We start from the raw sequence: 142,458 nt of genomic DNA on the forward strand, positions 1-142,458 counted from the left end.
TGAGAAACTTGAAGAACCCTCTGCATATAGAAGCTTGGTAGGCAGCCTACTATACTTGACAACAACCAGACCTGACTTGATGTTTCCAACTGGTTTGCTTTCAAGATTCATGAGTTCACCTAGCAATGTTCACATGGGAGTTGCAAAAAAGGTGTTGAAGTATGTTAGAGGTACAACAAATCTTGGCATCTAGTATTTAAAGATAGGATGAGTTAAGCTAGATGGCTATGCTGATAGTGATTGGGCAGGAAGTATTGATGACATGAAGAGCACTTCAGGTTATGTATTTACAATCGGTTTAGGTGTCATTTGCTGGAATTCAAGAAAGCAAGAAGTAGTGGCACAATCAGCTACAGAAACTGAGTATATCTCCTTAGAAGCTACTGCAAATCAAGGAATATGGTTAAGGAAATTGCTTGCTGATCTAGGCCAGGAACAAAGCTCACCAACAGAGCTTTACTGTGACAACAAGTCAACCATTGTCATTACTCAAAATCCTGTCCAACATGGTAGGACCAAGCACATAAATGTAAAATTTCACTCTATAAGGGAAGCTGAAAAGAATTCACTTGTCAAGTTGCATTATTGCTCAACTGATGTGCAACTTGCTGACATAATGACTAAGACACTTCCTAAATCAAGGCTGGAGTTCCTAAGGTTGAAGCTTGGCATGTCCAGGGCAAATCTCAAGGAGTGTTAGAACTCATGAGAGTTTGCCTTTGAAGTTTGAAAAAGTCTTAGTTAGACTTAGTCTTTGTTATTGTTTCATATCAGATTCTTGCTCCATAATTTTCTGTTTTTAGTTAGTAGTAGTGCCAATAAAATCTGATAGTAGCTGAGAATATATATGTTGATGATGTGAGTTTGTGGTTTGTTCAAACAGTGGATGGACTGGCAGTCTTGATAAGCACCTTTGAGCAGCTCGAGGGGTGGAGTGGGGATCCATGTCTCCCTAGTGACACCATATGGCAGTGGCTGAACTGTATAGGCAATGACCCTCCAAGAGTAACCTCCCTAAATCTCTCAGGGTATGGACTGGATGGCTCTCTCCCTGACTTCAGCCAAATGCAGGCTCTGATACCACTGTCAGAATCTGTAGTTTTTTTCCTACAGATTCTGACAATAAGTAGATTCAACCACAAAAATCAGCTTAATTTTTCCCCCTCTATTCATATTTCTCTTTTATATCATTTTAATGGCTAACCATATAAACTTCTCTAACGGTATATTTCTATCAGAAAAAGTGATCTTTAAATTGTTGAATAACAGAGGGGGAAAACGAAGTGATGAAGATTAATTTTAGGAATACTTTAAGTGAACTAATTCCCATCATTAAATAATATCTATTCTAAATTTTTTCTCCTAGGCTCTTTCTCAGCACCTTCCATAATCACTCGGATTCTAAACAGCGTAGATAACGAAAGAAAGAAGCAGGAAAAGGCTTAACGCTGTAATTATCAATGAAGTTGACATAACCCCAAGAAAATTTTCATCTAGAAATGCCATTCTCCAATATACCCCTTCTGGATGCTGTCCAAACAGAACAGTCAGCAGATGTTTTGTCCACTTTTCAAATGGCTGACATGACTATTTCACAACAGAAGCTTCCCCCATTATTGTAATCCTCATAGCTTTGTTTGAAAGGCATCAAATACCTTAAAGTCAACATTCAAACCCCCCTGGACGCGTTTGAGATGTAAGAAAAAAACTACTACGCAAAAATGTTTGTTTAATTTCCACGAGAAAATTTACTAAGTGATGTATGCACCCGTCAATATGTATATATACAGCTTCTGTCTCCCAACGATCCCTCCACACCCACCATTTCTTTTCATTCTCATGTGAAGTAAAACTAAGGAGAAAGAAGCAGAAAAAGCTATAAAACTCTCAATCGATTTCCACTATGGCAGAGAAAGACGCATACCCCTTGGCACCAGCCAATGGCCACGCCCGGAACGATGCAGAATCAGCTGCAGTCCATGCTGATGAGCTCCGCCGCAAGAAACGCATAAAATGTATCATATATCTTATTATTTTCGTGGTGTTTCAGAGTATAGTTATATTGGTTTTCGCCCTAACTGTGATGAAAGTCAAGAGCCCTAAGTTCAGGGTGCGGGAAGCTTCATTCAGTAGCTTTGAGGTTAATCCAGGAACCCCATCATTCTCCATGAAAATGAATGCTCAACTTGGAGTGAAGAACACAAACTTTGGACACTTCAAATTCGATAACAGTACTATTGTCTTCTCCTACATGGGGATACCAGTGGGGGAGGCTTTTGTTCCAAAGGCGAGAGCCCGAGCTAGAACCACAAAGAAGCTGACTGTAACAGTGGATCTGACCTCAACAGCTTTGGCAAGCATGAATTCACAGTTAGGGACTGATCTCAGTAGGGGGGTTTTGCCATTGACGAGCTCATCTAAGCTGAGTGGGAAGGTGCATCTGATGAAGGTGATGAAGAAGAAGAAGTCTGCTCAAATGAACTGCACCATGGAAGTCAACACCCAGCTGCAATCAATTCAGAATGTGAAATGCAAGTGATCTAGTAGTAATTTCTCTTTTGTTGTGTGCTTGAACTTTGATTTCTTATATCACATCCGTGATGTATGTACTTTCCGCTATATATCTATATGCTTAAACTGTAGTCCCCATACGCCTGTTAATTCTTTGTATTTTGCTTTGAATTAAGGACGAGTTCATACTTTATTAGATTTTCAGTGCTTTGAATCCAGTTTTGCAATCCAACAATTCATTGGTGATGACCAAAAGCCACAGAGTCCATCTGGGGTTTTTGAGTGACATCAGTGTGTCACTTTTGTGTGGAAAAAGTCTTCAACTTGAAGCATATCGGCTTGGGAAAGCAAGAGGTGAAATTTTCAAATATGGTGGCCATACTCCACTTCACTAATCATCAAATGTAAAATTTACGCCCACTAATAAAAAGGGAGTGGCTTATATAGATGTCATACTTCCCTTTCTCTACCTTGCTATAAAACATACTATCAAGAGTTTTGTCCAAGTTTAGCAACTGTTTTTGTTTTGAAAAACAGTTTTTAAAAATTGTCCTATAATGTTTATAAAATAAAAGTATGTTAAGAAACATGAAATATTATTAACTATTTTTAAATATGTTTTTAAAATAATTTTTATGTCTGGTATTTTACTTTTAATCATTTCACATATTTGTATACTTATTTTTTAAAACAATTATATAAAAACAACTAAAAAAATATTTTCTAAAAAAATCATGTTTCTATTTTTAAGAATAGAAAATAAAAAATAGTTTTTAGTTATCAAAGATATGTTCCTAATTTTTTGTTCTGAAAAACAGAAAACTATTCTCGAAAACAATTGCCAAATGAGCTTTGGTCTCCTCCCACTACTTAGAAGCTCTTTTTATCTAGTTTTTATTCAAAAAGCAATGCCAAATAAGATTTGAGTTTAATGAAAATTTTGAGAGGATCAAATTTTCTCTTATTGTTTTATAAAAGCAGTAAAATCAATAACATAAAAACATATGTACTTTTGCTTGTTCTTGGTCTTCAGCCCAACCACAAAAGAGGTTAATAGATGCATCATAACCCCAAATGGTCACATAGTTATTTATTGAAGTTTGGTTCCATTTGTTTGAGAAAAGATAGTCAATTTTTAGGTTTCTAAAGTACTGTTTAGAATTGTATGTAACTCATTCTAGTTTTTGAGTTCAGCATTGTAGATGCTGACACTTTCTCCAGAGCATAGCAGCATTGCCCATTTTAAAGGCTTAATATAAGTCTGCGAGGGATGCAAGTGACAATTTAAAAGCCTATTTTTGATAGGGTGGGGATTTCATAACATGGGGTGGTCAAATCTGATCTCACAAAGGGAAATGTATGAAGGCATTATTTTAGTTTGTGAAGTGAGCTTATTTTATATCACATGGAATGTTCAAACCTCTGGCATTTGACTATGGAGATTACTCTCTCTAAAATTTAAGAGACCCCATTGTAATCAGTCTATTTCAATGGTGACGACTGACGAGGTCATGAAAGTATGTTATCATTGGGCCAGGGATGTGGGACTAGAAGGACACATTGCCCATAGAAAATTTATGCAAAAGGAAAAAACAAATATTTTATGTCTTGATCTGCCTATTTTTTCATAAAATTAATTGAAAATTTTGACCATTAAGGCAACATGTCTTGAGTTCTACATTCACTCGTTTCATAATTATTCAGTCTCTTTCTCTCTACATCTGTTTGGCGTAGGCCATGACAGTTTCCTTTTCACATAAAAAACCATAAAATAATTTTCTTGAAAGAAAAAATATGCAAGTGAGAATTAAATTATATACTCCTTTTCAATGTTTTATAATCTATGAATGCCCTTTAATTAATATTTTTTTAGTCAAATTATTTTTATTTTTAAAAAATTTCTTATAAATTATGGTGTTCCTTCACTGTTTATAATCTATGAATATTCTTTGGTTTAAAAAAAATATTAATAAAGATATGAATTTTTACTCCTGCTACCAATTACAATTTGATAATTTCGGTTTTTTTAAACTTATTCTACAATCATTTTTTCTTATGAGATATCATAATATATATATATGGGCATTTTTGGTATTATCAAAATTTGTCCTCTTGATATATATATATAATTTTTTTTTTATCCAACCTAATACAAACTTAACCCAATATTTGAGATCTATGTGAACAAGCATTTTTCATACTCAAGTTGAACTTAAGTTCTATTTTCCCAATCCAAACTTGGGATAGGACTTGGGCAAAGGGTTGGGGTAATCCAAGCCTAGATTGAACCTAAATTTAATGTTTACAATTTGTATTGTTAAATTTATATATATTCCATTTATATTCTTTCAAACAATTTTAAAGAAAAATAATAAAATTTAATTATTTCATATTTTATTTTATTTTTCTAAAAAAATAATATTTTTGTTATTATGTCGAGATGGTGTATTACTTACTTACTGTTTAAATTTTAGCATAAAATTATAAAAGATGAAGTTAAAATGACTATGATAAGAGATTTGTTGAACTCTATCTAAATTTAATCCATACAACTTGAATAATTTGTCTAACTTGATTAACCTAAGTCTAATATAAACTTAACTAGAAAAATAAAAATGTACGACGTTCAAGTTTAACATTTTCGATCATATATTGAATTAGATTAAGATTAGGATTAATGTTTATTAATTTAATTTTAGTTCGGGTTACGTGCAAACTCAATCTAACCCATTTGAGTTGCAACCCTAGGTTTCCCTGTATTGAAAAATAAAAATGAGGGCTTGCATATAAGTAAAATTTTAATATGAGGTGGTCAAATCTTATCTTATAAAGGGAAATGTATGAAGGCATTATTTTAATTTGTGAAGTGAGCTTATTTTTATGTCACACATGGAATTTCCAAACCTATATGCCATTTACTATGAAGATCACTCTCATTAAGACAGCTCAGGGAGACTCAAGAATTAGTCCATTTCAATGGGTGATGCATGACCCAAGTATGTGGGGCTAGAAGGGCGCATGCCTCTTGGGTAGGCTGAAAAAAAAATATATGTACTTTATGACTTGATCCTATCTTTTTTCTTCCCATAAAATTGAATATTTTGACCACTAAGGTAACATGTCCATGTCATACATTGAAAAAATAATAATAATTGCTTTAAAAACTGTTTAAATATATGAATTTTAAAAAAAAATTAAAGTAATTTTTAAAAATAGAAGATAAATATGTATTTTTTAAACATGATGTTATGCCTTTGTATTGAAGTTTTTGACTTAGAAAAAATAGGAAGTATTGAAGTTTTTGATTTAGAAAGAAAAACATGAAGGGGGGAGAGAGAGAGAGAGAGAGATTCTAGCAAACACCACATGGGCCAGAAGCACATCAAAGGCCCAGACCAAAAGCTCCAAGTAGGTTGAGTCTCAACCCCACTTTAATTTATCGAATTGGATTGAGCTAATCATATGGCAATATTGCAACACGTAGACTTCAAAATTTGTTCTAGGATCTTTTTATCTAAAATTTCAGACCTAATTTTTATTTAAAAATTTTTAAATCCATTGAATTAGAAATATTTTTACCCTCTTACTTTTGATCGACAGACTTTACATAATTATTTTTTAAAATTCATTTATTTTTATTTTTATTTTTATTTTTATTTTTATATTGTAATTAAATCAAAGAACGTGATGAGTTACATAGTTTGGTTTATATAAATGAGATTGAGTTTGTATAATTCAAAAAATTATTTCTCGTACCATAAATTTTTAAATTGGAATATTGTTACTTTATTTTATTGATATATGTGTTTATCTATTGTATATTTACATTGAAAAAAATTAAATTAATTTAATGAGATTGTATGAATTGGGTCATTTTTATCTATTAATATGATTAAAACTTGTAAAATCATTTTTTAATTAATCTTATAAAATTATGTAAATTGAAATCATTCTTCATAATGATTGTGGATAATAGAAAGGAAACAATAATAGAAAGAAACATAAATGACCATAAACTCAAAAACTCATGCTTTCCTTGACTACACTACTACTCGTTACCCTTACAGGTTGGAACCATTGTTTTTTATTATTATTATTATTATTATTGACAATAAATTTTGCTACTTTAAAATATTTTAAAACATCTTTAATTACATTTTTTTAAGTCAAGTTATTAGTTTTTAAATACTTTATCTTAATTATATAAATAAGAATACAATAATTATTGGGATATTAATAATAATAAACATATGATTTGGACTTAATTAAATGCTAAAATGTTCAAATTTTTGATAGAAAAATAAAAGGTTATTTAATGAAAAGATATAAAATAAAACTATTAGTGTAATTTTATTTCATCCATCTTAGTTTAGGACTCTGCATTTTTTCCTATAGTTTACATTCTTTTGAAGATTCAAGAGAATAATGGCATAAAAGGGATAAAGTGGACTTATGAAAATTAGAAATAAAATTAATTTAGAAAGAATTTTAAATTAATAATTTAAAAATAAAAAAATTTCCAAATCTTTTAAAATTCTTAAGCTTAAGCTTATAAATTATTATTTTGGTAAATCATTATTTCTAAATTGATTCCAAGTCCACTAGGTTTTCTCTTATCTATGTTCATCGGAAGTGTTCTTCAAAAAAGTGGATGCACCTAAACTATTCTAAGTTATTATTCATTGTGCTTAACTTGAAACTCTCAAAAAATTCAATATTCTCATTCTTGGGTTCATGAAAGATATTTGCATCCCCTCAAAGTGTTGAGAAGTCCTCTAAGGAGCATAGTAGTGTTACATCGTTGACATGAGATTGGGCATAAGTTCTAGGATGTAAGTCTTAGGGAGTAGCAACTGTCAAGTAAATTTATGTACATCTTCCTCATATTCCATGAATTATAACTTTATGGTCTCACTTGTGATTTTTTCATCTTTGCATATTGTGTAGAGGTTTTTCATCGGAAGTGTTTTTCAAAAAGTGGATGCACCTAAACTTGTCTAAGTTATTATTCATTGTTCTTAACTTGAAACTCTCAAAAAATTCAATATTCTCATTCTTGGGTTCATGAAAGATATTTGCATCCCCTCAAAGTGTTGAGGAGTCCACTAAGGAGCATAGTAGTGTTACATCGCTAACATGAGATTGGGCATAAGTTCTAGGATGTAAGTCTTAGGGAGTAGCAATTGTCAAATAAATTTATGTACCTCTTCTTAATATTCCATGGATTATAACTCTATGGTCTCTCACTTGTGATTTTTTTATCTTCACATATTGTGTAGAGGTTTTTCACGAACAAATCCTTTGCCTCGTGTGTGTTTGATTATTTTTTATATTTTTCACTTTCTCAAATAATATCAACTCTTCTATTAAAATCTTTGAAAATCATCCATTCATTTCCTCTCGTGTGGAAGGCTTACCTCCACATGCTCTCCCTAAGCTCAAGACCCTTTGACCATCCAAGGTAAACAAATAATCCATTTGGAGCAATTTGTCTGGACCAAGATAAGTTTCGTATGGCGTGGGAGGAAAAACAAATTTTTTTCTTCCTTGATGCCAGACGGAATGGATAGACCAAGCTGACTGGGACTTCTAGATAGACAAACCAAATCAATCAAAAATTCCAAATATTAGTCGGATGATTAATCACCACCAATGTCTAAGCAACAATCAATACAACATTTACACCTAAAAATCAATATCAATTAGTTGTTACACACAATCAGCGATATTGACAAACATAAATGCACAATCAATGATATGGTTCGAGATTCTTGCACGACAATCAATAAATGACACCAATCAGCAACTCTTGTTTGCTATGATTGTCCAATCAGCGCTAAGATAAAGGTATTAACTACCTTATTAAGGCATAGTATCCGCCACGATGGCGATTATCAAGGCAAGAAAGGTTGTGATGATGGCGTCATATGTTCTATAAAAACCCTTCCAAAAGTATGAAAAAGATACGTGTACATAGTTATTCAAAAAATTGGATTCACTCTCGCTAGATTCTGACTTAGGCTTCGAAGGGGCATGCTCAGACCACCTGTCCAGACATCCTTTTGTGAAGGGAAGCAATCCATCTAACTTTGGTGAAGCTAGACGAGCTTTCATCTAGTTGACACAACACCAACATCTCGGTGTTTCTCATACTAAATCAAATAACTTTCAAAAACTTTTCTTTGTCATATTATGAGAATATTTATGATCATCCATATTGATATAAATCTTTTTTTGATTCTATAAAAAAAAAAAATTCCAACTCTCTATAAAATGGAAAAACCCGTTAATGAAATATTATTTAATTTTCTTTTTTAGCATTTTATATCTTCTTCTTTAATTTCTTCTCTTTCTACTTTCTTTTTTACAACATTATAAAAAATACATATATATATCCTCATTTCACATCCAAATATTTTAAACAAGCATTTTTTGAAATAAAAATATAAAGATAATTAAATCAAATTGAAGTCGTATTTATTTATTTTATTTTATTGGAGATTGTTATGGGAATGTACTCTATCCTTTGTCACAAATATTTCAAAAAGAAACCTCCTTAACTTTTTTTTTTCAACCCGAGTCAACAAATGAACTTTGAGACCATATTTGGCCCAAATTCATGCACCAAACACTTTCCCCTATCATTGTTTTTGCCCTTCTGTTTTTTTTTAATATCCAAGGTGGAAGCAAAGAAGCCCCCATTCCCATAATAATGTTTCCTTAAAAATGATAATTTTCCTATAATCTAGGAAAATGTGCCCACACCCACATGAATCCAACACAACATTAGGTTTGGTGCAACACACATACACCACCTAATTCCCAAATCAACCGAGAAACATACCAAATCTAGGGTTCTTGGATTACTATAAAGTGTCCACCCTTTGTTTCCATCAATTCTTTGTATCCTTGTCTTCAAGTTTCTCAATACCACCACATTGTTTATGCTTTCTTTGTTTTCTCATGTCTTCTCTAATTTCTATGCTCCATGTACATTGAACTATCCCGATTAAGCATGTTAGGTTAATTTAGTTCTTCGTATATTTATGATCAACATATTTTAAGTCTTATTCTCAAAAAAAAAAAATGATTTCTAAGCGTTCCAAATCGATATAGATTGATTTAGTCGGTTACTATTTATAAATTGATCGATTCTATTAGATTGATTTGATTTGATTTGATTTTAATGCGCAAACCTAAATGATACAAACCCTAATTAATGTACATATATTGACAAAAGGTTGGAAAGAACTTGGAAAAGAAGACAAAAATATAATTCACTTAAAAATCATTAGGAAAGAAAAAATAAAAAAAAGGAGAAAGAAAAGGAAAAATCCTCCAACTACAAGGGGGTTGGTGGTCGCAATTTGGTGCAAATGAGTGGCCTACACTGTTCCAAAAATGTGAGCCACCAGACCAGACCCATTGTCTTTGGGGTGGGGTCACATCACCACTTGCTCCACTCTTGGGTGCTGTTTGGCAGCCTCTCTTCTTCTTTCTTCTGTGTGATCATGACTTTAGAAAACAATTTTTCTGTTCGAAATTTCAAACTTGGAATATTCAAATTTCCAACTTGTAATCCCCATTGTGGAAATTGGAAAATCATGTTGGTGGGTTGCCTCTTTTTCAACTAGCAATGTGACAATCTCCATTAAATTAATGGGGCTAGTGCTCCATTTTCATGTGACTTGTAGGGTATGTTTGCCTACATGTCATTAAATATATTTCAATTTTTTTTTTTTTTTTACATTTATTGAATTTAAACTTATATTGATGCTTCCTTCTCATTTCCCATTTGTTTGTTAGGTGTAGGTGACTTGGTATAAATTCTTATTTTTTTACAAAAAATTAAAATTAAAATAAGATCATAATTTTAAAGGATAATCAATTAATTAAACTTGAAAGAATCATTTGTATCAACTTTCCATTTTTTATTTTGTTTGAAAAATAAAATCAGAGTCTATTTGGTTGTGAAATAGTTTTCTATTTTTAAAAACAGAAAGTTATCTTCAAAAATTTTTACTGTTGTTTTGCCGTTGTTTTTTAGAAATAATTTTTGAAAATAAATTAAAATAAATAATAATTTTTAGAAAATAAGTAAAGGTTATTTTCATCAATTTTTTTTAAAAAAATGAAAATTTTGGTCATTTAACCATATTTTTAAAAACTATTTTTAAGTTAAAGAATTAAAAACAATTTTTAAAAATAAGTTTTAGAAAATACTATGAAACATACTTTTTATTCTTTTAAGAGTTTTATTAAAAATAAAATAATTTTTAATATAAATTAAAAAAAGTTATTTACTTCTCAAGAGCCCTAAGTAAATAAAAAAATTATAATAAAAATTCTTGTCAACTTTGAAAAAATCAAAAAGGATTTCTTGCAAGTCATTCAAACATCATCTAGACACTTATTAAAAATGTTTACATCATGTGTGTCTTGCAGAACTGAAATCAATCAAACCATGAAGAAAACATGGGATTGATTTTCCCATCAAATCCTTTCATCCAAACACCAAATAGAGAAAGAGAAAAACACCCACATCAGGAATGCCATGGAACAGTAAAAAAAAAATAGAGGGATTTTGACCGTCTAAAGCTGTGATACAAGTAGAGTACTTTTTGAAGAGACCCACAAGCAGCTTTATAAGCTGCCTTTTCCTTTTCTTTTCTTTTCTTTTCTTTTTCCATGGAATTTGTATTCAATTGAAACTTTATAGCGGTTTTGTAGCTGCAACAAAAGGACAAATTGAATCTACCAACTCACCCATCCGGCCATCCCTCAGACAAATGCCTTTCACTTTGCTGCTCTGCATTCTGCATTGCCCAAATAAAGCTATAAACCCATTAAAATAAAATATTTTCTCTGCTTTTTCTTGCCTTTTTAAAGTTGTTTTTGTAAAGCATTCTGAAATTACTAGAATAGTTTCATATGTTATAATCATTCAAATGCAAGTATGTAGTACCCACAAGCTTTCACATTCTTAATCACACATTTTTTAGGGTTTTCTTTTTTATGAAATTAGAAATAAGGTACTCTCTAATATTGACTCCTTGTACCCAAATATAGGATCACTTATGTATACATTTCAAATTTATGGATTTTTACCCAAATTCAATCTCGTCCCGTTATTTTGTGTCACACCCCGAATTCTAGACAACCCAAAATTCGACCCATAACTTCAAGTGTAACCCTTAAGATCAAAGAGCGTTCAAATTCTAGGTTGTCTAGAATTCGAAGCGTCACATTTTATATCTGATCCCATTTATTTATACATTAATGTTTCGTATAATTTTAATGAACCAAATCAAAACTTCTATGCTAAGCTACACCTAATTTTTTTGTGAATATTGGATGGTATTGAAAATTTTATTTATTGTAACATTTTAAATTGCATCATATTTTTTCTTGATATTCATAGCCCAATTTTTTTTTTTCCTGGTTTAATTCCAGTCAACCAAACGAGGAACAAAAAAGTCATTTAGTAGGAATTGGATTAAAGTGGGTCCACACATTGGGTTCATTTTCAAGGCATCTAGAATTTGGATGAAAAAAAAAATGAGAAGGGAATCAACCAAGTAATGTGCTTCACACTTAATGCAATTTTCTCGAATCTTTGAAAAGAAAAAGAAAAAGAAAATTAATTTGAAAACAAAAAAGTAAAAATAAAATTGGAAATGCAGAAATGAAATGAAAGAAGGGAGAAAAATAAATTTCAATAGTATCATAATGCTTTGACTGCACCATGCAAAGATTTACACAGAGATCTTTTACTCATTTCTTCAATATTTTCATGATGACTCGCTGCTCAGTGCTCACCATCCCCTAAACTCTAAAGATTCATTTCACAATCCTATCTTTTCAAATTATTTTCTACTGAAAACACCAAAAAAAAAAAAAAATTCCCTTTTCCTCCGTTTGGCCGCTGAGAAAATGGAAGAAAATAATAAAACAGAGTGTTGGGTACAGAAAATAGAAAACCCAGTTCGGCTCAGCCTAATAGTTGCATACGCCCATGCGGGTTTTTTGTTTTCTCATGTCCCAAGCAAGACCCAGTCAAAATTTCTATGTTTTTCGTTTTTCCTGCAGTTTCTTAGCATCCAAACAGGGGTTGCAGACACTAGAGTAACGTTTTCCCGCCATTTCACAGAGCTTCAAATTTTCTCGACTGATCGTCTTGATGAGTCCAGGGATTGCTCGTGAGAAGAATCGCTGGTCCATCGTGATAAATGCGAAGAATCTGAAGCCAAATTCAGAGGGAAAAAAATTCAAATTTTGAATTTTCGTGAAAATTGAAGGCTGAAAAATACAAATGATTAATAGAGATCAGTTCCGTACCGGTTGAAGAGTTGAGCGATCTCTTGCAATGCATAATGGCGCTTTGAATCCCATCATGCTGCTGCGCCAGCGAATCATCTCTCCTACTTGCCTGAAAGCTCACCGGTGGCATCATCTGAACAGCGGCCGACGCCGACCGGCTCTTCCCTAGATGCTTACACACCACGCGAAGCCCTGCCGGAAGACTCCCCGGCCTCTCTTCTCCGTCCTCTCTCCTGGACTGTGTCTTCACCGGCTTTTTGGGGGAGAATATTGGCCCCGGAATCGGAGAAGACGACGGCGATGGGGACGACGTCGTTTTTTCGCCGTATTTCTTGGAAACCTTGATGTACAGAGGCTTGATGAGCTTCAGATACTTGTGCACGACATCCTTCGAAAACCTCTTCGACTCAAACGACGTCGTTTCCTCCGTGCCATGCTTGCCAAAGCTCCTCGAACTGTTCTCTCGGGTAAACACCGAAACCACCGGAACTTCCTCCACCTTGAATTTGACGGTAAAAAGCTTACTATTCCGCGGAGGTTGTTCCGAAACGCCGCTCGCTTCCATTTTCTCAGCCTTCTCCGTCTTCTCTGACTTCGACCTCCTGAGCCCGAACATGAAGACCCTGAACCTGGGCGCGGACCTCAACAGCGAGATCGGAGACTGAGGCTTCGAGCTGGACTCAATCGGGAGAATTCTTCTCTTGAAAAACAGCTCATGGGCTGAACCTCCCTCTCCGCTCTTGTTGCTGTTCTCTTCTTTGTTCTGAGGCACAGCGAGCTCCAAATCGAAGAAGGAATCTTCGTCGTCAGTCTCCACCATCACATGGCGCAAGCTGGTGGTCCTGACGGCGTCGCCGGAGGCGGCAGTGGGTGCTGACCCACCGCCTTTCCAGAGCTTGAGAAAGCTGAGAACATCCATGGTGGGGAGAGCCAGAGCAGTGAAGAAATGGGTTTTGCTTGGAGTAGGGTTTTGGTGGTTGGATTGCTTTATAGACAGGCCTTTTTCTTCTCTTCCTTTGATGGCTGTGTCGTTGCAGTCACTGAAAATGGTGTTTCGGGGAAGCGGAGTGTGAATTAAGTTTTCCCCCACAACGACGCCGTTTTATACTGCCACAACACCCACTAAGAAACGGCGTCGTTTCCTTAATGCGAAACTGGCCCACGCGCAATCTCTAGTTTGGTCGCACGCGCAGCATCATGGGATGTTGTTTCTCCCATCCAACACCCAAATTTGAATTGAAGAAAGTTGAGACAAAAACATGGTGGTCCAAACGAATGGTCAATTCATTGAAGATTCTGATTTCAAATTACGAAATGGATAGCCCCCTTTCATTTATTTGAAAATTCTTTGGTTATTTTAATTTCTCTTTTTTTTTAGAAAATTAAAAATTTTAGAAGATAGTGGATGGGTTAAAAAGTCATATTAGATGATAATCTTTCATAATGAACATTTTGACTCTTTCCTGGAAAATGATGTGGTTAAAATATCATCTTCCAGGTTAAGAAACTAGTGATAGAAGAACACAAAAAAAGTTGAAACTTTCTTTGATTTTCTTGTAATTAAATTAAATTTCTTTGAAAAAACATGTTACTAGATGCCAAAGTAGTTACATGCCCACTCAATTCCAATCATGCCATATTCAAAGACCATATTCCATTCACATTTAGGATGGTAAGGGTTGGATACCATCTCAATTGTTTAAATTTATTCACATTTTTATCTCAAAAAAAAAAAAAAAAAAAGTTAGTATTGGTAGGGAAATTTCCACACCACCTCATGCCCATTTAATATTTGCTGAAAAAGAGAAATACGAAGGAATTAAATTAAATTATTTTTTTTTATTTTGTTATATGTCATAGTGTAATAATGTCTATCTTAAACCTGATGATGATGGATCACCCAAATGATGACTCTTATAATAGAATCACAGAGTGTGATGTTGAATGTCATACCACTCCAATTGGTTTTTAAATGAGATGATTAAAACCTGATCCAAGAATTGGTATCAAAGTTAAGGAAATTCAAGTTACAAGAGCATCATGTCGGGAGAAGGATTATTGGAATACAACAATATTGTCGAATGTCATAAAAGATTTGACTTACTATCATTGACCACTAATTACTTTTCAAATAAGAAGGTTAAATCCCAATCGAATAATATATATATAATCGAGATAGAACAAAACAAATCAATACTTTCATCAAATTTTATCCAAAAAAAAAAAAAATCTAAACACACCCTTAACCCATTTATACTCTTTCAATTGGTTGTATTATGATTGATTTACATCATTCTATTACGTATATTCACATTTTTTTCTTCATATTTATTAAAAAGAGATTATAATATAACTTTAATACTGTATTATAGTTAGTTGAAAAGCAATAATAATACAACTTACAACCCATTATCATCTACTTCACTTGTTAGAGAAAAATTTTGAAGGTTAATTTTCCTAAACATACGTTAATATTTTCATTATTTCAAGTGCCCATTCTCACACAAGGAAGGTCAAAGGTGGCATAGAAAAATACCCTTTTGCTAAGGCCATTTTCACTTTTAGACAGAAAAAAAGGGGAGGTTTAGTGTGGATTGAGGGAAGCGCGTGTACCAGAAGAGAATGGATTTTTTTTTTCACTATTTGTTATTTTTTATTTTTTATTTTTCTTCTTAATCCATGACGGGAACAGAGGGTTGCTGAGGACTGTGGCCATGGGAAGGGTGACAGAAACTTCCAAAAAGAGACAAAGTAAAAGAAAAATAAAAAGGGAGAAAAGGGACAAAAAGAAGAGACTCACACATGACCAAAAATTAAAAATATAAATATAAAAATAATAAAAATAAATAAATAAATAAAATGTAAAGTGTCTCAGAGCTTGCTTTTCTCAGTCTCAAAAATCTGCTGGAGTCAGAGAATGGCTTCTTTACAAGGCAAGACATGGATATAAATGTATATATATATATATATATATATATATATATATATATATTGGTGGATGCAGTGGTTGGGCATAGGGCACCCCATCTTCATGTGTATGTTTTCAGAGATGGAGTTTCTCTCTTTTGTAAAGAGGCCATATCTCTTTTACCCACAAAAGGTTTGACCTAGCTTACAGTGAGGTTTTGGGAGAGTGGCCATGCCTCTCTTCCCTCATCTCAAACCCCCTTTCTTTTTCAGTGTTTGGGAAAGGGGTTTGGGTTGATGGTGAAGAGACCCATTTGGTGGGGAAATTTTGTTCATCTTGGATAGCTATATTGTGGCAAAGGTGGACTACATTGTCCATAAAAGCAGAAATTGAAAACTACTTTGAATTAACCAATGGATGAGCATTTGTAACCTTTACGAGAATTTAAATATGAAAAACAAATAATTTTTTTAGCTTGTTTTTAAAATGTTTTCTATATTTTTAATCTTCTTAGGATTTATTTTAAAACAATCGATTTTCAAAACTATTTTTGTAAAAATTTGTTATACATGTTTTGAGTCAAAATATTTTCTAAAACTTGTTTTTTATTGTTTAACTTAAAAAGAGTTTATAAAAATAAGTTTTAAAAAATATAACCAATCAGGTCTGTATTTTCCTTTTGTTTTTAAAAACCGATAAAAACAACTTTAATTTTTTCTCTAAAAAATATTCTTTATTTTACTTTATTTTTAAAAATTATTTTCAAAAAATAATGGTCAAATAGTGTTAAAAACTTTTTAAAATAGTTTTCTCTTTTTAAAAATAAAAAATTATTTTTAAATCACATGACCAAACAGGCTCGAAGTTATTTGAATAATGTTTTTAATCAAAATAGTGTCTATGGATTGATGGGACAAAATTTTTAAGAAACCATATGATGCTAAGATAAAGAGAGACAAAAAAGAAAGAAAATATTGAGAATGATGATAAAATCATTCACATAAAACCTTTTAAAGTGGATTTAGAGGAAGGAAAAGGGAGGAATATAGGTTACTATAGCTCTTTTTGATGCTATAATAAAATGATGAAATGGTGATTTTTTAATGGTTTGTCTATCATTTTGCTCATGTTATGTTTCTTCCTTTTTTTAAAACTGAAGTTGCTAGTGAGTAGTGAATGGGACTAGAGCTTCATTTGCTCAACATGGTGATGGAGGATGGCACCCACATGTTTAAATTTAGAACTCCACTGGAGACACCTTGATTTGACAATCCTTTTGTCAAAAGTTGAGTGTCTATTATGACTACATATCCCTAAACTTTCTTACCATATTCGTCCTTACAACAATTTGTGATCTTTAGTCATGTTACTCTACATAATAAGCCACCAACATCCTAATTATACAAGATTCTATGAAGGTGATTATTTTGTATGCAATGTGTAGGGTAAATTTGATCTAACATCCCTTAGTTTAAGTTTCACCTATGGTGGTCCAAAATCTCGTTGGTCGGCTTCCTAGGGTTTTTCTTTAATTAAGTAGTAGGATCATCGGCTTTTTAGGAGTTTTCCTAATTGAGTATTAAGACAATAAACTATAGTCACTATTCCAACACCATAAATCGATCATTACCAATATTGTTAAACCCTATAATCTTGATCTTCTTTGACAATTATAGCATACAAAGAGGCACAAGCTTAGGACTCCTTGTCTTTGGAAAAGTGACCCTACCGACAAAATACATTACATTATCGGGACATTAGTCATGTAGATAATCTATTAGGGCCTAGAGATAACAATTGAATAGTCTCATTCGATTCGTGGCATCATGATTAAGTTATAAGATTCTGCACCCTAAATCATGATATAAGTCACAACTTTTGGAACTTTTTTTTGCCAACTTTTACTTTAAAGGGGGAAGAGGTCACCCCACATTTACCCTTTTCTTTTTTTCTTTACATTGTTGTCATCCCAGGGTGGATCATAGGAGTCCCCCCAAGACCCAATACCTTATGCTCTAAATCAGAGCCTACCATTGAACTTTTGTACTTCATCTGTCTGTGGTTGTTGGGCTCTCACTAGAATTTTACTGAATGGTTGGTTGGTCAAATGATTCTCTCCAAGGAATTTTTATGAATGGTGGGGTCTTTGTGTTTGCTATTTACAAGTGGATGACTAAGACAAAGCTTTAACTTAATTATTCCATAGTTAGGCAGTGGTTCAAGGTACTTTTGAATCAAATCTTAGTTATTCTTCAATCTTTATGTTCTCTGACCATACATGTTTTTCATTCATCATCCCTTTTGAACCAAGTAAGAAAAAGTTTTGTGAACACAACCTTTTAAAATATGAATATATTTTTATTTTTAGAGGGGGTTGTCTCCTTCCTTTTGTGTCACCTACTCTTCACCCTTTATAGACTAATTGTTAGAGATTCTTATCCACCTACATGTAATTCAGGCCATTGATGAGGAACAATCTTCTACCACACCTTTGCTATGATGCTTTGGAACACAAATCTTTAATTAAATTAAATTACCAAGTTTAAATAGTTAAGACATAGAGGTAAGAAGTTTATCCAATAAGCATAATAGTATTTGTCTTTTGAGAAAAAAATTAATAGTTTATAGGAGACATGATTATGTCGTTAAAAGAGGGTTTCTTTGTGTTGTAAACACGGTATAGTACCATGAGATTTAATCCATCGGGCGTGAAAAATAATTTAGTCTGAATTATATAATTTGGTTGTGTCGGAAGTAGTATGGTGAAATTTAGAAGTGATTTGATTATATCTAAAAAGAATAACCTAATCATATTTGAGAAATAAATTCTTCATTTTTTTTAAAGCAGTTGATTTAAACTTAAACCTTACGATTTGATTATTTATTTATTTATTTACTTTGGCATGTTACAACTTTCAGGAAACCTAAAATTGGGTCTATAACCTGAGGTCAAAGGTTTGATCCTAGTAATTATATTATATCGAGATTAGGGTCAACTTAATTATTTTGATTACTTTAAAACCTAATTTCACATAGAATTACTAAAAGGGGTTCTAATTAAGTAGATTCTCAAATCGATCTAACTAAAATACCTTTTGAATTAGTTGGATGTGTTTTAAAGTTATGAAGGCAACCATAAAGATTAAGGGTCAAAAGTAGACAATATTCACTTAATAATGACATTGACAATATTCACTCGATGTTGGCATCAACAATATTTACCCAACATTGACATCAATAATATTTATCCAATGTTGTCATAGATATTCTCTACCCATTACAATAGTAAGATTAGAGTCAATCCTACCCTAGAAAGAACATAGAGTTGATCATATCTTGCGAAGTATGGAGGGACGAAGGTGTCAAATCTATATATGGGAGGGTGAGTTTTGATTGGGAAGAAGAAATCTTTGATACTAATAAAGGTATCTGAATTGGTTAGACGGTTTTAAAACCGTGAGAGAGACCGCAAATGCAATGGGCTTGAAGCAAATATAGAAGAATCGAGACATTCTAACTTAGGAAAACAAAAATATCCCTTAGTATTGCCACACGCATATCAATGTGAACACTTGAAGAGGGGATTGAAATTACAAGAGGGTCTGTGCGAACTGTTGGGCTGAACACATAACAACAAAATGGTACATAGTGTTGGACAAATATGGAGACTAGGCTTAAAAATCAGGCCTTAGAAGGCATGAGGCCTTATAACATAACTCTAGGTTGATTTGGAAGATAACTACCAAGGCCCATGTAATTGGCAATCAAAGAAATCACACTGATCCAAGCAGTGGACAAATCTCTCTCACCCACTACACTTGTTTGGATGCCCAGAAAGCAACTTCTCCAAAGTGTACCATTTTCCCACTAAAGACCATAATGGAATATATACCCATAACAAATCTCCCCCCCTTGTTGAGCCAAACATGACTTAAAGGTGGCTGTAAGCTACTGTGAGCTTCCTTCAACTCTCCTCCCTTCTGATTCATTTTCTCACCAATTTTCCCAGCATTTATGTCTATCACCTGCACCTACAGTTGTAATCATGGTAAAATGTTGATGTTGATTAATATAATGCAAGGGAAATCATTCATGATCCTAAATTTGATGAATTTGTTGTCAGTTAAAAACATTTGGAAACAAGTGGAAATACTAAATTAGCCCCATGGAATCAAAGCAATTCTAAATTGAAAAATAAAAATAAAAATTGTTATTGCTTTGAGAATAGAATATTTTGAAGAAGTGATTAAATATTATAAATTAGTAGTGGGGAGCATGGTTCTGCTGAATGCTGATTTTCACAAGTGGGTTGCACGTACTTTCTCATTCATGTGATGAGATCCTCAACAATGTTCTTCTTTTTTTCTTTTTTCAAATTTTAAAATTTTTAATTTTTTTAAATTTTAAGTCTATTCAAGGGGAGAATTTTGAAATACAGCCACAATTATATTAAACTTTATCCAATTTTATAAATATGATAAAAATAAAAAATCATTTAAATTTAAATATTTTTCTTCCTTTTTATATTAACACAAATATATTTTAACTTAAAAAACCAAAAAAAAAAAAAAAAAAAGGGAAAATCCATTCTTACAATGAATTTTATTTTTTTTTGGGTTTCAATTTAATTTTTTAATGACTTTTTATCACTTGAAATATTTTTGTTTTATTTTATGATATATATCATGATTTTAAAAATTAGATCGGATCGATTAATTTAACTTTCAATCAATTATTATTTTGGTTTGAATGGTTCGATTCGATATCTAGGACTTGTTCCGATATATCGGAACCAACAATCAATCCGGTGAATCAATTGATGGAGTGATTCTCCCTAAATCGAACAATTCAAAAGCTATCATTTGCCCTTAAAATGACGTTATTTTGATGTATGCTCTCCATCCAACCTCCACGCTCTAACTGCAACATCGTCAGACCCGACACCACCAATTGATGAGGACGTCCACGCCGTAGATATCTCCAGTCTCGCACAATGGGTTGCATTGTTGCAATTTACAAAGTTTCAATTGAATATTAAATATTAAATATTTTATTATATATTAAATATTAATATTTATTATTCATTAAATCATTTGAGAAAAAAAATTTATTTTTATTTTTTAAATTATTTTATTTTAATAATATATAAAATATATATTTATGAGATCAAATATAATTTTGAATATATATATATATATATAACTCGTTAATAAAATTTAATGAATTTATTTTATATTTTAAAATTTTAATAACTTATAAAGAAATTTAAATTTTTTAATCTTTTATTTATTTATTTTGTAAATTATGGTACGTAGCATTTAACATTTAATAAATATCGAATCATGTCATGTGGCGTCTGGTGATACTGATACCATCATGTTATTGTGTCCGTACACCACTAAAGTAACCATAATTCCATATCCCACCATTCACTTTATGCCACGTGTCAATGATCTGGGATAAATATGGCCGGCCACTTCACGGAGTAAACTGTGAAATTTTTAAATAACTAAACAAGAAAATGACCGCCGTCAATGTCACCTCCGAAAACCTCGAACGGCACAAAACGGATAAATATTTGTTAATTATCTTTTTATTTTTTTATTTTTAACACCTGCATTTCATTGGGTTCCGTTATATTCGCTAGCCTACTAGACTCGGACTCCGAACCTCAGGCTCGGGTTCCCTCCTTAAAAACGGCTCAAGTCTTTTCTTGCTCTCAGCGTTCACTCAGTCGCCGTTAAGTTTTGTCCCCGGCAGCCAGGTATTACTTCGGAGATTGCTTGCCGGAGTCTGATGGCAGATCATGCGGGCGAGTCCGAATCCGCCATGGAGTCGGTGATGGAAACGATAACCGCGAAGCTTCATGGCTATGACTCGCCCTCGTCGTCAGACTCCGAAGACGGCAAGAAGTCGCTGGTGGAGGCTGTGAAATCGAAGAGTTACAGGCTTTTCGGAAGGGAAAAGCCTCTTCACAAGGTCCTAGGGGGTGGAAAACGTATGGCCACCTCTCTATTAATATAAACACGTCTTTTATGGAGTCTATTGAATCGTGATGTTAGGGTTTTATAAATGATTTTCGAATAGAGGATTTTGATATCTTTATTTTCCTCTTTTTTTTGGTCTATGTGGACGGGCATTTTGGTTTTGCGGCGTTTGGTTCGGGAGAAAACGGAGGAAAATAAAGGAAAGAAAAAACAAAAATTGAATTAGGTCGTTTCATATAAATGAATTACTTAAAAAGGAAGTGAACGCAATTAATCCGAACGATGAAACTTCGTTTTCATTTATTTTCTTTCTTTCCTACATTTTCTCGGCAATGTATTGGTCGAATCCGCATGTTATTCTACTCTCTGATTGGTCATGTGGATTTGATTGATGATCTTTTCACAATGCTAGAGTAGACATGTATAAGGATTTGCAGAGAATAGTGGTTGCAGATTTGATCGGAGAAAATCTGCGAGGAACAGTCCTTGAACTTTGTTCCCACGCTTGTTACAGTCTCATTCTTGTGTTTGTCGCATCCAAAAACATTCTTGAAAATGATTCCAAAATGCTGAAGTTTTCTGTAGTCGCAGCATGAATCTGAGTATATCATCTTACATTCATACATATATTTATTTTGGTGCAGCTGCTGATGTCTTCCTGTGGAGAAATAAGAAGATTTCAGCCAGTGTGCTCGGCTGCGCCACTGCAATATGGGTTCTCTTTGAAATGCTTGAATACCAATTGCTTCCTCTACTATGCCACATTTTAATGCTCAGTTTGGCATCCCTTTTCCTGTGGTCCAATGCATCCATCGTCATCAAGAAGTAAGTAGTCGGTTTTGTGATGCATTCTCTTGTACGATTCAAATTGATTTGCATTCTCACTTTTTCTGTGTTCCATAACTAGGTCACCTCCAAACATCCCAGAAGTTGGAGTTCCTGAGAAAGCTGTCATGGAGATTACCTCAGCCCTGCTATATGCAATCAACCGAGGTCTAACTTCACTGCACAACATTGCATCCGGGAGACATTTGAAGCAGTTTCTCGCTGTACGTTGATTTTCATTTTCTTGCATTTGTGATTTCTAAACAAGCCCTCTAATAGGGGTTGAACTGTGTTTCTGGTTATCAGGTTACTGCTGGGTTGTGGGTTTTGTCAGCTGTGGGGAGATGGTGTAACTTCATCACCTTGTTCTACTTATGTAAGGAATTCAATTAGTAGTCATCTATTTACTTGATTTTTTCACAATCATCCTCATTTGACTTTGAGTGTCGGAAGACAGTGTTTGTTTTGCTACACACGGTGCCTGTCATTTACGAGAAGTATGAGGATGAAGTGGATTCGTCAGCTGAGAAAGTTAAGACCGAAATCAAAAACCAGTACAGAGTCCTTTGCGAGAAGGTTCTCAGAGGACAACCTGAAGACGTGTTGAAGGTCAGGAAGCTGTCTTAGGTTCTGGTTTTGGTTTTGGTTTTCCATGAGTATCATTGGATTCTACTGTTTTAGGTCATAATCATAGTTATGCTTCACTTTAGAGCGTGTTTGGCATTCATGTATTGACATTGCTATGATACAAGGCAGTGTTCTTGGGGTTGCCCCTTCTTTCTTTGCCTTCTGCTTCGGCACATCGTCTCAATTTGATTTCTTTGTAACCACCAAAAGAGCTCATTCGTTTTCCGCCCCCAATGGGATGGGGAATTTTTGACCCCCTATTTATACTTTTTGGCCCTTCATCTTTTTGAATCGGGGCCCGGCCCGGCTCGAGTCGTTCCAAGTTCCAACAACTGGCGGGGAGCACCATCGTGCACAGTAACTGGGAGTCCTATTAGACCGAAATTTTAAAAATAATTAATTCTAAATTTTTTTTAGAACTTATTTTATTTAATAATTTTTTGAAATCTTATTTTGAAAACAAGGTGTTTTTTTTTTAAATATATTTTAATTGTTTTCACTTATATCTAGAAATTTTAAAAATAATTAATTTTAAAGTTTTTTTAGAATTTATTTTAATTATTTTTAATTGTTTTCTCTTTTCTAGGATTATTGTAAAAAGTACTTGTATAAATATAGAGAATGATTATATGTAAAAAGTAAACTATTATAAATAAAAATGAATTTTAAAAAATATTTAAAAATATAGAAAACATTTCATGTTTTCAAATAAATTTTTATTAGAAAACATGGTTTGATTCTCATAAGGAATTAAAAAAAAGTTTTAAAAAAAATGATTTAATAATTTTCTCATATCTAGTTTCATTAGGAAAAAAAAAATCAAATATAATTAAAATTAATTAAAAATTTATATATTTTAAAACTAAAATTATTTAATAATATATATATATTCTCTTTAATTTTTTTATTCACTACTATTTTTGTTCTTAATTTTCTTTTTTAAGAACTATTTTAGAAAATGTCCTTCGTGGTTTTTTTTTTCTTTAAAAAAAGAAAACATATTTTAATTGTTTTCCAAAATAATTAGACAAATATAAAAATATTAAAAATAAAAATTATTTATAAAAAATATTTAGAACACAAAAAACAGAAAGCTAACATTCCAAAATTCCAAACAAACTTAGAAAACATTCTCAAACAGTCCCCAGCTTTTGCAATTCTCCAATGCCATCCATTCATTCCTCTCAAACATAGTGTTTTCAGCTTTCAATCAATACCAATGTACCTTGGATAAGTCCACAGCTTGGAGAGCAACCCTCCTTCCGAATCACTATCACTATCCGAAGAGGATGTCATTGACAAAGAATCATCCAATATATATTCAACAATCTGGAAACAAAGAATATGTCAACAACAAGAAATACCAGTTATCAGTTATTCTGCCAATGCTGAGATTCCTGCTGGACACAGCAAGGAGAAACGGAAAATACCACGAATACGAAAATCACCTGCTGAGGTGATACAGGCTTAATCTGCTGATTTTCAGACTTCACTCCAGGGTGTCTTTTCGGACATTTCATGTTACTGAGCCAAACTATCGTGTGGCAAACTCCACAATATCCCCTATTAGATGTGAATCGTTTTGCCCGCTTGCCTGAAATCCAGTCAGATAATCGTTATATTAGTTAGCAATATTTTCTTTCTTTTTTGTTTGGTTTTGACAAAATAGTTAGTCCAAACGAGATTAGACGGTAAATACTGGTTTTTCCAATGTTTTGCTACTTGGGAAGAATATGCTCTCCCTTCTAAGGGACTCTCTCTACACTGATTTTTGTTGTATGAATCAGCTTATTCTGATACTCTTTGACTATCAAGCAATCTTATCTCTTCAAAGAGTCTCTGGAGCTTTGTTTTTGAATCCAAGTTCCATCAAACCCATCTTTTATTAGCCAATGTCCTTGATCATTTAAGTTGAAAAAAGCAAACCAAAGCACAAAAAACACAAAATTTCCATAACCAGTAAAAAGGCCAATAGATTATATACTACTGAAATCGTGTGTGCTTCATTGACAAAAGTGCAGAAGTGCAAAATGAACATTTCAGCAGGGCAGAGCCTAATGTGAACAAACCAAAAGGCAACCCAACTGTGAGCTTGCCCAGCTGCATGGATTCATTTTTGCAACATGTATTTCACAACAAATCCAACTGAACTAGAGATCTTGAAAGACAATAGAGTAGCATACCTTTATATTTTCTTTTGAAGGCATCTCTCCAGTCAACACCAGTTCTAGTGGCAATGTCCTCTTTTAGCTTAGTTTCTTCCTTATCTTCAACTAGTTCACCATCCCTGCGCCCTTTCATCTTGGAAATATCTTCAGAATTACCAAAGCAAATAGCATATTGCAACTGCCACAAACAGTTATCGCTTGCTGCTGAGTTCCATGACCTTCACAAACATTCAAAGGTTATTAAACCAAGAAGTTTGCAGAAAATTGATGATGGGGGACGATTTAGCAAAATCATATACCAGGCAGTGCTTTTAATCCTTAGAGGAAGCCACTAATGGGGCATGGCATGGTAAACTAAGACATGTCAAGAACTTACAACTCATCTTTAATTTTGTGAATGGTAAAGGAAGAAAAGATTACCAGCAGGCTAACCCAACAGAAAGTAGGGATTGCATATCCAGGAAACTGAAGATATGCACAAGAACATCTTGAGGCAGATGGGCCAAACCTGAAAATACGGAAAAATATCAAGACGGTCCATGTGTGGCAGAAATAGAATCAGTACACATAAGTTTAGGACTGCAACTTAAGCGAGTTGGGTTGGGTTGGTAGCTTACCCAAGCACAACCAAATTAAGACATAATCAATCCAAGCCATTTCTTAACTTAAATATTACCTTCTTCTTCCTGTCGAGCTTTAGAGCGCCTTTTACAAGCAACCTTTGCATGCTTAAATTCTGTAACTGCCTGAGTTCTCTTCTGCTTTGGCAACACGGCCTCTGCACTCTGCAGGAGGAGATTAGCTGCTGAAACAGCACTCTGTGTCTGCATTCTAGGATTGAAACAACCATTAAACAATTAATAAAATTTTATCCAACATAGAGATAGTTAATAAGTCCAAGCACTTGAGCCATGCCCCACATGTGCATGCCATTACTGGGCTTGAAACCAACTTTTACTATTAGTTTTAGCTTAAACAGGATAACTAAGTAAAATCCTTAGTACTTTTATATGCCTATGAAATTGGTTTACACTGAATAGAAATCTTTTAAATTCTCGTGGTTTAAACAAATCCATGGTCCTTAAAAACAGAGGTATGTTTTCAGGAGACATAGTGATAAATACTTATATAGACATATTCAAATATATATGCATGCATATACTAAACTATTCGGTCCACAAATTGGGACATCTAGATCATCGATTTTAACCACTAATAATATCTATATACACATAGAAATTCTAAATTACTTTTAAAATCAAGGTTTTGCCACCATCTTAATACATTTACCAATGGACATTTATTCGCTTTGCATGAATTATCACACTTCTCATTTGGGCATAAAAAAAGAAAAGGTCAAGCTGCAAATTTGCTTGTTAGTGCTTATATGATGAAAAATGAAACAACTAAATCAATCCTGAATTAAATCATTTGAGCTTCCAAATGCAAATTTTTTAGGCAAACTCCATATTCTGCTAGGAATCAGAACTTTCATCTCAAAGTTCCCAGACTGCCTACTCAAAAGGAAGGCTCAAGAATTTCAGATGGCATATAAAAATTGATTTTTCCAACAATTCATTAGATTTGGCTGCTAAATAAAAGCCCCTTCAGAATATAAAACCAAATTCTCAGCAATTTGTTGAAAGATGGCTTATAAGTAAACAGCCTAACAAATATAGATTCAACATAGTCAAAGGGGCTAAATCATATTCAATAAGGATCCACTTCCGATTACCAGAAATCTATAGGAATAAATGTAGTTTCAACCACGAAATTCAAAATTAATTCTCAATTCACCCCTTGCAGCTATTACAAAACCCAGAGAACCACAATTCAAAAAAGGATAAAAATTAAAAAATTTTAAAAAAAATGTTTAGAACTATGAACAGAACAATATGAAACATGAAAAATCAAAACCAATTTTGAATCCACAATCTGGGACCATCACAAAATCCGCAATCACAAACTGGGTATCAAAACCCACACAACGAACAATTTGAAAACAAAATCAATAACTGGGTACTGAAATATAAAAAAATTTCGGCATCACAAAACCCAGAAGCACGAACCGGGTACTGATTGAAATTCACCTAATAAGCAATACCAAAAAAGAAATATGGGAAAATTGGATACATACTGGGGAAGGAGACGAAAAGCTGCGAGGGTATCTTGGAAGACGAGAGACTGGAGATTTTTGGGGAGTTTATTATAAGCGCCTCTGAGAATGAAGCTCAACTCTTTGCAGACGAACGGATATTGATAGATTCGAGGGAGGGAGTCTCTCAGACCGAGTTTTTGGTATCTCTCCAATGGGGTACTCATCTTCTTTCATGAAATTCTGAAAACAATACCGCTACTCCATTGCTGGGATCAACAAGAAAAAACCCGCAAGCAGAGGAAAACACCCACTTTTTTTTTCCCCTGTTCTTTTCTTTTCTTTCCCGTCCTGCTTAAAAAGGAAAATGATTTTGAGGGTGGTGAAGAAAATTTGCAAACTCCGAAAAATTTTCCTCAATGAGATTAGGGGCGCAGGTCGGATCCAAGGTGCTTTACCTCAAGTGCGATCCAACTTTGATTCTTCAAGCTTGGGTTGAGTTTGAATTATACTCGAATTTATACATTTATAAATTTAAATTCTAAATTTAGAAACCTTATGCATTTATTTAAGAAGCCCTACATAAATTTTTTCCCTTCTTTCTATAATTCCATGAACCTCATACAATCTAATTTACATTGACACTATTTTTGAAAATTAATTTTTAAAACAGTTTTCTTTTTTTAAAAATAAAATATAAGTGTAAATGTTTTTAAAAATAGTTTTTTTTTTCAAAATAAAAAAATAAGAAAACACATTGATGATAAAAAAAAAATTGTTTTCTGTTTCCTATTCTTAAAAATAAAAAATACATTATTTTTATAACATTTTTTAATTATTTTTACTTATTTTCATTTGTTTTCTAAAACTATTTTTAAAAACTAATTATACAAATATATAAAATAATTAAAAATAAAATATATATTAAAAATATTAAAATTAAGTTAAAAATATTTCAAGTTTCCAAACAAATATTTTATAAAATATTAAAGGATAATTTCAAAACTGTTTTTGAAAATAGTTACTAAAGACGAAGGTGTTTTCAGATAACACTTTTAGTTTTTTTTAGTTTTTTTCATTTGATTTTTTAATAATTATACAACTTTAAAAAAATTAATTCATGTTTAAAAATATAAAATACTTTTTTAAAACATTTCAAGTTCCAAAAACAATTTTCTGACAACATTTTTCAAAGGCCTTAATTTCCATCACTATCTGCAAATGGTTGGGGATCTCCAAGTAGCACACATTTACATAAACATTACTAACAAATAACCAGAAACTGGTGGCAGTTTGTGTTGTATTCTGTAGAATGGCTTCTTAATAAATACTGACAACTGCCTTCTAAGAATGATATACTAAAGCCAAAGGGAACCAATATGAAGGATAAACTAAACCAACCCCATTCAAGCTTCTCAGGGTTTTCCAGATTTCTTTGTCCATCTCACTCTACAGCTTTCAATTCAATGTTGCATGCCCATAACCAGCTGGTTTCAGGTGAAGGGCTTTCTGGCTTCCCAAACTCTCGTTCCTCCTCACAGAGAATAGTATTGCTGCTGCTGATGTGTGTATAGGATGTGGCCTATAGGAAGTAGGTCAGTTGTTTCTTCCTCCTTGAACCGCCATCTCCATACAATTCATTCCACTGCTTCAGCTTGTTCATTACTGCTTCATCAGAAGCAAAACTAGCAGCAACCTGATTCTTTGCCTGCCTCATGTCTTCCATGTTTAAGGGTCTCAGAACAATTACCTTTTCCCCTTTGGCTTCTTCTTTGGTATCCGAAGCATCCTCTGAGCTTTTCCCTTCATCAGCTTTCTGCTTCTTTTTCTGTGAAAAGAAATATCAGAAAAAAAAGCCCTTGCTCCACCGTGGAAAACTAGTTGGAAAAAGGGAAAAGGAGGAAAATGATACTTGGAAGAGCTAAGAGAGTTCTTACTTTATCCTCCTTCAATCTCTCTTGTTGTAGTAGCTCCTTTACAGGACGATAAGCTGCTGTCATGCACAAATTCTGTTTCAACGATTAATCCCAAGAGTCAACACAACAGCAGATTCTTAATCAATTCACCATTGATGTCAGTAGAAGTACAAACCTTAAGATCACTTCCAGTATAACCTTCTGTCATGGTTGCAAGCTCCTTAAAGTCAAGATCCTCTGCTTTTTCTTTTGCCAAGAGAGTCTTCAATATCATCTCCCTGCTCTCCACAGATGGTAGACCAACCATAATTCTGTTCATCACAGATACCATTAGTTTGCCTACTCGAAGCATGGTGACACATTCATCTATCTTCAATATATCCTTCTCCATACAACACGGCTTTAGTTTAAATGCGGTAAAACGATGAAAATGATGCCGAGTGTGACACAATATGCAAATCTACCTGTGCTCAAACCGCCTGATAATCGCCTCATCAAGGTCAAATGGCCTGTTGGTTGCAGCAAGAACGAGGACTCGTTCACCAGCTTTTGTCAGTAGTCCATCCCAATGTGTCATGAACTCATTCTTAATCTGTCGCATAGCATAATGCTCTCCAACTTCGGTCCGCTGCCCAAGCAAACTGTCAGCCTCATCCACAAAAATAATAGTTGGGGAGATCTTTGCTGCGAGTGTGAACAGAGCTCGAACATTCTTCTCAACTTCACCAAACCATTTTGAAGTGACGGTGGACATTGAGACATTGATGAAGCGTGCTCCAGCTTCATTGGCAATGGCCTTTGCCAGCATAGTTTTTCCATTACCAGGAGGTCCGAAGAGTAATATCCCCCTGCAAGGCTTCAGAAGCCCACCCTTGAAGAGGTCTGGCCTCTGAAGAGGGAGCATAACCAGCTCCTGAAGAGATTCTTTAATGTCATCCAAGGCACCAATGTCCTCAAATGCCACTCCTATCTGATTTGCTGGGATAACCTCTGGCCTTATACGCCTCTCAAATTCATTGTAAGGTGGAACCAACTGTAGCGAAACAATTAAAAGAGTAAGGGAATATCGGAAAATTTTCTTAGTAAAATTTTCTTCAACAAAAAGGGGAAAACAAATGCAAGGGAACCTCCTTACAGTATGCACCAAAGAAATCTACAAAATCTGCATCATCTTCTCTTTACTTTGTTGTTTAACTTTCAGAAGAAAGTGGCATTTGGGACATGCCAAGCATCTCAAAGAAATCTTGTGGGTGAATACCCACAAGATCCAGTAGGAAACAGAAGCAGCATACAAATAAAACACATTGATACAGTTAAGACTCAAGTCAATGTCAAGGTGAAAAACAAACCTTAGAAGATTCAGCATTTGTCTTTCGTGTGTCTTCCTTGAATATACTCAATCCATGGGACAAACTGTACCAGGGCCACAATTGTAGTTATATAGAACTTTGTCTACAATAAGAAGCTAAAAGACACAAGCATGCAAGCAATTGTATCTACCTCTTGGAAGATATGACAAGCTTTCCATTTCGGTATTCTGGATTTTTGTTATGCATCAAATGATAAGATAGTGCAGATATTACAATCTCTTCTATGTGGTCACTTAGAATCATGGAGTCTGCATGGCAGATTGAACCCAAATTATCACAGCCAATATCATTTGCTGCAAGCACCTCAGCAATATGATTTTTGTTTTCCTGAAACTGGATCATCTCTCTCTCCTTTTCCAGTTGGGCTTCCCAGATATCAAGACAAGTCTCATCCTCGGGCTCCTTGATTTCAATATTGTAAGGGAATAAGAGACTCACCCTTTCATCCATTTCTTCGTCCTCGTCATCAGGGTCTAGCATGCGGGAACCAAGTATCAGAACTGATCCTGATAATCTACCCAACATTTTCTGGAACAATTTGTATAATCTTTCTGATTGGAGAAGAAGCTTCTCGACATCCCTGAGGTATAAAATAATGGGACATGTTTCTGATACTGAATCCAAGACCTGTTAGTAATATAACACATCATCAAAACAAGATCAAGCATGAATGTGATAGCTAGGACTCTCAGACTTAGAACAGAAAACCGATTCCTCATAGATTACCTTGTAAAGTGACTGCAAAAGTTGCTTCTCATCAAAAGCCCAGTTGCTTGTGCGCTTGAAATGAGCTACAAAAGAAATGAGCAGCAGTAAGAATAACATCTACTTCCAGAGAAGAAATGTCAAAAAGACAGTGATCAAAGGAATAAGAGGGACAAAACAAATTCTCTCGGAACATGAATTCATAGCATCCGATGTTCTCTTCTTAGGACAAAACTAGTAACCTGAACTTGTAGTAACACGTTGAGAAGCAACAGTGTTCTTTGTATTAGATGGAGTAGAAGCATTGCTACCATGCTTTGGAGGATTCATACATCTGCAAATGTGTATAGGTGTAGGTTTAGAAGTAATGCATGAGAGACTTAATACCTAAATAGACAATTAACCATTGAAGCCCAATTGTTTGGGGCCAGTAGAACTAATTAAGAGTACAAGTGGCCTACCATACCTTGATTTAATATGGGCACCACTGCTTTGCCTAGACAATGTGCCTGCATTAGAAGTCCTGACCCGAGCTAAGTTGCGGATAAAATAAAATCAACAAAAAGTTAAAAAGAACAAGACAGCAAAGAAAATCAGAAGGCGTGAGTTGAAGTTGGTTCAAAGAATGTAATGTCTGGATCAACTAAGATGGTGTAGTATATCAAGACTAATGATCAATGCTAACAACAAAATTAAGCATCTTTAAGAGCATAGTTATTCCTCCTCTCCCTAATAACAAAATATTATGAACTCTATGGAAATTGTTAGGGCTTTAGCACCAAGTGTAAAATATTGACACGACATACACATTAAACTAGCTTTGGGATCAATTGGTCACCTAACATGGCATTAGAACCTTTGGTTTCCAAGAGGTTATTATTGTAACCACTCTTTATTTCTCCATTTATTAAGCCTATGTGCAAAACTAAAAAAGACTGCCTAGGACGTAAGAGGTATCATAGATTAACCCAAATATAAGTTGGCATGAAATACATAGTTGGCACGTTACCTAATAGTTTAAACATTTAGGTCAATTGGTAGTGCCATGATTTATGGAAGGTTTTGGATCAGGTTTTGACAATTTCATTTGAAAACTAATTGATGGTCACTAGGGTAGGTCAAATCTTTTATGACATTCGACATCACATCCTATGGGCTTATTCTAAGAGTCATCATTTAGGTGACTCATTTTCAAGCTTAAGAGTGACATTGTTACACCCCAACAATCCCTCCCTCAACATGACACTCTTGTAACTCGAATTCATGACCCTGACTCTGACTCTGATATCAATTTTTGGATAGAACTTTTGACTATCTCATCTGAAAACCAATTAGTGGTCAATGAAAGTAGGTCAAACCTTTGATGATATTTAACATCACACCCTATGGGTCTATTTTAAGATTCATCATTTGGGTGTTTCATCCTTGAACTTAAGAGTAACATTGTTGCACCCCGATAGAAGATAATATGTTTGAACCTTGCCAATGTTTATTTCTTCATTAATTAGGCCCAATTGCAAGCCCAATAAAGAATTCAGGTGACAGGGTAGTAAGGTCTTTAGCCTAAGTTTAAGTTGGCACTAGTACACGTAGTTTGCCGAAAAGCTTTAGCTTTGAGGTCAATTGCTAGCCACAAAAAGTTAAAACACTAAAAGAAAAATCACTAGGCACTCTACAAACCACAAGTTATACAACTTGATTCTTATGAACATTAAGGAGTTGGTATTCTGTTGATAGTACCTTTGGTTTCTTCTTCTTCACTCTGGAGAAGGATTGAGAAAGAGCCAAGAAAACCAGACATCGGCCCCAGTGTCACCTCTGAGATGGACTTCTTGGAAGACTACAAAAAGAAAACTAAATGAGAGCGGAAATCTTCTTGGATGGAAAGGCATTTTTATTCACCAAGAAAAGAAACATGCTTACAGATTCTCTTTTGGGGCTTCCATATTTGCTCTGCATCTGAGAAATGACAATCATAGCAGCAAGATTTAGCGATATATACAGTATGAAAAGCTAAATTTAAGGAAGATTGAGTCTCTACATATTAATTTCACCTTCAGAGAAAAGTCATTAAGGTCCAACAGCAGCAACTTTGCTTGGAAGAAATGAGCTAGAGCTTTGGCGAGTGTTTGCTGGTACAGTTCTGCAAAGGCAACCAAGTTAATTAGGCCATTGAAAGGACTCAGAACCATAGTTAAATATCCAAATGCAGGGTCAGATCACATAGTCCAGACGGCATACCAGCAGGTCCTGAGAGCAAAATAGCTCTGCTTGCAGGCGTAAGGTTTCGGGTGTGCTTAGAAAAGTCAGACTGCCTTAGATGGAAATGTGCAGCACTTGTCAGTAACACTCTTGTCTGCTTACTGTCATGGCCATTGACAACTACATTAGTTTGTGTAAATATCAATATTACATATGGAAGTAATAAATCATTACGCACCTGAGGAAATAAGGAAACTTGTCGAAGGTGATCTTGCTTTCCCTTCCATCCATGACCTGTCGCCGTAGCTCATGCTCAATCTGCTCTTCTGTAATTGCGTCCGGCCAGAGTTTCAGCCCCGTCCATCGACACACTGTCTGTCCAGAAGCCAAACCAAGGCCAACCGAGACGCCCACCCCAACGATCAAGGCAGACAACAATATGTGCTTCTGTTCCATCACTTGAGGCCTCCACCAGGAAACTATGCGCGCGGCTCCTCCATCCAACCTTAACACACAAACAAACAGAAAACAAACAACAGTCGTGTATACTCTTGCCCACTGATCACACTAAAACAAGCATACAACACAAACCCATCAACCAAAGGCCTGTTATCCAATCAGAAAATGATTTCTTTCCTGAAAAACTTCATCCCCAACACATTTGTTTTCACACCAGATAAGTGGCATACTATTACAACTCAACACACCCACCCTAGAAACATGACCTCACAGACATTCATAATTTCATATATACCAAGAAGAATTGAGACTCAACAAAAGACCCACCAACAAGCACGTTGATGAAGAAACTTCTCACTAGAAAAGTGTAGAGGTTTGGACACAGAAATGTATGAATCTCTGTTTGGACAGGTTTATAACTGCGAATGTGGCTGTGTTCTTTGTTCTTCCGGGGCTACTTATATATATATTTTTTCATTTTTGTTTTTTAGCATGGTTTTGAAAGTGGGACAGATCGGATTAAGCGCCCTTTTCCCCTCTCCTGCATGTCAGTGCACTCCTCCCAACGTTTGAAACTGCCATTTTTTATTTTAGGACATGATTTGTAATAGTAAATTTAGACTCTACTGAAAATTTAAGCCATGCCGACATCAAATATTTGTATATATGCCGACATCAAATATTAATATATGGATAGATAGTGTTGGTGTGATCTTGTAAGTGCGGTTGGGCAGTGACCAGGTCGACACCGAAATACATGACGAGTGGATAGCGTTAGGATGTGTTTGATTGCACGAAAGAACCAAAGATCTTAAGTGCATATCATTTTAGGAAAAATTAAAATACGAATGACGACAAACCATAACACATCAAAGAATTCAAAATTCTAACCATAGTAAGCTTTGATTTAAGTAATTTTTTTAGTTTTAGTCTCCTCTCTAGTGGGTATTCTAACACGATAATGAATGACAAATGGAAAATCCTCTCAAACAATACTTTTGCCCTATGCTTGATTTTTGGAAAATAGAAAAAAAAAAAATTAATTATTTTTTACATTTTTTTTAATTTAGTTTATTTATTTTTCTTTTTTATATTAAAATTATATAATTTTAAATTTTTAACTAATTTTAATTATATTTTATTTTATTTTTATATTTCACTGGATAAATCAAATTTAAGAATATTATTATTATTTTTCACACCAAATGTAATCTGAATCATTTGATTTCATAATTGTATCATTTTTATGGTGAAAATAATAGTTGTTCTAATTTTTTAAACCCCCAACTCTCATCTCTAGTGCATTGAGAATCACTTCTAAAAATTTAAATTGAGAGAATCATTTGAAATGATTCATTTAGAAAAAAAGGAACAAAAGCCATTGCTCCCCGGAGCCACTCACACCCCTCCGTAGGCCCACAGTCTGTCCAGAAGCATACCGAAGCCCAATCGAAACACCCACCACGCTCAACGCAGACAACAAAAAGTGCTTCGGTCCCATCTCCCTTTAGGCCTCCACCAACAAACTACACACAAACAAACAGAAAAACGAAGCTCAATCCCAAGAACCAAACACACAAACAAGCAGTGTTGATGGCAGAATGTGATTGAAAACTCAGAGAAATTTGGAAAATACTGAGAAGGGTCTTCTGGGGTTCGAATTTAGAGCCTACCCTTTTCGTATGGTACGAGTTTGGACGCAGAAATGGCATCAATCTCTGCCTCCTTCGCTCTTTCTTCTCTCACTTCTCTGTTCTTCGAGGGCTACTTATAACGGTGCATTGTTTTGTTTTGTTCTGCTTTGCTACTTTGTTTTGTTTTATTATTATTAAGATATATTTAAAAATATAGAATGCAGTGTGGGGACATTCCAAGCTCCAACTACGCTTGGAAAAAACTATTTTTGAAAACATTTTCCAAACAACCTCTCACTTTCTGCAAATCCATTGGCATCTCCAAGTAGCAAACATTTACAAAAACATTACTAACAAATACCCAGAAACTGGTGGCAGTTTGTTTATATTTTCTAGAATGGCCTGTTAATAAATACTGACAACTCCCCTCTAAGAATGATATACACAAGCAAAGGAACCAATATGAAGGATTATTCAAGCTTCTCTGGGTTGTCCAGATTTCCTTGCCCATCTCACTCTACAGCTTTCAATTCAATGTTGCATGCCCATATCTAGCTGGTTTCAGGTGAAGGGCTTTCTGGCTTCCCAAACTTCCTATAAGATGTGCCCTATAGAAAGTAGGTCAGCTGTTCCTTCTTCCTTGAGCCGCCTTCTCCATACAATTCATTCCACTGCTTCAGCTTGTTCATTGCCGCTCCATCAGAAGCAAAACTAGCAGCAACCTGATTCTTTGCCTGCCTCATGTCTTCCATGTTTAAGGGTCTCAGAACAATTACCCTTTCCCCTTTGGCTTCTTCTCTGGTATCCGAAGCATCCTCTGAGCTTTTTCCTTCATCAGCTTTCTGCTTCTTTTTCTGTGAAAAGAAAAATCAGAAAAAACACCATTGATCTACTGTGGAAAACTTGTTGGAAAAAGCGAGAAGGAAGAAAACGATACTTGGAAGAGTTAAGAGAGTTCTTACTTTATCCTTCTTCATTCTCTCTTGTTGTGCTAGCTCCCTTACAGGACGATAAGCTGCTGCCATGCACAAGTTCTGTTTCAATTGTTAATCCCAAGAGTCAACACAGCTGATTCTTAATCAATTCATCATTGCCATCAGAAGTACAAACCTTAAGATCACTTCCAGTATAACCTTCTGTCATGGTTGCAAGCTCCTTAAAGTCAAGATCCTCGGCTTGTTCTTTAGCCAAGAGAGTCTTCAGGATCATCTCTCTGCTCTCCACAGATGGTAGACCAACCATAATTCTGTTCATCACAGATACCATTAGTTTGCCTACTCAAAGCATGGTGACACATTCATCTATCTTTAATATATCCTTCTCCATAGCTTCAGAGTAAAACGATGAAAATGATGCTGAGTGTAACACAATATGCAAATCTACCTGTGGTCAAACCGCCTGATAATCGCCTCATCAAGGTCAAATGGCCTGTTGGTTGCAGCAAGAACGAGGACTCGTTCACCAGCTTTTGTCAGTAGTCCATCCCAATGTGTCATGAATTCATTCTTAATCTTTCGCATACTACAATCCTCTCCAAATTCAAGTCGCTGCCCAAGCATGCTATCAACCTCATCCACAAAAATAATAGTTGGGGAGATCTTTGCCGCAAGTGTGAACAGAGCTCGAACATTCTTCTCATCTTCACCAAACCATTTTGAAGTGATGGTGGACATTGAGACATTGATGAAGCTTGCTCCAGCTTCATTGGCCATAGCCTTTGCCAGCATCGTTTTTCCAGTACCAGGAGGCCCGAAGAGTAGTATCCCCCTGCAAGGCTTAAGAAGCCCACCCTTGAAGATCTCTGGTCTTTGAAGAGGGAACATGACCAACTCCTCCAGTGATTCTTTAATGTCATCCAAGGCACCGATGTCATCAAATGTCACTCCTATCCGATTTGGTGGGATAACCTCTGGCCTTATACGACTCTCAAATTCATTGCAACGTGGAAATACCTACAGGGAAACAATAAGAACCACAGCAATTAGAAGAGTAAGGTCATGTTTGGTTCCAGAAAATACTAAAGGAATAAAAAAAAATGCTAAAAAAAATTATTTTCTCATGTTTGGTTTAATTTTAGAAATATGAAAGAAAATCAAATATAATTAAAATTAGTACAAAATTTATATATTTTTAAATTATTTAATCTTTATATAAAAGAACTAAATAAGTTAAATGACTTTGAAGCAAGATATGAAAATAATTTACTGACTTTAAATTTATTTTTTATTTTTCTTCACTTTTTCTTTCCTTTACTTTTCCTCTCTATTTTTGTTCCCTCACATTTTCACTCAAACTTTCCAAAAACCAAACACAGCCTTAGGGAATTGGAAAATTTTCTTGGTAAAATTTTCTTTCACCAAAAAGGAAAAACAAATGCAAGGGAACCTCTTTACAGTATGCAACAGAGAAATCTAAAAAATTGGCATCATCTTCTGTTTAACTTTGTTGTTAAACTTTCAGAACAGAGTGACAGACTAAGAATCTCAATTGCATTAAAATTCAAAGCATCCACCCACAAGATTCAATAGAAAACAGAAGCACACCAATAAGCACATTGTTGCTGTTAAGGGTCAATATCATTCACACTATGCTCAGATTGTTGAATGGTAGAATGTTGAGATGTAGAACGAACCTTAGATTCAGCATTTGGTGCGTCTTCCTGGAATAAACTCAATCCATGAGACAAACTGTACCAGGGCCACAAGAATATTTATATGGAACTTTGTTTCAAATAAAAATAAATAAATAAGCAAAGAAGACACAAGCATAGAAACAATTGTATCTACCTCTTAGAAGATATGACAAGCTTTCCGTTTCGGTATTCTGGATCTTTGTTATTCAACAAATGATAAGATATTGCAGATATTACAATCTCTTCTGTGTAATCACTTAGAATTTCAGGGTCTGCATAGCAGATTGAACCCAAATCATCACAGTCAAGATCATTTGCTGCAAGCACCTTAGCCATATAATTTTTGTTGTCCTGAAACTGGATCACCTTTGTCTCCTCTTTCAGTTGGGCTTCCCATCTATCAAGATGAGTCTCATCCTCAGGTTTCTCGATTTCAATATTGCAAGGGAATAAAAGACTCACCCTTTCATCCATTTCATTATCCTCATCATCAGGGTCTAACATGCGGGAACCAAGTATCAGAACTGATCCCGATAATTTGTCCAACATTTTCCGGAACAATTTGTAAAATCTATCTGATTGCAGAAGAAGCTTGTCAACATCCCTGATGTATAAAATCATGGAACATGTTTCCGATACTGAAACCAAGACCTGTTAGTAATATAACACATCTGCCTGTCAGTAACTAAAATAAGCAATATTTGTCACTCTCAATCATGATAAAGCATCATCAGAACGAGATCATACATGAATCTGATAAGACTATCAGATTTAGAACAGAAAACTTATTCTTAGATTACCTTGTAAAGCGACTGCAAAAGATGTTTCTCATCAAAAGCCCAGCTGCTTGTGCACTTGATATGAGCTACAAAAGAAATGAGCAGCAGTAAGACTAACATCTAGTTCCAGTAATTTTTTTAAACAAACAGACTTAAAACTATAAATACACAACAGAAAAAAATAAAGAAATAAACTGTATGAAATGTAAAACAGACGACATTCAAAGGAGTAAGAGGGACAAAATAAATTTTCCTGGAACAAAAGTTCATAGCATTGGATGTGCTGTACCTAGGACAAATCATATTCATTTATTTGGTGAAAAATAATGTATATAATGGATGCTCAATAGTTGGGATTGGATATGTTCATGAGGTTGAGGTGGTTCAGGGATAATCTCCCTGATAGGATCCATCCAATGTGGAATTCTTATAGATCTGTGTCATTGAATGACAGTGATGCAGATGAAACCAAGAGTATTCCAATTTAGTTCTAAGACCTAACCTGAACTTGTAGTAGTACATTGGGAGGAATGGTGCTCGCATTAGATGAAGTAGAAGCACTACCACAATGTTGTGGAGGATCCATACTTCTGCAAATGCATATAGCTACAGGTTTAGAAATGATACATGGAACTCAATACCTAAATAGATGACCATTGAATCCCAATTATTTAGGGGCCGGCAGAATTAAGAGTGTAAGTGGTCTACCATACTTTGACTTAATATTGGCACCAGTGCTTTGCCTAGATAATGTGTCTGTATTAGAAGTTGGGATCAAAGCTAAGTTGTGGAGAAATTAGAATCGACAAGAAGTAAAAAGAACAAGACAGCAAAGGAAATCAAAAGGCATGAGTTGAAGTTCATTAAAAGAATGTAATGTGTGGTTCAAATAAAAAGGTGTAGTATATCAAGACTAATGATCAGTGCTAACTACAAAAGCATCTTTAAAACCATAGTTATTCCTCCTCTGTCTATTATGAGTTATATGGACATTGTTAGGACTTTAGCTTAAGCGTAAGTTGGCATAACATACATAGTTGTACCACTTTAACTGAGCTTGTATCAAAATTAGAGTTTTAAATATTAGGAGCTGCAATTCTATTAATACCTTTGGTTTCTTCTCTTTGGGGAAGGATTGAGAAAGAGCCAAGAAACCCAGAGATTTGCTTCAATGTCGTCTCTGGGATGGACTTCTTGGAAGACTACAAAAAGAAGCTACCCGTTCAGGAAATACTCCACTTAGAAAACGCAGGGCAAGTTAAACATGAAGTGCTGAAATGAATAATATTTAGTTCACAACAAAGAATGATGATTGCAATGTTTCATGGTTAACCTTGATCAACCCTACTAAATCAGAATGCAAGGATTCATGGATGGAAAGGCACTTTCATTTTCAGCAAACAAAGAAATGCATTTTCATCATCAGAATAATTCAGCGAAGGCTTACATATTCTTTTCTGGGACAACCATATTTGCTCTGCATCTGAGAAATGCCAATCATAGTGAGATTTAGTGATGTAGTATCAAAAGCTAAATTTGAGGAAGATTGAGTTAGTGCATATTTCACCTTTAGAGAAAAGTCATTAACATCCAACAGCAGCAACTTTGCTTCAAAGAATTGTGCTAAAGCTTTGGCGAGTGCTCGCTGATAAAGTTCTTCAGAAGATAAACAAGAATAAAAATGAAGCAAAAGGCAACCAAATTGGGCCAATTAAAAGGACTAAGAAACATAAATATCCATATCAGATCACATATTCCAGACAACATACCAGCAGGTCCTGAGAGCAAAATAGCCCTGCCTGCAGGCATAAGTTTCTGGGTGTGCTTAGAAAAGTCAGAGAGCCTTAGATGAACATGTGCAGCACTTGTCAGTAATCCTCGTGTCTGCTTACTGTTGTAGCCATTGATAGAAAGGAACAACATTAAAATAAATATAAAAAGAGATCACATTGTAATGAATATGCTTAGAATTATAGTGTCTATGTAAACTAGAACAATATGAGAGTGCTCTATAGCTACTTCAGAATATGCACCATCAACATTTATTTTGTGTTTCAAAATAACAGTGATCTTATGCCATTTAACAAGAAAACTCAAATCACCCCAAATTGCATCCTAGTCTGAACTTTTTCGTTAGGTAAGGGACCTTCAGACAAAGTCTTAAACATATGTACCTCAACAAAGGGACCCTTAATCCCCAAATAACTACTCTTCTCTTTAATCCATTAAATCTAAATAATGAAGCTCAGTACCCAAACTGAAAAATCACAGTTTGATTGCAGAGGCAAATGCAATAGCTAATTGGTGAGAAGGAAAATCAAACAGAAAATTTCCATATTCACTATACAATTGAGTGACACAAACCAGCAATATGAAACAAACAAAAAAAAAAAAAAAAAAAAAAAAAAAAAAAACAAAAAAACAAAAAAACAAAAACAAAACAAAAAGAAATATAAATATGGGGGAAAAAAATGAAACCCCCATCAATTAGAATCCCCAAAAGAAGATTATTAAAGGAATTTCAAAAGGGTATAGAAGAACCAGTACTGTGATAGCAGTACATAGTGACAGAAGCAGCATATGCAGCATACAATTTTCTCTAATACAACCTTTCATATAGACGTAAGAACAAACAATACATATGCAAGTAATGAATCATTACCTGAGGATATAAGGAAACTCCTCAAATGTGATCTTGCTTTCCTTTCCATCCACAACCTGTCCCCGTAGCTCATGCTCAAGCTGCGCTTCTGTAATTGCGCCCGCCGAGCAGTTCAGCAGCCCGGTCCATCGGCTCATTGTCTGTCCAGAGGCCAAAGTAAGGCCAACCGAAACACCGATCCCGAGGCTCAGAGCAGACAGCAAGATTTGCTTCTGTTCCATTACTTCAGGCCTTCCCCAACCTCAAATTCTCTCCCAAAAAAGACTATACCCTCCTCTATCCAACCTTAGCAGACAAAACAAACAGAAAACAAAGCTCAATTCTAAGAAGCAATTAAACAAACAACACTTGTTTCTACTCTTTCCCACTAATCACACTTCTTCAATACTCAATCCACATGGAAAATACCAGAGGAAAAAAAAAAAAAAACAATTCAAACCCATCACCCAAATTCCTCTTTATAATAATAAAAAAAAATGATTGTTCTGTGGAAAACTTCAACCTCACCACATCTGTGTTCACACCAGATAAATGGCATGGTAGTACCACTCAACACACCCACGTGAGAAACAGGAACCCAGAGGGTTTCACACCAAGATAAAATGGAATCAATGATGATTGAAACAAAACAAAAGACCACCAAAATGTACGTTGGAGAAAAAACTTCACTCTAGGACAGGGTAATACTATGAGCAGTGTTGATGGCAGAATATGTTTGAAAATCCAGAGAAATTTTTGGCAGAGACTGAGAAGTACTTTTGGGATTGGAATTTTCAGCCTACCCTTCCAGTATGGTAGAGGTTTGAACACAGGAATGCATGAATCTCTGATTGGCACGCCATTGGTGTACCAGTTTGGACAGGTGTGTAACTAGGGAATGGTTTTCCTTCTTTTTTTATAATTTTATTATATATATATATATATATATATATATATATTTTAATAGGTGTCATATTATGTTTGGGCTGACTTGTGGTGGGTTGCCGTTGACGCCGAAGTCGATCGAGTCCATTGCTTTGGCCTTTTTTGCTTTATTGGTTATTAATTATTATAATAGTATTATTATAGAGCAGGTATAGGGCTAAAGTTATGCACATGGTCAAGGTTTGAAATTCCGGAAAATTTCGTCAAAATATCGGATATTGGTCAATCCCGAAGCGAAATATCGGTCAAATTATAAAATTGGGGTGGTTTTTAAAATTCTGAATTGGGCTTCCATGGACCGGCCCAAAGGATGGCCTCCATGCGCACTCACCACAGCCCAGCCCGGTAGGCATTGAACCCTTGATTCCACGCATGAAATGAAAGGCCCCACCATTAAGCCAACCTTGCTTAGGGTGTACGCATCACGAACCACCGTTATATCTAAGATTTATAAATGTAATTATATTATAAATTAATTAGAATAAAATTATTGTAAATAAATTATTTCAAATATAATGTATTTTATATAATAATTAAATTCAAAATAAATATAATTCTATAAATAAAATTATCAATGTTTTAAAATAAAAAATAACTATACATATATTATCATTTATTTTATGTCATTGAATACATCTTATAAATGTACATTTAAATTTTTGAATATTATTATTGGTTATCATAAATTATATCTTACATATATTATTTATTTTTAATAAAACAACTTTAAAATTGTTGGGTTTTAAGGGTATAGAAACAAATGACTAGCCCAAAAAGACACAAACAAATAACAAAATTAATAAGAATAAAAATTTATCGACTGAGATATAACAAACACTATCCTTAAAATAGATCTACCCTCTTCGAATACGAACTTGGTGCACTAGGGTACCAATGGTCTACCTCTAAGATTCAACAGTCAAATCTTGTATTGGGTGCACTTTGTAAGCTTGGTTCTCAAAAAAATTTTCCAAATAGATGTATGAAAAACTCTCTAAAAAATTCTCTGAAAATTTTCTATTCATATATAAAGAGTGAGGGGTAACCTGCTTTTATAGGCCACTAACACAATCTTAATGAAAATCTACTTGTAATCAAAACAAGACTCAAAGTGGAAGGGGATTCTACTTCTAAAAAGAATAAGACTCCACTAAAAATAATTCCCAAAAGGACTCTTCCCAAAAATATAAAACTAATAGAATAAAATAAAATAAAAATAAAAATTATTTACACTCTTCCTACAATCCTCCACAGAGTGTAAACGTAATTTTTTATTTTTTATTTTTGAGGAAAAAAAATTCCAATGCATCAATATTGGTATCCAAAGGATATGAACCAATCTTAAGACAAATAAGTATTGAGTCACAAAACACAGTGAAAATAAATTTCTATATAACCAGTGTTTCTTGATGTAACTCAAGGGACTTTTATCCACATTAGTTTTCTCAACTACACTACGAGTTATATACAAAACGGGTTGGCACAAATAGGTCATGCACCTTGCCTGGATATTCATGAGAGCTCTAGAGAACCTACCTAAGTTCTCATTGGAAGCGACCCCACCTCCATTCTCATATAGGTGAATCCATTAAGTATGTTCTGCATTTAAACATACCATCCATAAGGAATATGGTATTCATTAAGAGTAAACACTCAACCTTAATCAATGCAGAATACGCTCTATCTACACCATAAGGATAAACTCTCATACAATTAGAGTTGATAGAGCACATCAAGTCAACAAGTGATTTGTTAATACCCATATGAACCTACTTCATGGAATTTCCATTATAATAGGTTGGGTTACAACCACTCTTGACTTCTGTAATAGGCATAAGCCACATCCCCCTCGATGTTTCTTCCACTAGTTTCTTATTTAGTGGTTTGGTCAAATGATCGACCAAATTCAACTATGACCTCACAAATTCTAGGGATATAACCCTTGTTTCAAGCAACTACTGCACAATATTGTACCTTAGGCGTATATACATGTTCTTCCCATTAGATATTTTACTCTTAGCCTTAACAATTGCAGCTTGGCTATCACAACGCATAGACACAGACGGAGCTGGTCTCGTCCATCAAGGGATATCTACTAAGAGGTTTCTAAGCCACTCAACCTCAGAACTTGTCTTTTCTAAGGCAATAAACTCAGCCTCCATGGCAGACTAAGTAATGCAAGTTTGCTTGACAGACTTCCAAGAAACTGCACTTCCACCAAGGATAAAAACATATCCATTAGCGGATTTCATCTCAGCTGAATCCGAGATCCAATTTGCATCTCTAAATCCTTCAAGGACACTTCGAAATCCACTAAAGCACAAACCATAGTTAATGGTGCCTCTCAAATACTTAAGAACTTTATGAACAACAGTCTAATAGTTCTAATTAGGATTTTGGGTGTACCGACTCAATGTACCTATTGCATAAGCAATGTCAGGTTTGGTACAGTTCATTAAGTACATTAGGCTCCTTATGATTCGAGCATACTCTATTTAAGCAATACTATGTTCTATATTTTTCTTCAACTGTAAGCTAGGATCATAAGGAGTTGACACTGGTTTACAATCAAAGTGTTCAAGCTTTCTTAGGATCGATATTTTCAACATAGTGCTCTTGAGAAAGTTTAAGCTCATTAGGTGTTCTAGTTATTTTAATTCCTAGAATCACCTCTGCCTCTCCTAGGTCTTTCATATCAAACTTAGAACCTAGGAATTTCTTGGTCTCACACACAACCTTTAGGCTAGTTCCAAATATCAACATCTCATCAACATAAAGGCAAATGACTACACATGTGTTATTCTCATACTTGCTATAGATACACTTGCCAGCATCATTAATGGAATATCCATTAGTTACTAACACATGATCAAACTTGTTGTGCCAATATTTGGGAGCTTGTTTTAACCCTTCCACAACTCATAAGGAGTTTTACCAGTTTTTTTTGTAAGGTACTCTATTTTAAATATGACATGCGGATAGGATAGCCTCCCCCCCCCCCCCCCCCCCACAAGTTCAAGGGTGCTCTTAAACTTACCAACATTGTAGAGAAAACCCTTTCCTACCATCTCTTAAAGAATGTCCCATTAAAGGAATCAATTTTAGAGGTGTCAAGACGGGTGTGAACTAGGAAAGCTTCCATTTGGATATATTTTAAGATTGTTGGGTTTTAAGGGTATGGAAACAAATTACTTGCCCAAAAGATACAAACAAATAACAGAATTAATAAGAAGAAAAACTTATCGGCTGAGGCGTGACAAACACTGTCCTTTAAATAGATTCACCCTCCTCGAAGACGAACTTGATGCACTAGGGTACCAATGGTCTACCTCCAGGATTCAATAGTCAAATCTCGTATTGGGTGCACTCTATAAGCTCAGTTCTCAAAAAATTTCTCCAATTAGATGTATGAAAAACTCTCTAAAAAATTCTTTGAAAATTTGCTATTCATATATAAAGAGTGAAGGGTGACCTACTTTTATAGGCTATTAACACAGTCCTAATGAGAATCTACTTGTAATCAGAACAAGACTTAAAGTGGAAGGGGATTTTACTTCTAAAAGGAATGAGACTCCACTAAAAATAATTCCCAATAAGACTCTTCCCAAAAATATAAGACTAATAGAATAAAATTAAATTAAATAAAAACAATTTCTAATAGGACTCTTCCCAAAAATATAAGATTAATAGAATAAAATAAAATAAAAATAAAAATTATTTACATTCTTCCTACAAAAATATCTATTATTACTTCTTATATGATTTCTTAGAGTTTTTCTTAATATTTTCATGAATTTTGATCAATTTTCATCTTATCGTTATTTTGTGTTAAAATATCTACCAATATTTTTCAATATGCCACCAATATTTTTCAATATATCCGTAAAACATGTTGTCGATATATTCGTAAAAACCTAATATTTTCATCCTTGTATATTACCAAAGCACTTAGAAGCAAGAAGAAATCCCAAATCCTAAGATATTTCAAATTCTTTCAATATTGTTGATGACGAGTTTGATAAGGAAGGTGATGTTTTTTTAATTATGGTTGTTAAAAAATTTGTTGACTCTTGGATTTTGGATTCTTGAAGTTCCTTTTACATGTGCCCATATAAGGAGTAGTTTGATATCTATAAGGAATGTGATGCTAGTAATATTTGAATGGGCAATGATTCAAGCTCCAAAGTCACTAGGATTGGTTCCATAAAAGGTGAGGATGTTTGATGATGTTGTGAGGATATTGAGTAATGTCAAGCACGTTTTTAAGTTGAGGAAAAGTTTAATTTCTTTAGGGGCTTTGCACAATTTAGGTTATGATTTTTATACAAAGAACAGTATTATGAAGATCAACAAAGGTACTTTGATAGCTATGAAAGGGAAAAGGGTGAAAAAATTTTACGCTTTGATCAAGAAGACAATTTTAAGTAGAGCTATGAAGGTAAATCCAAGTCATAAAGAGTCTTTTGCGAGTGTTGAAAGAAATTGTCAAATTAGAAGAGCACAACAAGATGATCAAAACTTTGTTTTTGTTAAGAGTACTCATTGACACAAAGACGAGAGTAATTGTAAAAGGAATGAAGTTATAAAGAAGATCAAGATGATTTTTCGAGTCAAGTTTGATGAGAGTTTAAACTTGACACATGCTTGTTCTCATTAATAATACAGGATTGAGAAAATTTGAGTCAAGTGGAGTATATTGGGATTTGACTCAAATTTATTTATTTTTAACTTTTAGAAAAGTCAATATTCATAGAGTTTGTATTTTGATAAATTACCTTTTTAAGTTTGATTAGAATTAGGAAACAATTGTTTTAAGGTTAACAAGTAAGGTTCTATAAATATTTGGTTTTATTTCAGAAATAGTAGAAAAAATAATGGGTAAGAAAAGTGTGAAGGGAAATAGATAAAAGGACGTATTGGGCTTTAGGTAGAGAAAGGTTGTGAGAGTTTAAAATGTGTAATCTTGAAAGTTATAATAAATTTGATTTCTCTTTCGCATGGACATGAGTGCTTACACTAAACTATGTAAATAGTTTGTCTTTTCTATTTTATTTTATTTTTTTCCATTGTATTTAAATGTCGTGATTTTTCCTAACAAGTGATATCAGATCTTCTATATACTCAACAAATGGCATCAGAGCTAACACCTATGAGAGTTCTTGGGCCGTTTTCAATCGACACTACCTAAACTCAAACTACAGCTCCAAGTGCTAATCATCTTGTCTACTAGATGAACCGGGAACGGAGCCGGCCAAAAGCAAGTCCATAAAGACTTGAAATTTTAAGCTATAATAAAAGGACTATCTATTCACAAACACCCCCCCACCCCTGGGGAACCAAGATTCAAACCTTCACCCCCTCTCCCAAATCAACTTTAAGTTATTTATCGATATCATACCAGTACTACAATATGTTTGTCATATCAGATGAATAAGCAGTGAAATATTGCAGCAAATGCAAATCATTCAAAATGTGAAAATCATTTTGTAGAATCTAACTACAGCTACTGTACCATGAAGTTTACACTACCAATGTACAAATGCTACTGCATGAAGAGAGTCCACACAGAAATAGCCAAACCCAATAGTAGTTTCTCTCACTTTCTGCAAATCCATAGGCATCTCCAAGTACCACACATTTACATAATAATCATTACTAAGAAACACCCAGAAACTGGTAACAGTTTGTTTGTATGATGGCCTAATAAATACCGATATGAAGGATACACTAAAACACCCCTATGCATGCTTTTCTGGGCTGTCCAGATTTCTTTGCCCATCTCACTCTACAGCTTTCAATTCAGTGTTGTATGGCCATAACTAGCGGGTTTTAGGTGAATGGCTTTCTGGCTTCCCAAACTTTTTCAACCCTTCTCACAAAGAATGGTGCTGCTGATGCGTGTGTATAGGATGTGGCCTATAGGAAGTAGGTCAGTTGTTTCTTCTTCCTTGAACCGCCTTCTCCATACAACTCATTCCACTGCTTCAGCTCATTCATTACTGCTCCCTCAGAAGCAAAACTAGAAGCAACCTGCAACCAGGTTAAAGATATTAGATGCATGTCCACGCCTGTGAAAGCCAGAAGTTTTGTGCATTGCATTTCAAGAAGAAAAATGAGACTCAGAAGTAGTTACCTGATTCTTTGCCTGCCTCATGTCTTCCATGTTTAAGGGTCTCAGAACAATTTCTTTCTCCTCTTTAGCTTCTTCTTTGGCATCCGAAGCATCCTCTGAGCTTTGCCCTTCATCAGCTTTCTGCTTCTTTTCCTGTAAAAAGAAAAATCATAAGGAAAAAAAAAAAAAGCCATTGTGTTCTACTGTGGAAAACATGTTGGAAAGAGGGAAAAAGGAAGAAAAGAATACTTGGAGAAGCTAAGAAAGTTGTTACCTTATCCTTCATCATTCTCTCTTGTTGTAGTAGCTCCCTAACAGGTCGATAAGCTGCCGTCACGCACAAGTTCTGTTTCAATAGTTAATGCCAAGGTCAACACAGCTGATTCTTAATCAATTCACCATTGCCATCAGTAGAAGTACAAACCTTAAGATCACTTCCAGTATATCCTTCTGTCATGGTTGCAAGCTCCTTAAAGTCAAGATCCTCTGCTTTTTCTTTTGCCAGGAGAGTCTTCAAGATCATCTCCCTGCTCTCCACAGATGGTAGACCAACCATAATTCTGTTCATCATATAGACCATTAGTTTGTCTGATTGAAGCACAGTGACACGCTTATCTACTTAAAACATTTCTGATATTTTGATTTGATAACACAGAAGATGATACAGTAAAGGGAAAAGTTTCTCTTAGAATTTGAGATTGATAGTCAAAGGAGAGACATGTTTTCTAGGGAGTCAAGTGCAAGCTCAAGGGAGTAAAAGAGAATGGGTAAAAGTGGAAAACGTCACAAATATTACTACATGGATTTACTTAAAACTATTTGAGTTTTCATGCTTTGATGAAGATCTGGCCTTTTTTGTAGTTGAAGATTAAGGGATGCAGTAAAACGATGAGAATGATGCTGAGTGTAATACAATATACAAATCTACCTGCGCTCAAACCGCCTGATAATTGCCTCGTCAAGGTCAAATGGCCTGTTGGTTGCAGCAAGAACAAGGATTCGTTCACCAGCTTTTGTCAGTAGCCCATCCCAATGTGTCATGAACTCATTCTTAATCTTACGCATTGCTTCATGCTCTCCAACTCTAGTCCGCTGCCCGAGCATGCTATCGACCTCATCCACAAAAATAATAGTTGGGGAGACCTTTGCTGCGAGTGTGAACAGAGCTCGAACATTCTTCTCATCTTCACCAAACCATTTTGAAGTGATGGTGGACATTGAGACATTGATGAAGCTTGCTCCAGCTTCATTGGCAATGGCCTTTGCCAGCATGGTTTTTCCAGTACCAGGAGGCCCAAAGAGCAATATTCCCCTACAAGGCTTAAGAAGCCCACCCTTGAAGAGGTCTGGCCTTCGAAGAGGGAGCATGACCAGCTCCTGAAGTGATTCTTTAATGTCACTCAAAGCACCGATATCATCAAATGTCACTCCTATCTCATTCGCTGGGATAACCTCTGGCCTTATACGCTTCTCAAATTCATTGTCAGGTGGAACTTCCTGGAGGGAAACAATTAACAGTTCAACAGTTAAAAGAGTAAGGGAATGATGGAAAATTTTCCCAATAAAATTTTCTTTTACAAAAATCAGCATTGTGATCTCTTAGCTTTGTTTTAAACTTTCAGAAGACAGGGACATTTGTGACACACCTAGAATCTAAGTTGCATTAAATTCAATGCATGAACCCACAAGATTTATCTCACATCTCCTATTCTATCCCTCTTTTCAAACAAACATTGAAGGAAAAGGACTTACTGCAGCTTTTGTTGCAGGTTGATTCTCACCATCCTTCTTTGCTAGTGCAGATTTCTCAGTCTCACTCTTGCTTCCAGGTGCTGAAGTCTCAGCCTTTCCTTCAGGCTTTCCACCAGTACTCTCTTCCCCTTCGGTATCCTAAATTCAATAGAAAAACAAAGCATATAATTAAAGCACATTGGTATAGTTAAGTTCCAATATCAACCACACTATGATCAGATTGTTGAATTGTAGAATGCCGAGATGTAAAACAAACCTTAGAAGATTCAGCATTTGTTTCCAGTTTTAGTGTATCTTTTCCACCACTTTTACCTTGCTGGAATATATTCAAGCCATGGGACAAACTGTACCAGGGCCACAAGATGAGTTATATGGAACTCTGTTTAAACTAAAACTAAATAAATAAAGAAGCTGAGAAGACAGAAGCATAGAAACAATTGTATCTACCTCTTGGAAGATATGACAAGCTTTCCATTTCGGTATTCTGGATCTTTGTTATTCATCAAATGATAAGATATTGCAGATATTACAATCTCTTCTATGTAGTTACTTAGAATCATAGAGTCTGCATGGCAGATTGAACCCAAATCATCACAGTCGAGATCATTTGCTGCAAGCACCTCAGCAATATGGTTTTTGTTTTCCTGAAACTGGAGCATCTTTAACTCCTCTTCCAGTTGAGATTTCCAGCTATCAAGACGTGTCTCATCCTCCGGTGCCCTGATTTCAATATTGTAAGGGAATAGAAGGCCCACTCTCTCATCCACTTCTCTGCCCTCATCATCATTGTCCAACATGCGGGAACCAAGTATCAGAACTGACCCTGAAAGTTTGTCCAACATTTTCTGGAACAATTTGTAAAATCTATCTGATTGGAGAAGAAACTTCTCAACATCCCTGATGTATAAAATAATGGAACGTGCTTCCGATACTGAAACCAAGACCTGTTAGTAATATAACACATCTGCCTGTCAGTAACTAAAATAAGCAAGATTTGCCTCTTCTCTCAATCATGATAAAACATCATCAAAACCAGATCATGCATGAATATGATAGGACTCTCAGATTTAGAACAGAAAACTTATTCATCCTAGATTACCTTGCAAAGTGACTGCAAAAGACGTTTCTCATCAAAAGCCCAGTTGCTTGTGCGCTTGACATGAGCTAAAAAAAATAAAAGCAATGAACAGCAGTAAGAATAACATTTCTTTCCAAAGAGAGGTGAGTAACTAAAAATTATGGAGTGACAATTAAATAACACCAATATAAAAGCAAGAAAATAGAGCATGTCACAGTACTATATCCCAACGGACAAATAGGGCCATGCTTAAACTACTCAGTAGCTGGTCTCAAAAATTTCGAAATAGGAACAAATATAAATTTGAAGGGAAATAGTCAAATGCAAAAGTTTACAAAACTTAAGAGATAATATTTTCATTTAGCAAAATAACGTGACTAGTTATATCAAAAAGCTGAAAATTCATAAAGGAAGGGTACTTATAGCTGTATATTGTGAACATTCAGACCCAAAAAAATGAATAGCAAAATAAAAACAACTTGCACAAAATTGTGAGTTCAAGTGTTCTATTGGTTGAATGCTAGACAATTGGTTCACTAGTTGCAAACCTTCAAATGTAGCATTTATGAAAATAAAGTCAAGATGGGAAAATGGATTCAAATTAAGCATCACATGATAAGGAGAACCCCATCTCATATGCTCCCTAATGCTCACATGTAGTAAAACAAAATCCAGATTGATTGGAAAAACTTAACTATCGTATTCATTGATCAATTTGGTGAAAAATAATGGATAAACAATGGATACTCAACAATTGGAATTGGATAGGTTCATAAGGTTGAGATGATTCAGGTGATATTCTCCTTGATAGAATCCATCCAATGTGGAATTCCTATAGATTTGTGTTATTGAATGGCAGTGATGCAGAGGAAACTAAGGGTATTTCAATTAAGTTCTGACATGCAACCTGAACTTTGAGTGGTAGATTGGGAAGCAACAGTGTTCATATCAGATGAAGTAGAAGCATTCCTGCGATGCTTTGGAGGATTATTAGCACCTTCCATACATCTGCAAATAAGCACAGCTACAGCTTTAGAAGTGATACATGAGACTTAATACCTAAATGGACAAACCCTTGAATCCCAATTACTTGGGCCAGCAGAATTTAGAGTATGAGTGATCTACCATACCTTGATTTAATATCGGCACCACTGCTTTGCCTAGATAATGTGCCTGTAATAGAAGTTCTTATCAGAGCTAAGTTGTGGAGAAAATAGGGTCAACACGAAGTAAAAATAACAACACAGTAAAGAAAATAAAAAGGCATGAGTTGTAGTTTGTTAAAAGAATGTAATGTTCGGTTCATCTAACCAGGTATAGTATATCGCAATTAATGATCAGTGATAACTACAAACGCATCTTTAAAACCATAGGTATTCCTCCTCTGCCTATTATGAGTTATATGGACATTGTTAGGGCTTTAGCTCAAGTGTAAGTGGATATGTTACACATATTTGGCCTAGTACTCAACAAATTAAGCTTTTAGGTCAATTGATCACCTAACATGGCATCAGAATCTTGGTTTATGGGAGGATATATTTTTTGTTCTAACCAATGTTTATTTCTCCATTTATCAAGCCTATGTGCAAACCCAAAAAAGACTGCCAAGGACAAAGGGTATTAGGGCTTTAACCCAAGTGTAAGTTGCAATGACATACATAGTTGGCACATCACCTAACAGTTTAAACTTTTAGGTCAACTGGTACCCTAATACGGTATCAGTGCCTTGTTTTATGGGAGGCAATATGTTTGAACCTCACCAATGTTTATTTATTCATTGATTAATCCTAAGTGCAAGCTCAAATAAGTCTTCATGTGACAAGGGTTGTTAGGACTTGGGAGTGTAAGTTGGTATGATATACATGGTTGGCCCAAAAGCTTAAGTTTTTAGGCCAATTGCTAGCCTAATTAACATGAACAAAAACCAAATGTTTAGCAACATAAACTATAGCAGGTTTTAAATGAAGAAGATTTGGCTCAACATGTTCTATTCAATACGGGTAGGAGAGGAACCCAACTCGGTATTCTTAAAAATATACAGGAATCAAAAAAATCACAAAGCACTCAACAAACCACAAAGTTGTACCACTTGACTCTTGTGAAAATTAAAGTTTTAAATATTAGAAGCTGGAATTCTGTTAATACCTTTGGTTTCTTCTCTTTGGGGAAGGATTGAGAAAGAGCCAAGAAAACTAGACATTCGCCCCAATGTTGTTTCTGAGATGGACTTCTTGGAAGACTACAAAAAGAAGCTTTCCAGTTAGGAAATACTCCATTAGAGCCCATTGGTTAACTTATTCAACACAGGGCAAGTTAAACATGAATTGCTGGAATGAAAAGTATTTAGTTGACAACAGAGAATGATGATTGCAATGTTACATGGTTAAACTTGATCGATCCTACTAAATCAAAATGCAAGTATTCATGGAGGGAAAGGCATTTTCATTTCAGCAAACAAAGAAATCAGAGAAAGCTTACAGATTCTTTTTTGGGACAACCATATTTGCCTTGCAGCTGTGAAATGGCAATCATAGCAAGATTTAGTGATATAGCATGCAAAGATAAACTTCAGGATGATTGAGTCTGTACATGTTTCACCTTTAGAGAAAAGTCATTAACATCCAATAGCAGCAACTTTGCTTCAAAGAAATGTGCTAAAGCTTTGGCAAGTGTTTGCTGGTAAAGTTCTTCAAAAGATTAACAAAAATAAAAGTAAAGCAAAAGGCAAACAAGTTAGGCCATCAAAAGGACTCAGAAACATAAATATCCAAATGCAGGGTCAGAGAACATATTCCAGAGAGCATACCAGCAGGTCCTGAGAGCAAAATAGCCCTGCTTGCAGGTGCAAGGTTTCGAGTGTGCTTAGAAAAGTCAGAGTGTTTTAGATGAACATATGCAGCACTTGTAAGTAATACTCGTGTCTGCTCACTGTCATAGCCATTAATAGAAAGGAACAACATTAGCATAAATATGATAAGAGATCAAGAGACGTTTAGATCAATGTAATGAATCTGAGTTTAGAATTAGTGTCTATGTAAACTAGAATGATATGGGAGTGTTCTATGACTACTTCAAAAAATTGCGACACTCTGCATAGTCAACATGTTACTTGGCATTTCAAAAAAGGCCTATTAGAAACAATAGCTAAGAACTCCATGTATATCTTAATAAAGAATGATAAATGTAACATCTCAAAAGTAACAAATTTGTGAAAGCTAAGACCTTGGAAGATGCCAATGCTGTCAAGTTTCTACTTCCTCAAACCATGATTTGCATACTACTAACCTGATCACAGAAAAAGACCAAAAGAAAATCCTTGGAGTACATTTAATTAAGAGGAAAATTTGAAGTTTCAGACTTGAGGATCAAACAGTGTCAACAATTTGCATAAAAACCCAAGAATACAAAAATAAATATTCTCATATAGAAAAAGTGCTGTCAAAGTGCTAACACCAGTTACAACCTTTCATGGACATCCATATGCCCACATGAAGTGGCAAATACACAAACTGGACCAGTTTTACAAGATGCCAGTTGCATATGACAGCAGATATTAAAGGGTAACTTAAAGACAGCACTGGTGCATGAAAAAGAAATCGACAAGCCTGGAAAGTTGGATTGGAAATGATGTGCCCAACATCTCACTTCCAGTGCCACATAGTGCTCATGGTCACCTACCTTTCTTCTGGCATCTGCACTTACCAATATTGAGAAACACCAAAACAAAATACGGAAAAGACGGCTCCAAGGAACTTCCATTTTTAGAATTTCCTCACCAAAATGCCAAATGGTTTACACAGAGATTAATTCTAATTGCAAAAACTAGAATTGAGAAGAATTGGTACTTGAGATGGATTGATCGTCTCTCATCAGCTACTCTATGAGTAAACTATGTTATAACGGATATTCACAACAACCAGGAGCAACTGTTGTTGATATGCCCTTGACTGAAAATCATACCTCTAAATATGTAATATTAGCATACTTCCGATAAGTATGGGAATAATAGGTAGATCCAGTACTGCTACAGGATGAAGCCTATGTGGGAAAAAAGGGGGAAAGGAAGAAGATGCTTTATGCGCACTTTTGAGATTGAGTGAACTTCTTTTTGAACATAAGACTTTAGAAGACATGAGAGTCTCAAAAAGAAATAACAGTGATCTTAGGCAATTTAACAGGGAAACTCTAACCACCCCAAATTGCATCCTAGTCTAAACTTTTTCCTTATAGGTAAGGGACCTTCAGACAAAGTCATAAGCATATGTACCTCAACAAAGACACCCTTCATTCCCAAATTCCCAAATAATTACTCCTCTTTCTAATCCATTAAATCTAAAAGATGAAGCTTAGAACACAAAACTGAAGTGAAATGGAAATCAAAGAGAGAATCCCCAGATTCGCTTGGATTCAATAACACAAACCAATAATATGACAGGAAAAAAAAATCCAGAAAGATGGGAAGAAAAAAAAAATGAAACCCCCATCAATTAGAATCCCCAAAAGAAAATTATTAAAAGAATTTCAGAAGGGTATTGAAGAATCAGTAGTTTAACAGCAATACATCATGGGTGACAGAAGAAGCATATGCAGAAAATATCTTAATACCAGATCATCCACATGGTGGTAATAACAGACTAAATTGATTAAAACAATCATAAAATAATATTAGTTTTACACTAAATATCAATACAATTTTCTCTAACAAGGCCTCTAAATTTTCATATGGATTTAAGAACAAGCAATACATATGCAAATAATGAATCATTGGGGATGAAAAATTCATCAATCTCATTACCTGAGGAAATAAGGAAATTCATCAAAGGTGATCTTGCTTTCCCTTCCATCCACAACCTGCCGCAGAAGCTCATGCTCAATCTGCTCTTCTGTAATGGCGTCCGGCGAGCAATTCAGCCCTGTCCATCGACTCACTGTCTGTCCAGAAGCCAAACCAAGCCCAACCGAGACACCCACCCCAACGCTCAGCGCAGACAAGAAAATGTGCTTCTGTTCCATCACTTTAGGCCTCCTCCAAACCAAATTCAATTCTCTCCCAAAAAAGCAATACCCCTCCTGTCTCTCTCCAACCTTCACACACAGACAAACAGAAAACAAAGCTCAATCCCAAGAAGCAAACAAGCAACAGTTGTATATACTCTTTCTTTCCCACTAATCGCACTTCTTCAATATTCAATCCCACATCTTTGAACACAAGTACCAGAGAAAAAAACAAGCAAACAATACAAACCCATCTCCCAAAAGCCTGCTATCCAATCAGAAAATGGTTTGTTTCCTGGGAAACTTCATCCCCAATACATTTGTTTTCACACCAAATAAATGACATACTAGTACTACTCAACACACCCACACTAGAAACATGAACCCACAGGGACTCACACCAAGAAGAAATGAAACCAATGATGATTGAAACTGAAGAAAAGGGTACCCAAAAGTACGTTGGTGAAAAAATCTTCACACTAGAACAAAGTAATATTATGAGCGGTTGTTTATGGCAGAATATGATTGAAAATCCAGAGAAATCTGGCAAAGATTGACAAGGGACTTTTGGGGTTGAAGTTTAGAGCCTACCCTTTCAGGAAGGTAGAAGTTTGGACACAGGAATGTATGAATCTCCGATTGGTACGACGTTGGTGGACCAGTTTCGACAGGTAAATGACTTGGAATTTGGCTGTGTTCTTTGTTCTTCGGGCTATTAATAGGGTGCAACTACAGTGAAGGATTACCGGAGACTGGCAACTCTCGGTTGTTTTTTTTTGTTTTTTCAGTTTTTATTTGTTTATTCTTTATTTTTTATTTTGGTATTTTTTATTTCTTGCCTTTTTCTTTTTTGTTTTGTTTGTTATTATAATAATAATAATTGTAGAGCTGGTATTCAGGTAAAGTTGGTACTCACTTCTCTGTCTCTTTCCTCATTCTGGTTGGCATTCTTGCTCCTCTTTTTCTCTTAAATTTATTTTCCTTTTTTAGGGTTTTAGTATTTCATTTTCGAAATACAAATCATTTCCCTTATATAATAAAACTACGATGGATTAGTTGCATTAATACAAAAAAATACATACTCTCAATTCCCTATCATACTAAATTTTGAATCAGGATTTGTTTCAATTGTACGATAAAACTTAGATAATTGAATAATGACACATATGAAATATTTAAGTACCAATAAGTAAAAATAAGTAATTAAGATAAAAATACAAATTAATAAAATCAGAGATAAGATACAAAGTAATAAGATATTAAATATAAAACGATCAGAGAGATCGAGATGTGCACGTGACCTTTTTTTTATTAACAATACAATAATATTTTCGATATTAATTTGATAGGAATGTTGTATCACTATATCGGGTTTTATTGAATTCTTATTTAAATTATTTCAATGATACATTTAATACAAATGTTACAAGGCATATTATAAGATAAAGAATATTTGATACCCGAAAAATGAATTTAAATATGTTGTGAATTATCACATTACATGAAAAGAAAATAATTAAAATACGAGTAAATTATAATATTATGTGAAAAATTAAATTAACAAATAATAATAATTGAAATTTTGGGTTTAAACCCTAATCCTAAAAATAAATAAAAAAGAGGGTTTAATTAGGTCACTTTTTGGTTCTTTTCTTATAAATAAACCAAACTTGAGCCTCAAGCAAATGCAAATTCAATGAAATATCATTTAGAACTTTAGTATTGGGCCCAATACTTTTGACCCCACATACATGATGTACACAAAAGTTGTCCAAAACATAATTTTCCTTTAGGCATTCCCACATTTTATGCTAGAAAAAAATTCCCCTCTCTGGTTTTTTTTTTTTCCATTTTTTTTAAATCTTTTAAAAAAGGGAAAAAAAAAAAAAAAAAGGTTAAGAAGCAAAAGGAAGCTTCTCAATCTTGGAGTCTTTTGAAATGTCGTTTGGTGGACAAGTTGGCATTAATGTTGGGGGCATTGACAAAGATTCAACGTCCCTGGTTTTACATTATTTGATTTCCCACTTGATCAATCTTTATACTTCATCCTACCCTTTTACGTCCTTTCACATCTCAAATTTTATAAAAATATAATTGTACGTGATGCTTTAATTAATTTAATAAAAAAAAGAAATAAAATATTTTGAAAAATGCTTTCTTAAATTGACCGTTGCAAGTGTTTTTATCCAAATCACTTTTTTGTTATAAATATAAATAAAATTAGCAGAAAAAATCGTATAGCAATCTATTATATGTAAAAAAATTATAAATCTTATCTGGATCGTTAAATAATTCAATAAATATGAGAAAAAAAAGTATATAATTTTACTTAATTGTTTATGTTCTTTGGCCATTATCAAAGTTTTACAACAAGATCTCTGACTTTTACTATAGTCAAAAGTTACTTTTAAGAAAGATCTTAAAAGTTTGCCCGTTGAAGAATCAAGTTTTTAAAAATAGTTGTACTCTCTTAGGATTCACGAAAGTTCATCATCGTCATTCAAATAAGATATCTTTGTTTATATTTATATACTTTTTTAGAATTATAGAAAGTTTCCTAATTCTAAAATATTTTAAAAATCATTTTTAGAATTAAATACTAATTTAGAGTCAAATACAAATTTCAAAACTTATTAAAAACAAATTTTGAAATTAGAAATATAGTAGAAATCAAATTATAAAATACAAAAACCTTATTTCCCTAATTTCTTATATTAGTAGTTCTAAAAACTTTACCACCCATAAATACAAGGTTATCTTAAATTTTACAATTTTAATTAACCCGAACTTGATGAAGTTCAAAATTATCTTAAAAATGAATAAGATCCAATAAAATAAATTACATATAACTAATAAGAAATAAATAAAACCAACAACTAAACAAAATACCCTCAGAGAAATCAAAGTATATTTAACCTAAATAAATGTAAGTATTTTTAATTATTTAAAATTTAATTATTGTGTATAATAACACCCAAAGAAACAATGAGAAGAAGAGAAAAAAATGCAAGTAAAATTTTAATAATAATAATTTTTAAAAATTTAAAGTATTTTTTTTATATTTCCAATTATTTCTCAATCAATTCTATAAAAACTATTGATAGATTTCTCAAATTTATTTATAAAAAAACAATATATTTTAGAAAAAATAAACCTTTAATTGATAAATTAAAAAAAAAAAGAAAAAAAAAGGATGCTTTTGAAATTAACTTTTACTTTCTGATGGGCGGTATATTACTTTACACGTGTGCAACGGCTGCATAAAAGTTTAACGCACGTGCCTTCTTTTGCCCTTTTTTTCTTTTTAAAATTTTTAAAAATTTTAAATTTTTTATTATTTATTGCTTTCCACGTTACAGCTTCCCCCACCATAATTTTAATGGCGGCTAATAACATAATTTTGTAAAGTATAAAGTCCTACGTTTCGTCAATCCGAAAGTTTTATTTGGTGGGGGCGGCTCCAAATTAATGAATTTTGCAAAGCAAGTCTCCACGTGTCCAATGGGCCCATCCGTACAAATATTAAAAATATTATTGTCAAAAATATAATAATTATAATATGGTATAAGGCTTGGGAGCGTGACATTAAAAATAATATTTATTGAGTTCGAACCCATCGAAAACTCGTTAATTAATTTTTAATCACTAGTGTATTATAGCCCATTTTGCACTTTAGTGTAGCCATGATGAGTGATCATAAATTCCATTTTCATGGCCTCGTGAACTCAAATTTATTTCACATACCTTGACAATGACAACACGTGGATATTTTAAAAGATAAAAGTTATTTTGTGTGTGTCGGACAAATAAATTTAATTAAAATAAATTATTTTATATGTTATTTTAAATTTATTTTTTATTTGATACGTATAAATTTTTAAATAATTTTAATATTATATTTAAATACCGACCGTATACTTGAGTTGGGACCTGCAAAGGAGAACCAAGAACTAGGTTCTATGAGGGAAGATTTAGTAGAGAATTTTAACACAAATTTGAAGCAAATGAAAAATATATGGGAACCAAGCATGACCCAAAGGAGAAGGATTCATGGATCTAAAGAGAGCAAACAAAGGAAGAAAAGAAAGAAAGAAGGAAAAGAGAAAGAGTGGTTGGGTTGTGTTCATGGAGAGAGACCCATTCATTGGATTCTTTATCTTTTTGCTTTTTGTTCATTCTTCTTTACAATTTTCATTGATGGGTGAGTGGGGATCTATGCATTGCTCCCCCACCCTCCACCCTCCACCCTCCACCCCAACCCCAACCCCAACCCCACCCGCCCATAGTACAAATGGTGATTTTGTTTTTGTTGTTAACTTCTTGTTGGGTCCTCTGCCTCACAAAGCCCCTTTACCCTAAACCCTAAGGCTTGTAGTATTTTAATATGTTGTGGAAAAAAATAGTGAAATAAAGTGAGCAGTGATAGCCTTACCAAGTTATCAAAAGGGATGGGGAGGGAGGGGGCTAATAAGAGAATCTTGAGGAAAGTTGTTTGGTAAGAAGACAGGGGAAATGAGAGGAGAGATACCGCCCAAGCCAAAAAGCAAGGATCCCACAATGTTTCATAGTCCTTTGAGGCCCCCTTTTTTTCCAACTCAGACTCACATGCTATCCTTTGATTTGTGGGTTACACGCAATGCCACTATACTTTTCACTACTTTATTACAAGCCCACACACCCACACCCAAAAGCTCCTTTTTCTTCATGTCAATACAAAAACCCTAAGTGGTCCTAGTCAACATAGTTTTCTTCTTTGGTTTATTACCCTCCTTTCCCATTGATTTTGCTTCATTTTGTGGGGGTTTCTTGATTTTGGTATTGGTTAATTGCTTTTGGTTTGAGAAAGCTATATTGGGTTCACGAAAAATTTGAATGAAAAATGTAAGAGAATGAAAATAAGGTCGTTTTTTAATATAGTTTTTGTTTTCCAAAAGAAAAAAATATGAAAAATAATATAAAACAATTTCCATTCTTGAAAACGGAAAGATAGTATTTTCAAAGAATTTTTAACTGTTTTTAATTGTTTTACTTATTTTTTTTAAGGATTTTTTTTAAATAAATTATACAAATATGAAAAATAATTAAAAATAAAATATTACACAAAAATTTAATTTTAAAATACTTTTAATAACATAAAAAGTAGGTTTAGAATATTTCACATTCCTAGATATAAAGAATAGTTTATAAAAACAATTTTTCATAATTATTTTTTAAAATATTTTATAAATAGAAGAAACGATAATAAAGAAGCATCTTATCATTGAATTTTTATATGAATATCATAAATGAATGGTTGAATAAAATTAATAATTTTGTTTGGAATTTGGAAAAAGTATAAAGTGAAAAAAAATAGATGGTAGACTTTGGAATCATATGTTACTTGCATAAGGGGTTAGGAATATTAGGGCATGGTGAATTAATTTTTATTTTTTATTTTAATTTCTTGGTTGCTTCCTCATGAGGAATTCCCTATTGAAGAAGAAAATCTTTTAAGCCTACTTTTTGGTCTTTCCCTTTTGGTCATGCACTTGTGCTTAATGGGGGCTTGCTTTTTTTTTTTTTCTCCCCCTTTCTAATGAAAGCTATGGGCACAATGAACGAATGCTTGGGCTTTCCTTGCATTTTAGGTCAAGGCTTTGTTCACATTTTTCTGATTGATATGATACCTAGAAAACAAATGCCATGAGACCAACTAATCCAATGGATATTACTATATAAAATCATTTTAATTATATTTAATTTTTTAAATATTTTTTTATGATAAATCAAATCAAATATAAAATAATTTTTTCATATGGGGTATTTAGAACGCTTCCCGATAATATTTGTAATTATTCATTTCTTCGTAGTTTATATTTATGATTTTAAATGTGTTTACATTTTAAAAAAAATGGCTTATAATGTCATAAACTTACTTAAAAAAAAACCGACAATAATTTCAAAGGTATGTTAAAATGTATATTCCAAGAATATGTTTGGAGAAAAATCAATAATATGGTTATTGTCAAACATTCATTAATGAATCCCCAAAGCATGGATAATAGATTCATGCACTTGTCACACAATCACAATTGTATAAGATGTCCCTCCCAAATTCCCAATGTTTTGCCCCCACCTTTATAGATGAACAAAGTAACAACTTTCTAGTCAACCAAACATGCCCAATTAGAAAAAGAAAAGAAAAAAAGGGTAAAAATTTGGTAAAGCTCTCAATTACCATGGAGTCTTTGACCCAAAAGACAAGACATTCCAATTGGAGAAAGTGTGGGTCATTGAAAACCAGGCCCTCCTCCCCCACCACCATGAACCCCTCCATAGAATATTTTAGAGTTTGTTAGCTGTTTCTTCCATTAATGCATTTATATACATTCCAATTGAATTATAGCCATTCATTGGGAGGAGCCCATATAAAGTTGAAAATTTGAAAAGAAGAGACCATGGTTGGAGCATAGGCACAATCTTGAAAAGATTCAATGATGTTTTGGGAGATTTTTGCCCAAGGCACAACCCTTTAGTGTCGGTAGTAAAGCCAAAATAGAGACATGATTGAAGGGGCACACACCATGGCCTTAGAGCCTTGTGAGCTTTTGGTCCATGATTAGCTTTGGGTTGGAAAGTTGGGGGATTTGAAGAAACATACACTTATCTTTGATTGAGTATTAATGGAACATATGTTGGTTGGTTTGAATCTTAATTTGGAGATTTTTTTTTTTTTTTTTAAAAAAGGAGTTGATAGCCTAATGCGATTAAAAATTCACAAAAATCTAGGAGTTCGTCTTTTTATAGTTACATCTCGAATCATAATTAAGGTCTAAATCATTAACAACTTTTAACTTATGCAAATCTAAATTAAGTCATCTTAATGGAAATTAATACTTGATTATGAATAGTAAAAACTAAAAAATCAATATAATTGATTTGATTTTCAATTACTATAAAGTTCGATTCAATTTGAGAGTTTTAAAAATTAATTTTATCGGTTTAATTTTTTATTTCGTAATCTCCTAACTAGTAACAACCTAATCAAATCAAAATATAAGGCTTTCATCTCTTATGATTTGTAATTGCTCAATGTTTAATGATTTTTTTTTATATATTTATTATTTATATACTTTTTAGATTTTGTTAAAGTAATTTATTGTCATTAAATATTTTAAATATATTCTAAGCCTCAAACCCATATAATTTTTTTAAATGGGTTTTAGGTCTAAATTAATTTGCATATAATTGATCATATAAACATAACCAATTCGACTTTAAACAAGTTTGGTTTGGTTTAGCTTTTTGATTACTAAAATGCTTGATCGATCTTTTATTTGAATATAAATCGATCGTGTCGATTTGACTACTCTTCCACTTATATGGACTACTAACGATGAATATTAAAACCTTAAATAAATATCCATCGTTGCCAACCTTATGACAAAGATAACATAAAAAAATAACTTTTTAACATCATGTGTTACTGTGTTAGCAACATTTATAAATATCTAACACCATGAATGTCAAAAACCCTAACACTAAATATTATAAACTACTAACTTTTGATGACACATTTTTAAGAAAGCATTATAAAACTAGAATAAATTCAGTAATTTTATATTATTAATTTAAAAAAATTAAAAAAAAGTACTTTTATTTGTTTTTTACTAGTAAGTTAGAAAATGTGGGTAAAGACACCACAAATCAGAACCGACCCACATGGTGGCCAACTTGAACCCCAGTGTGGATAGAGGCAGGACCAGCTTGGCCCAGCCAGAAAATTGTCTTCTGCCTCTTTGTTGGTAGTGGTGGTAGAGGCCAGGCAATAGGCAAACAGAGAGAGAGAGAGAGAGAGAGAGAGAGAGAGAGAGGGAGAGAGAGAGGGCGAGAGTACTAATAACAACAACAACAATAATAATAATAATGGAATAGAAAAGAGAGAGAGAGAGGTCCAAGTAGGTCAAAAGCCAGGCAACAATACAGGAACTACCTAACTTTAGAGAAAGAAAGAAAAATAATAAAAAAAAAAGAGGGGAAAAAAAATAGTGGTCCAAAGCAATTTCACATCATCTCCTAAAAGGTATAATCCCACATGAAACCCATCTTTCTTCTCTAATATACTCATTTTTTTATTGTTAGTGCACCCCTCTTAGAATATTGATTGAGAGTGACATGAGGCCCCCATTATGGAGGCCCTAGTCAAAATTTTGTTAAGGTGGTGGTAGTTCTTTACATGAAAAATTATCGCTTTTTTTTTTCTTTTTGTTTTCATACTATCTTTAGGTGGAGGGCAGATTGGGAACATAATTTCTAATTTAAATCTACCTTAAATAATTTCATTTTTTTTAGCTTTCGTGTTCAGGTCAAGCTCGGAGTTAAAAATCAACCCGAGTCCAATCCTAAGTGGATCATACCAAGTTTAGATGTGAGATATATTGGGATTTAACCAAAAATTCTCAAGCGGTTCAAGTTGGATTTTGGACATACGAACCAAACTTACAAGTTATTTATAAAATTAAGAATATTTATTCGTTATTAAAAAATTTGATAGAAATAAAAAACATAGATAAAAGTTTCCACCTCCGAGGATATTATTTGAAAGTTTGTCACAATTTTCTTCTTTCATCTGGATTAGAATGTTAATTTGGAGGAAAATTTTGCTCCAAATCTGCTTATACCTTCAATTACATCATGGGTGTGTAGCTTCTAAATTCTATAATTTTGAGTTTGTATTTGGGTAAGGTGCTTGGCCCAACTTTGCCAGGCCTAATATACAACTTGATCATAAAAGTCCTAATCTTAAGACTATGAATCACCCGGGGCCCATTTTAATACTTTGGGCTAGGCCCAATTCAAGTATAAACCCCCCAAACACAAAATCTTTTTTGTGTACGTGACATTAAAGTTCTTTTAACCCTCTACATTGAGTTTAAGGTGAAGGGGTGCAATTTGGGCCTATTGGGTCGGATTGGAAGTCATTTGAGCCTATTAGGTCGGATTGGCAGTCAATTGGACCTATTGGGTCGGGTTGATAGTCAATTCGAGGTCAACACTTACACGAATCTTTTTTTTTTTGTTTATTTACTTTACACTTCCCTTGAAAGGGAGAAAGAAAACTAAATTTCTTGAAGTATATAAAAATGATTTATTAAATTTAAATAATTTCTAAAATTTTTCACCAATTTTTTTCTCCTATTTGTCTACACTATTTCATTGATTTTTTGAGATTCAAATGAACAAAGTTGATTTACTAAGAAAAATATGGAAAAGAAAATCAAATATGATAATAATTATTTATTTTACATACCAGAAAAAGAGAAATAAATTTGAAAAATTATGTATAAAAAATTATTAAATTTAAAAATATGATTCACCTTTTTCATTTATTTTTATTCCTTATATTATTTCCCTTACATTTCCATTTAAACCTTCCAATGGTCATTTTTTTAAATTAAATTTTTTATATGTAAAAATGGAATATCACATACAAAAAGTATAAATTTTATCTTTACACCTTAAAAAAAAAAATCACTTCTAGATCGTAAAAATTTTGTTATTTATAATGGTATTAAATCAATATTTATTGAATTTCAAATTTAGATCATTGACAGTATGGATCATTGAATAAAGGCATTGATAAAACAAAGACTATGAATAATTAAGGAAAATGCCCAAAAGGAGGGGGGGGGGGGGGGGGGGGGAGGGGTGAATTGGGTTTTTCAAAATCTTTTTCCACACAATAATATATGCACAAAATAAATAAAGGAAAGAGATAAAGTTAGAGAATTCAAACTCAGGTTTATAGTGGTTCGACACTTCTTTGCCTACGTTCACTTTCCTCAATCTCCTAACCGAGTGAGGGTTCCACTAACTTGAAACTTCAATCAAGCTTCCAATCGTCTTACACTTGGATTCCGGCTCCAATGAGCTCTTACACAATCTCTTCAAGATTTGAACCACTTGAAGGCTTTCACACTTAGTTTACACAAGGATGAAACTCTCAACCTAGCTTAAGGAAGGCTCAAGTACAAGAGAAAGCTAGGATGAATTACAAGAGTGCACTAAGAATATGCAAGTGATGGTTTAATGCACTAAGAAAGAAAATGAGAGCTTTTTGGATCAAGAACAGGTAGGTAGGCTTTGAATGCAATTGTTCTCTTAGTCATAAATGAAGAGGAGCTCTCAATTTATAGGTTTCTAAGCTCGGGAGACAAAAACAGCATAAAGTAGCCTTGACCGGACGAACAAAGGGTCAACCGGATCACTAGCCGTTGGAGCATTTAATGCATGGTAGGTTACCGTTGCCTCGACCGGACAAGGGTGAGGCTCGACCGGGAAAAAAAATCTACTAGGAGAGAGAGAAGGTTTTTGTGCCTCCCTCGACCGGACAAGGGAAACTGGTCGACCAGTTACCCAATCGGTTGAGCCGGTTGGCCATAGCCTCGACCGGATGAGCCTTTTGGCCCTGAAAACCTATCCTTTTTTATTTCTTTCTTTTCCAATACTTAGGCAAGGTCTTTAGGTGAGTTAATATGCCAATTTTGAATCAATTTGCCTTAGGTATATTTGATAAAACTCGATTTTTAAAGAAAATCAAGTTTTAAAGAATAAACCGAGTTTTCTAAGATGCATGAAAAGGTATGAATATCTTAAGTGCACTCATGCTATTATCTTACATTCATTTCCTATGATCACAAGTCTTCCAAATGATCTCGATCCCGTATTCGTTTGGTCCTTGATGAATTTTTGAGATTATGCCTGAGATTCTTAACAATTTAAAACAATTAGTCACTTAACCATGATTTGTTATCATCAAAACCTGATTAGGGGAACCCTTGGACTAACAAATATAAATATATGATTAGTGTATAAATAAATAAAATGAAGGTACAAAAGAATGAGACCAAAGTATAGTGACTAATTATAAAGAAAAAGCATCCATTGATCGTGTCGGATACACCTTTTAAAAAGAAGAAAAATGTTAAGGTATCGTAATGATGAAATCGATCAAGATATGGTATAGTTAAATGAGATCATACTACAATAATACAAAACTAAAATATTAAGGTACTACAATGATGAGTTCAATTAAGATATGGTGTAATTAAATGAAATCAAAGTACAATAATAAAAAAAATGAAATTAAGATATTAAGTTAAAGTTTAGTAAATCAACTTAATAACTTAAAATAATTTAATAACTTAATTTAAATCGATAAAAAAATTAAGTATATTTAGTAAAACAACTTAATAATAGAAGTTAAAATAAAGAATAACTTCAAATAATAAATAAAATAATTAATTTATTCTTAAGTTCATATTTTTATTTTATCTTTTTATTTTTATTTATCATAATTACTTTTATGATCTCTTTTATTATTTCAGAATCTTCACTTTTACTTAACCTATTTTATTCTAATAAAATTTATAAAAATAAATATGTTAATTTAATAATTTAAAATAAATTTTAAATTGACTTTATTAAACTACTTTAATACTTATAATAATAATAATGATTAAGTAATAAGTTTTAAATTAAAAATTTAAATATAATTTAACTTAAAATCAATTTAAATCATTAAGATAATTTGTCCGAAAGATAATAATTATGGTTTCATACTATAAATGGACTTGAAAGGAAACATATCTTGGTATATTTTGGGTAGAAAGTGACGGAGAGGAAAGTCAGCAAGAGTTGGGTGATGGTACGGAGGCTAAGGAGGGTACGAAGAGGAGTGAAGGAGGAGGAGTTAGGTTTTAGGTGAATTGATGGAATTCCACGTCAATTAAGCCATCTCTCATTCTCCATTGACGCTTGGTGGAGCTTTTCCACGTCACCTCCTTCAAAAAAAGTTCTCCAATTTTATCTCCAACCACCAGCCATCGCCTTTCCCACCTCCACATGGTCCTCTTTCTTCTTCTTTCCACGTTGGATATGGTTTTTAATTCTTGGAGGGCAAGCTTCTTTTCATAAATTTAAGTGCAAGATTTTCATAATTTTGCACACCATTGGAAGCATGTGGGCTGAGTTTATTCCTGTTACATATTATTAATTCAGCTTTAATTTTTAATTTTTTAAAAAGGATTTTATGTCATTATATATTGGGTTAGGGTTCATGAAAAATAAACAATATTTAGAACCCCGATTAATAATAATTTTAAAATAAAAATAAAAATATTTTCAAACATAAAAAATATTAAAAACATTTTTTAAAATTATATTCAAATAAAACTTTTAATGTAAAATTTAACGATAAATATAGTTTTTAGATTGAAAATCCTAAATTATTTTAGAATCGTGTTCAACCCCTGAAGAAATTTCAAAAAGATTATAAATATTTTTTAATATTTAAATATGTAAATTCACATTCTTTAGATTTACATTCTGAGTGGAGATTAGGTGGCATAATCTTTCCAAAAAAGTAGTCAAAAAATGGAAAAAATTTTCTAGCATGCTTTCATAGAAAATGCCAAGATCACTTCATGGATGGATGGTGGGTCTAATTTTTAATGCTCCCTCAAAGCTCAGCAAGTCAAAAGACATTGAGAGGTCGACCTAAATTTTGGGAAAAGTTTAAGGTAATAAAGAGTGATAAACTTTTTCAAGCTCCATATTAATCAGGATTACACTAAATTAAAAACAAAGTAGGATTTAGTGCAAAATGATAGGATCTAAATTTGGTAAACCAATCATGTTTTTCAATAGATACTGCACCAACTCGATTGGTCATGAATTTTACAAAGTAGCTTATGGTTTACTTTCTTTTTATAATATCAAAAGTAAGCATTGATTTCACTCTATTGAGCTTTTCTTGAGGCAAGTACAAAACTACTATTACTGCTAGCAACTTGGAGTTCAACAAAGGTTATGGAACAAATGATGGTTCTCTGGATACTTTTTCTTTTTTTACTTTACAGTTGTTTGATACTCCTTTTTCTCCTTTTGGTTTTTATATATATATGGATTGACCCAAGGAGATAATCCCACCTTTTCTGACTCTTGAAGCTCTGATCCAACCTTTTCTGCACTTCATTTTGGTGGTATTACCAAAATTTTGAAGCTCCCCACTCCCCAGTCCTTAAATTACATTGATTTAATGCACTCATTAGAAGGGTATCCAAGGAATGTTCCTAGAAAATCTGGGTCTGGACACCTATCATGTTCATCAGCCAGGAAATCCCAGAAAGAGGCGTGGTGGACTGTCCCATCTGGTGGGCTCAACAAAACTCTACTCTATAATTTATACATAAAATCACTGCTACATCTCAATGTTCTAGCTGTATGTGGGCTCAGCAAAAATGATTTTTTTTTGTAGCTTTGGTGAAATTTTTGACTCATTGTTGTGGTCCTTGATGCTTTGGTGTTTGATTTTCGACCTGTGAGGTCCTGAATTGGCGGTGGGAAAGCTCCATCCGCTGCATTTTGGGCATTTTTTTTTGTGGGGTTGTCTGAATTAGCATGACATTTTTATATACTTTCATACTAGTTTTTTTGGATTAAATGTAGTTGTCAATTTGTTCAGACAGATAGACATTGTTTTCGGGTGATGTCTGTGAATGTTTATCAAGATACACCTGTACAATTTTTCAAATTCAAAGCTAAGTGCCTGCTCATTTTGATTGCATTTGAAGTCATTGTTGATCCTTTGACTCTGTTGCCATTTCTTTTGTATTTGATTGCATATTGAAAACCCTAGATTTCTAATGTATTGTTACTAAGTTCCATTGATTATGTGCAAAGAAACTGGTATTGATTGAAATCAACCCTTCATTTTTCTAAATTTTGTCATATTTTATAGATAAGGTAGTTTATGGCAGGGATTTTGATGTGATTAGCCTTTGATCGGTTGTAATCCACTGTAAGATTAAATTTATCAGTTTCACTATCAAGTCAAAACCTAATTTGCTTATTTAAAGTGAAAAGAGAAGGTCGATATCGATGACAAACTTTTCTAGCCTGTAGGTGTTTTGCTGACCTACCATTTCTATCTAGTTTGAGGCAAAATCAGCTCATTTTTGTCTTTTGCATGGATGTGCCATTCTCAAACAGAGAAGCAAATAAGTATTGTATAATCACACATGGGCAGTGCATTTCACATAATGGTGGCGTAAACACGCCCCTTTGGACTATTTATACCGCCTCCTTTGACAGAAAGGCATACACTTGTTTTGGGTTTTTCCTTCAATTGTTGTTCTGCTTTGAGTTTTCTTGACACCCTTCTGGTCTGGATAAGAGGAGGGATTGCCTCTTTTCCTGATTGTCCTTCCTGTCGAAAAACTCAATCTGCTTGCTGGGGAAAAACGAAATACACTGAGAGGCCTGGATTGGTTCTAACACTATCTGTATGTAGCAGAAACTTTTGGAATTATAGTTTCTGATTTTTTTTTGTCTCTATATATGCATCATTTCTGGTATGTTCTTGGTTTCTGATGTGATAAAGTCCTATATTATTTTACTTATAAAAAAAAGAAAAGAAAGATAAAGTCCTATATTATTTCAACATAATTCTTTCATCACCTGTTTCTGGATTGCTCCATTGCATAATCTCATTTTTCCTTCCCTTTTCTCTCACTTTTAGAGGGACTGAAATCTCAGATGACAACCATGCCTGCAGTTGGGCAACTTCTAATCTTGAAGTTTAGTAAGAAAAAGAAATTTTCATCTAATGTGATGGTCATAGTTTGCTGAAACCTCAAAATTGATCAGAGCACTGTCAAAGAGGGAAAATTAATGATAGTTGAATTTGAATTAGTGCGGAATATTGCATTGATAGTATATGAGTCGATGGTGAGGCCTTAGAACTTGTTCTTGACATTAGTGTTGTGAGGGACCCAATATCTGGTCTCTTAGTAGTTTTTTTTACTTTTCCCTTTGTCCTTGTTGTTTTGGGTTCATCTTGAAAGGTCTGTCATGCTTTGCTTTGGTGCTTTTCCTCTTCTGTGGGAAGCACATGGGCTCAAGTCCTTTCCAACATTTGGGACCAGTGGATCATATTTTGGGTTTGTTCAGCTTAACTTTAACGGCCACCTCACACTTGGCTTGAGTTCCATATATCTTTAGTTGTTAAAGTAACCAAAATATTTGAATTCCAAACTTGTTGATTCTACCATCATGTGTCCACTTTAGTAGAAAGAATTTTTTTTCTGCACTTTACACACCATTATATGATTTTGTAGGCTGATTTATTCTTCTCCAGAGCTATTCACCAAGCATGTGAATGTTCCTTTCTGGTAGAATTTGTTCCAATACTGTCTGAAAAAAACACCTGATTATCGTGCAACATATACTGAAGACTTTAGATGGAAATAGGAAAGAACAATATTTCCATGTCATAGAGGAGTTGAATTGCATATTTATCTACCCTGTCCTGAGGGGTATTGAATTGATCGGGTTTATCACAAATGATTCCATCCAAAGTGGCACACTGTTTCTCTATTGCACTCAACTGTTTGTGGTTATTACTTGACTTGGTAGCAAATTTTGAAGATCGATAAATTGATGTGATCAATTTTCTGTTTGATTCCTTCAACGCAACAGGTTGGCCACTTGTTTTTTACACTGTTTCTTTTGCTTCTCCTGTGTCTGTTATTATCAACCTTCGCATCTAAGATTGTGTTGAAGTTCCATGGGACAGCAATCAAAGTTCTAGAAGCTATACATCGACATCTCTCTCACATAAATCAGTTGGCAGATGAAACTTAGATGTATTTTATAATGACAACTTTTAGTTAAGAGGAACTTCTGGGTTTATTTGATGCTGTATCAGTTAACATCCATGTATATTTATGTGGTATTTAAATTTCTTAACTTGTTAGTAACTGTGTTTGATAAAGATATTCTCCTTTGTTTTCTCTTCAATTAGTTCAAGATCTCCACATAGCTGATCTGTTTAGGCCTTTTCTATGCAGTTGCCTTATTATGGAACACAATGAAATTCTTAGTTCGACAAAACAGGATTCTCCTGAAGTTATTCCATCACTCATCAAATTTATAGCATCAAATGAAGTGGCCGGCTTTGATAGTATGGAAGACATTTGTAGCTTGAATAACCAGTACCAAATGAATGGCTTTCAGCCCGTCAGTTTGTCATCTGAAGTAAGTAATGGCTTATTTATTTTTGGTAAGCACATTAAAATATATATAAAATAAAAGGACATGTAGAAAGAGATATAACAAAGGTCAAGGGCACACCATAATACACAGGAAGTACACAAAGGACACCAATCAAAAAGGCAAAAAAAGAGGGTCTTGAAACTAACCCTCTTCTGCTATGAACCTAACCAATCAACAAAATCCAACTTAGACATAGAAGCCTCTGCTATACCATTCCTAACACAAGCCAAGAAATTATACACAAAAAGGGATTGTTAACTTGCCTTGAATGCTCCACATTATCAAATGCCCTGTCATTTCCTTTTTGTGAAATTGTCCAAAATAATCACAAAGGGGCTGACATCCATGCTCTCTTCCACCTCTTCCTGACATAGGACCCATTCAAACTTAATAACATCAGCCTTATAGAGGAGTGGATCACCCACCTAATCCCAAACACAGAGAGGACCATATGCCACAACATTATTGCTCAATGTAAGAGAATGTTGTCAACAGGCTCTTATTCCCTTTTACACATGAAACATGTGTTCCTTAAAGACAAACCTCTCCTTTTCAACTGATCCAACATCAAAATCCCTTTCCATGTAACTTCCCATGTAAAAAATCTCACTCTCATTAAAATCCACAAGTTCCAAACAACATCAACTGGGAAAGGATTTGATCCTCCTGGTGGCAAAAAGGAATAGAATACTTCAACAGAGAACTTACCTCTCTTAGTATCCCTCCATGCTATCCTATTCTCCACATCCCATATCAGTACTGGCTCTTGAATTTGTCTCCACTGTCCCTAACTCCCAGTTGTGGAACTGTCTAAAAAAACATGGCTCCAGTGTCCCCTCTCCCCAACTTGCTCCCAAGGATCTGCCACACATATCTTTTGAACTGGCTATGGCAAATAAAGTGGGAAGGAGTTCTGCCTGTTGAAAAAAGACTTGGCTGTACTATTTTTCTGTACATGTTTAGAATAATTAGATAAGTGTTCACATCTAAATTATTTCTTCTTGTGCTTTACATCCAGATCTTTCTTCAAGACCAAATATGTATTTTTCCAAACTGTCTTGGAAAACAAGTTATTTTTGTCCACCTGAAATTTTTATGATAGTTCTGCTGAGTTCCACTGTATTTCATCTTGATTTGATATGGGATCTAATTCTTATATGAAATTTGGATATTCACAAACACCAGGGAATGTTTAACAATGATGTGGATTAGACTTGTACTTACATGTTACATTGTGAATGTTAGCATATCAATTCCAAACAAGACCAATCTGAAAACCTCTTGGCCTGGCAAACTAGACTTTGGAATCTCAGGTTTAGAACAGGCCTAAATTTGATAGGGAAAGGCTCTTTACTATGCAGCCCCACTTAGGCTGGTATGGTTGGGTGGGGGTGGCTTACTATGACGGTTTTGTTGCTGATACAGGAAAAAAAATTTCATTTCATGATTCAATCATAATATCTTCTTTGTGTATTTATGCCAGGAAACTGAAGCAGCTGCCATCCTAAGCCAAAATCATGTGTCTCGACCAATCAAATCCCACCTTGCGAGTGCTATTTCTATTAGCATGCCATCTTCTCCCTTGGAAGTCCACTTGCAGAACACTAAAAGAGTTCTGTTCAGTGATCATGGTGAAACAATGTTCAGCAATGGGATTCTGGATTCATCAGCTGCATGTAAAACAGCCAGCACCGAACTTCCAAGACAGGCAAAATTTCATTCTCAGCCAATGCCCACTGGTTCTACATATCCTGAGGCAATTGTGGGTGATAAATTTCCTAACCAGTCAGAGTCACAGGCTAGAAATCCAAGGATTGAGAGGTTGAAAGATAAACGATTTGATTCTTTTAAAACATGGTCTGGGAAACTTGAAAGGCAGTTATCAAATTTACGTGGAAAACCACAGGAAAGCGAACTAGAGAATAACACCACACAGAATTCAGAGATGGAAATTTTACCTGTGGATCGTTACTTTGATGCATTAGAAGGACCGGAGTTGGATACCCTGAAGGTATGTGTGTCTCCCTCCTAACCCTTTTATAAAGTACACATAATTTTCACTCCAACCTTTTGGATTAGTCAAATCATGTAATTAACACCATTTTCACATCATGGTCATCAAACAAAACCTTCATTTTTGAGCAAACGAGGGCCTCTTTTTCTTGGAGTTTGATGTATTGATGCCTATAAACATAGCCCTTCATCACTTCAAATTGTTAAATTTTGTATATGATTACTATCTTCCACAAACCAAATGTTTACATTGATATAGAATGGTGTCAGTGTTTGAAGAAGATAATCTTTTTCTTCCTCTTACAGGCCTCAGAAGAATTGGTACTTCCTGAAGACAAGAAGTGGCCATTCCTTCTCCGATATCCTATCTCATCTTTTGGTATCTGCCTTGGCATGAGCAGCCAAGCCATTATGTGGAAAACTCTGGCAACCTCCCCCTCCATGAATTTCCTCCATGTAAGCTCAAATGTAAACTTCAGTCTCTGGTGCATCTCTGCTGCTCTCATTGCCATTGTCTCTTTCATCTACCTGCTGAAAGTAATTTTCTACTTTGAAGCGGTTCGTCGTGAATACTACCATCCAATTCGTGTCAACTTCTTCTTTGCCCCATGGATAGCTTTCCTGTTTTTAGCTCTTGGTGTTCCACCTTCAGTTGCTGAACACCTGCCTCCAGCTCTCTGGTACATTCTCATGACTCCAGTCTTCTGCTTTGAGCTTAAGATCTATGGACAATGGATGTCAGGAGGGCAACGGAGGCTTTCAAAGGTAGCTAATCCTTCAAATCATCTCTCAATCGTTGGGAATTTTGTGGGAGCATTACTGGGTGCATCAATGGGGCTAAAAGAAGGACCTATATTCTTCTTTGCTATTGGGTTGGCTCACTACATCGTCCTATTTGTGACTCTCTATCAGAGACTTCCAACCAATGCAACACTCCCAAAAGAGCTCCATCCGGTATTCTTTCTGTTTGTTGCAGCACCCAGTGTGGCTTCTATGGCATGGACAAAGATTCAAGGTTCCTTCGACTATGGGTCACGGATTGCTTACTTCATTGCATTATTCCTGTACTTTTCACTGGTAAGCTCCACCACTCCAAAAACACGAAAATAGCTCTGCATTTCCATTCTATCTTTGTATTCTCCATGCACATACTGGAGCATAGGAAGATGCATTAACCATCTGAAGATGATATCTAGAGATCCTTCTTGGCAGTGTTTTCTTGCATCTGCAATGGTGATAATCATGAAACCAGCACAAATAAGAATTTTCTTTTTCTTTTTCTCTCATAGATAGCAATAAATTAACTAGTTAGGCCATCCAAGCATGGGTCTAAAAGTCTGAAAAAGCATACTTGGGCACCTTTTTTTTCTCTAGCCGCGCCCCCCCCCCCCCCCCCCCCCCCCCCCCCCCTGCTTGTTTTGTAGGGAAAAAAAAATGTACCAAAGCATGAGTGACAAAATCCTGGCAAAAACGTAGCCAACAAGTGGAGAAAAAAAATATATTGCATCAATTTTTTGTTGCTAGGATTTTAGAATTGGTTATATAGGTGATTTAAAGGGCATGCTTTGTTTTTCTAACAAATGTGAAAGTGCTGATAGTAGCAGTCGTTTAGTTGGTTATAGGTGGTCTCAAAGCTTCTGTTTTTTTGTTTGTGTGTTTTTACAGGCAGTTCGAGTCAATTTTTTCCGAGGGTTCAGGTATAGTTTGATTTACATTTCTGGCCTCTGAAACTATCAAGCTTCTTGTGGTCCGATTTTCTCAAATGCATTTTGATTTGAACCTGCAGGTTCTCATTGGCATGGTGGGCTTACACTTTCCCAATGACTGGGGCTGCCATTGCAACCATCAGATATTCAAATGAAGTCACAAACATAGTGACCCGATCTCTCTCAGTCACACTCTCTGCCATTGCCATTCTCACAGTAACAGCTTTGCTGATAACAACTATCCTTCATGCATTTGTGCTCCAAGACCTCTTCCCAAATGACATTGCTATTGCGATTAGTGAGAGAAGACGAAAAACAAGCAAGAAGTGGTATCACTTGAGGACTGGAAGTTCAGATACCAAAGAGATTGAAAATTTCCTAAAATTTGGAAGCTCTGATAACAAGGACATTGAAGCTTCCCTGAAACCTCCAAGCTGCAAACCTGAGGAAGTTTGAGCTTCTAGCCTGACTAACATCCACAATGGACAGGATCATCATGTATCAACACTCTAAAATCCTTTTTGCCACTTCATAAATCTCCATCACTCAGACAAGTGGGGACACGGGTTAGAAGTTTTTGCAGTTCATGTGAACATATGTACAAATAGAAAATGCAGATCCATGCAGTAAGGGGAGAGCAATGTACCAACACTAGCTGAGTTGTTGATGTAACATACAGGTGTTGGCATCATTTCTACTTTTGTGAATAAAATTCCCATTTCTTCATGAGAAAGAACCCCTTAGAAATCTCTACCACTATTTGTCTGAGCTCAGGACGGACCCAGCATTCTGATATTCAATTCTTTTGGGGTTTACTCATGAGAGATCTAGGAACTGAATTACCAATTTTCCTCTGCATTTCACAGTGATATGAACACTCTTCCATACAGGATGTGGTATTGCTTACTGGAAAATTTGGATTGAAGTTTAGGTAATCCATGCAGTTAAATTTCTTCATCCTACCTATTTGACTTTGATACTTGAATGAACATAAACTACATGTTTGAGTCTCCAAAAAATTTGTGAATCATTTATGATGGTTCATGATGTAGCAACAGTGTACTGTACTACTTAGGTGAAGAAATGTTGTAGTTTGTATAAATTAGTTGGTTTTGTACTTTTCCTACCTACTATGCCTAATATTCACGGGAGAATTGTGTTTTGGGCTCAGCTGGACCCAAAAATTAATAAAAGATCCTCATAAGTTCCATATTTAAGCCCAACACCTAAAGAAAGTTTACAAATTGAAAAGAAGGATATGAAACATTCAATTTTCCGAAAATGCCCTTTATTGTCAAAAAGAAAAAGAAAACAACTAATTTACTACTCTCATTCACTCTTTTTTTCCCTCTCTCTTTCATCATTCACCTTGTCTTTTTTTCTCACATATTAATTGGTGGGACATGTAAATTAATTCTTTTATAGAAAAGTGTTACTATTTTCATCAATTATTTTTCTCCCAAAAACCATGCCTAATAAATTAAATATTGGAAATCAATGGTTGAAAATGATTATTACTATATTTTTAAAGTAAATATTTTTTAAATACCTCATAATTTTTTTTAAACTTAAAAAATATATAATAAATATTTTTTAAACACCTTAAAAAATATTATTATTCTTTTTTATCCAATATATATATAAATATTTTTAAGGTTGTAGACAATTATTTGAATATTTTCTCTATTTTTTGGACAATACATTGATATTATCTTAATATATTATTTTGTAACATGATCATTTTTTAACTAATGGTGATAATTAATTTTTAATTGAATAATGTATTATAACTTAATAATTTGAAAAATATTCAAATGCCCTTTTAAATCTAAAATAGATGTGGACTTGACATGGTTTAAATTATTAAAGCATGATGTCATTAAGTTAAGTAAATGTATCATATTAAGAGATGTGTATGTAAATTATATCATAATTTTCTCTTTTTTTTAATTTTTTTTCCTCGTGCATGATATCTTTTGTATAAAGTTTTATAGATGAAAAATAACAAAATCTTTTGTTATGTAAAGAGGCATAACAATACATTAAAATTGAAAAGAGAATATAATGGAACACAAATTAGATGAAAATCACTTTAAATAAGGATATAATAGAAAACATATAAATGTAAGAAAAAACAAGTTTAGATGAAATTTAAAATAAAAAATCAAAGAAAATAAATTAAAAGTAATAATATAAAAATCGTAGAATCTTCAAAACTATAATTACAACAAAAAAATTATTTTAAATTAACTTGATAATTTAAATTAATGATTTTTTATAAAAAAAAATTACAAATGTTACAAAGATAATTTTTTATCCTTTTTAATTCTATTTAAATATGATTTTTTTAATATCTACTAACATTATGTTTATAAAGGTAAAATAGTAAAAATATATATTTTATTCGGTTTACTTGTAATAAATACTTTAATTTTGGAATACTCTTTTATAGTTAGTGTAACACCCTTATATAATAGTGCAAATTTCATAAATAATTTATGGGTAACAAAGAAAATAAAGAAATGATTCAAAATTAACTAAAATCTTTCACAAATGGTAACCTTGTACACCCTTGTACACTTAGTATATTTCCCTTGTACATTTAGTACATTTCCCTTGTACAGTTAGTGTAACATCATTGTACAATGGTGCAATATATCCCTCTTAAGTTGTGTGTCCATGTAGGTATATTAATCTTATTTCTAATGGTTTGGCTAACAAAATGGTGGATGAATTAGAATTAAATTTTTTTTCCCCAAACATTATTACTAAGAAAAGTATCGAAATTTCCATGTGAAAGTTAAATAAATTGCATGACATAGGTATGCAATCTATGGGTGACAAGGAAAATGAAAAAGTGATTCAAAATCGATTAAATTTTTTTATAGATGGTAGTCTTGTACACCCTTGTACACTTAATACATTTTTCTTGTACACTTAGTACATTTCCCTTGTACAATTAGTGTAATACCATTGTACAATATATCTATCCTAAGTAATATGTCCATGTAGGTATGTTAACCATATTTCTAATGGTTTAACTAATAAAAGGATGGATGAATTAGGGTTAGTTTTTTTTTTTCCCAAATATCATTATTGGGGAAAGTATCGGAATTTCCATATGGGAGTTAAATAAAGTGCATGACATGAGTATGCAATTTGTGGGTGACAAGGAAAATAAAGGAGTGGTTCAAAATAGATTGAAATATTTTATAAATGATAATCTTATACACTGTTTGTACACTTAGTACATTTCCCTTATACAGTTAGTAAATACTCTTATATAGGGACACAAATTTCATATTCCCGTAGTGCATATATGCCTATATTTGTATTAAACATGATTCTAGTAGTTTGATTAAAAAAATGATGAAAAGCTTCAATCCAATTTTTTTATGAACATATTACATTTTTGTGAAAAAAAATATACAATTGACCAATTCCTTTATTTAATTGTGAACATATTATATTTTAAAAATAAAAAAGAATAATTAATAAATGAAATTTAATTCTTTTTATTATCTTAGTATTAAACAAGGTCTTCAATTTTCATTTTTAAAAATATTTTTCATTTTTTTAATTAAATGTATTTTCAAAAAGAGACAATATAGAAAATAAAAATAATTTTTAAAAATAAAAAATAATAAAAACTAGAAAAAATATTTTAAAACCAATCTCAAATATAATCTATATAATTTTTAACTACTTGTTTTTATTTAAAATGAGAAAACATATCATTTAACCCTTTTGTATGAGAAAAAAATCAATCTCTACTATACTATGTATTGATATAATCCATTTCTAAATACGAAAACATTTTAGTTAGATATTTAAAATAAAAACTCTTCATCTATCCTCTTTCTCTCTTTTTCTTTTTTCTCATTTCAATAAATTTTCAATTAATTCAAATCATTAAAAAAATTCCTTAATAAACAAATTTGGAACATTCATATAACTTATTACTAAAGTCTATGTTCAAAAAATTATTAAACTATGGAAAGAAAAAGATTAAAAAAAAAAACTTTAAACTTTTTATTTTATAATAATAAAAAAATAAACTTTAAAATACTTTTTAGTATAAAAGAAAAAAAATAGTAAATATATTTATTTTAAATAGTGTTTTAATCATTAAATTATTTACTTGTAAAATGTAAAAAATAATTTTTATTCATTTAAATTAATATTTTTTTCAAAAGTATGTTCCAAAATAATTTTTGAATCATTAATATAATTTTTTTTATTTATAATTTAAAAATAGAAAATAATGTTGATTTTTCAATTATTTTTAAAGGAGTTTAAAAAATAATAAAAAATAAAAAAATGATTAAATAAATGAGAATTTTATGGATAGGGCATGTAAAGAGTGGTGGTATAAAGACAATGATGGGTGTAAGTAAAAAGGGGTATTTTTGTCTATTCCAACCTTATATCCTTACAATCAATTATAGGTGTTTGGAGGATCTTTTATTAATTTTTGGCCTAGCTGGGCCCAAAACACAATTCTCCCAATATTCACTTGGTTTGTAGCTTTGCATTGGGATTCTTGAGATTATGGCTTAGCTGGTTTCCAATCTGCCTATAAGTCTAGTTAATGGTTTAGAAATCACATTTTAAAGTCTGCTTTACAATATACAGACAAATCATGGTCAAAGTATGAAGTTAGATGGCTTGTGGTCTGCTCTGTTGCCATTGCAGTATACGGGACATGACCGGTGTTTAATCTCCGTTTCAGTCATTTAAGTGTTTTATCTGGGGTTAATCATATAAATTGAATTAGCAGCCTGCTAGTTCAACTTTGGATGCAGATAATCTCTGAGCAGTAAAGGACTTTTTATCCAATTCTTCCTCCCTAGAAGAAGAAGATTTAGCCTGTGAGTCCTCAGACAAGACATTGCAGTCCTAAGGACGTAATCTTTACCATGTAGAAATCACATAGTTTTGGTTTTCTTACCATTGAATCAAAGCTACAAGTACAAATGGGTTATCTCTATCAGGTTTGAGAATCTGTAAGTCTAAGATGGCATCCCTTTTGGGATATTGTTTTGCTTGTGACTCACTTTCTCCTTATGGGACCTGCAGACATAAGATATTTCTGTCATACACCTGTAAACTGTTAATGCTAGGTCTGTTTACCACCTCAAAATCTAAGGCCCTTGTCCCACTCCAAGTGAGGACATTACCATCTGCTCGGTATACTGTACAATGTCTGTCTAACAATGATGCATGCGTTGGCAACTACCCTGATAGAATCTGGGAATGTCTTGGTTCCCCTAATCAGAGGGCATTTAAGGGACTGTATGCATTGTTTTCACGCGGTGTACACTTAAGGGTCGTACATGGTCAGCTCAAAAGAGGATGGAAGCAACCAAACTAGAAAAGTTTCTCTTTCTTCATACTTAGCCAATACCAAACTGCGCTGAAAAAAATAGTGTACTAGACTGCTATATGATTCACCAAAAGCCATAAAAGCAGAACAAACCAATGAAAGCATAACAACTCATCGATATTGACCCTGTCTTAGTGCAATGAATGTTCAGTTAGCCTATGGTCTGAACCTGAAATAAGTTCTATGTATTATTCGTTGTCCTCTAACTTGTAACAGTGACCTTAGGCTCAGCCCTTCCGACATACAGCATGCACAAAGGCCTCAGTACGCCTAGCTTGTCTGTTTCCTTATCCCTTGCCTAGGCCGTCAACTCTTAAACTGATGCTCATTAGTCTGGATTTCCAAATTTGTAAACTAAATTTCTCGGTTATTTGCAAATTTGTTAATTAATTCTCTTTCATTTCAATGTGCCTTATTGCTTTATGCTTCTAATTCTATGCCATGCTGATTATTAGATGTTTCATGTACTCCTGTTGTGTAATGGAAGAGGGATAATGTCTTATCCTATGGTCTTCTTTTCAGATCCGATTAATGTCTTATCCTATGGTTTTCTTTTCAGATTCAATTAGTGTTTTCTTGGTATGCAATCACTTCAAAGAATCTAGAGTAGTCCTTGGCTTCAGGCTTTGTTTAAGATTTTTGTAATCTGTAATTTTCATAGCATAAGCTTTCTCTAGAATGGTTGTTGACGTCAACCTCTATCAGGACTCTTGTTCACATTAAATTCTGCGTCCTCAATAGTTCCACGACACTATCTTAGAACCCTCAAAGCCATGGTGTTACATCTGAATGCAGTGCTTTCATGAGAAGCACTGGGATGTCTCGGTTAGTGTCTTGTTAGTAGCAACAGTGACTAGATGATTAAGAGCAGCGACAAGGAGCATGTAAGAGGTTTTGGTCCCCTCATCCCCAAACTAAGATGATATAGTGGGACGGGAAAAACAAAATATTAAAGCTACTCCTGGTTGTACTGCTTTTGTGAAGAAGGGGAAGATCCAAGAGGGAAAACAAAAAGAAGTAGATAGAAACAGAAAATCAATGTTATTGAGCTTTGGCATTTCTCCTAGCACAGTTTGTCCATGTCTCCCTATCTTGCTTGGTGACATGTGACAAACTTCTCAGTCTTAGCCAAATCCTCTTTACCATCCCTTGGCTACAGTTGAGCCAACTAAACTAGGCAATGTTCCATAAGGTTGGATTACCATTGAGCCTTGAAGTGAGAGCATGGGTTCTCATGAACCATAACTATAGCTATTATACATGTTCAGAACTGCAGGACCACTGCCCATTGGGACCCAGAATGAAGGGGACTGTTGGCTTTGTAAAATATGGGAAACTGCTAGGAAAACCCTTGAAGATGACACGGTAACTAGAAGAGAAACCGAATCAGAAACAACGTTGAAATTGATAGAGGTCTACATTGGGTAAATGTATGAGAAACTACAAATCAAGACAATTTACTTGAAACCCCATCTTGAAGGGCATTGCTTTCTCATTAGTTTCAAACCCCATCTTCAGTTTTTCATTAACTATGGTTGACAGCCCTGATCTGATTGCGTGTGTTGGCTTAATTTCTCATGGGGGTTTTACTAGAGCTCAGGACCAATACCATCTTTGTCAAGGACACCTTCTGGGTTCTAGCATGATGCTCTCTATAAGCACCTCCTGTACACCCAGCTGAGATACCGATGTTTTTGATATCTTCTCAGCAATGTTCCAGCATTGAAAGTGAAATGCAGAGGGGATGAGGACTAGTTTGAGTTCAATGATAACTACGAACTACAAAGAAGAAGAATCAAATGAATGAAATAATTGAATTCAATCAACATGTCACGCCCCAAGACCCACTCTAAGGGCGTGACGGTCATTTCACACCTCAAACCCGAAGGCTTAAAGTATAATCTGACCCAAACAGTCATATTGTAACTGGATGTTACCAATTACCAAATACCTGCTCAGAGTAGCGGAAACAAAATCTAAAATCCTCAAAATTCAATTTCCAAATAACTTCCAAATACCAAATGATCCAAATGAACATAACTAACAGTTAAACAAAATCCAACATAAAATCTTAAGTCAAATCCTAATGATGACCATTCTTCAGCCTAGCCATCACTCCTCACCCGAACTAAGAGTACCTGAAAATTTTCAACAATTGGGAATGAGCTCACAGCCCAATAAGGAATATTAATGCAATTCATGGATCAAATATTTTCATTTCAAATAGGAGATATCAATTTTTTTTTTTCTCATCAAATATCAGAGTTCCAAAAATACCAATATATTCAAAATTCAACCAACCAATGTCATATCAAATTCAAACACTTTCACATAAGATTCAATCAAATTCATTCAAGTTTCATTACTCTGGTTATCAAATGTTAAATGCCCAGTTAGGTGGGACTTTTCAAATGGGTGGCTAGCCTCAAATTGTTCCTGGTGGACGGAACCAAACACTACTAGTACTAGTAACCTCTAACCAAACCCCTAGAGGCTGGGGTCCAAATCAATTACATTCCCACCATGAAATGTAAAGGTCAACTATTATATCCCGTTGACAGGGCCGAATAGTCAACTATTATATCCCGTTGACAAGGGCCAAATAAACCAGAGTGATGTTTTTGTTCAAGTATTCAAATTTACACAACATAATATCTCCATATTTTGTGTCATAAATAAAACAAAATATTCCAACATAACATTTAGTGCAAAACAATTTGATCCATGCATGGTAACAAAATATCATTTTCTTTTCCACAATTCAAAATAACATATAAGATAATTTAATTTTATAAATATTACATTAACTTCCCTTACCTCAAAAGAAGTCCTTGAAAGCTTGGGAGAAGAATAATTCTGAAAAAAATATAATCTACTCTTCACCTAATATGACATAAGAGAAACAATTATTACTATTTATTTATAATTTAACTAATCTATTCCTTATTTAAATAAAACTAATAAATTTCCAATTTGTTTCTAATAACATATTACTAATTTAATTAAATTACAATTTTATTTCATTATAAAATTCTATATATATATATATATATATATTTTGCTAAATCTCTCATTCTAAAAAAAAATACCATTATTACTATTATCTTATTCATTAATCTAAAACTAAATATTATTATTTTAAATTAACCAATTCAAAAGCCACTAAACCATTACCTAGTTGTCTCGGGTACACCAAACCACCAAACCAAAAAACAAGTTTTTTTTTTTTTTTTTTCCATTGCCATCATCATATTCATTATATATATATATATATATTAAAGGCTTCCATTTGCTTCCAGTACACGTACGCCCCCCCCCCCTTCCCCCCCCCTTTTTTTTTTTTTTTTTTTTTCTTCCTTCCTTCCTTCCTTCCAGTGCTGTGCACACGCGTTTTCCTTTTTTTTTTTTTTTTTATTTAACCCTAACCTAAAATCGAAATATTCCAAGCAATTTTTTTTTTTTTTTTTTTTAATAAAACTTAAGATCTCCCAAATTCGAATACTAAAATCAAAATATTAAATTTTCACTATTTGATATTAAAACGAATTAAAAAAATAATCTAACCCTAATCTAGATTTGGGGTTTTCCAAAAAAAATATATCTAATGCGTTTGAAATTAATCAATGAATCTAAAATATTAAACTAGGGGTTAGAATCTTACCTATAGAGATCTGTTCTTCAACCCTGAAATCTGACTACAACCTTACGTTCTCTGGAATTCTGCGAACAGGAACTCTATTCAGAAAAGAAGGGAAAGAATAAAATTTCTAATTTATACCTAGGGTATTTATTCGTAAAATTACACTTTTACCCCTCTTCCACTTTATTAAATTAATTAATCAATTAATTAAATTATTAATAACAATTTCCTAAATTACCCTTAAAAGAAAATGCTTGGGCGTTACATCCTCCCCTCCTTAACAAAAGTTTAGTCCTCTAAACTTGACATACCTGAGTCTTGGAATAACTGAGGATGCTTTTCTCTCATCTCTTCTTCTAACTCCCAAGTGGCCTCTCGGATACTATGATTGTTCCACTGGACCTTTACCAACTTGACAACAGCATGCCGTAGTACCTTATCCATCACATCCACAATTTGAACGGGTACCTCTTCATAGGTCAAGTCCTCAAAAATTTGAATAGGCTCCAACTCCACAACATGAGAAGAATCATAAATATACTTCCTTAGAGTCGAAACATGAAACACATTATGAACCTTAGACAGGCTTGGGGGCAAGGCTACTTTATATGCCAAAGTGCCTACTCTTTCTAATATTTCAAACGGACCCACAAAACAAGGACTAAGTTTTCCTTTTCTCCCAAATCTCATCACAGACTTCATAGGTGAAACTTTCAAGAACAAATGATCACCCACCTCAAACTCCAAATCTCGCCTACGATGATCAGCATAACTCTTATGTCTACTTTGAGCTGCTTTTAATCTTTCTTTAATCAAAGCAACTTTTTCAACAATCAACTGCACAAGTTCAGGGCCCAAAAGTTTCCTTTCTCCAACATCATTCCAACAGATAGGAGATCGACATTTCCTACCATACAATGCCTCAAAAGGTGCCATCCCAATGCTAGCTTGAAAACTATTGTTATAGGCAAACTCTACTAAAGGTAAATGATCATCCCAATTACCTTGCAGGTCCAAAATACAAGCTCTCAACAAGTCTTCCAAAACCTGAATTACCCTTTCTGATTGGCCATCAGTTTGAGGATGGAAAGTAGTACTAAAACTCAACTTAGTGCCCAAAGCTTTTTGTAGACTATGCCAGAATCTAGAAGTGAAACGAGGATCTCTGTCAGACACTATAGAAACTGGTACTCCATGCATTCTCACAATCTCCTTCACATAAAGAGAAGCTAAACGATCTAAAGAAAAGTTGACTTTCATAGGCAAAAAGTGAGCAGACTTTGTCAACCGATCAACAATCACCCAAATAGCATTATTACCCCCTAAGGTTCTTGTCAATCCTATCACAAAATCCATGGTAATATGCTCTCACTTCCACTCAGGAATAGCAAGTGGCTGTAAAGACCCTGCTGGTCGCTGATGTTCAGCCTTCACCTGTTGACACACTAAACACTGAGCCACAATTTGTGCAATATCACGCTTCATACCTGACCACCAATAGTTTTGCCTCAAATCCTTGTACATCTTTGTCCCTCCTGGGTGGATTGCAAACTTGGAACAATGAGCTTCCTCTAAAAGCTTCCTCCTTAAGTCTTCATCATTTGGGACACAAGGTCTAGTCCCAAATCTCAAGATCTCATCATCCGACAAAACAAAATCAGGCTTACTGCCCCTCTTAACTTCCTCCATAACTTGCACTAATCGGGAATCATTCTTTTGTAGGGTCTTAATTCTCCCAACTAAGTCTGGTTGTACTCTGAAATTTGCTACAAGTGCTCCTAAGCCCATAACTCGAAAGTGGACTTGTAAACTCCTCAACTCTTCAAGTAACTGCCCTTGACAGCCTCTAATAGCTGCTAGAGAACCAACTGACTTCCTACTCAAGGCATCAGCTACAACATTCGCCTTCCCAGGATGATACTGAATAATACAATCATAGTCCTTAAGTAGTTCAATCCACCTCCTCTGTCTCATGTTCAATTCCTTTTGGGAAAATAAATACTTCAAACTCTTATGATCTGTGAATATCTCACAAGTTTCACCAAAAAGAAAATGTCTCCAGATCTTAAGTGCAAAAACCACAGCAGCTAACTCCAAATCATGAGTAGGGTAGTTCCTTTCATAAGGCTTCAACTGTCTAGAAGCATAAGCTACATCTCTCCCATGCTGCATAAGAACACAACCCAAACCCTGATGAGAGGCATCACTATACACCACAAATCCTCCTGAACCTGAAGGAATAGTCAAAATAGGAGCTGACACTAATCTATTCTTCAACTCTTGGAAGCTACATTCACAATCATCAGACCACTCAAACTTAACTCCCTTCTGCGTCAACTTAGTTAAAGGTAGGGCAATCTTAGAGAACCCTTCTATAAACCGCCTATAGTAACCAGCAAGTCCCAAGAAACTTCGAATCTCAGTCACAGTACTAGGTCTTCTCCAATTAGCTACAGCATCTACCTTGCCAGGGTCAACTGAGATGCCATCATTGCTTACCACATGCCCAAGGAAAGAAATTCGGTCTAACCAAAACTCACACTTCTTCAATTTAGCATACAACTGCTTATATCTGAGGGTTTGTAATACAATACTCAAATGACTCTCATGCTCCTCTCTACTTCTTGAGTATACCAAGATGTCATCTATAAAAACCACCACAAACTGATCTAAATAGGGTTTGAATACCCTATTCATCAAGTCCATAAAAGCAGCAGGTGCATTAGTCAAACCAAAAGGCATAACAAGAAACTCATAGTGCCCATACCTAGTTCGAAAAGCAGTCTTGGGTACATCTTCCCCTCTAACCCTCAACTGGTGATAACCCGATCGAAGATCTATCTTAGAGAACACACAAGCACCTTGTAATTGATCAAACAAATCATCAATCCGAGGAAGGGGATACTTATTCCTCACTGTCACCTTATTCAACTCCCTATAGTCAATGCAAAGTCTCATTGAGCCATCCTTCTTTTTCACAAATAGAACAGGAGCTCCCCAAGGTGAAACACTAGGCTTGATAAAACCCTTGTCTAATAACTCCTGAAGCTGAACTTTCAACTCCTTAAGCTCCACAGGTGCCATCCTGTATGGGGCCTTAGACATAGGACTTGTTCCTGGTACCAGATCGATGGTGAACTCCACCTCTCTCTCTGGTGGCAAGCCAGGCAAATCCTCTGGAAAGACATCAGGATACTCCCTTACTATGGGTATGTCTTCCAACTTCAAATCACTTTCATTACTCATCACACTAGCCAAAAATCCTTGGCAACCCTTCTTGAGCAAGCTACTAGCTCGCAAGGCTGAGATCATACGCAGTGGTCTGTCCACATGCTTCCCTTCAAAGCTAAACTTAGGCTGACCAGGAATACTAAACGTCACCCTTTTCTCAAAACAGTCAATAGAGGCATGGTAGGAAGCTAACCAATCCATCCCCAAAATCACATCAAAATCCTGAAGGTCAAGGAGTACTAAGTCAACTGGCATTTCCCTATAACCAATCATCACAATACAATTTCTAAGCATTCTATTGGCCACAACAGATCTCCCACAGGAGTAGCAACAATCAAATCAAAGTCCATGCTAACAACAGGCAAACCCAACAAACCAGCAAAAGATACTGAAACAAAAAAGTGTGTTGATCCAGGATCAATCAAGACTCTAGCAAATAAGGTGTGGATTCGGAGAGTACCTGTCACCACATCAGAAGTGGCCTGAGCATCTCGATGAGTCATAGCAAACACCCGTCCTTGGGCTTTGGGTTTCTGTTTATCCTCCTTATTTTCCTCTTTAGGCTTCCTAGTGATGAACTTCCTATTCTCTGGACAATCTCTGATCAAATGTCCTTGCTTCCCACAACCAAAGCAAGCTCCAGTCTCTCTATAGCATGGCCTACCCCCATGCTTCTTACCACAAGTAGGACAAGCCCCATCTAAATTCTGCGTTGCCTTCCCTTTATTCTGATTTCTTCCTGATGTAGACCTTCGCTGTGCTTGATTACCATGAGCACCATCACTCCTATTTCGCTTCCTTTGCTGTTCCCTATACTGATGAAGCTCTTCATTATCTTTCTCTGCTATAAGGGCTCTGTCAACAACCTCTGAATAGACACCAAGCTTCAGAATAGATATCTTGTTCTTCAAATAAGGCTTCAATCCATCCTGAAACTTTAATGCCTTTTCCTCCTCTGTAGCAATCAACTGTGGGGAAAAACGTGATAACTCTGTAAATTTGGCCTCATACTGAGCCACAGTCATATCCCCCTGTTCCAAACTAATAAACTCTCCCACCTTTTGCCGCCTAACACTGTCAGGGAAATACTTCTTGTAGAAAGCCTCCCTAAATTGTCTCCATGTATGGGTCCCTGATCCTCCAAAAGTCTCCTAGTCATACGCCACCAATGATGTGCCTCTTTATCTAACATAAAAGCTGCATAAGAGGTTTTTTGCTCCTCAGAGCAATCTATGACACCAAAGAATTTCTCCATCTTAAGGATCCAAGCCTCTGCCTCTGTGGGATCTGTAGCACCAGAAAAGTAAGGAGGACCCAATTTCTTGAAGTCATCAAAAGAGATACCCCTAGAAGATGAAGACTGTCCCTGAACATTAGTCCCAACAGCTCGAGCTTGGCTTTCAACTAAACCAGCTAGTGTCCCAAGATACCTATAGATCCCTTCTGCACTCACGGGAGGCAAACCCTCAATTGGAGGTACATCATCATTAGCTTGACTGTTTTGTGAAGAAGCTGCTCTTCTTGGTGGCATGATGTCCTAAAATAACAAGGCATAACTAAATTAGTTACTAAATAACCAATTAGGAAATTTCCAAATAAAGAAAGAATTGGAATTTATACTAAATGAACTAAAACTTAAACAAATGCGTCACTCATCTATCCCCAATCTAAACCAATTCAAATTCCCATCAAGATCAAAACCTAGTGCTCTGATACCACTCTGTCACGCCCCAAGACCCACTCCAAGGGCGTGACGGTCATTTCACACCTCAAACCCGAAGGCTTAAAGTATAATCTGACCCAAACAGTCATATTGTAACTGGATGTTACCAATTACCAAATACCTGCTCAGAGTAGCGGAAACAAAATCTAAAATCCTCAAAATTCAATTTCCAAATAACTTCCAAATACCAAATGATCCAAATGAACATAACTAACAGTTAAACAAAATCCAACATAAAATCCTAAGTCAAATCCTAATGATGACCATTCTTCAGCCTAGCCATCACTCCTCACCCGAACTAAGAGTACCTGAAAATTTTCAACAATTGGGAATGAGCTCACAGCCCAATAAGGAATATTAATGCAATTCATGGATCAAATATTTTCATTTCAAATAGGAGATATCAATTTTTTTTTTCTCATCAAATATCAGAGTTCCAAAAATACCAATATATTCAAAATTCAACCAACCAATGTCATATCAAATTCAAACACTTTCACATAAGATTCAATCAAATTCATTCAAGTTTCATTACTCTGGTTATCAAATGTCAAATGCCCAGTTAGGTGGGACTTTTCAAATGGGTGGCTAGCCTCAAATTGTTCCTGGTGGACGGAACCAAACACTACTAGTACTAGTAACCTCTAACCAAACCCCTAGAGGCTGGGGTCCAAATCAATTACATTCCCACCATGAAATGTAAAGGTCAACTATTATATCCCGTTGACAGGGCCGAATAGTCAACTATTATATCCCGTTGACAAGGGCCAAATAAACCAGAGTGATGTTTTTGTTCAAGTATTCAAATTTACACAACATAATATCTCCATATTTTGTGTCATAAATAAAACAAAATATTCCAACATAACATTTAGTGCAAAACAATTTGATCCATGCATGGTAACAAAATATCATTTTCTTTTCCACAATTCAAAATAACATATAAGATAATTTAATTTTATAAATATTACATTAACTTCCCTTACCTCAAAAGAAGTCCTTGAAAGCTTGGGAGAAGAATAATTCTGAAAAAAATATAATCTACTCTTCACCTAATATGACATAAGAGAAACAATTATTACTATTTATTTATAATTTAACTAATCTATTCCTTATTTAAATAAAACTAATAAATTTCCAATTTGTTTCTAATAACATATTACTAATTTAATTAAATTACAATTTTATTTCATTATAAAATTCTATATATATATATATATATTTTGCTAAATCTCTCATTCTAAAAAAAAATACCATTATTACTATTATCTTATTCATTAATCTAAAACTAAATATTATTATTTTAAATTAACCAATTCAAAAGCCACTAAACCATTACCTAGTTGTCTCGGGTACACCAAACCACCAAACCAAAAAGCAAGTTTTTTTTCCATTGCCATCATCATATTCATTATATATATATATATATATTAAAGGCTTCCATTTGCTTCCAGTACACGTACGCCCCCCCCCCCCCCCTTTTTTTTTTTTCTTTTTCTTCCTTCCTTCCTTCCTTCCGGTGCTGTGCACACGCGTTTTCCTTTTTTTTTTTTTTTTTATTTAACCCTAACCTAAAATCGAAATATTCCAAGCAATTTTTTTTTTTTTTTACCACTCTGTCATTTGTAACGACCCTCACCCAACCATGTAGATATTGTCCGCTTTGGGCCCAAGAGGGCCCTCACGGCTTTAAAACGCGTCTACTTGGTTAAGAGGAGCCTCTACATATATAGCGCCAAGAACTTCCTCCCCTATCCGATGTGGGACATTACAAATACCCCCCCATGCAGACACAACGTCCTCGTTGTGTCCCATGGGATTGCGGGGCCAAACAGACAAACACCCCTTACGGAGCCAAACAAACCCCCACACCGGGATCGGGGATCGGCTCTGATACCATTTGTAACGACCCTCACCCAACCATGTAGATATTGTCCGCTTTGGGCCCAAGAGGGCCCTCACGGCTTTAAAACGCGTCTACTTGGTTAAGAGGAGCCTCTACATATATAGCGCCAAGAACTTCCTCCCCTATCCGATGTGGGACATTACACAACACCCCCTTTCTTGTAGGGTCATGGCTTGCCCATTAGAGCTGGTAGGACAGAAGCAACCTTAGAAAGTACTGAGAAGGACCCCTACTGTTGTCCTCCATAGCATTTCCATGAACAAGTTCATCAAAGAAAATCCTCAAAAATTGGGAAAGTTCTCACTTATGTTTCACTGTGGGGTTTCGCAATTGTATCAGTGACCCTTAAAATAAGTAAACATATGAGAATACGTGCAGAGATTCCATGGAATTTAATGGGTTCCTCCTGCTCCATGCAGTTTGATAAGTCAAGTCTCAAATAATTGTTTCAAATGAAAAAGGACCACAATTCCTGGAAGTTGATAATAAAGACAATGATCATAATCACATTATTCCTTCAAATTTGATGGACTTTACCCCATTGACTGTTTGTGTAGAGAGAAAATATATCATGAATGAAACAATCCTGATTTTCATTAAAAATTAAAATTTCACAGGAATAAAGGAGAGAGATTCTTTGCAGTTGGCCCATACGGAAAAGGACAAAAAGAAAATTTTAATTTATCCTTCTTTTTCTCCCTAATGCCAGAATTTCCATGGCCGACTGTCCACACAGTTTCTATGACCTTAAAAAAGACAAATTTACATTATCATCCCAAAGGAGGGAGAAGAAAGGGACAAAGAACAAGTGACTGATGTTCTTCTTCAGACCTCTCATTTCTTCTCTTTCACATGCCTCTGGAATCACTCCCATTTTTCATTTTCGATGTCCTCATTTCTGTGTACAATAGCCTCCGTTCATTTTCCTGGGGGAAAAAAGCATTGTAAAGAATATCAGAAAACCCGAAATTGTATTGATTATCCTGCCAGTGTGATTGAAAACTAGGTAGAAATTGACATACCAATGGATCGCTTGCAATGGAGAACTGCCTCGTAAATTGAGCTCTCTGAATCACAAGACTTGCGCCAATCCCCAGTAGAATAGGCTGTGCTTGTTCTGGGAGATGCTTCTGGTGAATAAACCCAGCTCTTCCCTTCCTGCATTCTTGAATTAACACTTTCAGCTCTGGACCCAATTCTGCGACCACGTATTCTCCTGTAAAGGGGCCTAAGAAAATCCAGGTACTTCTGAAGGATTTGTTTTGATAATCTTCGGCATCTTCTCAAGGAAGAACAGTGAGTGTTGGTGGCTGACAGTACATGTTTTGGAGCATGTGATGAAGAGATGGGCGTGGCTGGAAGGGAATATGACCCATCATATGCCTCCATCTTCAGTGGCTCCATGAAGATAGGCATGATGAGGCCATTAGAGAAGAGCTCATCAGCATGAACAAGACTAAGAGGGGGTTGGGAAATGGGGAAATCAAAGTTGAAATCCTGGGAATTTCTAAAGAATCTCTTAGAGGGAGGCATTCTTGGGTCCATCTCAATGAAGGAGGCTTCATCGGACACATCAAGGGAGGTTCTAAGGGAATCATCTAGGCTCTCAAAGGAAGGTTTCAGGTTTATTAACCAACTATACGAAAAGCTTTCAATGGAGAGAGGTTGGGAGGCCTCCATGCCTGTGCCACTCTATACTATGGTGTATAGAAATGAGAATTGAGAGAAGAAAAGATGATACACACTTTATAGTACAAGGTGGGCAAGAGCAAAGTCCCTCCTATTATGGAACATATCCCTAATGCATATATATAATGCCTTAATATCCTCTCTTTCCCTCTCTCTCCCCTAACAATTATATATGTGGTTGTCCGACAAGAGACAATTTTAAATTTAATAATTGAAAAGGAGAAAAGGAGAAAAGGAAAAATAGAAACACAAATGTGAGCCCCACAACCACCCATAACGTACTGTTGCATCTATGGCTTACCCTCCCATTTTCCTATTATTTTTCTATCAACTTCCTAAAGAAGATGGTTTCCCTCTATAAACCTATTCCACTTCTTCTCATACATGATAGGTCATGAAAAGTAATAGTGTTTATGGGAAACTCCATTATTTGTTCCAAGCTTCTTCCCAACCTATCACACATGAAGTACAACCACAATTGAGACTTTTGCTCTAAAATGTTTCCTCTAGATCTATAAGCCACACATGATACACAAAATTGTTGAATTGCCTTCCATTGGTTTTGTCTTTATGTTCTAATTTTCCCTTATTTATCAATTTCCAGTGGGTAAGACCGGCTTGAAAGGATGAGTTCACCCTCAGATGCTTACAACCTAACCGCTGCAGCACAAGGCTAGACCTAGATGATAAAATACTAAGCAAGTGGTGCTACAAGTATTATTCTATAATTGTCTCATAAAAAAATTTGAGTATCAGAAGGCGTGAAAAAAGATCCTTAGCATGCTGAGAAGTATTCTAAATATCTATATTATATTTTTCTATAATACCGTACTATAGGGTTAGTTTGCACATCCAGATGACCTTAATCTGATCAAAAGGGGTTATGTCAAACCAACTTTCACAAAATAAGAAAAACAGGTAGGACTCTAAAGCAGAATTTATAATTCATTATCTAGTTATGCTATGTGCACGCCTTTTCTATAGGGGGGGTGAACCCTTCCACAAATATGAAAAGGAGACAAATTTTTGGAGAGGTCCATAAAATTTCACCAATATGGCCTGGCTATTCTAACTGAAGGCTTATTAAATCTTATCATATGAATATTACTATGTCCTAACACATTTTCAGCATCTGGTAATGAATTCACGACCTCAATATTCATTATACTAGGCATATAAAACCAAACTAGATTGCGAGAAAAAAAGAAAGTGAACATTTAATGCCGATTGACGAGAATTAGAAAATGTTTTTGGACTACAATTGTATACACACTTTTGCATCATGACATCACAACAAAATACAACAAGAAGACACTTGACATTAATTCTACAGTTTAAATAAAAAGATAAATAACGGGTATCCATTTTCATGTGTAGCTATATTGTTATCCTTGAATCAGTAAAACAGATATATGAAAAATCTGAAAGGAAAAGAAAAGGAATACTAAATATCACAAACTTCTCTTGGCAAGGAAATTCCAGGCTTTTACAGCCACTCATAGTCTGAGTGGCGGTGAGTTCAAATCTCTACAGGGCTTAATGGTAGAGGATGTTATGTTTTTCTCATCCAAAATTAAACTGATTATTATTTACAAACAATCTAAAAAACAAAAATAGCAGACAAGGGTCCCCTAAAGTTGTCGGAGGACGATATGGACATTAGCCAAAGTTTCAGGGACAAAAGCCAGAAATAGAAAGTGACTTGAAACCTATTGGTCCCCGCACCGATGTTCCCCTTCAAGACATAAAGCAAAAGAATACAAACATTGGTAGAAGCAATTAAATTCCTAAATGGAATGTTTTTCATTGAGGGAGATTTGATTATAATTCTGTAAACCAAAAAGAAATTTCTTTCGGAGACACTGTTAACACTTCCATAAATACTGCTAGCCAGACCCAGTCGGTTACTTGAAGAAAGGAGGAATAACTAATTCAAAACAGATCGATCACAGGACATAGACCTGTCTTCCAGAACATTTCAACAGGATAAAATTTAAGGTTAGCAGTCAAGAAATTTCATATCTGGAAAGTAAAAGCCTGTGGTAGTAGAGAGATTTTGACTTTCAGTCTAGCAGCAAACTAGGAATGAAGCTTAACAAAATGGTCCCCTGCCTATGGCTATACTCTGGTTTGAGACTTACCAGCTGTCCTGATAAAGTCACCATGCACCAGATCACATCCCAAAAGAGTGCAGCTTTAGGTAAAAATGGGATGATTTGAGGGGAGTGGTGGTGGAAAGAGAATTACTGAGTAAACAAACCACCACCTTCCCCTTCCCCTTCGCCTTCCCCAACCACCTCCATCCCAACAAAAGAGTATCTTGTAAGGGAAACGAGAGCAGTGTCCTCCATACTGTGATGTGACATGCTCTCACTGGAAACAGGACAAACCCCATTATGCTCAAACCAGAGAATATATTTGGAGTTCATTGGCAGCCAGAGCATGATGGTTACGGAATGGATGAACAATATGAGGAACATTCCTCCAGATGAATCTTGGTAAAGCCCTACAAATCAATACTAACATTTTACACAATGGGAGAAGAAATGGTGGCTAAAACCTGACTGAGCAATTATAGAGTACAAAACAAGAATACTATTTCATGAGATCTACGAATACAAAGGCATTCCAGAGACTATGCAAGAGCATTGATGCCAACAGGTTCCTTGATCGTGCAAAGACGGCACCAATCAACATCCCAAGGAATATAAATGGTAGCATTGTCTGCAAGTTGAGATGTGCTGAGGCAAAAGCTACTGAACTCACAAGAATGGAGCACCATACAGGCATGTACCTGGTCAAGGAAGGGAGAAGGAATCCACGGAAGAAAATCTCCTCCCAGATAGGGGCACAAACTGAAAGAAACACTGCATAAAGGGCCATTGCCAATGGGTCTCGTGCAACAATTGATTGCTGAACGCTTGACCCAGTGACCGGAGTGGAGGGAGCAACAGGCAATAAATTTTCATTGATCTGCGAGAGACGGTTGACCAGGGGAAACATGAGGCAACCCAAGCCAACATCAAAGTGCCACTTCCCTTCAAGGCTTAACCTGAACCAATCAGATGGAAGGGGATGGAACCTTGCAAGGCAGATATGAAGAATTGCAATCCCAGAAAGACCTTCGGTCACTTCACCCAAGAGGCCATACAAGGCTTGCCCTCTGTGTGTCATGGTCTCCTTTCTGAAACCTGCTTTATGAGCCAGAAATGGAATTATCCAAGATCCCACCAACCAGAATGAAGCAATCCAGAGGAGCATAACCTGCAGGACCAGACAATTTCACTTAACAATCTTTATTCACCTTCTATTCATCTAACATGAATTTCAACAGCAAAATGATTGCTCGACCTCTTCCTTGCAAAACTAAATTTTCTAAGTGAATGATATAGCTTAATTTAGTTCATGAAAACTTTGCTCATAACACATTAAGATGTGAATCACAAGATGCAATATATATTTTACTATAAAAGGCAATAAAGTTTTGAAGCCAGTTCAGATAAACTTTTCAAAAAATACCCACAGATAACTCTGTTTACTGCTAAATAATTGATGGGTACAAAAGAAATCTATAGAGAAAAGTTTATTAAAACTTACTTAAAAGTTTTAGCACATGCTAACTTTTTAAGCAATTTAATAATTGATTCAATAGCATCTCATGATACCACCACCCTAGTTGCTGCCACCTAAAGAGATGATGGATATATAAACAATTCTAATATAATTAATAAAACAAAATGTTCACATGCTTTATTAATCCTTTTGATAATATTTCTGATAAAACCCAATCAATACTGCTACACTAGCTCCCTCCACTTCCATGCCATCATCACCATCAGATCTGCACTGCATTTTCATGCCACAGCAACAACACTATTTTACTATTTCACTGCTTGGGCATGTGTTAGCCCAGTATCACAATCACTATTGCCACATCACAGCTATAAACTCCAACCCACCATGGCCCAGCATTACCATGCTATAGTTGCTGCCATCCCACCACTACAACCAGACTAATACCTCCAACACTACTACCTCTTGCCACTACCAATACCACTCCTGCCGCCAAACAAACTGGTGGGTGAATCTCATGCTTTAAAGGGAGCCATTCATTTATTCACGAAGTTTGATTTATTCACATTTTATCCAGTTCATTTATGTTGACTTTGTACCCACTTTTTCAGCCTCCTTCAAGTAATTGGATTTTAGGGATTTGTATAGTTCAGTGTGCCAGATATAAGAAAAGAAGAAATTAAATTTCAATTACCATTCATAAAAGTGATATAACTTGACTTAAACCTGGTAGTTATTAGAATTTGGAGAAAAAATTACTCGTTCAGCAGCAGGCACTAGATATACAGTGCCACTGCACTGCCAAACCACACAACTGCCATATTTATCATCATCACCCACCCCTTTCATTGCAAAAGCAACAGCAAGTGCGCTCATATAATCCATATGTCCCATCCACAAGTTGTATCTAATCTAAGATCAGTTATAAACTTAATTATATTTTAGAATAATCTTGAAACTTACAGTTTCGTCATCAGCTCCTAATTTTCAAATCTACCTAGCCAACCACTCTTATCCTATGTTCAATTCCAGGATTTGTGGTTAAACCATTTTGATAAGGTTTCAAGATCATGATTATTATTTTGATTAAAAATTGTGATTATGTACACATTTCTCCTACAACATTTCCAGTTTTTCAATAATATAAGGACTTCAGCTCAATGTAAGAAAAGACCAAAATTAATTCTAGAACTGAGACCAAAATTAATTCTAGAACTGAACCCAAAAACCTTGGATAGATGGTTTTACTATTGGTGTACTACATACATCCTAAAGATGATCCTTTATAAGAAATTCAGGTCAATGTGCAATAATTCAACAGTGAGAACAGGGAAATTATGAAATGGATTTACTTGTACAAGAAATAGATTTTTCTTATTTTGAACATGTTTAAGTTATGAAAATAAGATAGATGGCATGAACTTAATATATACTTGACAATTCCACAATATCTCATAGTAACCATGTGCTATACAGAAGCTGCTTTACCTGCAAAATGGTCATTGCTGTCCAAGGCACTGTCCAAGGTTTCATTCCAAAAAATGCATCAGCAGCCTGAAACATGACCACCCAAATCATTCAAAGATGCTGATTAATATATGAAATTTTCAGGAATTAGTCTTCCCATTTGATTATGTAAGTGGAAAACACATTGTGGGATGGCATTAATTTGAAAGCCACTTCCTTATTTTTCAATGGTTCTTGTTTTATCATGCATTTATAAACTTATTAGCAATGCAAGGACATATAATAACTTTAAAAAGGAGAAAAAGGAAGCAAAAAAGCAATACAAACACCACAAGTTAGTAATCACCATGCACTCCAAAGAACAGACGTCATTTGTTGGAGTGACTTCTGTCAAGTCGGGAACGGAATGGGCTACATTATTCGTTCAATTTTAAAGAATAAGTAGGCATTGTTACAAGGATTAGTTACTTAAAAGGTTAATTTTGAAAAAAGTTAACAAAGATCTTTGAAGGACTAAATTGGCAGTATCATGAGTTTAAAAGAGCACTTCTATGTCTTCTCTTCCACTTGATTACATATTAGATTAGATAAACAAATGTAAGTCTTTAGCATGTTTCTTCTCTATTTGGATAGATTCATAGTACTAATCGTAAATTTTGTGAAACGGCATAATCATTATTTGACAATGAGAAATGACATACATAATGAAAACTACACCTTTAATGCCTTTCGAACCTTTGAAACGCAATCTTTTTTCAATTTATCAGACTGTTCAACTTCAGGCTTTGCCAATTCTTCTGGCAGCTTATCTTCTACAGTCTCAAACTCTGGAATTTCTGCAGAAGATTCTTCCTGCCTATGGCATGAACCTCTCCATTTCTACAAGACAATAAAAACTAAAAATGATAAAATGACATCAATCCATATAAATCTGCAAAATCTATCTCTCATTCCGACCAAGAATACACCCAGCCGTGCATTTGGGGCTGAGAAAAATTTGGACAATCTTGTTTTGGTTTCAAGAAAATGGAAAAGATTAATCTTAATTAAGTCATACAGTTAAACTTATCCTCAATTAAGCACAGGTTTCATTTTCTCCTATTCCAAATGTCAAGAACCTAAAACTCAATATTGGTTTCATTTCTCTCCTTCAATTTCCCAGCAACCAAAAAACGCAAATATATAAGTGTGGTCATTGAGAAATCAGAAAGAAATACTCCAAAAAAAAAAAAACGATTTTTGTATTCATATCAACCTTTGCTTACCCTCGTGCAAGCAATGCTTGTACACGTGGAAATAAAAACTACTTTGGTTTTGCCAAGATTATCGCTCTCCCAAGCAAGAAATGTCACGAAATGCAAACCAAGCAATACCCGCCGACAAACATAGATTTTCAAATTCATTTCCTCGTCAGTTTTCTCGGAACCAAACAGAAAGTAAAGGAAAACTTTAGATAGAGGAGAGGACCGAAAGAAAGGTTAAGTGCATACAGAACACAAAACAAGCGGCATAAAAACAGAAATCTTAAAATTCATGTTCCCTTTCTCGGTAACCTAACAGAAAACAAACGGAATGTGAAATTTAGAAATGGAGAACTCACATTCTTTGAATACCTGGAGAGAGTATCGACAATACGAAATCTTTGATTCAGAGAAAGTGAAGTTCTTGGAAGATTCGAAATCCTGATTCTTGAAATTGGAGGAGAGATGAGAGAGGGGTAGTGAGAGAGAGTGCGGCAGCATGGGGCTGACATTGTGGCGGCATCGGATTGGCCGAAATCCGTAGATGGAGGGTTTAGGTGGAGGAATGCGATTGATGGAAAAACCCTAGCTCTCTGCATCAGATTTGAAACCCTAGTCTTGCTTGGTTTGACGAAGACGAAAGACGGCTAATACGTCGCCGTTTCTGCGGATGCCGTGGCCAGTGGCCCCCAACCTGGTTCAGTGAATCTTGACGCTCAAGAGCTTCAATGTACCGATCACAAGGCCTCTCACCTGAATGCTTATAAACGACGTCGTTTCTGAAAGAATTAGAGAAAATACTCTGGATTATTATTTAGAAAACTCCTTTTAAAACTTTTTAGTTAAATCTTAATCATTGAATTGATCTCAATCCTCACTATTTAAACTTGAAATTTTATTTTAAGGTTAAAAGAAAATCTTAATTGTTGAATTGATCTCAACCTTCACTATTTAAACTCAAATTTTTAGTTAAGAATTATAGGAAATTGTGCTCTTCGGCCTTTCTGATTTTAGAATGTTTCATAAAAAAATCCACCCCATTTTGAACTATGAAATTGTTTTCTATTCGATTTTCTCACAAAATATGGGTTGATTCATTTAGTTCTTCCGACTCATCACTCTTTATTACATTTGAATTGAGATAAAACAATTTTTCCTCGTAATTGGACTTTAAGAAGTGGTTGAGGTCGAACTTGATGTTGATTTCAAGTTTACTTTTAAAAAAAGAAAGTTTGTAGTTGAAGTTGGAATGTGGTAATCAAATAGTCCAAGAAATAATTAAAGAACCCAAGTTATGTAAATCTACATACTTAGTTGTTTTTCTTTATGGTAGAATTTGTCGATTGCTTGTAGGTCCATGACTTTTAATCTCTTCGAAGATTTTCTAAGTTAAACCTCGATATCATTGTCTCCGTCACTTTTTTATTATTCTTTTGGTTATTTCTATTTGTCTATCTTTACTTGTGAATTACATTATTGCAATGAGTTGATTGATTGGATTTGATAATTTAAACTTTAAAAATTTATAAATTAATTTCTATTTTAGTAATTGAACTTAGTGGATTGATTTGGGAGTGTTGCCTCGTTTTCTTTATAGTTTTGATTGTTTGTCAAATAATCAAAAGAGAACAAAAAATAAAAGGAAAATAAAAATCAATGGAATCCCAATAATTCATTTTCAAGATTAATAATGATGATGGTGATGGTGATAATAATAATAATAATAATAATAATAATAATAATAATAATAATAATAATAATAATAAGATTAATAAATGAAGATTTTTCAACCAATGATGTCAAAGGATTGAAAATTTGCAAATCAAATCCCAATGTCAAAGCTTGATTAATGCGACTTTAGTATTGGGGCCCAAGCCATGCTTTTAAATGTCCATTTCTCAACAACTTATGTTCTTGGCTAGTCATCCATCATGACCCTGGTGTCCACAAATTAAATAAATGAATAAAATAAAGTTAAATTACAAGAAAAATGGATCCCTCAATTTTTTGCTTTCAATATCAGCTTGGTTGGCTTTGTTGGGAACTTGGAAAATGGAAATAAAAGAAAATTGAATAAAATAATAAATAGATTTAAAATTAATAAATTATTTTTTACTTATTTTTTCAAACTCATTTACTTTTCTTTTATGTAAAGATTAAGATTATATTTGGTTTATGAAAAAATGTAAGGGAAAAAAAATAAAGAAAAGAAAAAAATGAAGAAAAAAAAAGTTAAATTTTTTTTTTTACATAATTATTTAAACTTATTTCATTTATTTTTGTTCTTTTATGTAAAATTAAATAGTTTGAAAATGCATAAGTTTTGAATTAATTTCAATTATATTTGATTTTTTTTCTAATATTTTTTTGGGTTGAAAATTAAATATGAAAAAAAAATCATTTTCTTTAATATTTACTGTTTTCTTGGTATTTTCCCAATAACCAAATATGACTTAAATAATTTAAAAATATATAAACATTAAATATGATAATATATATATATATATATATATATATATATATATTATGTATTTTACATAGTAAATACCAAATAAGAATTTTTTTTTTAAAAATATATATATTTTTAGTTTAATGAAACAAATTTCTACTACAGTGATTATCCATCTTCTTAGTTATGATTATAAAAAAAAAAAAAAAAAAAATGTTCTAGTAAAAGCAAATATCATGAAATATATTTCATTCAAGTAAATTTTATATTTCATACAAGGGAGCTTTTTGTCTAGTTATTATATTAGCAATAAAACATTTGTATATAAAATAATTTTTCTAAATTTGACAAAATATTTTAAAGAAAAAAAATCCAAAATACTTTAAAATATTTCATTCAAGCAATTAAAAAAAAAAAAAAAGCCCTATGGATTTGCAAGTGTTATTCCATGTTTTTCCACAAATTTAATTGAATTAGTGATAGTAAGTAAAAGACATGAAAAAAGAAGACATAAACAAAGATTTATAAGGTTAACGACAATTTTCTAAGTCCGCTCCTATGTTGGATTGCTTGCAAACTTGGAGGTTTGTTTAATTCACCAAGAGCTTTTTTAAGTTAAAGTTTTCAAGTATTTGTACACTTAGGTCATGTTTGGTTCCTGAAAATACTAAGAAAAGAAAAAAAATACGAAGAAAAATGATTTTTTTTTTTATATTTGGTTGTCCTATAAAAAAATATAAAAGAAAATCAAATATAATTAAAACTAATTAAAAATTTATGTATTTTTAAATTATTTAATTTTTATATTGATGAGTTAAAATAAATAAAATGAGTTTAAAGTAACAAAAAAATAATTTATTGACTTTTAATCTATTTTTTTATTTTTCTTTACTTTTTTTTTTCTTATATTTTTTCTTTATATATTCTTTCCCTTACATTTTCCCTCAAATTTTTCTGACAACCAAACATAACCTTAAATTCCAAAGTTTTAATATATCATTATAACTCTTTACATGTTATTTCAAATACTTTAAAACCTTTTCTCATCAAGAAAAACTATCAAGTCCTTTTCTGATAAAAAAAAAGCTATTAGGAATGTGGAATGGGGGTAAATATTGACCTCATACGGATACTCTTGTTCGTTGTTGATTGGAAATTAGTTCCATAATTCGTATACCCTGATTAGTGATGGTTTTACAAACCCTTTCTCGCAAAGCAACTTAGTGTCATATGCACCATGCTGAATAAGGAGCCCAAGAATGACTCCCAAACCCTAAGTCAAGCGGGACCATTCATTAAGTTTAAGTATATGAATAAGAAGTATAAAATTTCTTAATGATTGATAAAATTGATATTCAAAAATTGAAAGATACTAATTAAAGTCCGTGATCTTTAGATATATTAGTTTTACAAAAATTAGTGTTAAAAATACAAATTTATTGAAGTTGTGCACTCATCAAGGGAAGGGATTAGTCTATCAATTGATTAACAACCCATGTGGGGAAGTGTACAATTGAGGTTTTTGATGCACTTATAATGATGATTTCTGAACTTCGATTAATTGTGTGTTTTTCTCAAAAAATAATATATTTTCATCAATTTTATCAATAACGTATCGATCTCATCCAACTTTATATTCGAGAACCTAGTTAGAAATTTTGTTTTGATGAAAATCATTAAAAAATGATGCAAAATCATAGACTAATTTAATTATACCTTTGTCATACTTCTTGAGGCCTTTGAGGGTGATGTCTTGACTTGATGCTAGGGGCTTTTAAGAAATGATTTTCAATTTATAACCTACTCAAATAATTTTAGACAAATTTTTTAGAAATAAATCATAATTAAAGAGGAATTAATACATCATATATATGTCAAATCCAATAATCCATGACCAACCTTACATGCAAGTGTGAATATCAGAAAATCATTCTTATGCGGGCATTAATTGAAAATAAAAATAAATACGTGTCATATAGAATTGACACTTTCGGCTTCTCCCACTTCAATTTGAATACCACAAACACCCACCACGTGCCCACATTATCCAATAATTCCTCTCACACCGACCATTGGATCCACCTTTGTCAACGTTGTAGCTCAACCACCACTCTACACGTGGCGTGATCCATCTCATTTTCGCATAAATGTAACTCTCATCAAATACTTGGGGGGAAGCCTCTCTTCTATTAAATACTTTCATGCCAATAATTCACCATCGACATTACACATTTTCTCATCTCCATGGCCTCTTCTTCTTCTCCTACCAGGGTTTTGTTCTTCTTGGCTTTGGCCGGGCTCGTCGGTGTTGCGACTGGTAGCGTTGGGTTGGGCGCGAGGTTGGTGGCTAAGGAGAATCGTGCTTGGGTTTCGGAGAATGGGACGTTTGCTTTCGGGTTTTCTCCGGTGGAGTCTGACGACCGGTATCAGTTGGGGATTTGGTTTGGGCAGCTTCCGGGAGATAGAACCATGGTTTGGTCTGCTAGCAGGTGAGTTTTTACTTTTTAGGGCAAGTTGATGATGATGTGATAGTGTAATATGTGCATGGTTTTGAATATTTCTGAGAATTTGTTGTACGTGGTATGTGGACTAGGCCCCAAAGCTTGTTTAATCTGGGCCCCGTAGTACCGCAACCAGGAGCTGTTGTGGCAGACGGTGGTGTCTTGGGGCCTTTGGCCCAGACAGTGATGAGGAAGATGATTAACTTGATGAACAAATTCTTTAGGTGTGATTTTTTTTAATTTAAGGGAACTATTAGGAAAAGAAACTAGCGAGATGAAATAGTAGAAAAGAAAAAATAAGAAAAAAAATTAAATAAAATTATTATTATTATTATTTAAAAAAAAATGATATTTAATCATTGTGTCTATATTCAAACTATATGTTATTTGATTAAGTAATTTGTATATCATTTTTCATAAATTGACTATTGAAAGAAATAATGGAAATTGTTTTTTTTTTTTTCCAAGTCTAATTAAGAAGATGTCAGTGTCGTTGAATTCAGAAACATGCTCTAGTCTTTACCCAAGCTTTTGCAGGTATATATGTGAATGTGATCACTACTTAGCCAACAATTTCATTTTCTCTCAATCATCTGCATATATATAGAAACTCCCCCGTCGGAAAAGATGCAGTACTGGAGCTCGACAGCACAGGAAACCTTCTCCTGCTCGACGGAGATGCAACAGTTTGGTCGTCAAATACCTCCGGCGAAGGTGTTGAGACGGCATACATGTCTGAATCCGGCAACTTCATCTTGTACAATGGCACCAACTTCCCTTTATGGCAGAGCTTTTCTCACCCTTCAGATACTCTCCTCCCAAACCAACCTCTCACAGCTTCAATGGAGCTCACATCCTCCTCACCTGCGCATGGTGGTTACTACACTCTCCAGATGCTGCAGCAGCCTACTTCCCTCAGCCTTGGACTCATCTACAACTTGCCCGACTCTTACATCACCTCGTTGCAGTCTTATGCCAACTACTCCTACTGGTCTGGACCCGATATATCAAACGTAACAGGAGATGTAGTCGCGGTTTTGGACGAGGCGGGGAGCTTTGGGATCATGTATGGGTCGTCATCTGATGGGGCGGTTTATGTTTACAAAAGTGATACTGATGAGAAAGGGCTGTCTTCGTCTGTGAATCAGACAGTTAGGCCATTAGTTCTTCGAAGACTGATACTCGAGATGAATGGGAATTTGAGGCTGTATCGTTGGGACGATGATGTGAACGGCACTCGCCAATGGGTGCCTGAATGGGCTGCAGTTTCTAACCCATGTGATATTGCTGGGGTTTGCGGAAATGGGGTGTGTAGCTTGGACAGAAGCAAGACTAATGCCTCGTGTACATGCCTGCCGGGGTCTTCTAAGGTGGGAGACAGCGGCCAGTGCTCAGAGAATTCGTCGGTGTCAACTGGGAAATGTGATAATAATCATCGGAATTCAACTGCTTCCAAGCTGAAGATGTCGATAGTACAGCAAACTAACTACTATTACCCTGAATCTTCGATTATAGCAAATTATAGTAACATGTCCCCATTATCAAAGTGTGGGGATGCTTGTTTATCAGACTGTGATTGTGTTGCTTCTGTGTATGGGCTGAGTGAGGAAAAGCCTTACTGTTGGCTGCTGAACAGCTTGGAGTTCGGTGGATTCGAGGACACGAGTTCGACCTTGTTTGTGAAGGTTGGGCCTAATGGGTCACCTGAAGGCAACGCAACAGGATCTGGGGATTCATCTGATGGCCTCCGGGACAAGGTCTTGGTTCTTCCAATTGTTCTCAGCATGATTGTCCTTGTAGCACTCCTCTGCTTCTTGTTATATCACACTGTGTACAGAAGGAGGGCCTTGAAGAGATCCCTGGAAAGCTCCTTGATTGTGTCCGGTGCTCCAATGAATTTCAGTTACCGCGATTTACAGTCCAGAACCGGCAATTTTTCGCAGTTGCTCGGCACAGGTCAGCATGTACATATACCTATACTTTGAAAGGGATGAAATTGTTCGAAAAAAGCCAGTTGGACTTGATCAATTTGGATTAATGTTGTCTTCTCTTTTTTTCAGGAGGGTTTGGGAGTGTATACAAGGGAAGCCTTTCAGATGGGACATTGGTTGCAGTGAAGAAGCTTGACAAGGTTTTGCCTCATGGGGAGAAGGAATTCATAACTGAAGTGAACACCATTGGCTCTATGCATCACATGAACCTGGTTCGCCTATGTGGCTACTGCTCGGAAGGCTCTCACCGGTATGCATTTCATTTCATCGCCTAAAACCAATTACCACTAACCATAATTAAATTCTTATCATCCTCTTTTGGGGTCAAGCATACTATATTTTCGAGCATATAATGGGGTTGGAATTTGATGATTCTTCACAGGCTTCTGGTTTATGAGTTCATGAAAAATGGTTCCTTGGACAAGTGGATATTCCCCTCAAAGCATTGCCGGGACAGACTGCTAGATTGGGGAACTCGTTTCCATATAGCCATTGCTACTGCACAAGGGATTGCTTATTTTCATGAGCAGTGCAGGAATCGGATAATCCACTGTGATATCAAGCCTGAAAACATACTTCTAGATGAGAATTTCTGTCCAAAAGTTTCAGACTTTGGACTAGCAAAGCTGATGGGCAGAGAGCATTCACATGTTGTCACTATGGTGAGAGGAACTAGGGGCTATCTGGCTCCAGAATGGGTTAGCAACCGGCCTATTACTGTAAAAGCCGATGTCTACAGTTACGGAATGCTTCTCCTGGAGATCGTTGGTGGCCGGAGAAACCTTGACATGACCTTTGATGCAGAAGACTTCTTCTATCCTGGGTGGGCTTTTAAGGTATAGATCAATCAAGTTCTTGCTTCTGTAAATCACAAATTGTTAAGTGTTTGATATTTTATTAACGAAAATGCCAATTCCTCTAGGAAATGAGTAATGGGACGACAAGAAAAGTTGCAGACAGGCGACTGGAAGGGGCAGTGGAGGAAGAGGAGCTAGAAAGAGCATTGAAAACTGGCTTTTGGTGCATTCAAGATGAGGTTTTCATGAGGCCTTCAATGGGGGAAGTGGTGAAGATGTTGGAAGGATCACTTGAAATCAACACACCGCCAATGCCACAGACAGTTCTGGAGCTCATGGAGGAGGGCTTGGACAATGTATACAGAGCCATGAAGAGAGAGTTCAACCAGTCCAGCTTCTTCACCATCAATAATAGTACCCATCCTTCATCAAGGGCTACATGTAGTTATTCCACAATGTCACCTAGATAGCAAAGGAGAAATGGAACAAATTTTGTTGTTGTCCCGGAATTTTATCACCTTGATAAATACTGTCCAGAAACATAATTCTTATTGATCAATTGTTACCATACATACTAATGGGCAATGAAATTAGTAGAGAACTTTGCATAGGTTGAGGTACGAAAATCTGTCTTTTAAAGGAGATTTAAGCCATTTCTGGTTTGACAATTTGAGAAATTGGTGTACTTGACTTCTCTTTCATTTGTCCCCGCAAGGATACGATAGTCGGCCAAGTGATTTGTTGCATAGCTCACATCAATATGCATAAAGCATAGAACTTAAGGCTTCACAAAGAAAAGTCTTTTTTTGCCAAGAAAAAAAAAAAAAGAAGAAAGGAAGAAGATAACTAAAAAATGTCTGAAGTTACATGACATTAAGAGTGTGAGTCAAAAGACTCATCGTAAAGTTTAAAATCTTCAACAATTTCAAAAGAATTCAATCTAGCTCTTTAATTTTTATAAGCTAAATCCCATTGACATAAATGATATTTAATACTTCTCAATTCCCATAATTGTAACTACAAATTCAATAATCCATTATGCCAACTTTCATATATAACCATAATGTTGGTAGCTAGTTTACATTGATAACTTTGTTCCAAACTTGTTGGATCTAACTCTAATATTTAATTACTTCATGTGACTTACATTGGACTTGAAAACTTGATATTATTATCAATTCCTCCTTAAGGTCATTCTGGTAACTATGATTAAGTTTGTTCGGATGAATAATGACATCGAAAGGTATATGCTGGTTTTTATTAGATGATATGAAAATAATAGGGAAAAAAAGAAAAAAAGAATCGGATTTGGATTGGCAATCAAGTGATCCCTATGAGTGCTTAAGTGCTCAAAACCACTTTACATAATTTTTTACTAATTTTCTTATTCAATTTTTTCATGATATTTTTCCGCTACAATTTTTAAGATTATGATTACACCTTATGTTATTGATTTGATATATGTTTTTTAGAGCTAGATGCTATTATTCTCTAAGAGCCCCATCGTGGATTAAGTTTAGTTTGTGGTGATTTCTTTCATTAAGGAATACACTCTCTCTCTCTCTCTCTCTAATTGGGAAATATCATGGTGGATATTGAAGTGACATATGGGAGAGTTTGTGGTGATTTCTTTCATTAAGGAATACTCTCTCTCTCTCTCTCTCTAATTGGGAAACATCATCGATATGTTGGTGGACATTGAAGTGACATAAGGGGAGATGGATAGATATTGAAGTGACATATAGGGGAGATATATCCATCTACCGAAGTTTAGGTTATTTTTAAAAAAATTGATATTTTTGCCATTCACATATTTAAGAGAATAAAATATAAAAGAGTTAAATATCTTAATCCTCGTAAAATTGAAATTTCAACTTTTGACATGTCAAATTACAAAATTATAAAACACATTAAATTTTGATATGCCTTAGAAAAAACATATTTAATTCATTTTTTTAATTTTCTTTGTTATCTTATTAATTAAGTTAGCAAATTACATTAAAAATCAAATAACAATGGATCAATTAAAAGATATAACACTATGTTCGGTTGTCTAAGATTTGAAAGTAATGACAACAAAAAGAAAACAAAGAAAAAAATAAAAAGAAAAATAAAAATACATTTAAAATTAATAAATTATTTTTACATCTTAATAAATTATTTTTACATAATTCTTTATTCATTTCACTTATTTATACTCTTTTATATAAAAATTAAATATTTTTAAAAATATATAAATTCTTAATTAATTTTAATTATATTTGATTTTTCTTTACACTTTTTTAGAGTTAATTTTGTTTACCTTCTAGAGCTTTGGGTTAAATATATTTAGTCACCTTGAGTTTAAAATTTTATCAAATATCTTTTTTTTCTTTTTTTTTTGAGTTAGATGTAGGGGCATAACTTGAGCAGATAGGCCCTACTCAACCTGATGTTTGAATAACTTGAACAATTATTTTCAATACTTGAGTTGTGATAGATTAAATATTTTCAATTTGTGCTCAATTTGGATGACTAAAGATTCAAACAACTCAAACCTAATCCAAATCAGATTTAATATTTTTATAATATTTATAATATAAAATATAAAATATTATTATTACATATCATATCTTGAAATTTTGTTCTATTAACTATTTAAATTTTGACATAAATATATGAGTTTATTACACTTTACCCCTGTAACTTATAACTTGTTTCGCACATTGTCCCATCAAGTTCAAAATTGAGTAATGTACCTTCCATATTTAATAACTGTATGTAATGTGCATTTTTTTTAAAGACAACATTATTTTTTGGACGGAAAGGTATGTGCTCTCTGCATGATTGAGGGCAAAAGTGTCTTTTTTCCTTTGCAGCTCCCTCTCTCGATCGTTACTCCCCTTTGGAACCCCAAATTGTAGCTCGCTTCTTTTTGACCCCGTTCTTCTTTTCTTCTTTCAAAGCCTCAGAATGCGAATCCCAAAAAGTTGCTACTGAAGCCCCAGATAATTTCTCATGTTTATAGGGTGGAAATGTTTCTCCAAATTTCCCTCAAAAATTGCCTAAAAATTTCCTAAAAATTTCCCCAAAAATTCCCCCAGTTTTCTAAAACATGAAAACAAAACCCCAACCCTTATAAAGGATTAAGGGTACATTATTCGATTTTGTACTTAAGGGGTCAATGTGTAAAATACGCTTTAAGTTGAGGGGTAAAATGTAATTAACTCTAAATATATAGAATTTTTTTTTAAAAAAAAAACATTATTTGGGTAAATTTTGAATTATGCAATCGATTATTTTCTCTTGAATAGCCTCATGAATCCGAACTCAATCTAATTTTTTATCGTACTTTAGATATATATAACTCATTTGTCTTGTCTCGGCCACATTGTCCCAATCACATTCATATAAGAAACTTATGTTTGGGGCTGGTAATATTAAAATATTATGAGATTGGTAACTCAACTTTTGATTTTTTAATATAACTATTCTAATCCCAAAAATAATATAGGGTTCATGCACTTTGAGCTGAACTATTTTTTAATGTCCAATATGCCATCTTCTTTCTGCCAGGTCAAACTCCAACATCTCCTGTGAAAAAAAAAAGGGTCTTCTTCCATTTCCAGCATCACCTTCACTAGATGACCATAACTCATCCCAAACTTCTTCACCTCCATTCGCGGACTCTCCACTGTCGAGTCAACTCGTTTCATCTCAGTCACCGCCGCGGCTCATCACCAACGACGACCGAGGAAACCTCGACTCTATGTACCGCATCAACGTCTCCCCCGATCTCGAAACGGTGTCAGAGCCACACTGCAGAACCAGCATATCGGGTTTGAGAATCGGCGTCTCGGCCGACACCATTCAGACGGATACGCATTTGTGGTGCAAGGCGAACCAGACGTAGGAGGTGAGAGGAACCGCTGGAGACAAACGACACCAAAATTCCTTTCCCATCTTCCACTCCCTGGTTGTAGGTCTCGTCATAGGAAACAAACGGCTGAGACTTAGTAAATTGGGAGAGGAAGCATGCTAGTTGTAGGTGTGAGAAGTTGCGGGAGAGACATGGACGAAGGTGGGGGTGGGGGGGAGGGAGAGAGAAAGAGAGAGAGAGAGAGAGAGTCGAAGAGGTTAGGTTTTTTTTTGGATTTGGGTTTCAAAGGGGGGCAGAGCAGATGGAAAATTTTAGGCAAAACGTTTTATGTTTTTTCAGTTTTTTTATTTTTTACTTTTTAAATATGTGGAGGTTGACTTGTAATAAGAGAGGGCATATTAGGTATTAAAAATAGCTCAGCCCAAAGGGCATGGAACCCAAAATATTTTGGGTTCAATATTGAAAAATTAAAAATGGTAAAAATGAGTTTTGGTTTTCATAATATTTAGTTATCACCATCCCAAAACCTAACTTTCCCAATTTTCTCTTTCGTGCTTTCTGTTCACTTGCTCCGCAATTTACGCAAAGACTCTCTTACCATTGACTTTATTACAATTTCTACAAGAAAATTCGAACTTCAAGACTAAGCAAAAATCCTAGGAATCAAGCTGGAAGCTACAATGCTGTTTCAGGGAAGCACATGATATACAAATACAACCCTTATAAGTTACAGCTTCGGCACTGACCAGGAGACTGTAAGTACTGGCCATGGATGCAGAAGAAGAAAGGCTAAGTAAAACCCACATCCATGGCCAATTGGTAGAGATAAACCACAATCAGGAGAAACGAATACGCCACGAAGAAACAAAGGCGCAGAATCTGACAACTGGGTTTGCGGTCGTCCAAGCTTTAATTCTCAACACAGGGGTGATCAATAAGCCATCCAACAGATGCGAACACTGGTGGGTGCCATTCTCTCTCTCCTTATCCGTCGGTGTGATTTATTTCATCACCATTTTTGAGGTGTTGAGGAAATGGTACCTTCTGCTCTACCATTTGGACGTCAACTACCTGGAGCAAGAACTTATTCTACTGGAAATGCATGGGGGTGCTCCGTCCTGGCGAAATGATCAGCCATTGAAGCCAGATGTGGTGAAGCTCCTGAGGCGTAAAGCTTATATCACGATACTGATTTCTGCTATGCTCGCCTTTCAAGCTCTGATGCTCCACGCCTGCAGATCCTTTCTTTGCAGCTGAAAGTAACCATCTTCCCCTTTAAATAAATACTAGAATAAAAAAAAAAATTGTTGTTTATTATGCCAAATTTCTCGATGCCTTTGAAGAGTGTCATGGGAAAGGCTATTAAGATGCAAACTACATAATTCAAAATGCATTATATGCAACGAAATTATTTACCATGAAATTTATTTATATTGTTTTTCTTTCTAAAGTATTCAAAATGCATGATATGCAATCGAAAAATTTGAGGGAAAATATTACAGAAAGAAAATAGAGAGAAAAAGTAGAATAAAAAAATGAAAAAAAATAAAAAATATATTTAAAGTCAATAAATTATTTTTATATTTTATTTTAAACTCATTTTATTTATTTTAACTCATGATATAAAATTAAATAATTTTAAAATATATAAAATTTTAATTAATTTTAATTATATTTGATTTGAGAAACTCATTTTACTACACATTTTTTTTTCCCTTTTTCAGTAGTTTTGGCAACCAAACATTTACCTAAAATTTTGTTAATGCATCTCCCTAGGTGTTTGTGCTCACATATTGGGCCCAAGAATGGGTTCCTGCAACTACCATCAGTGGGCTGGGCTGCCCAATCAATAACAAAAGGGCACTCACCTGGGTCTCATGGGCCGAAAAAAATGGAGCCCATACACAACAGTTTTGAACCCAAACATAAATTTCAAGTTCATATATACTTTTAATCTCGTTTATTCATTCATATTAGAAATCTAGATTTATATTAATTCATTCATGTAGATCTATATATTAGGAATCAAATTAGAGTGCATAGAAACCAAAATTAAGAGAGAGGATTATACCCAAGGAAGTTTTGTGTGATACGTTGAACCGAAAGTGATAAAAACTAAGGCTATGTTTGGTTCCCGGAAAATTTGAGGGAAAATGCGAGGGAAAGAAAATACAAAGGAAAAGTAGAAGGAAAGAAAAAGTGAAGGAAAATAAAAAAATATATAAAAATTTGATAAATTATTTTTTTTGTTACTTCAAACTCATTTTATTTATTTTAACTCATCAATATAAAGATTAAATAATTTAAAAATACATAAGCTTTTAATTAGTTTTAATTATATTTGATTTTCTTTGATATTTTTCATAGGACAACCAAACATGAGAAAATCATTTTCCTTAGCATTTTTTTTCTTTCCTTTGTACTTTCCGGGAACCAAACATAGCCTAAGACTATGTTTAATTCTCAAAAAGCAATAAGGAAAGAAAAAAAATGAAGGAAAATTATTTTTTCGTATTTTATTTTTCTATGAAAACCTTGAAAGGAAATAAAATATAATTAAAAATTTATTATATATTTTTAAATTATTAATTTCCATATAAAAGAGGAACAAAATGTCAGATGAATTTGAAGTAACAAATAAAAATAATTTATAAGTTTTAAATTCATTTTTTTATTTTCCTTAATTCCTTCTTTTACTTTTTCTTTCTATTTTCTTTCCCTCACATTTTCTCTTGGATTTTCTAAGAACCAAACATAATATAAAAAATATTTAATATAAAAAAACAAATAATATATAAAAAAACCCAAATAATTTGACATGTGGTATATTGTTGCTAGTCAAAGTAATGGTCGTGGGTGACTTTTAGAAGCCTCCAATAAGAAATGGCCAAAAAACCTATGAGCTCGGCATTTATTTGAGTATCTCGAGGACAATATTTTATTTTTAATTATGTGTTTTAATTCATTGTTTTTTTTCTTTAATATTATTTTAGAAATATGTTTAGAGATATGTTAATTTTAGTGCTTAAAAAGATTTTGAAATATAAAGATTTTGATAATTAAAAATTCGTTTAAAAATGATTTTAGGAAGCATTTAACCTATTTAATCTTTAAAATTTTTATAAAAGAGTTGTTTTCAAGTGCTAAAAAAATTAGAGACATTTTATAAAATTACTATTAAATAAATTCTAAATATAATCGAGTCGTGTGACTATAAATTGCTAGACTTTTCCATGTGATTAATCCTTGGATACTTGGAATTTGTTTATGTGGGGTAGAGCTTTTGTGAGTTTGTTTGCAATTTTCTCATACTAGAAACAAATGAATGGTCAGAGAAAGGAACATAGAAAAGAGAAGATTGAAACACCTTCACCTGCTCCGAAGGTTCGTATGATCTTCATGCCAGCCTCCATGCCTCATTTTCCCGCTTATAAAAAAAGGCCACAAAAGACTTGACTGATCTGATAAAGCAGGGCCGGAAAAGCGAGCTCGACACGAAGAAACGAAAGCCGGCCAATGCAGTCCGAGAGATCACACAGCGAACTGTTCGAGTCTGGGCTTTTGTTTCTTCGTGTCGGTCTTGCTTCTGTCTCCGGCCGGAGGAACAAAATTGTACAGACATGGATGGGAAGAACTCCTGTAATATCAAGAGTCCTTCTATCTTTGGATTGTTATAATAATATTATCTTCAAAACAAAATTTATGCAAGTGGGGGTATATTTTTTATTTTTTGTTTTTGAAAATAGGAAGTTTTATACAAAATATAAAAAAATCTTATATGAAAGATAGGTATAATATTGTTATGTTATTTGAAAACATTTTTTAAAATTGACGGAAGTAAAAAAATTTCAATTCCATAAATTTTTAAATTTTGAAAAAGTCTTTAAGAAGGGTAGGTAAGAGGATGCTTGTTAATGGTTAGAAAATAGTTTTATATGTTTTAGAACAAAAGAATAATAAAAAAAAACATGCTTAATGATTAGAAAACAGTTTATACTCTTAAAAAACAAAAAATCGGAGTGTTTTTAGATAATATCTTTTAATTTTTAAAATTATTTTTATTTATTGAAAAATAATCATACAAAATGCAGAATGATTATGAGTAAAGTATTACATGTGAAACTTATTTTTAAAAAATATTTAAAAACATAAAAAAAAAGTTAATAACAGTTCAAGTTTCCAAACAAACTATTATTTTACAAAATATTATATAAGAATTTTAAAAAATAGTTTTAAAAAATACTTTTCGAACACAGTTTAAATTTTTTTCTTTTTGTATAAAAATTCTTATATTTTGTATAAGGGTTTTTATTTTTAAAAATAAAAAAAATAAGAAATATATTCAAAGATATTTAATAAACAATAAGAATTCAAAAGAGAAAGCCTTAAATTTTATGTTATTATTGTAAAATGAGAATAAATGTGACTCAAATAATAGTAGGGATGACTATGTATTACTTTAATAATATATATATATATAGAGGGGGAGGGGGGAAGAAATCAAAGAGAAGTGTTGAGAGAATGAAAGAAAGAGATAGAGAGAATGAGAGGAAGAAAATTTCTTTCTTTTTCTCGGGATGCTCTTACATGGGGTATAAGAAGCCTTTTATAGGATTCATAATATGAACTCCCATTACTCATCTTAAAGATGAGTAAATGGAGTTCATAAATGACCATCAATGTGGTCATTTATCACTTCATTTACAACATTCCCCCTTGGATGACCACCTTATTAAAAGAATATGTCTCATTAAAACCTTGCTAGTAAAAAATTTTATAGGAAAAACCTAGCGAAGGAAAAAGAGTATAATATTCTTTTCTTGGTATATTAGGACTGCCTCGTTAAAAACCTTGCCAATAAAACCCAGTAGGACAAAACCTGGACGAATGAAAAAAGAGTACAGTATACTAACACCCTTTTACAAGCATACTCCCTCTCATGTCGATATCCTTGAGTTGACGCATTCCAATCATATATATTAATTTCTTGAATGTTGAGGTTGACAATGATTTTGTGAATAAATCTGCTAGATTATCACTTGAGCGTATTTGTTGCACATCAATTTCACCACTCTTCTAGAGTTCATGTGTACAAAAGAATTTTGGTGAAATGTGTTTAGTTCTATCTCTTTTAATATAACCCCCTATTATTTGTGTAATGCATGTAGCATTATCTTCAAATAATATTGTCGGGTCACCTTTGATAGAGGAGAGTCCACATGATTCCCGAATATGCTGGACCATAGATCTTAGCCTTATACATTGATGACTTGCTTCATGAATTGCCAGTATTTCTGAATGATTTGATGATGTGGTCACCATTATTTGTTTGACATCTTTCCATGAAATAGTAGTACCATTGCAATTAAACACATACCCTATTTGTGACCTACCTTTATGTGGATCTGAAAGATATCCTGCATCTGCATATCCAAGCAATTGTTGCTTTGATTCCGTTGAGTAAAATAAACCCATATCAATAGTTCCGCAAAGATAACATAATATATGTTTGATACCATTTCAATGTCTTCGAGTTGGAGTGGAACTGTATCTTGCTAATAAATTGACAGAAAAAGCAATGTCTGGACGTGTACAATTGGCAAGATACATAAGTGCACCAATAGTACTAAGATATGGTACTTCAGGACCAAGTAACTCTTCATTTTTTTCGCAAGGACGAAATGAGTCATTTTTCACATCAAGTGATCGGACAACCATTGGAGAACTTAAATGATGCGCTCTATTCATATAAAAGCGCTTCAAAAATTTCTTAATGTATGTTGATTGATGTACTAAAACTCAATTTGGAAAATGCTCGATCTGCAGGCCGAGATAAAATTTTGTTTTTCCAAGATCTTTCATCTCAAATTCCTTTTTCAAGTAATTTGTTGTTCTTGTGAGTTCTTCAGGAGTTCCAACAAGATTTAAGTCATCGACATACACTGTAATAATTGCAAATCCGATTTCTGATTTCTTAATGAAGATGCATGGGCATGTAGGGTTATTCACATATCTTTTTTTTTAGCAAATATTCGCTAAGACGATTGTACCACATGCGTCCAAATTGCTTTAATCCATACAAGGATCGTTGTAACTTGATTTAGTACATGCTATGAGACTTTGTACTATTTTCTCCAGGCAATTTAAATCCTTTAGGGATTTTCATGTATATATCATTATCCATGGATTCGTATAAATATGCTGTAATAACATCCATGAGATGCATATCCAATCCTTCTGAGACTGCCAAACTAATTAAGAAACGAAATGTGATTGCATCCATGACAGGAGAATATGTTTTCTCGTAGTCAATACTAGGTCTCTACGAGAAACCTTGTGCTACTAATCGCGCTTTATATTTTATGATATCATTATTCTCATTGCGCTTTCGTACAAATACCCATTTGTACCCAATAGGCTTTACATCCTCAGGTGTTTGGACTACAGGTCCAAAAACTTCTCGTTTTGTTAACGAGTTTAACTCTGCTTGTATAGTTTCTTTCCATTTTAGCCAATCATTTCTATGTCGACATTCTTCCATATTTCGTAGTTCGGGATTTTCATCATTTCTTATGACTTCATAGGCCACTTGGAAAGCAAAAATATTGTTAATAACAATATTATTTTGATCCCATTTTTCTCCCGTGTGTACATAACTTACTAAGATCTCACAATTTTCAGGTACCTATGCCTCTTTAGGGGCTTCTCGTTCAATATGTGGCTCTTCATGGGCTTCTTGTTCAATATGTACCTCTTCAGGGGCTTTCTGTATTATTTATGCCTCTTCTAGGGTTATAAATTTATCAATTTTAAATTGATCAGTCATTTTGATGACCTCTTCTAGAGTGCCAAGTTTTTCTTGGGTTCTCATTTCTGGGAAGATACATTCTTTGAGCCAACAAGTTTACCACATTTCAGGCGTATCTTAGATTCATTTGTTAACTGTCCTACAGGGACATCGATCTGTGCTGAGTATTTGCAGCCGGGATATATGACTTTGTCACTTTCTTTGTATTAATGAATGCATATGGTAATTGATTTGCAAGATTTTGCAAATGAATGATCCTTTGGAAGATGGGTCATAGTAGATGCCTTCCAACTAATTTCTCATCGTTCTTTAGAAATTGACTTTTCTCCCCTCTAATGACTGGAAAACACTCTCATTAAAATGACAATCCGCAAAGCGGGCAGTAAAAACATCACCTGTTAAAGGTTCAAGATATCTTATGATAGATGGAGAATCAAAACCTACATAAATCCCAAGTCTTCGTTGGGAACCCATTTTAGTGCGTTGTGTAGGTGCAATTAGTACATAAACTGCACAACCAAAGATTTGTAAGTGAGAGATATTTGGTTGTTTTCCAAGCACAAGTTGTGAAGGGGAGTATTCATGGTAAGTTGTAGGTCAAATACGGATTAAAGCTGCAGCATGCATAATAGCATGTCCCTAGGCAGAAGTAGGTAATTTGGTTCTCATTAGTAATGGTCGAGCTATTAATTGGAGATGTTTGATGAAGGATTCTGCTAAACCATTTTGGGTATGAGTATGAGCAACAAGATGCTCAATATTTATCCTTATTGACATGCAATAGTCAATGAATGTTTGAGAAGTAAATTCGCCAGCATTATCAAGACGTATTGTCTTAATTGGATAATCTAGAAATTGTGCTCGTAATCTGATTATTTGTGCAAGGAGTCTAGCAAAGGCAACGTTACGTGTAGAAAGGAGACAAACATGTGACCACCTAGTAGAAGCATATATTAAGATCATAAAATAACGGAATGGTCCACATGGTGGATGGATAGACCCACATATGTCCCTATGTATTCTTTCTAAAAAGACTGGTGACTCAGATTGACTTTAGTAAAAGATGGTCTCATTATCAATTTACCTTGTGAGCAGGCAACACATGAGTATTCATTGGGTGAAAGAATCTTCTAGTTCTTTAGTGGATGTGCATGTGAGTGTTCGATTATTCGACGCATCATTGAAGACCCTGGGTGACCTAGCCTGTCATGCCAAAGGACAAAAACTTTTGGGTCGTTGAACTTCTGGTTCACGACAACATATGATTCAATAGGCTTTATAGTTGTATGATACAACCCAGATGAGAAATTCGAGAGTTTTTCCATTATAAGCTTCTGGCCAGATATAATGGAAGTAATGTAAATATATTCTATATTATCTTCATTCATAGTTTCAATATGATATCCATTTTTGCGGATATCTTTAAAACTGAGCAAATTTCTTCTGGATTTGCTAGAATATAAAGCGTCATTTATATGGAATCTAGTTCCATTTGGCAACGTTATGTTTGCTCTTCCAGAACCTTCAACTAAGTTTGTAGTACCAGATATGGTACTTACATTAGCTTTTATTAATGTCAATTCAAGAAAATATCTTTTATCTAGAAGAATTGTATGCGTGGTCGCACAGTCTACGAGACATACATCATCCTCATTCATCTTGAGACCAAATAACACATGGATTTCAGATATAACAAAATAAAACAAGGCATAATGTAAATAACAAAGTAAATCAGATGTAAATATAAGACATAATAATATATTATTTCATATATAAAGTAACATCAATCAATGTTAATTTTCTCATCATTTATCAAATGGTCTGTTTTTTCATTGGGACCTCCAAAGAAATCAATGTTATAGTAGGTTAGGTCTAATCCATCACCATCGGTAAAGTTCATCTCTATCTCTTTTCTTTTTGCTTTTATTGATGCTTGGTAAAGGTCGACTAAATGTTTGGGCATACGACAGGTACGCGACCAATGCCCCTTCATACCACATCTATAACAATTATTCTCGTGGTTCTTAGGAGGTTTATCTTGTAAATACTTCCCATTTTATTGTATTGTCTCAGTATTGTTCCATTTCTGGTGGTGCAATGAGGCTTTCATTTTCTGAGAATTATTACTATAAGAACCATGGTATCGGGGATTTCTTCCACGATCACGACCACGTCCACGAGTTTGGGACGATATTGCATTGTTCAGATCTAGTTGGACGAGATTGGTGATTTCTCATCAAAATCTCATTATTTTGTTTAGCAACAAGAAGACATGATATTAATTCAGAATATTTTGTAAATCTACGCTCTCGTTATTGCTGCTACAAGAGCACATTCGAGGTATGAAACGTAGTAAAAGTTTTCTCTAACATGTCTTCTTCTGTGATTTTTTCTCCACACAGCTTTAATTGAGAGTTGATTTTGAAAAGTGCGGAGTTGTATTCACTAACAGTTTTAAAATCTTGCAACCTTAGGTGCATTCAATCATATCGAGCTTTTGGGAGAATCACAGTTTTCTGGTGGTCATATATTTCCTTCAAATTACTCCATAGAGTAAAAAAGTCCTTTACCATAAGATACTCATTTTTTAAAGCTTCATGGAAGTGATGGCGAAGGAAAATCAATGCTTTTGCGCGATTCTGCAGGGATGCTTGATTTCTTTCTTTGATTGTAGCTCCAAGGTTCATTGCATCAAGATGTAATTCAGCATCAAGGATCCAAGATGGATAGTTCTTTCCCAAAATGTCAAGTGCCACAAATTCGAGTTTTGTGATAGTCGACATTGTCAAATAACTTCATATATATGACAAAACAATATTATTAGAATCAATTATAATAACTTGATAGCATTGGTATAACTTTGATTATAAACAAAATCAAATAATTTGTTTATAACTTTTAACAATATGTAACAAAACAAATCAACAATAATATAACTATGTAAAATTTTATCCTATATAAATAACTTCAGGTTTAAGATACGAGAATTACCTTCAAAGCAATTCGTGCTGATAACGTGTTGTAAAAGGAGAATAAATGTGACTCAAATAATAGTAGGGATGACTATGTATTACTTTAATAATATATATATATATATATATAGAGGGAGGAGGAGGAGGAGGAGGAGGAGGAGGGGGGAGGGGGGGGGGGGGGGGACGAAATCAAAGAGAAGTGTTGAGAAAATGAAAGAAAAAGAGAGAGAGAATGAGAGGAAGAAAATTTCTTTCTTTTTCTCAGGATGCTCTAACATGGGGTGTAAGAAGCCTTTTATAGGTTTCATAATATGAACTCCCATTACTCATCTTAAAGATGAGTAAATGGAGTTCATAAATGACCATCAATGTGGTCATTCATCACTTCATTTACAACAGTTATTAATTTGTTGTATTACTTAGAGGGGGTGAATGAATTGAAAGCACTATGGAGGTAAGCTTTTTAGTCTTTTCACCTTATCCTTTTTATACATAATGTCTCCATCAATGATGTTCAGTATATTCCTTATTTTTGTTTTACTCAAGTGTTCCTGTATTGTAGCCCTCTCAAGACTCTTCCTCTTCACTCCAAACAAGTTAATTGTCTTCATATCAAAGTAACATAAGTTGATTTTCTTAGAGGGCTAATGCTACTTATGTGATTATTTCTTTTACAAAAGTTGCAAATAGTACTATTTGAGGATTCCTTGACAAAATAATTTTTAAATTTTAATTTTTTTATTTTTTATTTTTATAGAGCTTGTATCCTAATCCCTTTATGCCAAAGATTATTTTTTTACTTGCCAAAATTATCAAAATTCTTGTCCCCATTTGAGAATTTTGAAAGAGAAGAGATTAACTAATGAATTTTCTTTTCAAGTAAGTATATATTTTATTCCAAGGAAAACCTTAGCCTTTTTCAGATATTTTAAACTCCCATTTTAAGTTATTAATTTCAACTTGAAGAGAGATGATTTTCTTTTTAAGATAAGCCTGAAAGTTATTTGATCTAGTTTAGGTAACACCTAGAGGAGTTGAATGGGTGTTTAAAATTTTCTGCTTAAAAATGAATTATTTTATAATCATATAACAAACATTTTTTCAATTTAGGAAAGCCTAAAAACACTCAATACAAAAACATAAGATTTTTATATGGAAAACCACCCATATCATGTGCGGATGTAAAAACGACAAAGTCAGACTTTTAATCATTAATTAACTATTTGAAAGTATTATACATGGTTTTAGTTGGTGGAAGCTATCGTTAAGTCTTATTACCCAACACCTACAATGCACTTCACATTTGCGATATAGCACTACATGTGCTCTTAGTGGATCTAACCTCAGTGCTTGAGAGGATGTAGATCTCCTTTTCAATCCAACATAAGCGAAAACAACATTCCTTAAGAGTTTTAGGAATAAGATGACGAATTTGGTTTTTCAAAAAATTTGCATCAAACCAAAAACCTTTTTAGGTAAAACATTTATAGGCATAAGAAGCTAGCGGACTGGATCTACAATTTTCCAAAATAAGACCTTAAAAAAATTTAGAAAATCAAAGTTCCAAAAACTTTGGAGAATTCTATCATGGGTGTTTGAGTGCTCATGGGAGCACTTGAGTGCTTATGGAGATTTTTTAAACTTTTTAAAAATTCTTTTAGCTCAGTTTTAAAACCCTTAGTTCGCACTATGCCTTAACAAACACCAATTTGTCATTCTTGAACCTTTTGATTTTTAGTTGTGCCATCTCGATTGATCACATAACAACTTTGAGTCTTCAATGAAGAGTAAAACACAATTAGAAAGATTCTAAACTAGAATGAAAGGAACAAAATTGTTGATCTTAAATTATATAGCCTAATATACCAACAATCTCCTATGATAATTTTATGAAAAAAAATACAAATTACATAAACCCCCTAATACTCTTTAATGGAGTTTAAGAATTTCTCAATAACTCTCGTCTAAACCAAATCATTCTTGAACATACAGATGATGATAAATCACATCTAAAAGTGGGCAATACCCCACTACTTGTGACCTGCACACACAAACCAACCAAGTACCCAAGTAAAACAATGTGTGAGAGAAAACACAACTCAAATTCTATCAAATCAAGGTAAGAGTAGATGGATGTGAGTCATGCATACAATGGATATCTAATCAATAGTATCAATAAATTGTCTCCCCGTTTTTGTCGCAAAAATGACAAAGAAGGAATAAACAATGAATGCACATAAGAGAAAGAGAAATAATTAAGCAAAAGAACTTCAACTTATTTTTAGAATGCTTCTTTCTTGGTAAGATCTCTTAAGAAACCCTTCTTGAAAATAGAATTTTTTTTTTGTTTTGTTTTTTATGATGGAAAATTGCTTTCTACCTTAAAAACTATATTTGGTAAAATTTCACTAAAATAAGTTTTTGAAAATAGGTTATTTTTTTGGAACAAAAGCTTTTAAATATCTATATATATATATATATATATTGTAGAATATTTCAAGAAATAGTTGAAAATATGAAAAATGTTTCGAGAACCTTTGTATTTTAGATTTGTGCACTTCAATTTCATGAACAATATTAAACTAAGAAAACTGTTTTTTATATACTAATTTCTAAATAAAATTTTGTTGCTGGAAATAACTAAAATTTATTTTAAAAAACTATTTTTTAAGAATTATTTTTGAAAACGTTGCTAAAAAGACAAAAGTCCTTGGTCATTTTTTTTTTCTTTTATATTTTTATCTTTATGTAAGAGGCCGGTCTTTTTTTTTTTTTTAATGTTCCATAATCCTTGTGATATTGTAACGTGTAATTCATTTATTTGACTTCAAAAGTTAAGAAATAATGAACCTTTCATTATTGTAGTTTGTCTTGTAGTAAGAGACTTAAAAATCCATGTACAAGAGGTCTTCGTTTCTTAAGTCAAGTCAACAAAATGGAGGTGGAAGAAATAATGAACTTTCATTATTGTAGTTTGTCTTGCTAAAAGCCATGTATAACGGGTCTTCTTTTCTTAAGTCAAGTCAATAAATCAAATTAAAAGAAATAATAAACTTTTATTATTGTATTTTATTTTGTAGCAAGAGACTTAAAAAACCATGTATAACAAGTCTTCCTTTCTTAAGTCAAGTCAATAAATCAAATTAAAAGAAATAATAAATTTTCATTATTGTACTTTGTTCTTGTAGCAAGAGACTTAAAAATCCATGTAAGAGGTCTTCATTTCTTAAGTCAAGTCAAGTCAATAAATCGAATCGGAAGTTTTTCCTTTTTTTTTTTTTTAAACCAACTTCTACTATTACTTTTATTAGTTATTTTGATCATTTGATTAAATATTGAATTATTATTATTTTTTAAAAATTTTCAAGTACAAACCATTTCATGTTAAAAAATTTAAAGTGGATGTAACTTTCTTTTCAAGTTAAGATATCTTGATTAAGGGATAAATAATGGATTGCAATATTTCAACTTTAATTAAGTTAATTTATCAATATTCAAATTAAGTTGGAGAAAAAAAAAAAAAAAAAGACAACACCTCAATTTTAGTTTTCCATTACACATGATTATTTCTTTTTCTTCTTTTTCCTTTGCTTCTTTAACACGCAATGAGAGCTCTAGTCATCATACCTTTCAAGACTCTAAACTTACAAAAATTTTCAGTCTTTTCATCGTATCTTTTAAAATTCTTGACACTCATAAAGTATTTAAGACTTAATTTTAATAAATTCATATTTTTACAACTATAACTAAGAGCTTTGACCTATTAAAAAAATGAATAAAAAATACTTTGCAAGACATTAAAAGTTCATAATTATTTCTTTTACCTTAAATGTAGTTGTTATGTGTTTGCTAGTTCACATATTTGAGCGTGGACCGTGGCGACCTGCAGACCCGGAGGGGCAGCGTTGTCTATCAGATTTTAGAAAATTCGTGCAACTAGCCATATGGTTTTGGACTAAAATAAAAAATAAGACTTTATTTTTGTTATTTCTTTTATCAAGATATCTTAATTAATAATTCAAAAATGTTAATAATAAATTATAAAAGAGATTTTTGCTACTCTTCGAAATTATAAAAAAGTTTATACACTCATAAAACAAATAATTAAATGTATCTTCTAATAAATAAATTTTTATTAAAATAAATAAATATATATCTACTTTGACTTTATTAACATGAAGTAAATTGTAGGTATCTTTAAGTTAGATTTCTTATTGATTAAAGAAAAAGACCATTCAAGGTTTAGCTAGATGGAAAAAAAAATTTTATTTATTAGAAAATTCAATTTTTTTTATTGATGAATCATTGATAATGATATATAAAAATAATTTATATATCATATATTAATATTACTTTATAAATATTTTTTAGTTTTTCTTTTTTAATCATAAATTTAATTTATAATTAAAAAAATTATTTTATAAAAAAAAAAAAATTTATGATATATCGGATATACATATCTTATATCTTAGTATAAAATTAACATATCTCGTGTAAAAAAAAATAAAAAAGAGTGAATAATATATTTCACCACTTATACTATCTCATCATTAATTAAATATAAAATTTAATGTGATATCTTCTCTTTTATCCTATATGATGTTATATTTGGTCAATCAAACATAACCTATAAAACTAAAATTATAGAAATGAAATGCAAGAGACCTTACTGAAAAATTGAAAGTAAAATTATTGATTTTTGAAAGTAAATATTGATAATATTATAAAATTTTCATTAACATAAATTAAAAAATTAAAGGAAAAAAAAACATAACACTATCCTCACAATTCCGTGATATTGTTTTTTTCATATTAGAAATCCTTATAATCAACTTTCCTGTTTTAAAAATAATTTTTATTACTAATTTAGATTAAAAAAAAAAAAAAAAAACCTTTCAACCAACCACACATGTGACACATGGTGGTTGTTTTTGAATTTCAATAAAAGATTTTATAATTATTAAGAAAAGAAAAAAATGTTAAGAAAAATGATTATTTTTATTTGATTTTATTATGAAATATATGAAAGTAAAAATATATAATTAAAATTAATAAAAAACTAATATATTTTAAAATTATTTAATTTTTATTTTTAAAAATTAAATAAATAAAATAAAATTAAAAATAATTTATTAATTTTAAATTTATTTTTTATTTCTCTCTCACTTGTTCTTTAAGACGTGTTGCGTGTAAAATACCATAAAACAAGTCATATCACCATGCTCAAGATTTCAACATGGTAGGTGTAGGTTTTGAAGACTTTTCCATGTGATTAACACTTGGATACCTGAATTTTCTTTGGGTGGGGTTGGGCTTCTGTAAGTTTCTCTGCAATTTTCTCCTACTTGGAAACAAAGGAATGGTCAAAGAGAGGAACTCAGTGAAGAGAAGATTGAAACGGACTGGATACACCCTCGCCTGCTTCGAAGGTTGGTATGATCTTCACGGTTGGTAGGCCTTCTCAAGTCTCCATGCATGCCTCATTTTTCCCATATGATAAATCAATGGTCGGAAGAGCGAGCTTAACACGAACAAACATGATAAAATCATTAAATTTTTGGAATAATAATATGATGAAGTTAATAAATGATAAGGATTAGGAAGATGTTTAATGAAATTTTAAATTAATAATAATTAGATGTATTTAACCTAAACTTTTGGAGAGATTAATGAAATTAATCATATAAAAATTTCTTTAATTTTAATTTTAGAATAAATATTAACAATATTTTTTTCAAATATAAATAATAATATTTGGAAAACATCATCAGTAAATTGCCTTTTCAATTTTTTCTCTAATTGTCATTTTAAATGAATATTAAAATCCTTTTAGTAAAATTTATGAATTTAGTAAAATATTAATATCTATATTTTATAATTTTTAATAAAGTTTTATCATTTTTAATATAAAAAAAATTATATAAGTTGTGTTTGTCTTATTAGTATCACTATTTACAAAATTTATCTTTATATTATTTATTTTAAAAATTATTATTTATTAAGAATCATTTTTATAAAAGGTAAAACATAATTATCATATAAATATAAATTAAAAGTGGAGGTTATATTTGTTAATTATTTTTAAAAAGGGATTTCAAAACATTACTTCTCCAAAAATAACAATAATAATAATATAAACACAATATTGACTCAAAATATTATGTGAATGAAAAACTTAAAAATAATATATATTTGTTTTTTAAAAAATATTTTGTCATAATTAAAGGTCATCTACTCAACATGTTGGTGGGAATGGTATATAAGTCAATGCCTGCTTTGCTCACAAATCAAAAACCAAAACTTGCTAATCCTTGTTATTACACACTATCCTTGCTCTGTGTTGAACATGGCTACAAGCCCCTTTCGATATTTTATTTCCCTTTTTCTGCTTTTGCTCTGTTTCGAAGCCTGTTTGAGGGTGGGTGATGCTAAAGTTGGGTGCAGAGAGAGGGAGAGGCAAGCTCTCCTTCACTTCAAACAAGGTGTTGTCGATGACGATGGAGTGCTTTCTTCATGGGGGAATGGGGAAGACAAAAGAGATTGTTGCAAATGGAGAGGAGTCAAGTGTAACAACCAGACGGGTCATGTGATCAGGCTTGATCTTCATGCCCAATCTTTGGGAGGTAAGATTGGTCCTTCATTGGCAGAGTTGCAGCACTTGAAGCATTTGAACCTCAGCTCGAATGATTTTGAAGGTAATTATATACATATATACCTTGTGAAAATTCATCAGTTTGTCTCAGCAGAATATAATTCTCTCTTTTCCCAATTTTACAGGAATTCTTCCCACTCAACTCGGTAATCTTTCCAACTTGCAATCCCTTGATCTTGGCTATAATTATGGGGATATGACCTGTGGAAACCTTGACTGGCTTTGTCACCTTCCTTTCTTAACACACCTTGACTTGAGTTGGGTTAATCTTAGTAAAGCAATCCATTGGCCCCAAGCAATTAATAAAATGCCTTCCCTAACTGAGTTATACTTGATTGATACTCAGCTTCCTTCGATTATTCCAACAATATCCATTTCCCATATTAATTCTTCTACTTCTCTTGCTGTGCTTCATCTCCCCTCGAATGGTCTCACTTCTTCAATATACCCATGGTTGTTCAACTTCAGTAGCAGCCTTGTTCATCTTGACCTCTCTTGGAATGATCTAAATGGTTCAACTCCGGATGCTTTTGGAAACATGACTACTCTGGCATATCTTGATCTCTCTTCGAACGAGCTACGTGGTTCAATTCCGGATGCTTTTGGAAACATGACTACTCTGGCATATCTTGATCTCTCTTGGAACAAGCTACGTGGTTCAATTCCGGATGCTTTTGGAAACATGACTAGTCTGGCATATCTTGATCTCTCTTTGAATGAACTTGAAGGTGAGATTCCAAAATCCTTGACAGATTTATGTAATTTACAGGAATTATGGTTGTCTCAGAACAATCTCACTGGACTGAAGGAAAAAGATTATCTGGCCTGCCCTAATAACACATTAGAGGTTTTAGATTTATCTTATAATCAATTGAAAGGGTCATTTCCCAATCTTTCTGGATTTTCACAGTTGAGAGAATTATTTCTTGATTTCAATCAACTAAAGGGAACTTTACATGAAAGTATTGGACAACTAGCTCAACTTCAACTGTTGTCCATTCCTTCAAATTCATTGCGAGGCACTGTCTCCGCAAACCACCTTTTTGGTCTCTCCAACCTGTCTTACTTAGACTTATCTTTCAACTCCCTTACATTCAACATAAGCCTTGAGCAAGTTCCCCAGTTTCGAGCCTCAAGTATACTATTGGCCTCTTGCAAATTAGGCCCACGTTTTCCTAATTGGCTTCAAACTCAAGAAGTTTTGAGCGAACTTGATATCTCTGCTTCTGGAATTTCAGATGTCATTCCCAATTGGTTTTGGAATTTAACTTCAGATTTAAATTGGTTAAACATTTCCAACAATCACATCTCGGGCACTTTGCCCAATTTACAAGCAAGGTCTTATTTGGGAATGGATATGAGTTCAAATTGCTTGGAAGGTTCAATACCACAATCTGTTTTCAATGCTAGATGGTTGGATCTCTCCAAGAACTTGTTTTCAGGCTCAATTTCTTTATCGTGTGGGACTCCTAATCAGCCTAGTTGGGGTTTGTCTCATCTTGACCTCTCAAATAATCGACTATCAGGAGAACTACCCAATTGTTGGGAGCAGTGGAAAGATTTAATTGTTCTTGATTTGGCAAATAATAATTTTTCTGGGAAAATTAAAAATTCGATTGGCTTGTTACATCAGATGCAAACATTGCATTTATGTAACAATAGTTTTACTGGAGCACTGCCTTCGTCCTTAAAGAACTGCAGAGCTTTGCGTCTTATAGATTTGGGAAAAAATAAATTGTCAGGAAAAATAACCGCATGGATGGGAGGAAGCCTGTCAGATTTGATCGTTCTCAACCTAAGATCTAATGAATTTAATGGAAGCATACCTTCAAGTCTTTGTCAACTGAAACAGATTCAAATGTTGGACCTCTCTAGCAACAATCTATCAGGAAAGATACCAAAATGTCTCAAAAATTTAACTGCCATGGCTCAAAAAGGAAGTCCGGTCCTTTCTTACGAAACAATTTACAATTTGAGTATCCCATATCACTATGTTGATAGTACATTGGTTCAATGGAAAGGAAAAGAACAAGAGTACAAGAAAACTCTTAGATTCATTAAGAGCATTGATTTTTCAAGAAACCAATTAATTGGTGAAATTCCAATAGAAGTAACTGATTTGGTAGAATTGGTGTCTTTGAATTTATCAAGAAACAATTTGATTGGATCAATCCCTACAACAATTGGTCAATTGAAATTATTGGATGTTCTTGATCTATCTCAAAACCAACTTAATGGTAGAATTCCGGATACTCTTTCTCAAATAGCCGATCTAAGTGTTTTAGACCTATCAAATAACACCTTGTCAGGTAAAATTCCATTAGGCACTCAATTACAAAGCTTTGATGCCTCCACATATGAGGGAAATCCTGGACTTTGTGGACCACCTCTTTTGATAAGGTGTCCTGAAGATGAACTTGGGGGAGTCTCCTTCACTAGTGGTCTTAGTAGTAAAAAAGAGGACATTCAAGATGATGCAAATAATATATGGTTTTATGGAAATATTGTTCTTGGATTCATCATCGGATTTTGGGGAGTTTGCGGCACTTTACTATTCAATAGTTCATGGAGATATGCCTATTTCCAATTGTTGAGCAAGATAAAGGATTGGTTGTACATGACAACAATAGTAAATATGAATAGAATACGAAGGAGCCTGCAAGGTTAAATGGTAAGACTTCTCAAATTCTCTTTTTAGTTTTTCTGGTAAAATGTGTTAACTTCTATTTATTATCCAACAGTTAAGAATAAAAAGTACACTTTATGCTACTACTCAAATCCCTCTTCTATTATTTGATTGACCTTCCACAATATATTGATGAAAGCTTAGATTTTGCAAATAGAAGCATCGATAAAATAAGCAAGCGTAGAAGATTTTAATATACTTTTTTGTAATAGTTGTGCATATTTAGCTTTCATCATGTAAAGATTAATCTTATAGGCCGAGGATCATAGTTGAAGAATGATTATTTGTATTTTTATTTCTATCTTACTTCAAGTTACAATTTTTTCTTTTAAATGTTAAGTTAATTTGTTGTCTTCAAATATTATAAGTACATTAAAAGTTCAATTGTAAGTAACATACTAAAACCTTCATTTCTACTAATCAAGAAGAGTCGCAACTAAGAAATTATTCCAAATTGATGAGCGTTGTTGCATTTCATCTTTGTATTACAGGACTTCAGCTGGGTTGCATCTCAAGGATTAGTAGGTGATATATGCTTTTGAGTAACGGGAGTATTTATGATGGGATAGTTACATGCCTTAATGCAAAAGCTTGTCATCGGATAAATGACATCAACATGTATTAAGTTTGCTTATTTGGTAGTTAGCTTGGCTTTAAGTTTCTCGTGTTATATTCTATTTAGAACTTTTTAAACATTAATTTTTGCTATTATATGTACGACTTTGTATTTTGTTGCTCTAAAATTTATTTGTTATTTTTGTAGAATCAAATATTAGAGGCCTTTGTAGGGGGTGCTAAAAAAATACTTCATCTTAGAAAAATATTTTTTTTTTTGCTCAAAAACAAAGTTTATTTTTTGGGAAATGCAATGTGATAATACCCATTAGTATGAAATGTGGGATATGCTACTACTGAAAACAGAGCACTCTGTTTTTTTGGTGCTCAAGCATGAAAGCTCCTGTAACACAGAGAGGTCTGATTTCCAACCGTGAATCAAATTGCTTAAGGTACTCCATATGCAGATTGCTGGAAGTCACTTTGGGCATCAATCATCTTCAAGGGACGATGATGATGGGAATTGGATCAACGGCGGTAAAGACCAACTATGGAAAGTTTGCTAAAAAGCTCCCATTTCTTTATTTTGGTTTCTGCTTTTGTAAATAACAATGTTATCCAAAATTTGTGTTGGTTGCTCAAGTTTTGTAAAAGCTATTCAACCAATACAAATCGCTACATAATATGCATTTTGCCGAAGATCTGTGATGATTTGGAGCTCTCTCCAATGCCATACCAGGTTACAACTGAAACAAGCATCTTATTTAGGAATAGTTAACAACAACGAAGAACTGCAATTTATATTTGTGTTTTTTGTTCCACTGAATATTGCAGTAATCAACTTATGGAAGAAGTTGGAGCTGTTGGAGAAGAAAGTGCTCTTCATGTTTGCTCAAACAATTCAGAGGGAAGTTTAGCTTTTGCTTTGGTAGTTGTGAAGTTGCAAACTGTTATTAGAATAAGAAGCCTCTACTTTTGCTTGTTACTGAATATGAATTTTTTTTTTAAGAAGTAAATTTGCTAATTATTGTTCTTTTTCTTAGGCACCCAAGAAAAGAGTATGTACTTTTAGCAAAGACCAAGAGGAAACTATTAGAGCTTCATTTGAGCAGTGAGTGCTTAATTTGTTCTTTTTTGTGGCATATGCATGTAGTCTTAAATTTGATTTCCCTCTGCATAATTGATGCTGAATATTGTGATTTTGGAAAGATTAATGCTAGTCTCCTTTTCGTCTTTTAAATTAAATTAGATTTGTTTACGTATAGGTTTAAAGACCATAAAAGGTGCACCTACATGATTGTAAGTGCTCTAGATGGTGATGGTACGTTCACAGCTGCCCAAGTTTCCCATAAGCTCAAGCAACAATTTGCTTGTGTTCCTCATCAAAAAAAGAGTTGAAGACAACTTGCATTTGAGAGATGAAGATCTTAATGGTTGTGATATAGCCAAAGCACAGGATTCCAATGATGAAACATTGTTTTCACTAAGAAAAAGGTAACTATATCTTTATGAATTTCATGCAATTTTGTGAATTAATCTTATTTGTGTGATATCCCACATCGAATGAGGGGAAAACTATTATATATACATATATAGGTTCTCTTAGACACGTTTTAAAACTCATGAGGGCCCCTTAAGCCCATAATAGATAATAACTACATAGTTAGCAGTGGATCGTTATAGCTTGTATGCAAACTTTATCACATACTTGCATCTTTGTGGTTGCAGACTTGTAGTGTATTTGCATTTGCTTGCATTTGTCAAGTACTATACTTTGGTGATGAAATCATAAATTCATGACACTCAAGACTTAATCCAATTGACATGTTTTTTTTTTTACTAAATACAATAACTAATTCTTAAGTTATAAATTATATCACCAAATTATTTTTTTACAATATATAGTTTATTTCAAATTTTATTTTATTTTTCTTCACCTCTTAGGTTTATCACTTTACATTACAAAATAAAATAAATTGCAATTTCCCTTTTCACAAGATTTTTATTTTTACAAAATATTCAATATTTTCCAACTTTTATAAAATAATTTCCGAAATTATATAATCGGCTGTTATAAAGATTTTAAATTTTTGTGTTGTCATGGGATTATTTTGTTGGCATGCTTGACCCAGTTGGTAACTTAGGTTTTTTTTTTTTTTTTAATTCGCCTGACCTTCACATGTGGCCTATTACCATTGGTGGAAAATTGTGGGTAAGGTGAGATTTCGGTACCCAAGCTTGACCATATATATCTGTGAATTACGCAGAAGACTCGAAAAGTCAAAGGAAAAATCCTGGGAACCAAGCTGGAAAACACAGGACTGTTATTTCAGGGAAGGTGTACGTTTGGGGGCATATTACAGCTTGGGTACTGAACAAGAGGCATGTAAGAAGTCTGGCCATGGATGCAGAAGAAGAAAAGCAAAGTAAAACCCACATCCATGGACAGTTGGTAGAGATAAACCACAATCAGGAGAAACGAATACGCCACGAAGAAACAAAGGCACAGAATCTGACAACTGGGTTTGCGGTCGTCCAAGTTTTAATTCTCAACACACTGGTGATCAACAAGCCATCCGGCAGATGCGAACACTGGTGGGTGCCATTCTCTCTCTCCTTATCAGTCGGTGTGATTTATTTCGTCACCATTTTTGAGGTAGTGAAGAAATGCTACCTTCTGCTCTACCATTTGGACGTCAACTACATGGAGCAAGAAGCCATTCTTCTGGAAATGCATGGGGGTGCTTCGTCCCGGCGACATGATCAGCCATTGAAGCCAGATGTGGTGAAGCTCCTGAGGCGTAAAGCTTATATCACGATACTGATTTCTGCCATGCTCGCCTTTCAAGCTCTGATGCTCCACGCCTGCAGCTCCTTTCTTTGCAACTGAGATTAACCATTAGCTATGTTCACATGTGATTAATGCTCTTGCCGTTTTAAATACATAAGAATAATGTTGTTTCAAAAATCGTTTGCTTATATTTAAATACTATTTTCTCTTTTCCAACTGTCCTTACAAATAGTCTTATGCTTAGTAGTAGAAAAAAAAAAAATATTAAGATGAAAATTATGTAATTCAAATTGAATGCATCAATGGAACCGAAATTATTCATCGTGAAATTTATTTACATCGTTTTTCTTTCCAAAGTATTTTCTAGTTGGAAAGAAAATTCCAACATTGCAATTTTCGTTAGAAAAACGGGACAAATTATAAAAGAAAAGAAAAATCAATCTCAAATACCAATATTAAAATGATTTATCTATTTATCAACACAATTTGAGTGGAAGAAATAAAGACACGTGGAAATCTATATATCAGGAATCAAATAGGGTCAAGAATGGGTTCCAACAAGAACCATCAATGGGCTGCCCAATCAATAACAAAAGGCCCTCGATGGGTCTCATGGGCCAAACAAAATGGAGCCAGCACACAATAAGTTTAAACCCAAATAAAAATTTCAAGTACATATTTTCAATCCCATTTATAATTTATTCATTTAAATTAGAAATCTATATATCAAGAATCAAATTAGAGAGACCAAAATTAACATATCAGAGTAGAAATCTTTACAATCAAATTTCTTTTTTATAAATTTAAAAATATTTTCTATAACTAATTTAGATTAGCAAAAAAGAAAAAAAAAATCTTCATCGGACCACACATGTGATACACTTTGGTAGTTGTTTTTAAATTTCAATAAACATTCTTACATCAAAAGTATAAAAAAAACTAAAAAAAAAAAGGAAATGTTTAGGAAAGTTTGATTTTATTGTAGAAATTAAACAAAAAAAAGTTAAATATAATTAAAATTAGTAAAAAAAACTTAAATATTTTTAGATTATTTTAAGTTTGATGTAAAGTATAAAAATAATTTTTTAATTTTAAATCAATTTTTTTTCTTTGCTTCTATTTTTTTCTTTATTTTTTTTTCTTTTCCTCACATTTTTTCTTTCACTCCTGAGGAACCAAACATAACCTAAAAGTTTTAAATATATAAAAAAAAACTTCATATTATATATATAAGGGTTGTTATTATATTGATTTATATAAGTACAATATGATTTTTTTTTTTTTTATAACCGTGGATGTTCGGGCCAGCTTACGCGCACCTCGACTAATCCCACGGGGCCCTGAAGTTAACGACCGGGTAAACCTCCAGTGGCCCTGAGGGGACTCGAACTGGTGACCATAAGGGAGCAAACCCAAGGCCGGACCAACTGAGTTACCCCTCAGGGTTATAAGTACAATATGATTATTCAAATCATATTACATGTATAGAATACGAGAAATCAAGTTGTGTCATACTCAAAATTTCAACATGATAGATATAGCTTTTGAAGACTTTTCCTTTGCGATTAATTCTTATACTTGGAATTTGTTTAGGTAGGGTAGGGTTTTTGGAAGTTTGTTCGCAATTTTCTCATACTTGGAAACAATTTCCAAAGGAATGGTCAGAGAAAGGAACTAAACAAATAGAAGATTGAAACGGACTAGATAGACCCTCACCTGCACCGAAGGTTTGTATGATCTTCGTGGACCGCAGGCCGCATGGCCTTCTCAAGCCTCCATGCCTTGCTTTTCCGCTTATAAAGAACAGCCAAAAAGGACTTGACTGATCTGAAAAATCAGTGGCCGGAAAAGCGAGCTCGACACGGAGAAACAATTGCCCATGCAGTTTGGGAGATCACAGAGCGAACTGTTGGAGTCTGGGCTTTTGTTTCTTCGTGTCGATCTCGCTTCCCTTTATGGCAGAGCTTTTCTCACCCTTCAGACACTCTCCTCCCAAACCAACCTCTCACAGCTTCAATGCAGCTCACATCCTCCTCACCGGCGCATGGTGGTTACTACACTATCCAGATGCTGCAGCAGCCCACTTCCCTCAGCCTTGGACTCATCTACAACTTGCCCGACTCTTACATCACCTCGTTGCAGTCTTACACCAACTACTCCTACTGGTCTGGACCCGATATATCAAACGTAACAGGCGATGTAGTCGCGGTTTTAGACAGGGCGGGGAGCTTTGGGATCATGTATGGGTCATCATCTGATGGGGCGGTTTATGTTTACAAAAGTGATACTGATGAGAAAGGGCTGTCTTCGTCGTGTGAATCAGATAGTTAGGCCATTAGTTCTTCGAAGACTGATACTCGAGATGAATGGGAATTTGAGGCTGTATCGTTGGGACGATGATGTGAACTGCACTCGCCAATGGGTGCCTGAATGGGCTGCAGTTTCTAACCCATGTGATATTGCTGGGGTTTGCGGAAATGGGGTGTGTAGCTTGGACAGAAGCAAGACTAATGCCTCCTGTACATGCCTGCCGGGGGCTTCTAAGGTGGGAGACAGCGGCCAGTGCTCAGAGAATTCGTCGGTGTCAGCTGGGAAATGTGATAATAATCATCGGAATTCAACTGCTTCCAAGCTGAAGATGTCTATAGTACAGCAAACTAACTACTATTACCCTGAATCTTCGATTATAGCAAATTATAGTAACATGTCCCAATTGTCAAAGTGTGGGGATGCTTGTTTATCAGACTGTGATTGTGTTGCTTCCGTGTATGGGCCGAGTGAGGAAAAGCCTTACTGTTGGCTGCTGAACAGCTTGGAGTTCGGTGGATTCGAGGACACGAGTTCGACGTTGTTTGTGAAGGTTGGGCCTAATGGGTCACCTGAAGACAAAGCAACAGGATCTGGGGATTCATCTGATGGCCTCCGGGACAAGGTCTTGGTTCTTCCAATTGTTCTCAGCATGACTGTCCTTGTAGCACTCCTCTGCCTGTTGTTATATCACACTCTGTACAGAAGGAGGGCCTTGAAGAGATCCCTGGAAAGCTCCTTGAGTGTGTCCGGTGCGCCAATGAATTTCAGTTACCGCAATTTGCAGTCCAGAACCGGCAATTTTTCGCAGTTGCTCGGCACAGGTCAGCATGTACATATACATATACTTTGAAAGGGATGAAATTGTTTGAACAAAGCCAGTTGGACTTGATCAATTTGGATTAATGTTGTCTTCTCTTTTTTTCAGGAGGGTTTGGGAGTGTATACAAGGGAAGCCTTTCAGATGAGGCATTGGTTGCAGTGAAGAAGCTTGACAAGGTTTTGTCTCATGGGGAGAAGGAATTCATAACTGAAGTGAACACCATTGGCTCTATGCATCACATGAACCTGGTTCGCCTATGTGGCTACTGCTCGGAAGGCTCTCACCGGTATGCATTTCATTTCATCGCCTAAAACCAATTACCACTAACCATAATTAAATTCTTGTCATCCTCTTTTGTGGTCAAGCATACTATATTTTCGAGCTTATAATGGGGTTGGAATTTGATGATTCTTCACAGGCTTCTGGTTTATGAGTTCATGAAAAATGGTTCCTTGGACAAGTGGATATTCCCCTCAAAGCATTGCCGGGACAGACTGCTAGATTGGGGAACTCGTTTCCATATAGCCATTGCTACTGCACAAGGGATTGCTTATTTTCATGAGCAGTGCAGGAATCGGATAATCCACTGCGATATCAAGCCTGAAAACATACTTCTAGATGAGAATTTCTGTCCAAAAGTTTCAGACTTTGGACTAGCAAAGCTGATGGGCAGAGAGCATTCACATGTTGTCACTATGGTGAGAGGAACTAGGGGCTATCTGGCTCCAGAATGGGTTAGCAACCGGCCTATTACTGTAAAAGCCGATGTCTACAGTTACGGAATGCTTCTCCTGGAGATTGTTGGTGGCCGGAGAAACCTTGACATGACCTTTGATGCAGAAGACTTCTTCTATCCTGGGTGGGCTTTTAAGGTATAGATCAATCAAGTTCTTGCTTCTGTAAATCACAAATTGTTAAGTGTTTGATATTTTATTAACGAAAATGCCAATTCCTCTAGGAAATGAGTAATGGGACGACAAGAAAAGTTGCAGACAGGCGACTGGAAGGGGCAGTGGAGGAAGAGGAGCTAGAAAGAGCATTGAAAACTGGCTTTTGGTGCATTCAAGATGAGGTTTTCATGAGGCCTTCAATGGGGGAAGTGGTGAAGATGTTGGAAGGATCACTTGAAATCAACACACCGCCAATGCCACAGACAGTTCTGGAGCTCATGGAGGAGGGCTTAGACAATGTATACAGAGCCATGAAGAGAGAGTTCAACCAGTCCAGCTTCTTCACCATCAATAATAGTACCCATCCTTCATCAAGGGCTACATGTAGTTATTCCACAATGTCACCTAGATAGCAAAGGAGAAATGGAACAAATTTTGTTGTTGTCCCGGAATTTTATCACCTTGATAGATACTGTCCAGAAACATAATTCTTATTGATCAATTGTTACCATACATACTAATGGGCAATGAAATTAGTAGAGAACTTTGCATAGGTTGAGGTACGAAAATCTCGGTCTTTTAAAGGAGATTTAAGCCATTTCTGGTTTGACAATTTGAGAAATTGGTGTATTTGACTTCTCTTTGATTTGTCCCCACAAGGATACGATAGTCGGCCAAGTGATTTGTTGCATAGCTCACATCAATATGCATAAAGCATAGAACTTAAGGCTTCACAAAGAAAAAAAAAAAAAAGAAGAAGAAAGGAAGAAGATAACTAAAAAAAGTCTAAAAAACATGACATTAGGAGGATGAGTCAAAAGACTCATCATAAAGTTTAAAATCTTCAACAATTTTGAAAGAATTCAATCTAGCTCTTTAATTTTTATAAGCTAAATCCCATTGACATAAATGATATTTAATACTTCTCAATTCCCATAATTGTAACTACAAATTCAATAATCCATTATGCCAACTTTAATCCCCTTAACTTTCATATATAACCATAATGTTGGTAGCTAGTTTACATTGATAACTTTGTTCCAAACTTGTTGGATCTAACTCTAATATTTAATTACTTCATGTGACTTACATTGGACTTGAAAACTTGAAATTTTTATCAATTCCTCCTTAAGGTCATTCTGGTAACTATGATTAAGTTTGTTCGGGTGAATAATGACATCAAAAGGTATATGCTGGTTTTTATTAGATGATGTGAAAATAATAGGGAAAAAAAGAAAAAAAGAATCGGATTTTGATGAGCAATCAAGTGATCCTTATGAGTGCTTAAGTGCCCATAACGACTTTACATAATTTTTTACTAATTTTCTTATTCCATTTTTTCATGATATTTTTCCGCTACGATTTTTAAGATTATGATTACACCTTATGTTATTGATTTGATATATGTTTTTTAGAGCTATATGCTATTATTCTCTAAGAGCCCCATCGTGGATTAAGTTTAGTTTGTGGTGATTTCTTTCATTAAGGAATACTCTCTCTCTCTCTCTAATTGGGAAATATCATCGATATGTTGGTGGACATTGAAGTGAAATATAGGATAGTTTGTGGTGATTTCTTTCATTAAGGAATACTCTCTCTCTCTCTAATTGGGAAACATCATTGATATGTTGGTGGACATTGAAGTGACATAAGGGGAGATGGATAGATATTGAAGTGACATATAGGGGAGATATATCCATCTACTGAAGTTTCGGTTATTTTTTAAAAATTTGATATTTTTGCCATTCACATATTTAAGAGAATAAAATATAAAAGAGTTAAATATCTTATTCCTCGTAAAATTGAAATTTCAACTTTTGAAATGTCAAATTACAAAATTATAAAACACATTAAATTTTGATATGCCTTAGAAAAAAAACATATTTAATTCATTTTTTTTTAATTTTCTTTGTTATCTTATTAATTAAGTTAGCAAATTACATTAAAAATCAAATAACAATGGATCAATTAAAAGATATAACACTATGTTCGGTTGTCTAAGATTTGAAAGTAATGACAACAAAAAGAAAACAAAGAAAAAAATAAAAATAAAAATAAAAAAAATAAAAAAATATTTAAAATTAATAAATTATTTTTACATCTTAATAAATTATTTTTACATAATTCTTTATTCATTCCACTTATTTATACTCTTTTATATAAAAATTAAATAATTTTAAAAATATATAAAATTTTAATTAATTTTAATTATATTTGATTTTTCTTTACACTTTTTTAGAGTTAATTTTGTTCACCTTCTAGAGCTTTGGGTTAAATATATTTAGTCACCTTGAGTTTAAAATTTTATCAAATATCTTTCTTCCTTTTTTTTTGAGTTAGAGGTAGGGGCATAACTTGAGCGGATAGGCCCTACTCAACCTGATGTTTGAATAGCTTGAACAATTATTTTCAATACTTGAGTTGTGATAGATTAAATATTTTCAATTCGAGCTCAATTTGGACGACTAAAGATTCAAACAACTCAAACCTAATCCAAATTGGATTTAATATTTTTATAATATTTATAATATAAAATATCAAATATTATTATTACATATCATATCTTGAAATTTTGTTCTATTAATTATTTAAATTTTGACATAAATATATGAGTTTATTATACTTTACCCCTATAACCTATAACTTGTTTTACACATTGTTCCATCAAGTTCAAAATTGAGTAATGTACCTTCCATATTTAATAACTGTACGTAATGTGCATTTTTTTTAAAGACAACTTTATTTTTTGGACGGAAAGGTACGTGCTCTCCGCGTGATTGAGGGTAAAAGTGTCTTTTTTCCTTTGCAACTCCCTCTCTCGATCATTACTCCCCTTTGGAACCCCAAATTGTAGCCCGCTTCTTCCTGACCCGTTCTTCTTTCCTTCCTTCAAAGCCTTAGAATGTGAATCCCAAAAAGTTGCTACTGAAGCCCTAGAAAATTTCTCATGTTTGTAGGGTGGAAATGTTTCTCCAAATTTCCCTAAAAAATTGCCCAAAAATTTCCCCAGTTTTTTGAAACACAAAAACAAAACCCCAACCCTAAACTAGAAGCATAACAAAAAAAATTTAAACCCTAACATAAAAACCCTAGCCCTCAATTGGCCCTAGTTTTATTCAACCATAAATCCCCCAAATTTCCCCTGAAAATTGCCTTTAAATTTCTACAAAATTTCCCCCAAAATTCTCCTAGTTTTCTTAAACATGAAAATGAAACCCTAACCTTGAACTAAAATCATAACATAAAAATTTAAACCCTAACATGAAAACCCTAACCCTCAATTTGCCTGAGTTTTATTCTTCCATAATTTCCACAAAATTTCCCCAAATTTTCTGAAAGATCCAAACGAAACCCTAACCCTAAAGAAATTGGAAGACAAAAAATACCTTTGAACTTTCATGTCTCTCTTCAATGTCAGCCCTGCATTAGCTTCTTTGGGATTCTAGGGCTTCAGCTTTGAGTTTCACTAATAGCTACAGAGGAGGAACAGTACATGCTGGAGAAGATGAGGGTTTTAAAATAACAATGACCCTTTTGCCCTTGCTTTATGGGAACGAAGACAATTTTGCCCTCAGTCACGTGGAGAGTACATGTCTTTCTGTCCAAAAAAAATAATGTCGTATTTAAAAAAATACACATTTTATGCAATTATAAAGAATTAAGGGTACATTATTCGATTTTGTACTTAAGGGGGCAATGTGTAAAATATGCTTTAAATTGAGGGGTAAAGTGTAATTAACTTTAAATATATAGAAAAAATATTTTTTTGAAAAACATTATTTGGGTAAATTTTGAATTATGCAATCGATTATTTTCTCTTGAATAACCTCATGAATCCGAACTCAATCTAATTTTTTTTTATCCTACTTTAGATATATATAACTCATTTGTCTTGTCTCGGTCACTTCGTCCCAATCACATTCATAAATTTTCTCGGGAAACTTGTGTTTGAGGCTGGTAATATTAAAATAGTATGAGATTGGAAACCCAACTTTTGATTTTTTAATATAATTATTCTAATCCTAAAAATAATATAGGGTTCATGC

General features: G+C 34.0%; 13 protein-coding genes across 34 annotated transcripts; 6 read left to right on the plus strand and 7 right to left on the minus strand.

Moving 5' to 3' along the window:
• Window positions 1-1,820: 1,820 nt before the first annotated feature.
• LOC104882181 (late embryogenesis abundant protein At1g64065) lies at window positions 1,821-2,658 on the plus strand. The gene has a single exon (XM_010664355.3). It carries the CDS (start codon window positions 1,904-1,906, stop codon window positions 2,537-2,539), a length of 636 nt encoding a protein of 211 aa, XP_010662657.1. The 5' UTR covers window positions 1,821-1,903; the 3' UTR covers window positions 2,540-2,658.
• A 9,544-nt stretch (window positions 2,659-12,202) lies between these two features.
• LOC100268123 (probable membrane-associated kinase regulator 2) lies at window positions 12,203-13,914 on the minus strand. The gene is made up of 2 exons (XM_002275470.4): window positions 12,850-13,914; window positions 12,203-12,751 (listed from the first exon to the last, which is right to left on the minus strand). Exons 1-2 carry the CDS (start codon window positions 13,748-13,750, stop codon window positions 12,666-12,668), a joined length of 987 nt encoding a protein of 328 aa, XP_002275506.3. The 5' UTR covers window positions 13,751-13,914; the 3' UTR covers window positions 12,203-12,665.
• Window positions 13,915-21,386: 7,472 nt separating this feature from the next.
• LOC100262972 (reticulon-like protein B5) lies at window positions 21,387-23,328 on the plus strand. Its single transcript, XM_002275484.4, has 5 exons — window positions 21,387-21,737; window positions 22,371-22,551; window positions 22,634-22,775; window positions 22,858-22,927; window positions 23,009-23,328. Exons 1-5 carry the CDS (start codon window positions 21,536-21,538, stop codon window positions 23,176-23,178), a joined length of 765 nt encoding a protein of 254 aa, XP_002275520.1. The 5' UTR covers window positions 21,387-21,535; the 3' UTR covers window positions 23,179-23,328.
• Window positions 23,329-24,218: 890 nt separating this feature from the next.
• On the minus strand, window positions 24,219-28,037 carry LOC100257844 (F-box protein At5g52880). 2 transcript variants are annotated; one of them, XM_010664353.3, is made up of 7 exons: window positions 27,900-28,037; window positions 27,484-27,792; window positions 26,023-26,177; window positions 25,767-25,854; window positions 25,362-25,564; window positions 24,609-24,772; window positions 24,219-24,507 (listed from the first exon to the last, which is right to left on the minus strand). In XM_010664353.3, the coding sequence occupies exons 2-7, from the start codon at window positions 27,666-27,668 to the stop codon at window positions 24,385-24,387; spliced, it is 918 nt and encodes a 305-aa protein (XP_010662655.1). In that variant the 5' UTR covers window positions 27,669-27,792; window positions 27,900-28,037; the 3' UTR covers window positions 24,219-24,384. The 2 variants fall into 2 exon arrangements, with proteins under 2 accessions (XP_010662655.1, XP_059589707.1); XM_059733724.1 differs by having other exon boundaries at window positions 24,627-24,772; window positions 27,900-28,033.
• A 629-nt stretch (window positions 28,038-28,666) lies between these two features.
• LOC100252698 (cell division control protein 48) lies at window positions 28,667-34,697 on the minus strand. Of its 4 annotated transcripts, none has more exons than XM_019226121.2 (15): window positions 34,421-34,560; window positions 33,873-34,139; window positions 33,674-33,795; window positions 33,487-33,575; window positions 33,356-33,391; window positions 33,173-33,272; window positions 31,899-31,965; window positions 31,675-31,766; window positions 31,454-31,518; window positions 30,858-31,354; window positions 30,707-30,770; window positions 29,822-30,390; window positions 29,533-29,668; window positions 29,379-29,450; window positions 28,667-29,269 (listed from the first exon to the last, which is right to left on the minus strand). In XM_019226121.2, exons 2-15 carry the CDS (start codon window positions 34,088-34,090, stop codon window positions 29,024-29,026), a joined length of 2,373 nt encoding a protein of 790 aa, XP_019081666.1. In that variant the 5' UTR covers window positions 34,091-34,139; window positions 34,421-34,560; the 3' UTR covers window positions 28,667-29,023. The 4 variants fall into 4 exon arrangements, with proteins under 4 accessions (XP_019081666.1, XP_019081667.1, XP_059589858.1 ...); XM_019226122.2 differs by having other exon boundaries at window positions 34,389-34,560; XM_059733875.1 differs by having other exon boundaries at window positions 31,899-31,941; window positions 33,873-34,697.
• A 1,308-nt stretch (window positions 34,698-36,005) lies between these two features.
• Window positions 36,006-42,680, minus strand: LOC100247304 (uncharacterized). Of its 5 annotated transcripts, none has more exons than XM_059733876.1 (13): window positions 42,583-42,680; window positions 41,801-42,085; window positions 40,908-41,029; window positions 40,706-40,794; window positions 40,586-40,621; window positions 40,247-40,340; window positions 39,160-39,224; window positions 38,514-39,010; window positions 38,360-38,414; window positions 37,111-37,679; window positions 36,838-36,973; window positions 36,690-36,761; window positions 36,006-36,581 (listed from the first exon to the last, which is right to left on the minus strand). In XM_059733876.1, exons 2-13 carry the CDS (start codon window positions 42,019-42,021, stop codon window positions 36,336-36,338), a joined length of 2,202 nt encoding a protein of 733 aa, XP_059589859.1. In that variant the 5' UTR covers window positions 42,022-42,085; window positions 42,583-42,680; the 3' UTR covers window positions 36,006-36,335. The 5 variants fall into 5 exon arrangements, with proteins under 5 accessions (XP_059589859.1, XP_059589860.1, XP_010662651.1 ...); XM_059733877.1 differs by having other exon boundaries at window positions 42,557-42,677; XM_010664349.3 differs by lacking the exon at window positions 42,583-42,680 and adding an exon at window positions 42,488-42,542.
• Window positions 42,681-48,295: 5,615 nt separating this feature from the next.
• LOC100257581 (uncharacterized) lies at window positions 48,296-57,370 on the minus strand. Of its 4 annotated transcripts, none has more exons than XM_010664351.3 (17): window positions 57,253-57,370; window positions 56,462-56,751; window positions 54,473-54,594; window positions 54,265-54,353; window positions 54,145-54,180; window positions 53,812-53,905; window positions 52,797-52,839; window positions 52,574-52,674; window positions 51,688-51,752; window positions 51,036-51,532; window positions 50,845-50,932; window positions 50,589-50,726; window positions 49,765-50,333; window positions 49,261-49,396; window positions 49,111-49,182; window positions 48,858-48,989; window positions 48,296-48,754 (listed from the first exon to the last, which is right to left on the minus strand). In XM_010664351.3, exons 2-17 carry the CDS (start codon window positions 56,677-56,679, stop codon window positions 48,641-48,643), a joined length of 2,514 nt encoding a protein of 837 aa, XP_010662653.1. In that variant the 5' UTR covers window positions 56,680-56,751; window positions 57,253-57,370; the 3' UTR covers window positions 48,296-48,640. The 4 variants fall into 4 exon arrangements, with proteins under 4 accessions (XP_010662653.1, XP_019081665.1, XP_019081664.1 ...); XM_019226120.2 differs by having other exon boundaries at window positions 57,110-57,348; XM_019226119.2 differs by having other exon boundaries at window positions 57,061-57,348.
• A 12,253-nt stretch (window positions 57,371-69,623) lies between these two features.
• LOC100242167 (S-type anion channel SLAH2) lies at window positions 69,624-77,326 on the plus strand. 3 transcript variants are annotated; one of them, XM_002275587.5, is made up of 6 exons: window positions 69,624-69,854; window positions 72,552-72,738; window positions 74,240-74,767; window positions 75,076-75,846; window positions 76,435-76,466; window positions 76,556-77,326. In XM_002275587.5, exons 1-6 carry the CDS (start codon window positions 69,802-69,804, stop codon window positions 76,929-76,931), a joined length of 1,947 nt encoding a protein of 648 aa, XP_002275623.3. In that variant the 5' UTR covers window positions 69,624-69,801; the 3' UTR covers window positions 76,932-77,326. The 3 variants fall into 3 exon arrangements, with proteins under 3 accessions (XP_002275623.3, XP_010662647.1, XP_010662648.1); XM_010664345.3 differs by lacking the exon at window positions 69,624-69,854 and adding an exon at window positions 69,924-70,985; XM_010664346.3 differs by lacking the exon at window positions 69,624-69,854 and adding an exon at window positions 71,025-72,180.
• Window positions 77,327-92,931: 15,605 nt separating this feature from the next.
• LOC100252455 (probable membrane-associated kinase regulator 6) lies at window positions 92,932-94,370 on the minus strand. The gene is made up of 2 exons (XM_002278040.5): window positions 93,384-94,370; window positions 92,932-93,287 (listed from the first exon to the last, which is right to left on the minus strand). The coding sequence occupies exons 1-2, from the start codon at window positions 94,039-94,041 to the stop codon at window positions 93,280-93,282; spliced, it is 666 nt and encodes a 221-aa protein (XP_002278076.1). The 5' UTR covers window positions 94,042-94,370; the 3' UTR covers window positions 92,932-93,279.
• Window positions 94,371-96,597: 2,227 nt separating this feature from the next.
• On the minus strand, window positions 96,598-101,177 carry LOC100254162 (uncharacterized). 5 transcript variants are annotated; one of them, XM_002275646.5, is made up of 4 exons: window positions 100,691-101,177; window positions 99,808-99,969; window positions 99,112-99,177; window positions 96,598-97,314 (listed from the first exon to the last, which is right to left on the minus strand). In XM_002275646.5, exons 1-4 carry the CDS (start codon window positions 100,928-100,930, stop codon window positions 96,646-96,648), a joined length of 1,137 nt encoding a protein of 378 aa, XP_002275682.2. In that variant the 5' UTR covers window positions 100,931-101,177; the 3' UTR covers window positions 96,598-96,645. The 5 variants fall into 5 exon arrangements, with proteins under 5 accessions (XP_002275682.2, XP_059589867.1, XP_010662640.1 ...); XM_059733884.1 differs by having other exon boundaries at window positions 99,826-99,969; window positions 100,704-101,165; XM_010664338.3 differs by having other exon boundaries at window positions 99,826-99,969; window positions 100,691-101,162.
• A 3,774-nt stretch (window positions 101,178-104,951) lies between these two features.
• Window positions 104,952-108,695, plus strand: LOC100243904 (G-type lectin S-receptor-like serine/threonine-protein kinase At5g24080). The gene is made up of 5 exons (XM_002275690.4): window positions 104,952-105,269; window positions 105,889-107,237; window positions 107,342-107,522; window positions 107,655-108,108; window positions 108,195-108,695. The coding sequence occupies exons 1-5, from the start codon at window positions 105,025-105,027 to the stop codon at window positions 108,537-108,539; spliced, it is 2,574 nt and encodes an 857-aa protein (XP_002275726.1). The 5' UTR covers window positions 104,952-105,024; the 3' UTR covers window positions 108,540-108,695.
• A 19,274-nt stretch (window positions 108,696-127,969) lies between these two features.
• Window positions 127,970-134,608, plus strand: LOC100853486 (receptor-like protein EIX2). Of its 5 annotated transcripts, none has more exons than XM_059733882.1 (6): window positions 127,970-128,403; window positions 128,486-129,088; window positions 131,538-132,340; window positions 132,436-132,712; window positions 132,867-133,095; window positions 133,869-134,608. In XM_059733882.1, exons 1-3 carry the CDS (start codon window positions 128,055-128,057, stop codon window positions 131,573-131,575), a joined length of 990 nt encoding a protein of 329 aa, XP_059589865.1. In that variant the 5' UTR covers window positions 127,970-128,054; the 3' UTR covers window positions 131,576-132,340; window positions 132,436-132,712; window positions 132,867-133,095; window positions 133,869-134,608. The 5 variants fall into 5 exon arrangements, with proteins under 5 accessions (XP_059589865.1, XP_059589866.1, XP_010662782.2 ...); XM_059733883.1 differs by having other exon boundaries at window positions 131,538-131,664; XM_010664480.3 differs by lacking the exons at window positions 127,970-128,403; window positions 128,486-129,088 and adding an exon at window positions 129,095-131,031.
• Window positions 134,609-136,529: 1,921 nt separating this feature from the next.
• On the plus strand, window positions 136,530-139,010 carry LOC100250783 (G-type lectin S-receptor-like serine/threonine-protein kinase At5g24080). The gene is made up of 4 exons (XM_059733879.1): window positions 136,530-137,523; window positions 137,628-137,808; window positions 137,941-138,394; window positions 138,481-139,010. The coding sequence occupies exons 1-4, from the start codon at window positions 136,635-136,637 to the stop codon at window positions 138,823-138,825; spliced, it is 1,869 nt and encodes a 622-aa protein (XP_059589862.1). The 5' UTR covers window positions 136,530-136,634; the 3' UTR covers window positions 138,826-139,010.
• The last annotated feature ends 3,448 nt before the right edge of the window (window positions 139,011-142,458 follow it).

This window comes from Vitis vinifera, chromosome 16 (assembly GCF_030704535.1).
Source record: "Vitis vinifera cultivar Pinot Noir 40024 chromosome 16, ASM3070453v1".
In the NCBI taxonomy this organism is placed as follows: domain Eukaryota; kingdom Viridiplantae; phylum Streptophyta; class Magnoliopsida; order Vitales; family Vitaceae; genus Vitis; species Vitis vinifera.

Bases quoted from the DNA above. Each gene is read 5' to 3' on its own strand.
- LOC100262972 (XM_002275484.4), top strand. From the start codon at position 21,536: ATGGCAGATCATGCGGGCGAGTCCGAATCCGCCATGGAGTCGGTGATG. The intron at 21,738-22,370 runs GTATGGCCACCT...ATTTTGGTGCAG, and splicing joins GGTCCTAGGGGGTGGAAAAC to CTGCTGATGTCTTCCTGTGG. The intron at 22,928-23,008 runs GTAAGGAATTCA...GTCGGAAGACAG, and splicing joins CATCACCTTGTTCTACTTAT to TGTTTGTTTTGCTACACACG.
- LOC100250783 (XM_059733879.1), top strand. From the start codon at position 136,635: ATGGGTCATCATCTGATGGGGCGGTTTATGTTTACAAAAGTGATACTG. The intron at 137,809-137,940 runs GTATGCATTTCA...GATTCTTCACAG, and splicing joins TGCTCGGAAGGCTCTCACCG to GCTTCTGGTTTATGAGTTCA. The intron at 138,395-138,480 runs GTATAGATCAAT...CAATTCCTCTAG, and splicing joins ATCCTGGGTGGGCTTTTAAG to GAAATGAGTAATGGGACGAC.
- LOC100257581 (XM_010664351.3), bottom strand. From the start codon at position 56,679: ATGGAACAGAAGCACATTTTCTTGTCTGCGCTGAGCGTTGGGGTGGGT. The intron at 53,906-54,144 runs GTAAGCTTTCTC...TTCTTTTTGTAG, and splicing joins GTTGTCCCAAAAAAGAATCT to TCTTCCAAGAAGTCCATCTC. The intron at 50,727-50,844 runs GTTTGTTTTACA...TATTGAATTTAG, and splicing joins CAAATGCTGAATCTTCTAAG to GATACCGAAGGGGAAGAGAG.
- LOC100257844 (XM_010664353.3), bottom strand. From the start codon at position 27,668: ATGAGTACCCCATTGGAGAGATACCAAAAACTCGGTCTGAGAGACTCC. The intron at 26,178-27,483 runs GTATGTATCCAA...TTTCAATCCTAG, and splicing joins GCTTTTCGTCTCCTTCCCCA to AATGCAGACACAGAGTGCTG. The intron at 25,565-25,766 runs GTAATCTTTTCT...ATGTTTGTGAAG, and splicing joins TCTGTTGGGTTAGCCTGCTG to GTCATGGAACTCAGCAGCAA.
- LOC100243904 (XM_002275690.4), top strand. From the start codon at position 105,025: ATGGCCTCTTCTTCTTCTCCTACCAGGGTTTTGTTCTTCTTGGCTTTG. The intron at 105,270-105,888 runs GTGAGTTTTTAC...GCATATATATAG, and splicing joins ATGGTTTGGTCTGCTAGCAG to AAACTCCCCCGTCGGAAAAG. The intron at 108,109-108,194 runs GTATAGATCAAT...CAATTCCTCTAG, and splicing joins ATCCTGGGTGGGCTTTTAAG to GAAATGAGTAATGGGACGAC.
- LOC100252698 (XM_019226121.2), bottom strand. From the start codon at position 34,090: ATGGAACAGAAGCACATATTGTTGTCTGCCTTGATCGTTGGGGTGGGC. The intron at 31,966-33,172 runs GTACTATCAACA...TCCGCAACTTAG, and splicing joins TGAAGAAGAAGAAACCAAAG to CTCGGGTCAGGACTTCTAAT. The intron at 29,451-29,532 runs GTTTGTACTTCT...TCGTTGAAACAG, and splicing joins ATACTGGAAGTGATCTTAAG to AATTTGTGCATGACAGCAGC.
- LOC100247304 (XM_059733876.1), bottom strand. From the start codon at position 42,021: ATGGAACAGAAGCAAATCTTGCTGTCTGCTCTGAGCCTCGGGATCGGT. The intron at 40,795-40,907 runs GTATGTTGTCTG...TATCTTCTGAAG, and splicing joins TTTGCTCTCAGGACCTGCTG to AACTTTATCAGCGAGCACTC. The intron at 37,680-38,359 runs GTTCGTTCTACA...GTTTCCCTGTAG, and splicing joins CACCAAATGCTGAATCTAAG to GTATTTCCACGTTGCAATGA.
- LOC100268123 (XM_002275470.4), bottom strand. From the start codon at position 13,750: ATGGATGTTCTCAGCTTTCTCAAGCTCTGGAAAGGCGGTGGGTCAGCA. The intron at 12,752-12,849 runs GTACGGAACTGA...ATTTGGCTTCAG, and splicing joins ATCGCTCAACTCTTCAACCG to ATTCTTCGCATTTATCACGA.
- LOC100254162 (XM_002275646.5), bottom strand. From the start codon at position 100,930: ATGCAGAGAGCTAGGGTTTTTCCATCAATCGCATTCCTCCACCTAAAC. The intron at 99,970-100,690 runs GTGAGTTCTCCA...ATTGTCTTGTAG, and splicing joins TCTCCAGGTATTCAAAGAAT to AAATGGAGAGGTTCATGCCA. The intron at 97,315-99,111 runs GTAAAGCAGCTT...CTGGTCCTGCAG, and splicing joins CAGCAATGACCATTTTGCAG to GTTATGCTCCTCTGGATTGC.
- LOC100252455 (XM_002278040.5), bottom strand. From the start codon at position 94,041: ATGGAGGCCTCCCAACCTCTCTCCATTGAAAGCTTTTCGTATAGTTGG.
- LOC100853486 (XM_010664480.3), top strand. From the start codon at position 129,712: ATGGATATGAGTTCAAATTGCTTGGAAGGTTCAATACCACAATCTGTT.
- LOC100242167 (XM_002275587.5), top strand. From the start codon at position 69,802: ATGTTCATCAGCCAGGAAATCCCAGAAAGAGGCGTGGTGGACTGTCCC. The intron at 72,739-74,239 runs GTAAGTAATGGC...TATTTATGCCAG, and splicing joins CCGTCAGTTTGTCATCTGAA to GAAACTGAAGCAGCTGCCAT. The intron at 75,847-76,434 runs GTAAGCTCCACC...GTGTTTTTACAG, and splicing joins TATTCCTGTACTTTTCACTG to GCAGTTCGAGTCAATTTTTT.
- LOC104882181 (XM_010664355.3), top strand. From the start codon at position 1,904: ATGGCAGAGAAAGACGCATACCCCTTGGCACCAGCCAATGGCCACGCC.